Below are 142670 nucleotides of genomic sequence, written 5' to 3' on the forward strand. Positions count from 1 at the left end.
AATCAAGGACAAACAAACATCAAATTTAGAACATAATCGGCTTTAAATCTGGTGAACCATGTGACCCACAGAAAAAAAAGACAACATCTGGGTTAGGCTGATGAAAGGGGCAAATGCTCTAAGATGACGTCGACAACTTTGCAAAAATGTCTTAGATACCATTTTCTACTCAGGGTGAGGGTAATGTGATTGGTAGGTTGGTAAGTAAGTGCAAGAGATGGCAAAGGATGGATCATCACTTGTTTTCAAACCTAACAGTGAAACAGGCATTAGAGCTGCGTCTAAGGAGCTCAAATTGCAATCCCGTTTGTATGCGGCTAAAAGGTTTGTGATGCATCGGGTTTAAAGGTCTACTCCTAATGTTTCATAAATTACTGGTATACAATTATGTTGCATTATGACACCCAGAACTCAGCATTGTATAGCCAACATCAAGCCCGTACTACAACAAATACAATACAGAGACATACACACACACTCCTGTTGTTGCCCTCTCTGGGAAAGCTCACAGCTTGGGTTCTTTAGCTCCTGTTTTGTCTGGCCTCCATTCAAAATGGCCCCCTCATGACCACGCACATTATGGTCCGGGCAGGCAGCCCCTGAGTGGACTGAGGCTCCCTGGGTGCAAGCAGTGATTCATGGCACAAGTGTCTGTAAAAGAGCAGCCTCACCCCACGCTGCAGCCCTTCATGGGGACAAGAAGAGCAGAGGCTGTTTGGCAGTGGGGGTGAATCAAAAGTCTGGCTACAGGACTGAGCCCTGTCGAGATCATGCGGGCCAAGAGAGGCAGAAGGGGAACAGCCAGTGTGTTTCCTCATGTGCGTGTGTGTATGTGTATGTGTGTGTAGAAAGCATGAGTTTGAGTGAAAGCGACACAAAGACATGGATGGCTAAGCCCAAAGTAATGCTAGAGTGTGTCTGCTGAATCTACTCTGCTCCCTTTCCCGAGGACAATCACACAGTAGCTTTTTAACAATCTTAGCTTCAAGGCAAGTACAAAGTACTACATGTTTAGGAGTTATCTCTAACACTTCCCCAATCTAACAGAGCACCAGTTTAAAGGGCACTGGGAAAAAAGACACTGTGAGAAACAAAGAGGGCTCATGAATAAGAGCTGAAAAATGATAGTAGTTGCTAGGATTGATGAAACCCTATTCAGGTTTTGTGACAGGCAACGAGACACACAAATTCTTTCCCCTCAGGCTAGAAGGTGTAATTTCCCCTTCCACTGCCACAAGAGTCATGTAAAAAATTATCTATAGCTCAGTGACTGACTGCTTCGAAGTAATTCCAAGCAGTAATTTGTCCTTCTATCTATCTATCTATCTATCTATCTATCTATCTATCTATCTATCTATCCATCTTTTCAGATCTATTCAGAGACACTCAGAATAGAAACACTGGCATGCTACTCTGTTGTAACACACGGTGGGATGCGGATGGAAATGCTGGCCCCACAGGACACACACACACACACATAAAGAACGGACTGCTGTGGGGCTGACGCAAGACTATCTCTGTCTCACGTGTCTCTCCCCTACGGCCGCCCGCTGCTCCTGACCTTCGAGATGTTTTTCTCTCTCCTTCTCCCTCTCCCTTTATTCCTCTCTATTTCACACTCACATAACACACACACACTAACTGACTCACACACACACACACGCCTCCTTTTTCTGCACACCTCCCAGCCACTCAGTATTTTGTCATTAAAAAGCATTGCATTTCAAGCTTGGATCAAGCAGATGGGGCTGCGTAAGCATTGCTGCTCCTTCGCACAGCACCTTGGCTTAAGTACAGATAGTTTACATGCAGTACGGCGCTCTCGCTTAAACACGCGCACACAAACAGACATGCGAGCGCACACATGCACACGCACAACCTTCCTGGAACCGGAGAATCAGCCCGTTTGTGGATGGCTGCTTCACTTGGGTACTGTGCATCTCACTTGTGTGATGCCTAGCTGATGTAGCTGAATACTTTAAGACATGCTCTAAAAAATAACAGCGCTACACAGCAGACGAGGGTATCGTCTCTTAGCAGAGAAAGCCTCATTCTTATCCTAACATATTTTGTAGTCCTTTCCGTAGACCAGTGGTTCGTGCCTTGCAGTGGCAAAACACTGACATAAATACTCACATAAAGTTCAATGGGTTCATAACACACACAATTACACACCCACATGCGTACGTGAATGTAATATAATTATATCTCTGTGCCATTAGACACATTTCTCTGTCTTTCTTTCATTTTTTCTCACCCTGAACATTTGCATATTCCTTTGGGTGTTTGAGTTGAGCAGCTCTTTCCTTTTTCCTTCTCTTGTCTTCCAAGCAACAAATGTCAGCTAATTACACCATAGCTGTTTGGATGAGCTCCATCTTTCCCCTGTGCTCTGCTGTGCTTGTTCTCTATGGGGCTGCAGGAAGAGTCAGGCAGCCAAGACACCAGTTAGGAGCAGCCAGCTGTGGGGGTTGAGCTAGAAGGCTACCCCCCCCCCCCCCCACACACACACACACACACACACCCCACCACCACTACCCACCCCTAGAAATTGATTCCCCAAGAGAGGACTCATCAATACTTATCACAAATGATACAAGCAGCCCGCACCAACCTGCAGGGGATATAATGTATCATTCACAGCCAGAGATGAAGCAGTAATGGTTAGACCTGATAGAATCGGGTCTGCTAACGCACAAGGCTAAAAAGACAGTCACGGGCGAAACAAGTATTTCACTGAGCTCTGCATTCAGCAAAAACCTTCTTTTAAAAGATCCAATTTGATCTGGTGACACACTCACGGGCACAAGGCCATCAAGTCAGGCAGGAGAGAAAGTGCAAGTCATTGTCTGTGTGTGTGGAACAATAAACTGGCACACCACTTGGTGTGTGTGAAGTGAAGCCTTGAGGACGCAGCCGCGCCCCTGAGTACAGCTTGCTCTCACACACAGACACAGCGAGAAAACAGAGAGGGAAGAAAGAAAGGGTCTCAAAAAGGAGAAGATTAATGCTACACGCAGAAAGACACACAAACAACTAAACCCAATCCAAGATCCTAACCCAGAAGCACTGTCGGGCACAGTTAACACCCATTTACATTCAGTGTTGGGTCTGAAGAGATAGCAAACTCAAAGGATGTTTATTAGGCGCGTACGTTTCATACAAATATTCTGATTAGAATGGGAGAAATCTAATTAATTGCTTGATTCACTGAATGAACCCCGAATTTGTAATGTAATCATAACAACTGCTTTTCAAGGGGCTCTTGTTAAATTTAATTGGGGGAGAAGAAAAAAAACATCCTCTTTCACTGAATGACTGAAAATCAAATTAGGCCTGAAACTGGAGGAGTCTGCAAGTTTGTTCTGGCGCGCCATAAAAAAAAGAAATATTTTTTTAAAAACCACTGTAAAAGCAGAAGCGTGTGACAATGTATATTTTCAAAAGTCACGCATCAACTATTTTGTAACATGCATTTTGGGCATAGTGTGAGAGATTTTAGAGATGCACTTACTGTTACAGGTGTCTTCAGCTCTTTGACATCACTGCTGTAACACCTGGGGAAAAGCAGAAACAAGAGATCACTGTGGTTCGGGCCGAATACAACAATCTGACTCATAAGAAGAGCAGCATTCTCCAAACGGGCAATTTTGATATAGTACTATGAAGCTTTTTTTTCTTCTTCTTTCATTTCACGACCTGAAAGCTGGCGGAGGCCCTAAAAACTACTTGCACTTCAAAGTTACAGTTACACAGCTTAGTATTTGTGGTTTTCCAGACACATCAAAGGAAAAAAATACAGTGACGTCTGAAACACAGCTGTGGCTACACACACACACACACACACACACACACAAACAGAAAGATATTCACACCCACAAAAAGTCTCTTTCTCCCTGAGCCCGTTCTTGCAAAACCTGTTTGTTAGAACTGAATCTAGACATTGGAGCTTCAAGTGTAAGGATATTTTCCCTAAACACAAGACAGTTCTTGCAGAGAACCAAGCCTTACCAGCGTTCTCACGCCCATCTCTCATGCATTGTCTCTAAGGCCCTCCTGTGCACTTACAGCCCGGGCTTAATCTGAGCAGCTCACCATAACAGACAACACCCTGCTTTGTATATCACACTACAGTGCAGTTTTTACAACTTTCATTTACGCTGATATAACCTCGTGTTGAGTAAAAAGAACAGCTGAAGGACAGCTTTCGATTATGAGTTATAACTGGTGTCAGCAAGGTTAGGTGGGATCAGAATGCAGTACCTACAAATGTCACGGCTCCCTGTACACATGCACACAGATTCAGGGAAGCAGACATTTCCAGACACGGCAACACACAAGCAGTGTTACAGCATGTGTGGGTAGCTATCTAACAAGGTTTTGTTGTCAGTAAACACATCCATCTGGTCAACAGCAACTGAATCAAGTCTGTTGGATGCCTCAGCGGCACGGATGTGGTCAGATATTACAATAATAGTTAAAGCTACCCTTTTTCCTACAGAGTTCCCGTCTTTTCTGTTAACGTCACTTGCTCAAATGGTAAAAAGAAAGGGAGTATGTTACAAGTAAGTAAGTCATTTTGTCTGTCCAGATGCCTTCAAGTGTTTCCAAAGTCTGTGGTACACAATGCAACGCATGTCTGTCATTACAACTCAATGTATCACTGAACAGAAATCACCTAGACTGACTGTGTTGGTAATAACCGAACTGATCGAACTGTAATGGTTCCCCTCATCATCTGTGCTCTTACACAAACACACACACACCATCACAAACTACAGGCACACACAAATACTTTGATAACTCATCGCAGTGATAATGATAACAGAGAGCCAGGTAGGCTGAATTCATCTTCAGCTTTTTTCATAAAGGCCTATTAGTGGATGATTAAAGGATCTCTGCTCACAGGACTTCACCACAGAAAATGATTTGCCAGCCACGAGGCAGGTGAATTACACTGGATAAGAAAGCCAGTGCTGTCTGCCATCATTTGCCTCACTGAGAATCAGGCTGTTAGTCTATTAACCTCATTTTATGGTAGGATCTTACCAGTTTTACATCAAACATTACAAAACACTCTTTTCCTGTGACTGCAGCCTTGTTCCGCTGCTATGTCCTCATAAATTATGTCAGGGCATTGTATAAAGTCTGCAGCAAACAATTAATTAATTATGGATTCATCTTTTTCAATTAGCTAATAGTTAATTTGGCATATAAAATATTGAAAGGGTGTAATAAATATACATTAAAATCTTCAAAAAGTCCAATATGACATAAATAAAACTGCTTGCCCAAGCCCTTTAGATGGATTTTACTACAACAGAAAGACAAAAAGAAAGAAGGCAGAAAAAGTACAAAACAGTTGAAGCCAAAGTCAATGCCAAGCAAAACATTAATCAACTACAAGTTTGAGTGAAACATGATGTGAAAACTTCAAAGCGCTATTTACAGTTGAACAAATACAAATCATCACGAATGCAAAAAGGTTCACCTCAGCATTAATTTAGTGTGACAGAATTCACATAGCCATGCTTTCTGAGTAACACCGAGATATTTGAATGTCTATATACAAGTGATCCAACAAAATCGGTGCCCTAAGTTATGCCGGTGAATTTATTACTTTTTGAGTAACAATCCAAATGTCAATTTAATAATAGCCATGATTGCTTAGTCATTTCTATCTAATTAATGTGAAGGCAAATAAAACCAAACACACATACACACACAAAGAACTATCTCCAAAGTAATAATTACCAGCATTTAAACTCCAGGCATGCTTGCACATGGACAGCGTACAACCTAACTGCTGTGATGTCTCCCTGAATTGTCTTGTTTGGTTACTCTAATCTACCCCTGTTGCCTCAGCCAAACAGATGTTGACTTTACTTTAAGATTCATACAACCGCTCTCAGACATCCGCACAGGGTTAAATAGAGGGGTCAAAAGGAAAGAAAGAAAGAAAGAAAGAAAGAAAGAAAGAAAGAAAGAAAGAAAGTCACGTGAGCCTTCATTTATGAACAAGCTCTGCTGGTATTTGAGCACGGAAAACAAGTGTACTCTGAAAATATACATATTGAGATTGGCCTAAAATCCCCTGCTTTTTAATATTTGATGCATTGTTAGACGAGCGACACTGGTGAGGTGTTTGTCTCTGTTGTCTCTGCTGATCTCTGGCACACCGGGCCCTGTGGGAGTGAGTTAGTGAGACTTGGCCGCAGACATTTTCCTGAAGCCCCCAGAACAAAACAGGCAAGTCTTGACAGTCTGTCCGCCACCGAGTCGTCACACAATCAGTTGCAGGAAACCAATCCCTAAATAGCAGTGATTCATCTCTTCATCACACACAATGCCAGTACACAGTGCACAAAGAAGCTCTCTCTTCCTCTCTCTCTCTCTGTCTTACCCTATCTGCCCCCCCTCCCTCCCTCAGTATGGTCTCTCATGCTGCTTAAAAATAAGTGCTTCTCCCAGCTTTCTTTGCCCTGTGATTTACTGGCAGTGTTTAACTGCAGGGCAGCATCTTTTATCGTTACATGATCTGGGGCTGAAAGCTGACAAAATGGAATCTCTGCGCAAGTACTTTTGTATGTGAGTAAGTGTACGTTCAGGGGAAAGATGGGAACGAGACGAGGAATAAAGAACTTATGTGAGAAACGTTTGCCTAAGTGCAATTCAAATCCCTCCAGCCTCAGTGCTGCGTGTATGTGTGAATATACGTGTGTGTTTATCATTCCCCTAAATCGTTTCTTCCTTGACTTGATGGAGCAAGTGCCATCTCGAGGGAACGGGTTACACCACACACTGGAGTAAAGCCCTTTGAGACCAATGAAAAGCTCTGAACATTAGTGCAATCCATTTGTGTGAGCTAGAATATATATATATATATATGTGTGTGTGCGTGTGTAATTCCAGTCTTGATTGTATGCTTCGCCCTTTTAGTGCTATGTATGCGCGCATGTTTTTGTGTTGCCATGATAACTTTTCTCTTCGCTGCATTAAGCAATACACCTCCATTTCCTGCTTTTCTTTGCAGGATAAGTCTGTCATTACTGAGTACTGACTTCAGTTGCACTTTGATACCAAAAATGCAAGCAGCTGAATGCTGGTGGATGCTCATGGTAGCGCAGGCCTACACAACAGGTTTAGCGTATCGCCACAGCCTTGATGATCCATCAGGATGACGTGTGAAGGTCAGAGTAGCCGTGACCAACACAGCTGTCACATCTCCTCCCAGCACCCTCTTGGCTAACTGGCCTTCCAAAACACTCAGCACAAAACATGGCCAACTGGGGGAGTACAGGGGCCAGGGCCAACAGAACATGCCTACAACCCAGACTGGGCTTGCGTTCGCACTCCATGCTGTAACACAAGATGCTGCAAAGAGGCAAATCAGAGCTGTTTTTCTGCAACGGCAATGCAACTATGACAAGAGAAACCGGCAATGGAAAAACATTATGACGTCTATTAGTAGTGGCTTTTAAAATTTAATTCAACAGCCGATAAAGCCGCAGTTTTAAATGACTACCAGAGGAAGATACAGTGGAGCTGTGTGGAGAGCAGATGTGAATCCACTTTGATTTCCGTGCCTGTGTGTGTGTGTGCGTGCGCTCGTGTGTGTGTGTGTGTGTGTGTGTGTAGCTTCTATTAAATGGATCTGCTGTCTCCTTGATCAAGGGAGTCAATAAAGGGCCAGTGCTGTCAAACCCTCAGGGGTAAGTGTGTATGCACATGTGTGTTCATGTTTGTCCATGTATGCATGTGTGGCTGTGTGTGGTTGTGTGTACTTGTGTGTTACGGACAGATTTTGAAGTACTCTGACAGGTGAGTGATTGAGTGCTTTCATTTCCCTCCAGCGACAACAAGACACTCGCACACAAACACCTGCGCAGCACACACACACACACACACACAGTGGTGGATGAAGAGAGAAAGAGAGAGAGCTGTTGTTTCCTAAAGGATGCTGCTCCTGCCTGCATGCTTAAATTAGCTCTAAATGTTTGGATTACACACGGGAGCTCTCACAGAGGATTTAGCAGCCATAGCCTAGAGTCCAGGGGATGTGTGGATGTTTCCATCTACGCACACGCACACACACACACACAAACACACGCACAAAACGAGTCCACACACAGATCACAAACATAAGTCACTCAAATATTACTCCATACATTCTGTAAACACTTGACAACACAATTTAAGTTTCATCCAGTGTGGACTAAAGATGGAGGGATGCTAGCAATTTAAAAAGCAACACACAGCTTTAAATGGTGTAAACAGGAACAACACACATCATTTCATTCATCAGGTTTTTTTTTTTTTTTTGCTATGGGCAGAAAATGTTTTCTCATTACGCTTTTTTTTAGTGCAGTCTCGGCTTCTGTTGGTGGGGGGAGGATGGAGTATGCCAGCAGACGCAGAGACGGGGAGAGAAAAGAAGGAGAGAAAAAGAAGGGGAATGAGGGAGGTCAGCGCCCCCAGTCTCAGATAAAGGCCCTCTCCCTCCCTTCTGCCTCAGCTTTTCGAAGCCCCTGCCAGGATCGAGAGGCGTCTCACGTTACAGCTGTCTCTCAGTGTCATCGTTCAGAAAGAGAGCGCACAAGCAAAGAGCGGGAGAGAGACAGAGAGAGGGAAGGACAGACAGAGACACAGAGAAAAAGAAAGCGGGACAATGCCACAGACTGAGCAGGGCTAGGCTTTCGTAGCTGGACAAGAAAGAAAAAAACAAACCAAAAAAACAGCAGCAGCAGGTTAAACCGGATGAGGAAACCTTTGTGATTTGTAATGTTAATGCAACATAAATTTTCAGTACAATGTAAGAGCATTTCGAAATCACTGATATGTGCTTTGACCTTTTCAAGACAAATTATTTCAAAATGTAGTGTGAACGCAGCTAGTCAGATCATTTCCTCTATGCCACCTGGGACTAACTGAACACTCACAATTTCCTAAGAAGAAGAAAAGGGGGAAATTATTGCCTTTAATACCTGGTGTCGTGTGCAGTGAGACGAGAGAAAGAGAAACACGCTGTCCTTAAGAAAAGAGCAGGGCTATAAGAATGCATGCTAAAGGGCTTTTGCAGATTAGCCATTGGTGAGTTGCCTCTCTGCTCACGAGTATCCCTTTTTAACCTTAAAATGCTAAAAACAGCCGCTTGTTCCAGGTCCAGTAATGACTAATCCAATGACTGCCAGCATTTTCAGCTTGCACTACAAACACTGTAAGGCCTTGCAGTTCAGTTCTGAGTTAAGTTACATTTAGAGTCGATGATCATTTCTTCTCTACAATTTTGTTTTCTGAAGAAAAACACAGGATAGCCCCCTCAATTCATAAAAACTTTATGAAGGGAAAGGTGCTGTATGCGCACATTTTTACTCCAAACTATAGCGCTTACACAGCCGACTCAGTGCGAGGTGATCCTATCAGCGTGTTTTACATAAAACACGGTTCTCAACAAATGCACATATAGCTACTGCACAGCTCCAAACTGCTTTCCTATTTGTTTTTCCTCTCTCCTTGTCATTTCTCATGGCGTTTGTGTAGGAGTTAAATATTTTAAATTCTGGCTTAGCTTCAAGCACGCTTTGCCAGCGCAGCTAAAATAAAAAGCCTTTGTGGCAGCAGTGACCAGATTTTAAATGCTGAAGAAGATCAATAAATGGGGGGCTGTCGAGGCGCAATCTCATGCATTTGTGTGTACACGTTAGTGTATGTGTGTGCTGTCCCTATACATAAATGCCTGTGTTGTGACAGCAAGTGTGTGTGCGTGTGCCTGTGTGTACGTGCGCCTTAACACCCACCGAAGCTCACAGCTCCCCTGCCTGCAACAAGCTATTCTATAGTATCATCAAAAACCCCACTGACCCAGGAGGCACACCAATAGAGAAACCAATATCATTCCCATTCCGACATCCGAAACATTCTTCCCATTTCTTTTCCCATTCCCAGTATCCTTCCCCATCCAAGCACAGCCAGCATGGGAGAATGCAAGAGAAATGTGTAAGTATAGGCCCCCTGCTGCAGATGTCAAGGTGTGGAAAACATCAGACTAAATAGCAGGTTTTCCAGACCTCAATGCCAATTCCATAATCAAGTCCCTGCGCAAGAAAATGTTGGTAACCGAGACAGGGAGGACAAGGTGGGAGAAAAATGACAGAAAAATCCAATCCAGCCTCCTTCAGCTAATGTTAAGAGACTCTGAATGTATCTATTTCACAAAGCCAAGAAACACTGATGTGATTTCTTTTCAAGAAAATAAATGCTTTCATTATGCTGCCATCTTTCTTGCCACTCTTGCTTTTTATAAAGGCCACCTTAAATGGATGCTTTCAGCTCACATAAAGTGATAACCTTCTTTGCTACGTCTTTAGCACATGCAGCACAGACACACAATTATGAGGACTTGCATGCTCGCCGCTGTGTGGCACAGAGATACACACGAAGTACATCTGTATTTTTCGTGTCCTCACTAATGTATAAAACAAAAACAGCCATGAAGTGGAAAAATCATCAGGACCTTTAGAGACTTCATTAAAAGAAACTAGCCTGGACTTCCCAAACAAGGCATCTCTTTGGAGGGGGAAAATCAACCTTTTCACCTTGCTGGTGGAAAAACAGGCATCCCAACGAGACAGAGCATGCACAAACAACCTTGACTTTCATCAAGGAAATTCTCACATTGAATGATAAATAGAGGCCCAGGGGACGAACGGCAAAGAAGCAGCTTATCGCCTTTCCCTCCCAAATTTGGCCGCTCTGTCTTCTGTCTCCTGAAAGTCAACGCCGGGTGACCCACTTGCACTTTACACTGCTTATTGTTCGGTAATTAATCCGCCATATGTAATCCACACAGAAATGTAGAAAAAATAAAATGGGTGTTGATTTGTTTAGTCTTAATTAAGAGTCGAGATTGTTTACTTGCTTCTACAACAGAAAGGCATATGCCCAATCTCATTAGTCTGTTTTTTTTAAACGTAGCTGCATTTCTCACTGTACAGATGGATGCAGATAACTCAGCAAAAGGACAGGCACAATATTAGAAGAGGCTCACTTTAAAAGCTGCTGTCACCAAGCATGCACTTTAGACAATTATTTGTGGATCCTGATGACTATCAGGACGTTCAGAGAACAGGCAGTGTTACCAAAATAGCAAGGTAACATAAGGTTAGGTAGATCAACTGAGAGCTCACCAACTTCCCAGCTGAGAGGACATTAACCTGCGAGGCCATGTGGACACGTATCAATAAGTGATCTGCCTGCATGGGCCTCTAACACACGGCTCACAGCACTAGACCGAGACGAGGACAGAGAAGCTTCAATTTGATCTGTAACAATATGACGCATTGTTAATCTAATGCATGGAAGCTTTTAAGGCTTTTGCTAAAATGCTGCTTCTTCTCAAAGGACCATTAGTCTTTCCAGGATTAATGTCTACTTCAAAAACATCTGTTAAAGTCCTCAGTTTCTTGGTGCATTATTTCAGTTGTCATTATTTTATTTTTTTGCTTGTGCATGCACATTCACAAGTAAAAGACTGACCGACGACTGGGAGTGTGTCTTGCATTAGTTCTTGAAGGATCTGGTTAACACAGAGCAGATCTCTACTTCCTCTTTAAATTTCACAGCTCTGTGTCAGCGCTAACATGCAGAGATTTGACAGGGCTCCCAGATGGCCATTATTATCAATAGATTGTTTGCAGATATTATTAATCTCTGACTAAATATAACTTACTGACATCAATGCATTGAAACATTTAGGCTGACTGAAGCACTTCAGACAGAGCTTAGTAAATATTTCAGTAATGTACATGTGTATGGTAATGTGAAAGTTTATTTTTGTCTTTCATTATCAGTTCAGCCTCCTGCTGTTGTGGTTAAAGAATGCATAAATCAGCCACTTTGTCATATCTTGTCACACAGAAACTACAAAGCATGGTCTAGTAGCCCAGAGTAAAATCATGTAATCAGTGAGGGGAGACGCAGTAACCGAATGCACAATATTGAAATAGTCGCTAGAATTTCAAATAACCCTTTTTTTCTTTTTTCTTTTATCGTCAGATCTGCATTACCCCTAAAAAACACTGCTTGATTCATTTTAAGTCTTGATTTGAAGCATAACGCCACTTTTCTAAAGGGCTGTACAAACAGGAAGAGACTGGCAGAGATGTGGCAACATGAAATGTCAATGAAATTCAGAGACCGTTAGCGATGCAAAGTGGGCGGGCCCTGAGTTAAACTTAACTCAAGTTTGAGGCGAGCATTACAAGCGACTACAAGTGAAACAGCTGACTGACATATAACGGGGAGGTAAATTCTGTGTTAGACCTGCAACAGACCGCCGACCTGTCCAAGGTGTACCCTGCCTTTCATTCTATGACATCTGGGAAAGGCTCCAGCCCCCAGCCATCACGTACAACCAACTATCATTTACAACATGCAAAGAGCAAAATACTTCATATGTGAACGAGGCTCTGGGATGGCACAATCAGCCAAGGGGACACTTTTCATATTTTGCATTAAAGGATTTACTTTGTTAATCACCAATGATAGTGACATCAAGGAAAAAGAATTTGAGGTTAAAATCAAAATCTGCAACTAAAACCCTATTCACGCCTGGCATTACTAGATGTTGTTAGTGATCCAATACGAAGTGCACTGCTCTAAGTAAAGGTCTGAGCCGCACAGGAAAAGAGCACCTTGGGTCACACTGAAGGACCAGCTATTTAACTGATGTCCTCGGTGTAAGCAGAAGCAGGTATTCATTTGGGCGCTAATTAAAATGTGCAACAGCAGGCAACAACAATATCAGGCAAAATAGATTCTCTTAGATTGAAAACACTTTGATTTCCAATTGGGCCAAAGAGTCAATCAGCCAGTCGGAAAGCGGAAGATTAGAGACATCATCGAGCTAGACTGTATAGCATTTCTTATTCTATTAATTCCAGCACATTATTCAAGGGAAGTACATTAGAGACGGCAACACATTTCAGTCCCTGTACGTGTTCAGTGTTAAAGTGAGACCTGATCACAAGTGGTCGCATGGGACGAATGTGGAGGCATATTCAAATATACAAGGTGTGAACCTAAGCTGACATAAGCTGCACGATACACTCCTGATATACACACTAAGAAACTGTACATGCTGTAAGTTATAACGTCACCCATGTTGTAGGACTTTCATTTTATACACTTGTACATTCTGCACATAATACTATGTTTTTGCACATCTGGTTGAATTATCACTGCATTTCATTCGCTTTGTCCCAGTGCTTCCCACCATGGTGATAAAGTTAATTCTACTCTAATCACACAAAATGCATGTTAAACAACAAGATCTAAGCTCTACTCCCTCATCACAGAAGTTTTTAGGAACACAAACAAAATAGTGTGTTAGCTTTTCTCATTCAAAACAGGTTAGTGCTCAGCATATTTAGGAGGAAAGCTGTTAAACTAAAATCTAAAAGCATACATGATATGAATAATAACCCATTTATATTATTGCCCGTTGTAATAATGCACCATTTAAATTATCAACATATCTCATAGTCCTGTTTGATTTTTGTTCCTTTGCCTTTACTGTATTCACACCAGTCAGACTTAAATGACAGTCTGTAACCGAGGAAAACCCTGGTTTATGCGTGCGCGTTTTTGTTGTTATTTTGTTTTTATTTCTCCCTCTTGCTGAACTGTTTGTCCAATTAACCAGCATGACACTGATGTGACCCAACAGATAAAGACCAGCCACTGCCATTGGTAAATGTCATCTCATTTGCTGATAGGCTCATATCTGTCAACGAGGCTGTGATTGGCTCAGTGTTCAGCCGATATATGGAAGCATCCCTAATAGAGTGGACATATTTTTCATCTCATATTAAAGTTTTAAGCAAGAGCTGCCTCATACCAATGACTTGATCATTCCTATCATGCACACCTAATAAATCGCACTTCATTTCATCTGTAAAAGAACACAAGGATGGGTTTCCTTCAAAAAAGAGAAAAAAAAATAGATAGCCCCCATATTCAATAGCAAGGGATTATAGAGAATTCAGCCTTGTGTGCACATGGGATTGTCTTCTCAAAAGCTGTCCAAGTTCTGTCAGATTCAGCACCCCCAGACATAGAGCTCGTGAACCTAATTTCACCTAATCAGCTTAGTCAATAGCAACCGTTTGCTGTGACTTTGGTAGACATGCAAATAGGGCTTAACTATGTCTATCCTTAATTCCTGAATGTTCAAGTCAAGCAGAAGTCCTCCTTTATCTCTTCAAAAACAACAGTTCCAATTTGAGAGGGAGAAGCAGAGAAAGAATAAAACTCCAGCCGCGAGTTGACTTTTTTTTTTTCTTCCCCTTGGCCTGGCAAGGAGAGACATCTCTGATTTGAGTGTGCTTGAGGTAGCACAGTGTGCTTTCATTTCAAACCAACATGGCAAACAAACTCTGACAGATTTGTTCCCCTTTTTTCACTTTTGCTCTTGCTCAGTCTCTCTCAAATTATGAGAAAACACGCTGCACAAATATATTACCACTTCTTGTCGGTTTGTATGTTCAGCTGCAGCATTTGCACGCACACACACACACACACACACACGTACGTACACGGGAGCACAAACACTCACACATATATTCAAACAAATCCGCACCAAAAAAAAAAGATGCCAACAATAGAGAGTTGTGATAGAAAACTGGGAGACACTGTTCCGTTTCAATTCACTGATACCACTAATGGCTTCTTAGCAGCTCCATGAAATCAAGCAGCTGTCATGTCGATGCATCAGCAGTGAGAGGAGGGAGAGCCATCCCCATAAGGACAGAGGCACCGCGCCTTCGTGTTTGGCTAAACATCTGCTCCTCTGCACTCCAGCTTTTGCAGCAATAAACGGGCAAACAAAAGAGGTGGGAGGTGAAATGATCTGATTTTCCATTTCAAAGCATTTGTTCAGTTTGTTTTCTTTGTCCCCCTCCTTCCACTACATCCTCCAACCCTAAACACCCTTCTTTTTCTCAAACTGCTTTACAGGACACGGGGAAGGAAAGTGAGATCAAGTTGTAACTGTAAGGGCCAGGGACACCTTTTTTGTGTGAGATGGATGACAGAAAATAAATAAGGTCAACATTTTCCAGTCTGCTAAAAGTCTTCAGTCTAAACTGTTGCAAGCAAGTATCATGGCTCAGCTAAGAGATAATCCAAAGGAAGGCTAGAGGTGCATGTGTGCCAGTGTGCACGTCTTAAACCTGTCAATCTAGCAAACTTATCGCTCACAGATCTATTCAGCTAAACCACAACAGCTGAAGGAAGAAGGAAGGACCTGTTTTTTAAAAACATAATACTATTTATATAACTTTTGTGAGTCTAATCATACCTAATCACTTTTTTATACTGAAATCCAATTAAAATCCAATGAAAATTATATTTTTTAAAAACAATCTTCCCTTAATATCATTCCAAGTAATTTGCCCTTATAGCATTCCTTCCTTCCTTTCTTTCTTCCTTCCCCCCTCCTTCCTTCATTCATTCATTCATTCATGTTTAGCTGCAAAGACAAACATTGGGCAGCACCGAGTAAACGCCGATTTCACATTTATCAACAGTATTATCTTAAAACATCACAAATGCGCCTGTTTGTCGACGCCTGTCTCAAAACACCAGCCTCTCCACTTACGTCTCAAAACAAGAGAATCCTGACATGTAAACACACGTCACTTTGTATTTGCTTTTTTAAAGCACCAAACATCGAAGTAAAACTGCCTTAAAATGATCGTCCGCGACTCTATCAACCACCTTAATTTCCTTTCAAAAAGGAAAATAAAAGAACACACACGGGACGCGATCCCCCGTCTCGTTTTTTCCCCCTCTACCAAGTCTAAAACTTTGGTAAAACTTGAGGAAAAAAACGTCCATTTCCTTTTAAAGTAGCCTGGATGTTTGTATGTGTGTGTGTGTGTGAGAGAGAGAGAGAGGGGGGTGGGGGTGCTTTGCTGTGGGGGGGGGGGGGGGCGGTGGACGAATTTAAAATAACCAAGATGGCGAGAGGCTTGTTGTTTTGGAAGGGGCAGAAAAAATGGAGGATATTGTAATATACACAAAGGGATAAATTTCAACAACTCGGCCAAGCGGCTGCTAGCTTGCCTGCACGCCTCTCGGTTTGAGGAAGCGACCGCGATAACAGCTCCCCAGCAGGCTGGCCAGCAATACGACTAGCGACACGACAGGGGAAAAAAGCTCAAACTCTGAACCGCTGTACAAAGAGAAATTAATATTATACGTCCAAGTTAATCCAAACTGAAGGGGGATATTTATGTATTTGTCGCCTAATTGTTTTATTTTCGCGTCGGGGGACTGTTAAACTGGATGGCTTTTTAACGGACGGACTAGCGAGGACCAACGGCAGTCCAGTGCCTCGTAGTTGCCCCCCCCCCCTTTAGGTTACAACATCCACTACACTGAATAGGCAGCCAAAACAGCCAACAACTGTACATTTTCACGGTTTATAAATTAAAAGAAAAAAAGAACAACACAAACAAAACCACGAAGCTTTCGAAAAAGTTTAATTTCGCTATCAAATTGCGACCGCCGGAGTGAACGGTGCGAGAGAGAAAAGGGAAAAGAGGGACACAAAAGACGATTTCCACTATCAGGTCAACACTCCGAAGAAGGAGAGGAGGAAAAAAAACACTTCGTTTTTTTCATAAAAAGGAGAAAAAACTTTAACCAAACGTACCGCTAACGACTACGGGACACACGGACTGAATGAATTACACCGCAACGAGAAAACAGGAAAGTATGTATAAAGCAGTTTACACGAGCTGAAAAAAGCCAAGAAACTAGAAACGAAGCCAAGCGAGCTCTCTCCGTACGCAGCTCATCGCCTGTTCTGTGACGGGGCGAAAACAGCGTCAGTGAAAATAAAACACTTACCTTTTTTTAGTTTCGACACTTTACTTATTTCCAGCGTGGTTTTTTAGTTCAACTAACACTTCGGCTCGGTCTTCTTCTCGCCTCTTTTTTTCCTTGGTCGGTTTTGGTTATGAAAAGGTCGGGGACGAATGATAAAGAAGGGAATTGGGCAGTAATTGAGTCTCGGTGTGTGAGTGTGTGTGTTAGTTACTAACAGCAGATTGAAGGAGACTCTTCTCAAGGTTTATTCAGCTCCACTTCAAGGAACCGACCTGACGTCAGCTCACTACTGCCACACAAAGAAAACTTATTATTTGTGCAGCGGCCGTAGTAAAGGAAGGATACAGTAATTGACCGTTATTACTTTAAATGCGACATTGTCATTAGGTCCACGGCACTGACAGGGATGTAGCGGGAACTTTATTTATGATGTTGTTAGCGCCTTATCCGCTGATGGTGTAAGAAATAAACAAACCTTTAAAAAAATAAAATAAAAATAACTTTTATACATTCTTAACCATTTTAATTAATTACTATAACTTGGATTATAGCTTAAATTTTATGATTTTTTTTAAAGAAAAGTTGCCTAAATCCTCTCATTTTGTCTCATTTGTGGATTTATTTTGAAAGGTGAAAGATGATTAAAGTTGTAGGCGCTTTTAGAATATCGCCAAACCTAATGATAAAGGGTGTTTTTGCTTGATTAGGCAGTATTCAACATAGTTACAGATGATCTATCTGTCTGTCTCTCTTTAAGCCCCCACAAGATGTTACATGATCAAGCAAATACAAGCCAGTTACATAAAGGCTCCAACTTAGGGGAGGCATTTGTGAAACAAAACCAGAAAACGGGGCAGCCCTTCATCGGGTTTGGATCAATACATTGCCTGGCAAAGACAGCCATCTGTGCCTAATTGTATGCTTTACATCCTCTTCTAAACACACAATAAGCAACAGGCTGAACGTAGGCCCTCTGACCCAGACTGGGTTTCCAGACGGGGGAAGATTATTTCATTCAACTGGAAAACAACAAGGGGGTGGGGTGGAGAGGTGGTGGTGGGGATTTTTTTTTTTTTTTTTTTGCAGATGGAGTGGGCAACTGTTCTTATGTGCCCCACCCTGATGAGGATGAGGATGGGTCACAGCAGAGCTGACTGGTGTGTGTATGAGTGTGCGCGGGTCTGTCTCTCTTGCTGCGTGTCACATCACCACTGGTTGTATCCATTTTAACAGGTATTATAGTGGATTAACAAACTGTTCACTGTTAGTTTATAGACACCTCATAAATCACACACAAACAATGAACTCATTGTTAGCAGAGTGATGGAGTATTGGTTTACGGGCACATTCGTATTAATGCTTCATAAACATTATAAATGACCATAAATGTATCCTGATTCCTCTCTCGCTCTCGCTCTCTTTCTCTCTTCCTTTCTTCCTCTCTCCCCCACCCCCTCCGTCTCTCTCCTCTCTGTTCTTATGTCACAGCGTCTAAAAGTGTCACCCCAGTGTTTTTGATGCTATTGCAAGAATTGCAAAGATGTTACTCAGAAGTCAGTCATTTTTAGGTGTAATATTAAAAGAAAGAAAAAAGAAAGGGAGGTGGTGTTTAGGTGGAAGATCCGATACGGCATTCACTCGAGTTTTTGGAGGATGGACACAGAACCCCTTATTCAGCTTGTGGTGTGCAGTTAAAGCCATTTCATAAGCGTGCTCTCCATGTTCTTTGGTCATTGATTTTTTTTTCTTTCTGCCCCTTTCCATTACCTGTTGAGATTGGGGGGGGGCTCTTCTTCAAACACACACACAAACACACTCAAAATCCTCTCTATCTGTCTCTCTAGCCACTGGCACCCTGGTGTATTTCTCCATCTCCTCCGCCTCCTGTAGCAGGAATGACAGGCCATGAGGAATGACAGTGGCTGTGTTTGTCATACAGTAGCAGCAAGAAGCAAGGATTTTTAATTGCATTGGAGAATCTTCATTAAAGAGAGCACATGGGGGCGGGAATGGTGGGGTGGGGGGTGGGGTGGCGTGTGTGGTGGTGGTGGGTGGGTGAGTGGGGGGGGGGGGGGGCACTCTGAGCATCGTCATTAGGAGAAGGCGCTAGTAGCATAGAAGGGTGGGCCCTCTTTGCATGCACACTGAGAATGCCTGCCGTACCTCGGTCATTTGTAACATAATAAGTGCCAGCACAATGACTGCAATGCGAGAAAGCACACCACAGGGAAGAGAAGGGGGAAGGGAGACAGCATGTCTGTCTAAAAGAGGGACTTTTTTTTTGTTGTTGTCTTGATTAGAAAGTATAATGAGCCACTAAAGAAACAGGAAAAAAAAAGGATCTCTCCTGAGACTGATGGAAAACAAATTAATCTGGTGATTTAAATTTAATTATTATTTTTCTATTAGTCCAGCATGCAAAGACAGGGACAGCCATCACAAGCGAGGAGCTGTGCTTGCATTTATTGATTTTCGCCCAGACACATTCAGGGAATACAGATTGCTCTCTTCCCCACACAATCCGCTATGTGGGATTCCATTAACACGAGAAGCTTCCAGCAACTCTGAGATGTTTAATTTGAACACCATAAATGGAGCTTAAAATAGTGTTCACACACAAGAAAAGTGGCCTAAGGATGTCTTTTTATGCAATTGAATTAGTCCTCACTTATTGTTGTGTCCTACATAATAAGTATTAAATAAACACCCAATAAATTAAATTAAGACAATGTTCTGCTGTATGAAGTGAATCGAGCGCTATTGTTCCTCCCTGCCTCCGATTATCTTGCACTGCTATAACAGTTGAGTTTAATTTAATCTTTTGTTTTGGATTAATGTAAGAACCCTGCAACCGGACAGTAATTACTCTTCCCATCCGTGCAGGATCCTCTCTTTGTAGCATCCTTTCAATACATCAGTGGTCTTGAGCACAATGCTGTGTGAGATGTAATGATTTGAAAAGTCAATGATTTGAACCGCCTGTGCGATTAAAGCACAAGGGACCAATTTTTGGCTGCTATATGTAGAATATCTGTGTGTGCACCTCAAGTAACACTCATATTCCCTGGCTGGCATAAAAATTCAGCAGTTACGCCACGTGAGCGCTGTTATTGATTGCTATCTCTTACCAATAAAGGTTTATCACAGATATTCTGAAAGCCTCACTATAGAGCTTACGGTATATGGGAATCCACATCCATCAATGCATGACCTTCAGTGCCAGACACCTACAGAAAAGGATGTTACAGGTGTTCTCATCCATCCCGGTGTCAGCTTAAGGAAATCCTGTGCTTTTACTTGTACACAAAACTTACCCCAGAAGTAATTTGGAAGATCAAATAAATGTTTTCCATGCAAGGTTGACTGAAATCCCCACACAGTCTAAATGAGTGCACTCAGAGAGTGTTTATTGTGGCGAATGTAACTGAGCAGAACCCTCTGTTGCATGATGTAATACACAGAAGGGAGAAATCATCATAATAGCAGAGTAGTAGAGTGACTCATTCGTTGATGAGGTACATTCACACTGTCATTCACTGAGGAGATGCAGTCTGTGTGCACATGTTGTCAGTGTGTGACCGATAGAGAGAGAAAGAGAGGAGAGAGAGATAGCATGTTCCTTTTCTGGGAATGAGGAGTCATTTGTGCCAGGAAAAGTGGAGAAACAACTCTCAGCTCCACGGTGATGCATCTCTCCATGAAGAATGAGATCGCAAGCAAATGTCACCCCAACCTGAGCAAAGCCAAATGACCTTGAATCAAATAAAAACATCTTCACCCGCGTCACTGTGTACACACGCCACACAAAATGTCAGCAGATTTTCCATTTGCTAAATCTGCGCCTAAGTGCAGGGGTTTAGCTACGGTAATCAACCCAGTACTTTCCTTCAAGTCCATATGAATATCGCCCTGGAGAAACCCTGCTGTTAAATACAGCTAACTGCAGTCGACCTCCTAGTTTTTATAATTTCATCAACGTGAGAACAGCATTTCCCCCTCCAATCATAAGGCCACTAATGACACTAAGACAGAAAAGAAGGGAAAACAGATGTGCACACTAAAAACAGGCGTTACTTGCGTCCTGCGACTGTAAGATTTCTCTTGTTTTCTGCATTTTGTGACAGATGAAGCGGAGGGGGATTTTTCAAGGGAAATGACTTTCACAGTTGAAGGAATTTCAAGCTTCAGTGCCTTGCTTTATCATAGTTTACATATAACTAGCTTTGATTTCTGTCCACGGCAGACGTATCTTTGACAGTGGAGCATACGCTGATAGATAACTGACTGGTGCGCTTGCCGTTGTTCTGTTATTATTATAAGTCAGGATTCAGTATTTTTCCTCTTTTCTCTGACCTACATAGAAAGCCCTATATTAGTTATAGTTTTGGTACATGTCACACAGTTTGTCTTGTGTCTAATTTTCTTACTACAAAGTTTACACAGCCTTACACATAAATGCACAAACCTTACTTTAATAATGTACGATTAAAAAAATAAAATAAACCAGGAACATTATTGTTATTCCACAGAGACTTTTTTTTTTTAAATCACCTGCTAGTGATTTGTAACTGAAAGCTAAAGCTTCCTTTCATGAGATTCCACTCAAGTGCTAATTCCTGTGAAGCTCTCGGTTCATATTGACAGACGTCACTGTCATCAGATTCAACAGTGTTCAGCTTCTGCATGCAAAGCGCTTTGTTTTGTTTCTCTTTAGGCAGTGACTTTGACAAGTTTGATTTGGCAGATTTACCTGAAAATTTTAGATCAAAGCAAGGAAAAGAAATACTTTTTTTTTTTTTTACACTCCACTGTATTTAAGCTGGAACTCATAATTAATGTGAAAGGAGCTAAGCTTTGTCCTATGTGATTTAATCTATTTAGTGCAAACACTTACTTTTGGGACAAAGCAAAAAGTCACAAGAAATCAGCACCTTTTTTAAATGAAGATTATGCAACATTGTGCAATGCACTTCTGGCATTAAAAAAATATGAAGACATAATCATTGCAGTTTTGGCAGTGTAACGTCTCTCACACTATCCAGAGTCAAGCTGAAACTGCCAACTGTCAAAGTTTTTTTTTTCTTTTTTAATTGTGAAACTGGCTGGTTCCTTTTATTCTGGAAAAAAAAATCCAGAGAGAAACTTCTCAAATCTTTGAGTTTATCTCGCAGATGTAATTTGATCGGTGTAAGCGTTCGTGCGATATGGATTACTGTTTTGTCAACAGGCTGAGTTTGGTTCGCACACACCGCAGCAAGAAAACAATATGTCAAACGTGGCTCATTCGCCCCTTTCATTTGCTCCACATTCAGAACAAAACAAGATAACGATAGACACTTTTGTAAATATCTATAAATATATAAGATGTCTCATACATATTTGGTGTGACTGCAGTTATGTCTCATGCCTAAATCATGGAATGAGCTGCCTGACACACAAGTGCTTTCAGGACCTACACGTGACCGCATGTGAAGCATGCCTGTGAAGGATGAAATACCTCTGTGTGTCTTGGTGTGGAAAACTTTAAGAGACCATATTTGTGGCTTCAGGCTTCAGTCTGCCCTCCGTGTTGGTCTCCTTTACCTTTTCTTGTCGCCTCTCTGGCACAGAAATAAAAGCACAAAAACAAATCCGGTGTGCTAAAATGCTACCTTCAGGCTATTTTAAGATCCTAACATCTAATTTAAATACAGCAATAACGTCCACGCATATCACATGAGCTATTTTCAGATGGTATGTGTCAAGGCCTTCAGAAATCCTGACACCGAATGAGCTTTCATTTTCATTCCAGGGGTGTGTTTGAACTACATAAACCCTTAAGAGCTGTTATAAAATGTGTGAGAAAAAAAGAAAAAGATAGATCCCCTTCCAGGCATAATGTCCACATAAACATGGCTGGCCGGCAACAGTGCTCTTTTTAATCAGCAAATGGATAAACAAAGACAAAATGTTTAGGAGAGCGGGCTGTGGTTTTAGTGTTTGGAGGAGTTCCTGTTGCTTGTGATGTCACATGTTTGCTGTTGTTTGTCTTAAACATCAGAGAAATGTGTGGCTTTACAATTTTGATGTCTCAACATATGACACGTGAGAGTTGCTAATTGAGCCATTTTCCCCACAACAACATCCATTAAACTTATTGAAATTTCCTACTTTAGGACTTTATTTTCACATTATTTCAAAGAAAATCAACAATAAACCATGCAAAAGACAAAACAAGTTAACAGCCATCACTTGAGTGATAGATATAGTTATAGATAACGCACAGACATACATAGAGAGAAGAGCTTTTTGAATTGGTCACATACTTCGAGCACATTTTACACCACTGTTGATATATTTTTGGCGATTTCTCCGTAAGAACATCTTTAATGCCTCAGAGAAACAAAATCTTGGTTTGTGTGCGTCATGCACCGATATCTGCCTTCGAGCCTGATTGCTCAGTGTTTTAGAGGACTTCATCCAAAACACTAAGACACTGGGTGTAAAAATACACCTCTAATTGTGCCCTCACAGAGCCTTTTTTATTGTTTGTTTTTTAAATTCAAAATCTAAATAGAAAGCTTCAAGACTACATCTGTAGTTCAAGAATTTCTGCGTGCTAATAATTAGTGAGCAAATGAAATGACCTTTAGGAGGAAAAAAAATCCCCAATTTTCTTTATAAAAAGCCAGATGCTACAAAAGAACTTCAACGATCAAGTGTAAGTTATGAAGTGTAAGTCGGTTATAAAATGCAAGTAAGATGTGGAATGCTAAAGTCAAAAGGTGATAACATCTGTCGGTTCATCACACCTGCATGTTTGAAAGTTTTGCTATGAGCACAAAAGGTCAGTGAACCCTTAAAGCATGGTGGCGTCACTATGATGTGAAAATAAAACCTGCGTTTTGACTCTGCATTGATCTGCTTTACTATACCGATACAAATACGCATCAAATACCTTCCAGGATCACAGTTAGTTTAGCTTTAACACTGAACACACACTCAGACTACTATTATGTTAATCCTACCTTGCATGTTTGTATTATTTTATCAGTCTCGCTTACGTTCCTCAACAGGCTAAATGAATTATGCAGCTCACGTGTTTATACTTAGGTGGAGTCTACCACAGATGGGCAGGAGTAGTCATTAGTTACTCAATAGCCATAAATGCCGAATTCAAGCTTGACGTTATTGAAAGCAAACAGGCAGGAAGCACATGCACGAGTAGTGAGGATATGTCCACAGAAGAGTAGGCTGAATAAATAATTCACTCGCAAGGCCTAGACAAGGAAAGGAAGCCGAACGGTGCACAAAACAAAGGACCGCGAGGTTAAAAAACACATGCGCAAACCTTCGTCGGCGAGCTCAAATTATGCATGTGTTGATGAGCATGTGCACTTAGACTTAGGTGGGCCTGTGGGGGTGGTCTTAAGACGGATGCAAACAGGCCCTGTGTTAATTAACACTGGCAGGCCGCTGTTCCTCCTGGCAGTGTGCAGGCAGACATTCTGGCCTGCCCTCAGTGACGCCTGGTCAAAAATAGGGCACCACACAGCACAGTAATGATCACAATGGTGACATCATCGTTGCCTTCAATGTGCTCTCCCCTCAGTGCTCTTCTGAACAAAGAGCAGCAGGCATGCAGAGAGCGAGGCAGATGTCACTTTGTGTCTGGGGAACATTAAGAACAACAAATGTTCTTGGAGTTCTCGGTGAAGCCTCTGCGTGTTTTTGTGTTCGTGTGGGGTTAAATTTGTATTGTTGTTATTTGTCTGGGTTTTTTTTTTTGTTGTTTTTTTTTTAAGATTTTGGCAAAAGTCACAAACTAAATCAATGACGTGTAAGGTTTTTTTTTGTTGTTGTTTTGTTTGGCATTGGCGTTTTTTTGTTAGTTTTTTTTAGCATATGATGTTGTGAATGCGTGCGAATTAAAATAAAAGGCCCGTTCTCGCTAATTGGTGAAGAGCATGCTGAGAGAAGAGTGTCCACAAATAGCTTACAAGTATTTTTGATGGTGCCCCCACAAAACATGTGACCTAAAGTGCTAACACATGTGGCCCTGCTTCCCCCCCCCCCCCACTGTTACTGATCTGTTCAGACGTCTGGCAGTGTGTGTGTGTGTGTGTGTGTGTGTGTGAACTAGGCTTTTAAAGCACCTTAAATGCAGCCTACCATCACCTAAAACCAGGCAAACTCTGATGAACTAAATGCTGTTTGGCTGTTTTCCAAATTGTCATTAAATTTGTCACAATTCTTTATGGGGTTTTTGTGTGTGTGTGTGTGTGTGTGTGTGTGTGTGTGTGTGTGTGTGTGTGTGTGTGTTGGGGGGGGGGGGGGCATTCTAAATAATTTTAATAATTTTTAGAAAATAACTTCTTAAAAACTTTCTGATTCCCCCTCTAGACAGCAAGATAAGGGTGTGTGCTTATCAGTTTGTTTGTGTCTGTGAATCCAGCTTTTCATTCAGGCTACAGGGGAAAAAAATAAAATAAACAACAACAACTCAGAAACCTTGGCCTGCATGTTTCCTCCAAGAGGTTTCTCAGAAGGCAAGGACTCTTGCTCTTTGTGCTCTTGACGACACTGGGCTTGCATTGTGCAGTCCTCCTATAAACCAGCCTTTGTGGTGTCCACAAACAGAGGCACAGAACAAGAGAGAGGGAGGAAGTGAGAGAGCACGAGGGAGAGAGAGAGCGAGCGAGAGAGAGACAGGAAACGGATTCTCAAGACCTGGACGAGCCGTGGGAAAAGAGGGGTCTTGTAGAGGAAAAGCAGAAATGTCTCAGGACATTCCTTTGCGATTACACAGTGCTGGACAAATCCAGACATTCTTGCAGTTATTCTGTGCCTTACTTCTCCAGTTAAAGTCAGTCTCATGAGGGGAGTGTAAACATCTGCATCTCCATATTCCCGCAGATGTTGTTAGACACTGTTAACGTCTTTGAGCACTCTGAATTCGACAAACACAGTCCGGAAGAAACCTGAGGCGGAGACCCACCGTCAATTTGTAATAATAATTTGCATTTCCCTTCTACACCATGAAACTTTGATGTTGCACCAGCCTGTAGCGCTGGGTAAAGAACGAAGATAAAGAGCAGCTCACAGAGACAGGTAAGTATCCATCTCATATCCACTGCACACACATAAGAGGATTCAAGAAAGAGGAGGGCAAATCTCAGGTTACATGCATGGGATCTGAAAGAGTTAGCTGCCCCCAGTGGATAGAAAGCATGTTCCTCCCTTGTCACAGCCACCATGAATGAGAAACAGCTCCAAGGAATGCTCCATTATCATCCTATCAGCAGCACTGGGGGGGGATGAAGAGCTTCAAGTCTCCCTTCACTTAGCAGTGTGCAGAATCACGTGTGTGAAGGAACAAAGTGGGGAGGAGGTAGGGGGGACACTGGCCTACAGACCTTCGACCGGGATTGCGAGGCCTCCTCCCCAACTCACCAGACCTTGCACTTTCTCATTTGTCTAGGTTAGGCGTCCTTTTTGTCAGCAATTAATCTGCAGCTCCACCCTCCTATATTTATCCCTTTCCCTATATTTATCACTGGTTCTCCTTCACCTCTTGTTCAGTTGGCCTTGGGCAGATTTACACTTGGTTTGATCACTGTTCACCGTTGTACACATGCAAGTAATAATGGATTGCTGGGCCCTTTAAGCGCTACATTTTACCGGGCACGATGAGCATCTTGTTGACCTTCACATTATTATGCATCTGCTGTGCAACAATGCTCCCACTCTGCTCCACGCTGACCTTCCTGGACCCCCCACACACTTAACACGAGTCCTGCGCTCGTGATTTTAAATGAATCTTACGCAAACGTAAAAAAAAAAAAAAAGCAAAAGAAATAAATACAATTACCTCATGGTACAAAACAAAACGAATAAAAAAGGTTTGTGTTAAGGCTTATCTCTCATCAGTGCTTCCTGAGGTCTACTAAATTAGATGTGAGTTAAAAGTATGTAAATCATTTGAATGCTCCTAATCCTGGATTTACTGTGATGGTGGGATCCACAATGCCTTTCAAAGCAATTATTCAAATCAATCTAATTAAACCGGTTGAAATTGGCTTTAATTGCCTCCCTGACTAAACAAACACCAAGTTATGGCATACAAACAACAGCGCAGTTCAAAGAGGCCATGGAAGAAAGTGTGAGCTACAGCGCCCCTCAGTGGTTATTAGCTGCCTGTGTGGCTTTCATAATGACGTCAGCCCCCTCTCTCGCTCTCTGTCCGTGTATCATGCGTGTGTATCTCCAAGAAATGATCAACTGTGAAGTGATGGAAACACGACTGTAACTGTATATTTGGGTGTTTATATAAATGTGTGTGTGTGTGTGTGTGTGTGTGTGTGTGTGTGCGTGTGTGTGTGTGTGTGTGTGTGTGTGTGTGTGTGTGTGTGTGTGTGTGTTACCTCAGCTGTAAAGTAAAGCTTTCAGACATTGACACTTTTAGTTGAGCTCTGGCTCCCATCCGTCTGTGATCCTTGAGCTTCCTCCAACACTGATTTGAAGCCCACTGATGGAAGGAATGACTCTGAAATTTTGGGAGTAAGTGATGTTTAAAATAACGATTTGTCCAGTACCTTATTAAAATGTACTGTTCTTTATAATTACCCACTTCCTTCTGTGCTCCAGGTAAACAAGAAAATCAAGCTCAAATTCCATCATACAAATGCATGTAAGTGGATCTCAAAGATAAGGAACCCACACATACATGTAAAAAGAAAGTTTTCATTTGGCCGTATGCAGTCCTCTGAAAAAAAGTCCACCTTTACTGCTTACATATGAATTAAGAGGGTAAGTAGTAGCCATGTGCTGATAATAAAATGCACTTGATCACAGCGGGAAGCTTATAAGGACATTTGCAAACAATATGAAGTCTGTCATTCCACAGTGCAAAAAATTATTCACCAGTGGAAAATATTCAGGACAGCTGCCAATCTTCCCAGCAAATTCACTTCAAGGTCAGATCGTGCAATTCTGAGAGAAAATGAAAAGAAAAACAACAGCTACATCTCAGACTCTACAGGCCTCTGTGGGGATATTAAATGCCCAGAAAAATTAGAAAAAGACTGAACATGTATGGCTTGTTTGGAAGAGTCGCCAGGAGAAAGCCGCTTTCCCTAGAAACATGGCAGCACAGCTTAGGTTTACAAAGTTGCATCTGAACAAACCGCAAGCCTTCTGGAACAATGTCCTTTGATCAGATGAGACCAAAGTGCGGATGTCTTTTCTTAGTGCACATAATGCATGTTTGGATAAAATCAACCACAGCACATCAGCACAAACACCTCACAGCAACTGTGGTGAAGGAGTAATGCAAGGACCTGGGCACCTTCCAGTCACTGAATCGACCACAAACTCCTCTGCATTCAAAAGTATCCTAGTCAAATTCGAGGCTATCTGTCCAACAGCTAAAGCTTGGCTTAAACTGGGTCACGCAAAAGGACAATGATTTCTACAACAAAACTACAACAGAATGGCTGAAAAAGAAAAGAATCGAGGGGTTGAAATTGCCTAGTCAAAGCCCAGACCTCAACTCATCTGAAATGCTGCGGTGGGACCTCAAGAGAGCTGTGTATAAACAAATGCCCACAATCTCAATGAACTGCACCAATGCTGTAAAGAAAAGTGGGCCAATGTTCTCTGCATTGCTGTGAGAGACTAATTAAGTCATACAGAAAATTACTGCACACAGTTATGTGAAAATGTTTCTATCCACATGACTGTAAACTGATGGGACACAACAGATTAACATTACTCAGCAGTCAATAAGCTTTATAACAGTTAATACTAACATTTGGGTGTCGAATCATCACTTTAAAAAGATCTCAAGAGACATATTCCTATATAAATATAACTACCCAGTCAAAAGGAATAATTAGAAAGAGCCTTGGCCATAAAAGCCAATCTGGAACTCTGTAGAATCAGGTCCAGATTTCCTTTTGTGGAGGTGGAAGAACATTACAGAAGGACAACTGTTTGTGCATCACTCATTCCAGTCCTTAGTTAAAACCACGTGTCAGCACACTGGGTATTTGACAGAAAGTAATTAAATGACTCTCAGATCACGAAAAGCAAAATTCCCAGGTCTGAAGACACAAAAAACTGACCTATTTGACCCTTATTCCCATCTGTATGTGTCAAGGACACCAGGCAATGAGCATCAGCTCATCAATACCTTGCCAGAAGCCAAACACAGTGGTAGGGATATCAGACTGTGAGGTTACTCTTCTGTGACATGGACTGGGAGACTGGTGAGGATAAAACGTGTATGCAGTAAAATATGTCAATTTTAAGTGAATACCTGTTTCACAGTACTCGGGATTGAAGAATTCAAAAAAGGTTATAATTCATCAACACAACCTGAAAAATACTGCTGTGGAAACACAGGAGAGGATTTCAGCAAACTCCTGAGTGCTAACACAACTCAACACTACAGTGTCAGAGTACCTGAACCAAAACAGAGCATCTCTGAAGAGACCTGCTTATCCCTGTACACTGACACGCTCCATCCAAACTGGTTGTGTCACATGCACTTCTGAAAATCCTTCCGACTCCCTCGGTATCCATTTCTGGGTACGGTTTACCTGTTGCCACTCTCTTGTGTTGTATTATGCATATGTGTGTGTCTGCCCTGCTGCAGATGTGGAGGACCAAGAGAACCAAAGCATCAACACTTAGTATAGCCATCTCTGCTGTATTATTGCCTGGTGCTACAGAACTCATTTTTTTCCTCCATCTGCCCTGCGATTCTGCCCGCTTCATTTCCAACCCCTGCTCTCCACTTCTTGTCTGCGCCAAAGCTCCTCTGTCTCTGGAACAAACACAGCACACCAACACTCAGCTCTGCTTCCCCCAGATAGACTTAACTTTCTGTACTCTCTTTACTCTGCTGTGCCTAGCTCCCCCCTACCCCCACCCCCCTTTCCCTGCTCCATCTGCCCCAGACTTATGCCCAGTCTAAATATTTCTCCAGCAACCTTGCCACCCTCACTTAAAAATAAGCCAAAGTTTTCTTGCAACCATGCCTCCCATTGTCTGTCTGCTTCGTGGCTTATTTGTTTAGGAGAATGGGCTCGAACAATAGTGTTGTGCAATACTCCAAATTTTGGTATCAGTCCGATATTGGCTGGGTCTGAACATTGGGGTTGTCATGACCCCCCTAACCCCCCTGGAAATTACGCCCCTGGATGAAACAAAGCATCGATCCTATCACTCCAGTATGGTCCAATACAAATACCAGCGTTGGTATTGATACCATCCATATTTGCATATTAATCAAACAATTCAACAAGCTGGAACTAGGATTGCTCCTTAGAACTTTCCCCAGTGAAAGTACTTTGTTTTTGCTTTGTCACTGTGGACCACTCTGTGTGGACCAAGAAACATACATTTCCGTCATTTCTGAGATGAATCTGAAAGGATGTTAAGGATGATATGGTACGGAGATCTGAAATATTGTTCATTTTTTCTTGACCCTGCCTTGTCTCAGACGTGAAATGGAGATGGAAACATAATTGATGCAAAACACTTAATTACAAGCAGAAGAAATCACGAGTTAAGTCAGCAGCATTAAATATTAAAGGCTAAAGTGCTCATCAGTCATAACTGCTGAATGATCCCTAGTTGAAACTTTTTTTTACAGCGGTATTAGTGCTTTAACAGCATTTTAACATTACTGATTGATTTGTATGGATGTCATAAACAATGGTGTACTGTCTTTAATCGTTTATTTATTAATTCATTTCTATTTTTTTCTATGTGCGTCTTAATTTGTAAAGTAACTGTAAACAGATTTTAAGCAGTCTGCTTTAGTGAAGTAAATCTCATTATAAGTAGAGAGAAGAAGTCGTTACATCAGTCTGAGCACTAAAACATTAAAAACAGGACTGAATTGTCGGCCACACGGGGGTGTTGTTCAGCTCTGCCTGGATACTTTTGACGTTACAAAGTCGCACCAGGTTTGATTTAATTAGTGCCATAAATACTCTTGTGTTCTTCTCAGGCCGCACAATTGTAGCTGGCTCAGAGGTGGCAGAAAAAAGGGGGTGGATGCTCCAACAACCACCTAAAAACAACCTTTCAGTCAGACCACTCCCTCCGGGTCACGGTAAAGTCACTTAACCGTCTGCGTCGACAGCAGGCAGCAGACGCCATCGCTCCTGTTGTGCGAAAAGCAAGCTTGAAACTAAAGGTGAGGTGGGAATGTTTTGGGAATTTAGCTGACGCAACCTGGCGTTTAAAACGTAAAAAGAAGAAGAAGAAGAAGAAAAGAAGAAGCGAGTGACTGTCGTGAAGTGGGGGTTATGGGGGAGCTAAGCAGCTAGCTTTGAAGCTAACAGGGCTGTCTGCTGAGTCGTCGGAAAACAGCAGCTGAACTGCTCGGTAACCGAGTCTGAACGACTGCTAGCGAGATAAACAAGATTGGTAAATAGCCAGCGACGGCTAACCTGCTAATGTAAACACGGAAAGTGACATCCATTTTAACCCGGGTGTTGGTTAAACTGCTAACGTCGTGCAAGTGCAGCGGAATGTAATAAGTTGGTGAAGACAATTAGCGACGCGGAGTTCCGAGCATCCAGCGTAAATGGAAATACACGGCAAGCGCAGGTTAACGGAAATTCATGAAAGTTTGAATGCTACCTATCGCACAGCTAAAGCTAAACGGCTGTCAGACGGCTAACTATTAGATGGATTAAGGGTTTTGGTGGCGAGGAGGGCGTTCCTTGATAAATTCAACAAAGCAAGACGTCAAGCAGTCGGGGTTAGTCATGGCTCATCTCGAAAACACAGGCCGCTGCCGAGTCTGTGCAGCCACACGATTATTTAAATTCTTTGGTAGGGTTGTGGTAACTAATGAGGTTTTGTCGACGGGTGTTGGGGTTTCAGGTCCTCATTATGCTAGTTCCCCATTTGTCCAAAAACGTAACCTGCAGATAAGTTAGCCATAAATAAAGCGAGGGCCTTGCTTATGCAAACGTATTAAAGACAGATTGGGGGAAAATCCAGCTAAACTGCATTGCCTTTTAGTAGGATGCACCTGCACGCTTTTTTTTTTTGTCGTTGTTGTGCAAAATTTGCAGAAAGTTCTAATGTTTCTGCTTTTAGGCTTCATATTTATTTGGACTGTTTTGGAGATTTCAGTGGGAGTTTTACTGAATAATCTGTTTAACAGGTTTCAGTGCTGTGTTTTGGTTTCAATGTTTTTGTCTTCTGGCCTGATTTACTGCCCTTCATTTCGGACCTGACAGGCTGCTGGCTGGCTGTACTATCTGTGACCACAGGTGCTGTAGCTAATCTCAGTGTCAATACCAGGAAGTAACTCATACTGTACAAGTTTATGCCATGAAGGCTCGACTCTGTTTTTAGGTCGGCTGGTACATCTAGAGTTCAGCTGGTGCTGAAAGTTGCGTTAAAAAATGTAAGAGTAATACAGTTTATTTGGCTGTGCTCACTGTGCTGCTGTTGTAATGGTGTTTAATAATAAATGAGTGTCTTATAAGTGTTGCAGAGCATCTTGTTTGCTTAGAGGCTCAGCTCGCAGTGCTGAATTGGCTCCTTGGTAGTATCATGTTCCTGTAACAGAGTTCACAGTCCTTAAGATAGGCACTGTGTCTTTGATATCAAGACCAGGAAGTGGCTGGGTGGTAAGTTTTTAGTGTTTACAGACACACTGTCACATGTGCTCCATCAACAAATCAGAGGCCTTGCAACACCACCCGGCACAGCATGGTTGCTTAACAGATTGAAGTTGCAGGCCCTTTAAAAGTTTGTGCTGAGAGGTGTGGACTTCATGTCCTGTCTTGTGTTTAGGTGGAATAATAGGCACTTGTGAAAGGAAGTTAACATTGAAAAGACATCTGTGGTATTACAGCAACAATATCTCTCTTCCCCCCCCCCCCCCCCTCCCCCCCCCCCCAGCTTTATTTTCAAGGCAATCCACAATGGACTCGAGGTCTCGCAGGCTTCCGTTTTGTCTGTCCAGCTCAAGGTCGTCCTACATATCCAGTCCTGCGCATTCAACAGTCCCATCCTCATCGCTGGGCTCCAGTAGACTATACAGCAGGGAAACGGCGCTGAATAATGACCGCTTCCCAAGGGCGTCATCGTCTTACAAGGCAGATGTCGACAAACAGGTAGGTAGGCTGATGGCACAGCAAAAAATGGCTAATGCAGGGAATCGTACACTTCATTTTACACCATGCACACCCCCTTCCAGACCTTTTGCTTATAATATGTACAGCCAAGTGCTAAGTTAAAGAAAGAACCTGAATTCTTGATTGCTAAGTGAGGGGTGATTACGTTATCGGTTGTATTTTGCTCTCATGGTTTGGGTGCACTTAGGGAGTCAGCAGCTTTTACCCTATGAAGCACTTCTCTCTCTCTGTGTATGTATGTATGTGTGTGTTATTATTTTATTTCTTTGAATAAAGCAGTTAAATGTCACCATTTTATCCCAATTGGGTGAAATTTCAGCGGGAAAGCTGCTGGTTTAAAATTGGATACAACGATCAGTTACAACAGCAGCTGCTCCTAAAATCTGCCTCCGTACTCTCTCCTCTACTACCTGGGGCTCTAGTGAGCTGCCTTTCTAGCGTATTCCATGGCATTCAAGTCAGCTCTTTTTCTCACAGGTTCCCTTTAGTGCATGATCCAAACTACGTATATCAGTAGTGCAACAGGAGACACTCTGGAGGTCTTTTTATAGGGTAGCCTAGATTCCTTGGCACATGATGCGCGTATTTCAGTCCCAATGCTCGTCAAAGACCATCTCAAAAGAGAGTGTTACTATTGGCTCTGGCTGTGTCTAGCTTTTGTTGTTTTGTTTTGTTTTTTTCAAGGGACTCTTGGTGCTTTCACCCTACAAACTACCTTGTGTATGTTAATGTTATTGCTCATGAAGCGAGATAAGCGATCATTTCAGTCACCTTCTTAATATTTCACTTCAATCTCTTCTTCCAACCTAAGACACATGAACATGTTTTGTTAGCCTAAAGAAAGATTGTTATTTTTTTTTTTTTTTAAAGGGTGTTAAAGCGGACATGAATACATTCTTATTTTCTTTTTTTGGCCTATCACTTCAAACTACTTGAGTCATTGTCCTTCCTGTATGAGATATCTAAAGGCAGGCTGTTGACATGTAGGTCTGCTCATGTTTGTCTTCCTTTTCAGTTTAGCACTAAGTTTCTTATGTCTGATTTAGACTTCTACAGGAAATTGCATCATAACTTGCGATGTAACCAGAAACCTCTTTTAACCTTATGCCACAACCTTCCACATAGGGCTGTTCGATATAATGATATGTATCAAATGACAATATAAAAACATCTATGGTTTCATTTTACGCTATCGTTTGTTTCGTGGTGTCACAAAATAAACTGTTTACGGCAATATTTTTTCACCGTTTTGATGGTCACTGTAGTGGCTATAATTTCTTAAAGTTCTCTCTTTCTCTTATATTTAATATAACCACACTACAGATGGACAAGCGCCTGTTTTTTAGCAACAACGACGGTAAAACCATTGCGTGTCCGCTTGTTTATTTTCCACATAAACCTTATGTGGAAAATTACATCTGGACATCCAGATGAACAGAATCAACTTTTGGAGATTTACTTACCTGGATGATTGAGCATGCATCTAGACTCCCTTTCACAATAAAGCTCAAGATCCTGTTGAGACTCTTCAAAATAAACTGAATCACGTGAAAGAGTATGCAGAGTATTTACGGATGAGAAGGAAAAAAAGAGCCATCAGATGCTAAAAAATAAACCTTAGACAAAAACGGTAGAACAGGCTTTTCCCCGCAGCACGCCGTGTAATAAATACTCACAAAGAAAACGGCGGCCGTTACAACTTAAGTCTAAAAATTTATAGTATCATGTATCGGTTAAAACATTCGACTAAACGTAGGGTCAACACTGCCAACACAGCTAAATGGGATGGAAGGTTGTGGTGTGGAGTTAGAAGGGGTTTATGGTTTTGACATAGATTTCCCACCAATATCTAAATCAGGGATTAACCTTTAGATACAACACATATGTATACACATGTGTATATATGTTTGTGCTGCTAGAGCACAAGTTGCGAACCACTCATCAAAACAATGCGCAGACACTAGCTAATGCTAAAGTTATTTACCTTGTCTCCTTTCAAAGAGTTCTCGTCTCCTGAGCTCGACAAGAGACTACAGTAACTCTGACAGTCGCTCCAGTAGCTGGAAGTTGCCCTCTCTGACATCGTCCAGCAGATCGTATGATTGCCAGTGGGCCGATTCCTCTCTCAGCAGCAGGAGCAAACTGGTACTGATGATGTTCTGTGCCATTTTCTAACAGCAGGCACAAAAAAAGCAGCCTGGTTAAATGTATTTTCTGAAAGACTGCAAGGTAGAGGACTGGTGAATGCTATTGAAGTATTTTATTCTCTGATGTCTGCCTTCATTATTTCCAGACTGACTCTGAGGCGAGGTTTGGGATGCGCTCGGGTATGTTGAACGCCGTTGACGATGGTGACTCTAAAAGGGCCAAACTGTCAAGCACCAACAGAGGAATTTACTCAAGAATGGCCAGCAGTTCAGTTACAGGATCCACCTACTCCAGTAATGGGCTTAGCAGTGGCAGAGGTACGTTATAGCAGTTCACAGTGCTGTTTCCTCATTACCAGCTGAAAGTAATACAAAGGCTATGAAGTAAAAAAGAACCTGGCATCATGATGGCGAATAGGAAAAACAAATGTGAAATGAAAGAAACGTTGCATTCAGGGAGAATTGATTAAATTCTACTTCCCATCAGCATTAATTTGATTTGGAACATTTGTATACCCTCTTTCTTAAAACGTATAGGAGAAAAACCAAATGACTCTCTTGATTCTTCGTGGAGCTCATGCCGATTACTCTCACGGTCATCATCGTCATCATCCTCTTCATCTTCCAATCCTTTATTGTCCAGAAGAGACCAAGAGACAAAGAATGAGCCCAGTCTCTCAGGTTTGGGAGAAAGAAGAGTTAGGACGCCTGGATTTGTTTCCTCATTATGTAGGCTTCGTTTTTCTTTCTTTTGGATAATTTGAACACATAATACCCTGTCGACTTGGCGCCAGTCTTACACACACTACTCTTTTCTTTACCCTTGTTTCAGATCACACAGACCGGGTGACCTCCACATATGCACAGGGAGCTCGTCCTAAAGAAACTTCCTACTCTCCCTCATCGTCCTCTTCTACTCGCGAAAGCTCCCACTTGAATCACCACTTCTCCTCTTCTCACGGGACTTCTCCTCAGGTGCATAACTTCAGGAACAGAAGCGCAACCCGTTTTTCGACTGGCTCATCAACCCTCAACTCATCTCAGGAACAAACGGAAAGGCTCGAATCCTCCTCTCATACCACCTCCTCTTATTCCTCCAACGCCCCCTGGTATGCCACTCCCGTGCCCAGACCAGAGCCTATGCTGCCGAGGCCGATCCCTGAAGGCGCTGAACCGGAGGGCCGTCGCTCTACACGCCGCCTTTTGTCCCGTCTCTTTTCACGGCGCTCCAGCCAGGACTCTTCAAGCGGATCTTCCAGTGTTCGTTCAGTTGATGACGACAGCCCGTCAACTGGTGGGGAGTCAGTGGACAGTGATGAAGGAACCAGGATGTCTAGTGTGGACCCTGATACTGGAAGGTCAATCATGGGTAGCCTCAGGAAAAACAGAGCAGATCTCAGCTCTATCCAGGAAAGCAATTGCGGTGACTATCACAGTGGCCTGCCTCGACCACGAATGGCGTCGTGGAGAGAGCCTGGTGTCAGCAATGGAGGTGGCAGCGGCTCCTCCTGGCTTTCTTCCTCCTTCCGAGGCCGCTGTCCTCCTCTCCTCTCTCGCCTCAGAAGGCATGCCAGGGATGAAAGCACGCAGTCGACTGTGGCCTCAGAAGAAGGTTACAGACGGCCTCAGCGTTTACTGAGAAGGTGGGATGATCTTGAGCTTAAAACCTCACAGGATGATGGAGACGATGATAATGAAGAGGATGAAGAAGAGAATGAAGAAGAGGAAGGAGCAGTTGGTTTAGAGGCCTTTGGTGCTGGGCGTACTTATACAATCGAGAATGAAACATTACCTGAACTCGAAGATGCCTCAGTTGAAATTTCACCACGCCGTAGAGTCAGGGTGTATGAAAACATTTCCGTTTCTGTGGGTCCTCTGGGTGGGGCTGAGAGCCAGTCTGACGACCAGAAAGAGAAGAACATTTCCAGTAGGGATCAAGAGAAGCTGCGCAAGATCAAAGAAAGGTAATGGCTTTTGCTCTGTCTGCGCATGACTGATCTCACTTATTTTGTAGTGATCAGTGTCAGATCTTTAACACAGCTCTATTTTCTCAAGGTGTTTATCAGCAGCTCTGTGTTAATTAATTCACTATGAAAACAGAAAAAATTAGGTTATACATTGTATCGAGTAGATCTGAATGCCCTGTTTCCTGTTTAGACTGTTGCTGGAGGATTCTGACGAGGAAGAAGGTGATCTGTGCCGGATCTGCCAGATGGGGGAGGAATCTTCATCCAACCCTCTGATTCAGCCGTGCCGCTGTACGGGCAGTCTGCAATATGTCCACCAGGAATGCATCAAGAGGTGGCTTCTCTCCAAAATTGGCTCAGGTAATCACAGGCTTCTCATATGGGTGCAGCTTTTATGAATACTGTGTCTCATAATTACTACTTCTTTCTGTCTTTTCTTTTCTTTTTTCCTTCCTGCTCAGGTGCAAACCTCGAAGGCATCACAACGTGTGAGCTCTGTAAGGAGAAGCTGCGTTTGAACATTGATAACTTCGACATTCAGGAGCTGTACAGGACGCATGTGCAAGTGAGTCATTTCACCTCGCTTGGAGGAAAAAAATCAGAATTTCCAAACCCAAAAGCTCTAATTAAAATGAAAAAAGAAGCAGTTTTCATTTACTGTGGCTGATTTATTTAATTATGCAAATTTATTAATAACATAATCAAGGGGTTCTCCGCCCTTTTTAATTTGAGTGGATTTAAAACATGTCATTGTACCAAGTTTAACCCCCCCCCACAAAGCACAATGAGTGCTGGTGTAATTGAAGTGATTCCTCTGTTATGATGTTTACTGCTGTTGGATCTGAACAAAGTTGAACTATGTTGGATTAAACACAGACAAGCAGCATTGAAGCTGCTCTTGGGTTTACCTATTTCAGTATGCTGGGAAAACGTCCTTACAAGTGTTTTTCATGCTCTGCAGTCTGAATATGACGAGTTCATCAGTAGCGGTCTCTACCTAGTGGTCCTGCTACATTTCTGTGAGCAAAGGTTCTCAGATGTCCTCGGAGCGGTCGATACAGCTGGGGTGAGAAACCGAACAAATTCACCTGTGGTGTTTATTAGCCTGAACGCTGAAAGACTCATTTATTGTCCAATTATGTTAAAGCACAGCTGTAAGAAAATGCTTGTGAACCTGTGAGGATTTCTGCTGTGATTTTAATGAAAGAAAACATGCTGCTGTCATCTGAGTCAGTCACAGACAAACACAAATTCATCCAGACTAATCTCACACAATGATTTTTAAAGCATCTGGTCCCTGATTCACAGAAGCAGTCCCAAAACAAGACTCTCCCTTCACTGTGCTTCAGTTAGGATGAGCATTTGTTGTGATGGGCCAAACATAGTGATGCCGAGTTTAACATTTATTTCATCTGTGCGTATAACGGCTTTGGCTAGACTATGGGAGAAGCTGATTAGATGAACTTACAAAAAAGCAGACACATAAATGGGTGTTTTGTTGGTAGCCTTAAGTCTTTTCCACATTTTGATAATGAATGTAATCTTTGGTGTGATCTTTTACATGAATACCCACTCGTCAGTTATCTTTTGATGGCCATCCAGATAACCAATGAAAGTTCACAGGGTTCACAAATGTTTTCTTGAATTTGAGCAGCACATTGAGTTTGCCCATTCGCTGTGCGCAGTTGAGCAAAAACACTTGCACAATTTCAAAAATGTTGAAGCGATGAATTGTGGCTGACTTGAAATCTTGAAAAGAGACACATCTTCCCTTTCTCACCTAGTTATTCAACCTGGTGAGAATTCTTCATGAACACATGGACAATCTTGAAAGTATGTTGCTCTTCCCTTTTATCGCAAACAAGCTTTTGTCTGATTGTTTTTGTCTAAAGCTACCAGCTTTGTGTTGACAAATGCATGAGGGATCTTTTGTGGCTACATAATTTGACTTGATGTCTGTGGATTGCAGTTCCCCATGGAGAAAGTGACGAAGAGGTGCGAGACAACAGACCGTCCATCGAGTTTTCGGACCTGGATGACGATCTCGAAGAGGAGTACTAAATATGTGGGAAAGAATAAAAGTAGGTCAGACGATCTGCAGTTACAGGGCTTCTCATTCCAGGGGGCTCACCAGGTTTCACACAGGTTTTGACATCTGAAATGCAACAGCGGCTACAGATACCAAGTGCACAGAACATGTCTCGACTTTTCTGCAGATATGCAAACTTGGAATGAATTAGTACACAAAATATTTAGGTTAATACCACTATATTTGTTTCCCTGAGAGTGCACTTTAATTCAGTTATAATTCAATTAAAATGCAAGTTTTTTTCTTTTCTCTTTTTTTCAAATTGTTATACCACAAGTGCTTTAATGTTGAGATGAAAAAGCAGAAATAGAATGGGACTGTGGTAACAAGTGATATGTACTTGGTGTGATGGCGAGTGCGAGCTTTTGGGGCAAAAAATAACAATAATAATAATAAAAAATGAAATTATTCTTTTGTGTTTTTCTGATTATTTTTGTTTCCCAGTTAGGAATATGTTAAAAATAGAGAAGGGGGGGGGGCGTACAAAGCAAGGACAGTTTGTCAATGGTGTATCATAATTTCTTTGTGTATGTACACATCTCGTTTAATGCTTCTAATTTTGGGAATAAAGAATAATTGCACACTGCCTTATTTTCAGTCCTCTTTACTATCAAGCATTAGGAACTTTTTTTTTTTTTTTTTGGTAGCTGTGTTGCAGGTGAAGTGCAGGGACGTTGGATCCTGGCAGACTCACTCACTGTTATCACAGCTAGTGGTAAATTGCAGCATACAACTCCACACACTGCTCGTATGGGATCACCCTTAAATGAGTGTTTTCATATCTGCCACATTGGAATTTAGTGACAAATGGCAGCATGCTTTGACTTTCCAAGTGTTTTATTTTAAAAAGATCTTTTGGCCAAAATTCATAACTACATGTTTAAAGCTCACTGTGACATGAGGTACTGGCCCAACTGTTTACTTTTCTGCCTGTTTCTCATCACCATAAATTAAGAACAAAAGAGAAGACTGACCCTTAAAAAATAAAATAAAAAATCACATTTATTTATTGAATTGGATACTGAATTGGAGATATCAAAATCAGCCACACCTTGACATTGTTGATTCTTTAGCTCTTGAGGGGTGATTCAAGACTTTTCCACAGTGCTGTATTTGAAATTATTTAAATGATTTGTGGTGATGTAGGGATTCTTATCCCATACCGTTCCAGACTAATCAAGAACTGTTGGCGGAGATGACACAAGCTACAGCATTTAAAAAGATATCTCTCAGATGATTGGGAAGACCGGATAATTATTTTAGAAAAGGGCACAAATCTACGTCTTTATTTGGAGGACATATGTCACAAGGTATGGAGAGATCTTTGTTTTGTAGCAATGGCCATGTTTATGTTTAGTCTGCCTGATGAATGCATGAGTGATGACTGGGAGGACAGTGTGTATGGTTTCATGTGTTGTCTTGTGATGATCAGTCCCTTCCCCGGTATTTTGTGTGTTTGAAGTATAAATAAACTAATGGTGGCCACAATGGTAACTGAAAAATAAAAGCCATTGAAAACGGTGCATTTTATTGGAAGCATACCTGATTTGAGCAGCAATGACATGAAAGTAAACCGAGCAAAAAAAAAACCCATTTGGTCTGCAGTTTGATATAAAGAGAGGTTAACAAGCCACACAGAAGCAGTTCCTCTGGCTTTCAACATTCAAAATGAGTCAGAGCGTCTTTGGTTCATTCTCAGTAATAAACACATCACTTATTTACAGAGCATTTACAAGAAACAGCAGTGCAATCTCAATCGCAAACATGATAAAAAAAAAACCCAACTCTTTCCAAAACTCACTGTGCTTGAATTTGGGAACCGCTTCTCCACAAGGTATTAAAGTGCGTTCTTGGTCAGTAGTCAAGTACATAGTAAAGTCAGAGCTATATTAAATTAAATGAGTCTTAAGATAGGAGAGTATCCTTCAAAGCTTATCAGTAGGATTAAGATTTTTTTTTCAAATTCCTTTTTGCCCTTACACTAATACAACCATTGTTAGACATGAATACATGTTTGACTGCGTTTTAAAGTTAAAAAAAAAAAAAAAAAAACGCTAAAAAATGTTATTTTAAAGTGCAGTCAAACTAAAATACACATGTATTTTCTTAGGCCACAGTGTTAATTTGTCAAACCAATCAGCTTTCAATACAGCTGAGTTGCAGTTGGCATACAACAAACCAAAAAAAAAAAAAAAAGATTCAAGATCCACAGCCTTTAGTTTCCCTGTTTTGCTTGAAGACAAAAGTACAGGGGATGTGGCAGTGTTATCTGAAATACAATCCATCTAGATACATAAACGCTTGAAAGAAAACAGGTTGTTACTGTATTTTCAGATGACCTGTGCTTTTAAAAATCATATTCATATACTGACACCCCCCCCCCACACGCACGTAAATCAAACAGTAGATTATTGGTTAAAAGCACTTTTGTGAATGTTTGAAGTCACTCGTGCATCAGTGCAATTTTAGCTGTTAAGGCTGCAGGTTGCATATGTTTGTAAAGCATCTGAAAATCCCATTTTTATAATTGAAATAAAAAATTTAAAAAAGACCAAGAAGAATAAGCTCACGCATTAAAATTAAGTATACAGTGCTGCTCTTATTAAACACAATCTGAACCCAAATTAAGAAACTGATTGGGAGATATTCACAAATCTCAAACAATATTTACAACTTCAAACGGAAAAAAAATTGGCTTGAGAAAGATAAATAAATAATTTAAAAAAGAGGAGGGGGAGATTACATTAAAAAAAAATCACTTGTGGCAGACATATCAATACTTCCTGAGGCTGAAAACTTGAAGCAGGCTCAGTCTGCATCAATTATACTGGTGGTGTCCATATCGTCTAAGGTCCTCTCGTAGCGGACGGTAGAAGGGAAGTGGGCTCGTTTTTTCTTGTAGATGACAAAGCCGAGGGCTAAAATGAGAGCGATGAGCGCCACGATGAAGAAGCCCAGTGCCACCGGGGAGCCTGCAGACTCTGAGGAACAAACGTTAGCACGTCATCAGCCCAAGTCCAAGAGGCAGCGTGTTAGACACAAACTAAGTTAAAAAAAATGTTTCAACTAAAACCTCCTGTTATTACAGGTTTTTTAGTGTGAATAAATTTTACAGCAAAATAAAATGAAGAAAAAGTGAAAAAGTCGCCGTACTTTCTGTGTTTATCATGCAAATAACAGAGGAATGCTCTCATCCTTCAGTCAGCAGCAAAACAAATTCCGACAAAGTGTTAGGGTTTGTCTCGACACCTGTTGTGATACTCACTTGCTTTCGTTTTGCAAACAACACGGCTGTAGCTACTCTTGCAGGGGACCAGATTCCAGTTTCCACCATTGCCTGCCACCATGACGGCACACTGGGACCCAGACTTCTTCCCGGTTCCGGCTGTAGATGACCAGTTAGAGAAATCCAGATGGGAGCCATCCTGCCAGGATACAGGCTTACCTAAGAGGACAAACAAAAATGAAAAAAAGAATGAATTAATGTCATATTACTGTCCAGCTTTTATTTTTAAATTGCGATTCTTACCTTGAGTATCAAGATCTATGCCGAGCCACACTTGATTGGTGATGAGAGGGTGTTCAGTGATGTAGTTGGCCAGAAAATCATTTTCGTCTTTGGTTTCGATTGTTAGTAGATGAGAATCTGTCAGTAAAGAGAAGCCGCAGTTCACACAAAAGATTCAAATTATTTTGTATAAAAATATCAGAGAAGATAGACATTAATATTCTACCAGACAGACCACAGGAGGACAATTTTGATTAGACTTTTGTTTTTGCGTTGCAGTATTGATCATTAATTTAAATGTAATGCTGCCAAGGCTCAGCCTGAATGGGGCATACTTTGTGTTTTAAATAGCTGTTTGTGATGTGTGTACATGTGTTTTGTTATGATTCTATATTATGTATATTTTATTATAATGCACCATCAAAGTCAAGTCAATATATATATATGCACTGGCAAAGATCTGGGATCCAACCCCCCCGCCTCAGGCAGAGTGCAGGAAATAGAGGTATATGAAGACTCGCCGGCTCCCCTGTCTCGGCATCTGTCAGTGTTAGAGTTGCTGTATGAGGTGTAAAGGATAAATATGACTGTGTGAAAACTGGAGTGCTATTAAAATTGAAGTCAACAGTGCTCATCTACAGTTCCCCCCCAAACCCCCAATGTCTAAAGCTTCTTTTCCACTAATATCTTCTCAGCTCAGCTTGACTTTTTGGGGTTCTTTACACAGAAAACAACAACTCACCCATCTCCTGGCAGAGAGCCTTGGCCTGTTCCATGCTGTAGAGTCTGTAGTTGTAGAAGCTCATGTCAAAGGCGTAACAGTGATCCTCGTGCTGAACCCACTTGGACTTACCATCGACCTGAGGGCAATGATTAGTTTCTGGGCCATCTTGTAGTTTGGCTCCTGATTACAAAAATGGAGAATAGAAGATAGACAATGGTTAATGACTAACCAAAATTAACTAAATCACAGGTAGATATCCTGCTTGTACAATGTACAGTTTCACCCAAAGCCAAAAAAGATTCAAAGCTGAGTGTTTTCACTACTGTAAACCATTCAGTACTGTTGGATTATAGACAAGCCCTGTTTCTTACTTAACCAAAGAAGTACCAAATTTTTCTATGAAAGTTAGTGTCTAACTTTGGCTAGAAGAGGTAATATTGGTGGTGTAACAGATGGCGCCATCGATCATAGCATTGCAGCTGGTCCTTTTCCAGTCTCCAGCAGGGTTTATATAAACACAGTTGGTTTTCGGTGTGTCTTGGGAGTCAGAGATGGTGGGATGGTAGTCAAATTTTGTTCCATCAGACCATTCATAGGCTGAGCCACTGACCTGCACACAGAAACAAAGCATTATGGATGTCAGGATGTTATTAAGAGGTAAAAACAAATGGGTGACGTGCAAACGAGATGAGTTTGGATCTACTATGATGAAGTGAATATTTTTGCTCAGTTTCTGGCTGCCAAAAGTTCTTACAGCATAGTTTGACAGGCCAATCCAGAGTGGGAAGCCATCCATCTTGGAAATGAGCCTCAGGTGTGCGTTGTGCTCCACGTCATGGATGCTTGCCAGGTGGCCTCCAAGCTTATCACATTCGACTAGAGCCTGAGACCAATTCAACTTTTGGGTAACAACCCTATATGTTAAGTTACCATACTGCTGAAAATCCTTGGCTGACTGGTTGTATTCTTTCTTGGGTTCTTAGGGGAGAAGGATTAAACACATAAAGTGTTATTTTTAGCATTAAGCATTTTTAGTCATGAGAACAGAAACAGGCAAATACTATTAAAATGTAGATGTTTACTATACCATAATCCAGCTTGCAGCTCACAATTGTCCTCTGCTTGAACACGGGATGTAGCTCTTTCTTTGTGACGAGAATCCATGTGCCATCAGTCGTGAGACCGGCTAAGAATGGGTTTTCTAAATTTGGTCGGCCTTTCACCCAGTTGGAATATTGCACATTTGTGCCATCATACCACCTTGTCTGGTTATCTATGGCAAAAGATAATCACTATTAGCTCTGGCACATACACAAACACAATAGGACCTATTGTCAGTGTTGTCAGTGTCTGTATAGTATGTAAAACATGGGGCAAGGTAACATTAGGCTGCTGCTATCACAGGATCGCATTTTTACAATCGTTACTGATTGATAAAGAATGGTGATGTAAATGCAAAAGGACCTAGGGACTCAGTAACCTTGCCGTTATATTGGAATTTAACCACAATACAACCGCTGATTCTGGTGCCCTATTGTAAAGAGTCACATTGTAAATAAATCGCTCTCACTGGGGCGGACTGACTCGGATTGATTGCACCATGTTGCTAATCTATTTGTGTGTATAAATTAGATGGCAGTTATTAAAAACCAATCTGTCTGAGAAAGAATCCAGTCGGACCAAGTTGGGCCACGATTATTTGGAAACATTGCTTCTTCCTGGGCCACCTGCACAATCAACTTGCGATCAAAAATGATCTCTCAAAGAGAGTGTGGCAAGCTCAATGTGTGGGCAACCAGCTCACTGAGTTTTCTCAAATGCAAAAAACATTTCAATCCAATGATTGGGCCACCCCCAATTTTTTCTAGTCACAAAGATGTTCCCGTTTTTTTTCTTTGCCCTGGTGTGACTGACCCATTTGTCTTAGAGGAGAAAAAAAAAGGGTCAATTCCCAAGAGCTTTGGTAACAAGACAACCGAAAATAAAACATCTACTAAACACTAGAGATGGCACGATACCACTTTTTTATGTCCGATACCGATACCGATATCATAAATTTGGATATCTGCCAATACCGATATGAATCCGATATAGTGTATTTTTTAATCAATAAAACGTTTTTTTAATATCTTGCTGCATTTTGTATAAGTTTATACTCAAGTTTAAGTAAATAACAACACTAAAGCTATTCTGTTATACCTGTATGTAAAAAATACACTGCGCCCAAAATATTTCATAGTTCAGCAAAACCAATCAATCTAATAAACTTAAACCTACTCCATCCTCCCTATTCTGGTATTTTAAAGAGTACTTAGCAGAAATATTAAGCAACCTAACTAATAGGGTTGCAAACTCCCAGCAAAAAAAAATAGGGAACCACCCCCCACCCTCCACCTCATGATGCTTAATCAATGTAATCAAATTTAATTTGATGCAGGGGGAAAAATGCACAGAAATAAATTATTTTTCAAGAATAATTAAATAGATTCAACATCTTTCTTCAACAGAATTGCAGACTGCACAGATGGTATCTTCCCAAAGGAAAAAGTAGTATAGCTTACTAGGGTATATTACACTTAACAGTTACTATATACAGTAATGGACTACTATATATTTTACATCAGATTAAAACTTTGGGTGTAAGATTCAGATAATTATTTATTAAAAGCTAGACATTTTAAATGAGAATAAGAAAGAAAAGTATGTCTTTGTGCCCCCTTTTCCCTGTTCATGCCCTATCGGCCCCCCTGGCTAAACTTTGCTAGATCCGCCCCTGCACAGTTACCAGCTACGTAGAAAAAGATCCTGGTGTAGAAAGTAATATTAAATAAATTCTAACAACAGCTTATCAAGCTTAATAGTGCTGCTGTTGTTCAACCGCTGGTTTCCTCTTTCTGGTGAGAAGTGGGCCAAAAACTAAGAAGAGAGACGGACTCACGACAGAAAAGCCGATCAGCTGATCATTAAGCAGTTTCACGATTGAAGTAGCAGCAGGAGAGAGAGAGAGAGAGAGAGAGAGAGGCAGTCCCTCCATATATCGGTTGTTAAGCTTAACGCTAAAATGCTTTACAAACATTCAGAGATGAACTTACACACTTGCTTTACTTCTCTCTGGGATAACTTCCTCGGAGATGAAATGCTGGTTTGGTAGCGAAGCTACAAATACACACAGCTGCTCTATCACGTGATGCATACTGCTGCGATGTGCTAGGTTATGAGCCGAGTTACGCCGTGTAGCAAGTTTTGTGAGGTGCTTTTTTGATATTTAATGGATCGGATTACATTTTTTATTTCTCGCCGATATCCGATCCAGTAATTTGGGTCAGTATCGGACCGATACCGATACGTAATATCGGATCGGTCCATCTCTACTAAACACAGGTACTCATACCCACCATTGTTATCCTTGAACAGTCCCAGCCATACAAACTGGACCAATGACTCAAAGGGCAGCAGTTGGCTCTTTATAAACTCGTTCTCTTGTGCATTTCGGATAGTCAGGATGTCTGCATCTGCATCTGAAACATATACACACCATCATTAGTAACTTTAGCCATGCTGAAGAACGCTGTGTGACTAATATTATCAAATTCTTACGAAGTTTTTTGCAGGTATTCTCAATACGTCCTCGGTTATACGACTCCCATCTGGAGCCAACCAGCTGAAATGAGTAGCAGTTATTCTTCCAGGGGATCCAGTTTGGACCATTTTTTTTATGGGGGCACTTCACTAAAACATCCTTATGTGTGGGGATTTTGTGCTCTGTAAAAAAACCAAAGACAAAAAACAAATGGCGTAACGATGCCTTACAAGAAAAATAGATAAAAGCTTTGATACCACGAGATCAAAAAGCAAAGGATGATAAAGGATAATTATCGTTTCTAGAGAAATTAGGAAGAAACTGCTTTGCAGCCAAAGAAATCAGGAACAAATTATTTTTATATTAATGTATAGAAGCTACACTATATCGCTCAAGTGTTCGCTCATCTGCCTTCACATGCATGTGAATTTGAGTGACATCCCATCCTTAATCCATAGTGTTTAATATACTGTCAGCTCACACTTTGCAGCTATAACAGCTTCAGGTCTTGTGGGCTTTCCAGAACATTTTATGGGAATTTGTGACCATTATTTCCTGAGTGCATTTGTGAGCTCAGATACTGATGCTGTACAACAAGGCCTGGCTAACAGTCTCCACTCTAATTCATCCCAAAGGTGTCCTGTCACGTTTAAGTTGGGATTCTGTGCATTTCAGTCAAGTTCTTCCACACCAACCTCGCTAATCTATGTTTTTTTTGGACCTTGCACTGATGTGCAGCCATTACTATATCCTCACTTACTGCTTGGTTTGTGGCAGACAGCACCTCCTAGACTGTCCAGACACTCAGTGGCTTTCCAGAAGCCATCGGTGTCCAGGTAAACGCATTGGCCACTAGTGACATCAGAAGACCAGCGACTGAACACAGTGTGACTTTGGTCAGTCCAGTGGTAGTGGTTCCCGTCCTGAGTGCAAAAGAGACGGGAAATCATTTTAAGGACTGTACAAGTGATGAGTTCAAACAGAAGTCCCTTTTGGTCCACTTACATCTTCGCTAAAGAGTCCAATCCACATGGGTGTTTTTGCACGGCTCACGTGCACGGTGAGGACGGATTGCATGTAGGTATCAGCCACGCTTGCCAGGTCCATGTCGGTTTTTTTGCACTCCTCTAAAGCCTCAAACCAGGTGAGATTTTTGACAAGCAGCAGCACGGTGTGGTTATTGACAACGAAAGGCTTCATGGGGACCTGCGGCTCCTCTAGCTTATCTGAAATGAGAAATAATACATGTCTTTTATCATCTCATGACAGGGCTGCAAGAGACCTGATTCTCTGTGCCTTTGTGACACAGAAATGTATCTGCTTTGCACTTTGTCTTTTAATGGAGAGATTGCTGTAGAGATACAAGAGGAAATTATAGGCGAGAGCGATGGGAAACGACATGCAAGGAAGGTCCACACTTTTTTTTTTTTTGCTCCATGGATGTCTCAGTTAATAACATTAACCCCTACACTACGATTCTAAAAAGAGCCCTAGTGCAGTTTTTGCTGCTCATTTATCAGGATTTATCACATCAGGTACATCAAAGTTCACGAGTTAAGCACTCATAAAATTAAATCTCAGGATAAACCTGCATGTTTTGGATGAGATTTGGATAATAAAGTGACAGGAGTAGAGATTCACCTGCATAGTGTTGGCAAACAGCCACATTTAGCATCTTTGTGCAGCTGGTGTAGTCCCAGGTACCCAGCATGTCAGACTTGGCGTTATGGAGCATGAACACGCACAAATCCAAACTCTCCAGATCCCATGGCTATCAAGAGACACAAAGCAAATAATTCATCTGAAGTTTGCATTAAAATAATTAGTTGGAGATTTGGGTGTATTACGATAATGCAGTCATGGTTCATAACTGTACAAATACATGCTTCTGTCAAATATGTGGCGCGCCTAAAAGAGATATCAGCTGACGCAATTTACTTACATGAAAAGCCACGACCTTGTGCATGCCCAGAAGCAGAGGGTTAAAATTTATGTAGTTCACTGTAGAACTGTCAATCCATGAAGCTTCGCTGTTCTGGATTTTCATACCAATCCACGTTTTGTCCATGTCTTTTGTGTCCATCAGGAGGGTGTTGATGAAATCTGAAACACACATTTGTTACACATATGAATTGTATAATATTTTATAATCTCTCTCTCTCTCATATATATATATATATATATATATATATATATATATATATATATATATATATATATATATATATATATATATATATATATATATATATATATATATATCGATACAAGCATGTTAATGTTCTCACCTTGCTCCATCTGATCGGAGATGGTGACCAAGGTTCCCTTTACTGTCTGGCATTCCTCGTTGGCACCCTTGAAGTTAAAAGGTTTTGAATTCTTCATCAGCGTGTAGCACTGCAAAAAGACACCAGCATCATAATCACTACAGCAGAAAATGCCATTAGTGCAACTCAGGCACTGGGTTACTAATCTATGAATAAAATACACAACTGATGGCAAAAAAGCCACATTTTCAGAAATAATTTTACAAGCAACGTTCTATCACTCAAGCATTAAACGAAGCATTAACATTAAAACATATCATTAAAATCCTCTCTGTAAAACTGCAGTAGTAAATTTGATTTGACTTTCTTCTATGGGGATTTTTTCCTAAAATATAAACTATCATTGCTTCCTGATTTTTAATCACTTAGGACTTGTAAAAAATGACAAGAATGTAATATGTATGTAATAAATGTGTCAGACTTTATTTCTGAAGGGGACAGATTCCTTTCCACAGGGCAGTCCTCCAGGCTGAGGCTCCAGGGGTTTTTTCTCCACTAATGTCGTGTTCACTCTTTCACACACAAACGGTAACCTCCGTGAGCACTGATCAGAGTCTGCAGGTTTAAATAGGACAGTAAATGTGTGTATAAGTGTTAGAAGTAGTGACTGTGAGGGTACCCCACAGCTCTGTGTAAGGAGAGAATAAGCAAGAAGTCACTCGTGCACCATGTAATTTGGCTGAAACGTGTTTTCACTGTTTTTAATTGAGAAAAAAAAAAAGTCAATCATTTCATTGCACTAAAAGCAAAGTGATTTTTTTAACACAATAGTTATTTAACTTTTAGCAGGTAAATATCTGATATGACTGCTCTTTGCTCCTCAGCACAATATGAGCGTAGAGGTTCTCACAACGAATTGAATTTAAAACCTTAATCATTCTCAGCCTTACACAAACTCTCTGGTGTTTACTCACCGGGAAAGACACTTTCAGGAGTGATGTAGGTGCAGTTACCCAGGGGAAATAAATGGTTATGGAAAATAGAGTTGTACCTAAACCAAACAGAATTTCAATGAAGCTCAGTATCACATTTTACCACATCTATACAAGTTCAAAGTTCAAAAAGGTGTGTGTGAGACTGGCTTACGTCATGGGGAATATGCGTCCAGGCTGGCTCATATCAATCCACCAGCTTTGCTTGTTGGAATCCGATATCTGTTTAAGACATGCAGGTTTAAGTTTCACACAATTGAAATTGGTGGTATCAACGTCTGAGGTGACTTATATTCCATACTGTGTTTAGTAAGTATGTATCTAAGAAGTATGATGTTGACACATATCTTTTATTATAAGCAAGTATCACAGTTGTTACAGGTTAATAGGACTTATGCCCCCTTTTTCTCTAAATAAATAAAAAAAGTGTTGACACTTCTGTTTAATTGTGAGTAGCTAACTGTATATTGTGCTCCATAAATGAGTCATTTTCTTTTTTGCTGTTTTAGTGCTGGAAGATTTGTCATTCATATTGTTATCCATTTACTGTCAGCTTTTCACAACCTGAATATAGTGGGACTTCTTCATTGTTAGCTGCCCATTTATTATTAGTTAGATTTTATAAATGATGATTATGAAAAATCTTAACAAAACAAGAAACAAAAACAGAGGTTTCAAGGTTGTATTTCAGCAAATGTGATCCTTCTTTAGTTCTCTGCATAGACAATTTATGTGCAGTTAAAGCCTACTCGAGCTTGACTGGATGAAATAACTAGAATCAGGAAACTTCCAGCTCTAATTTTTTCCCTGCCTGACAAAACTTGCTGATTCATACCGATATCTGCTTAAAATGAAGAAGAACTAAGTACAACCTTACTGCCTCTATAGCATTTAAGAGTGTAAGTAGCAGCCAGGTGCTGGCAGAACATGGAAATACAGTTTAAGACTGCAAAGCTGCATCTGAACAAACCACAAGACATCTGGGGGAAATGACCTTTGGACAGAAGAGCCAGAATTCACATCTGGTGAAAAACAACCACAGCACCATAAACACACCAACTGTCAAGTGCGGTGGTGGAGGGCTGAATTACTTGAGCCCCTTTCTGTCAGTGAGTTGACCATGAACTCTTCTGTATACCAAAGTATTCTAGAGTTAAATGTGACGCCGCGTCTCTAACAGCCTTGTTCAGTTGGCCCAAAACAGGTCAAACAATTGGACAATGCTTCAAAGCAGAGCAGCAAATCCACAACAGAAAAGAATCAAAGTGTTGCAACGGCCCAGTCAAAGTCAGGACCTCATCCTCAACATCAATGTTAATGCGGGACCTCAAGGAACAGCAAAAAGAAATGAGAATGCTGCTCTTGTTAGGTTTGTCTCAAATAAACAGTCCAATATTTCAAAATAAAATCAAAACTTCAATCAAACGTTTCTGATGATGTTGTTTGCCACTTGTAATAGTGTGCCACTTACTGTATATATTGCCTTTTGGATTTTAATAGCAGCATCGGTGTTAGTTGGAGCCGCCAGTGTGCCGTTTTCTGAATCGCAGAAGAGCCTCGCCTCCTGAAAACTGAGCGGTGGCTTATTAACAAACCAAAACTCTGCTCCATCCACAAAGATGGACGAGTCATGATGCCCATCTGAAAAACAACACAAACAACTCTAACGTTACAACACAAAAGAAGAAAAAGTTGAATAAAAAAAAAAAAAAGTCAGACTAATGATAGATGCAATCACACTGAACAGATGATGATGAGGGCATTACCGGGATTGTACCACTCTGGCGTTTTCGGTGTCACTCCTGTTGAGACATCAAACAAAGAATTCAAGTAGATTTACGGTCAAGTCCATCAGCTTTTTAAATTGTACGGAGACATCACTGCTGTACAAATGACTCTTTCACTTTGTGGACCTCCAAATTCCTGTTAATTAGCTTAATGAGCGTTTTGAGCTCTTCCCAAACCAGTACCAGCCTTTATTTGGTGCACACAGACTATACGTCATCGGTCACAGATATAAACTCACCTCGGGGTATTTGGCAGACCCATTCCAGCTGCGCGTCACAATGAAAGGGTCTGGGGTAGAAAGGTATGGGAGACAAGTCGTGCAGCAGATAGTAAAACACGTGTTTCAAGCTGTTCGTCATTGTCTGAGGACACAGATGGGTTTTGCACAAACATCACCAATAATGAACAAAAATCGGCAACACAATTCTGACATCACAGATCATGTTCACTGTCTGTTTGAGAAGAAAAAAAAACATGCAAGAGCTGTTTGTGTCTGACAACATGAAACAACTTTTAATGCTGAGCTTTTGTAAGAGAAAGAATAGAGACTACAGATTCTAAAAAGCACACAACTGTGTAAGCCATATGTTTCCATCTTTATTAAAAGTCTCAGTTTAGCGACCCACCTTGAATGCAGTGCAGTCCCGATCGTACGCATCGTCCTCGTAGAAATTTCTGTATGAAATATCTAGAGATACCTATTAAAGACACAAACATGATATGAACACCCCGCCAGATTTTACAAAAATTGGTATACGTGTGTTTAGAGCTGGGATGCTCACGGGCCGGCCGTCACTCCACTGCCACGAGCGATCTGCGGGGTTTCTCCTGTTCAGGCCGATCCAGAAGTACCGATTATTACTGCAAGAAGAGGAGGACACTGTGTTACTCAACCAGCCTTCTTTCAAGTAAGAAGATAATAATTAGAATTAAACATTAAGACAGTTTGATGAAGCGTTTATTTCTCCCCCCTTGCTGACTCAACTGCAACGTGCGAAATGTGAGACAGGAGATGGTATGTGTTTATTTTAATGCTCGAGCCGAGTGCGCTCAATGTTTATGTGAGCAAAGAGACAAGTTTGAACTCTTAGGTATGCTCCCACGAAGACGAAGCAGCATGTTTACAAGTCGTCTCCTCGTTAAAGCGATTAGATGTGCCAGTCCGATAAAGAAAAGGCTGCCGGTACACACTCCACCACCTCCCGTACACACTCTTTTGTTTGAAGTGTGTATAAAGGTTAAAGCCATAACGAATATTGATTTGTTCATACAGGAAAGTTCCAAAGACTCCTGCCAACAATCACACTATCAGATATGAGTTTGACACATTGTACATGTTAGAAAAACAGAAAACTATAGAAGGACAGATTCTTCAACATGACCAAGCCATTAACAATATAACTGTAATAAATGCTACACCACTTTAGCATTAGTGTTTCTATTAATAGAACTTGAGCTACTACAAATAACATTTTTGCAGCATGGGCGATCGTGGCTCAAGAGTTGGGAGTTCGCCTTGTAATCGGAAGGTTGCCGGTTTGAGCCCCGGCTTGGACAGTCTCGGTCGTTGTGTCCTTGGGCACTTCACCCGTTGCCTACTGGTGGTGGTCAGAGGGCCCGGTTGCGCCAGTGTCTGGTAGCCTCGCCTCTGTCAGTGCTGTGGCTACAATGTAGCTTGCCATCACCAGTGTGTGAATGGGTGGATGACTGGTTGTGTAAAGGGGTCCTTAGGGACTAGAAAAGCGCTATACAAATACAGGCCATTTACCATATGGTTAACTAGCCAGTTAATTCAAATTTATATAGCGCTAATTCACAATATTTGGCTCACACATTTTATAATGTAGGTAGGGTAAAGACCCTACAGTGTTTGGGCAAAACCCCAGCAATGTGAATGCTGAAGTCTCTGCCTTCCATTCTACCGTTAACTCAAGGAGCCGCAAGGGAGCCAGCAGTCTGAGAACTAAGTGCTCTATTGGGATAATCCAGTATTATGAGGTCTTTAGGAAAAGATGGGGCCTGATTATATAGATTTGCCTTTTTCCTGCAACTGGTCATACATTTTCTATGAATACAGAACAGAACTGCTTTTGAGAAGAGCCACGCTGACAGCTGTCTCTTTAATAATGACTTTACACTTGGAAGTTTTCACTAACTAAGATGGGATTTACAGACAATCCGCTATTACTGGTGAGCCAGCTCTCACCGGGCTTTATCCTGCTGGTTTCAGCAGCCAGTTTTATTTATAGAGCGCCAATTCACAAAAACAGTCAGCTAAAATCCTACAAAAGATCCTACAATAACACAGAGAAAATGGCAAGAATTAGATGACCCTCTATGAGCAAGCACTTGGTGACAATGGGAAGAAACAACTCCCTTTTAACAGGAAGAAACCTCTAGTAGAACATGATTCAGGGAGATTCATGTGAGAGCTGCCAATCAGCAATCTTAACAGACACAACCCCAGAGAAATCCAAAGCGAGGAATGATGCTCATTTTTCACAATTTTGAAACCTCATTTGCTCTTTTTTTTTTTTTTTAATAATTCAATTTGGGCAATTTTTTTTTTCTTTAATGTGACAAAAACAAATACATTTCTTTCTGCTGGTATACAAACAATAGTTCAGATAGTATTGCGTTCCTTGTGCTTGACTTGTGACTTCCATAAATGATGTGACACTTCTAGTGACAATGATGCATGACAGTAGTCCTTTGTTACTTATAACAGGAAACACAACTTGTGTTGATTGTGTGCCTACCTGATAGTCTCTCTCATAATGAAGTGTAGGGCTCTCATTTCATCCAAGTTTGTGAAACTGGGAAGATTGGCTCCTAGAGCCTGACAGAACCTCATGGCCTCCTCCCAGGAGCGCTTCCTGCTCAACCTTTCTTCATGAAACACCTGACAAGGTGAAAGAAGAATTTAAAACCGCTTAGATGGTGTAGATTGTGAAAAAACTCAGTTTAGCTATAACCGAACTACATATTACTTCCTTTCAGGAGAAATGATCTTGAAGCCTTGTAAAAAGACTTTAAAATGTAAAATCAGTACAGTGCTTTTGCCACAAAACAAAAGAACCATCTCTTATTGGTGCTGTTTAAAGAGACACACACATACACACACCTTGTAGCAGTATTTGATGTTTGGCCTGGACACCCAGCCATTAGGACACGATGCATTAAGGTTTGGTTCTGGTTCTGGGGCAGGAGGTGCAATGAGGTCTTTTCTACAGATGGTGCCGGCCCTGAAGAGAATGCAGTTCTTCACCTCCCACTTACCCAAAGGCTTTGCAGTGGAAATTGCAACACACCCTCCTTGCCGATCTATAAAGAAAATGAAGCAAAATGAAATTCAATCTTTAAAAGTGACATTTATTATGTAGATTTTGTCTGTTACGATAACCAGTTCATTGATGTTATGACATATTGTGGGGGAGCAGTCCATTAAGTTACTTGGGTCTTCATTTGTTAAACATCTATTATAACATATACGATTATATATAACATATATTCTCACACAAACATATAAGATACTGATAGAAGTAAAAGAAAGTTCAGCTCTGCATCTTTTGGTGTAACCAATACCACCCCAATAGGGATTTATATCATTTATCTTTACAGTCACCAAAATCAAGCCAGAAGCAGTGCGTGGAAAAATATTGGCAAAGTACACCCTTACTACTTCCATAGTAATTAGGAGGGTAAGCAGCAGCCAGGTGCTACTAATCAAATGCACTTGCTTAACCGATGATCAGACACTATGAGCACCTCTATAAAAGCAGAAGTTTGCAGGTCTGAAGCATTCAGGTGTGTGTCAGCAGAATGTCAAGGAGGAAAGTCATCAGCAATGATGTTAGAGAAGCAACTGTTGCTAGAGCTCAGACTCTGCAAGTCTCTACAGATCTCAGTTTATGCCTGTACAAAGTGTGGCTGAACAAACCACAAGACCCCTGGAACAATCTGCTGTGAACAGACAAGTCCAAAGTGAAGATATCTGTCTATGATCCAAAGCACCATGTTTGGTAACAACCAAACATAACACATCAACAGAACACCTCATGCCAACTGTCAGCACGGTGGTGGAGGGGTCATGACTTGGGCTTGTTTTGCAGTCACAGGACCTGAGTAGCTAGCAATCATTGAGTCAATCGTGAACGCCTCTGCATATCAAAGTATCTAGAGTCAAATATGAGGACATCTGTCCAACAGCTAAAGCTTGTCCCAAAATAATATAATGCAGCAGGACAACAATCCAAAGCACAGAGGCAAATCTGCAACGAAATGACTGAAAAAGAAATGACTCAAGATGTTGCAATGCCTCGGTAAAATCCACACCTCAACCTGATTGAAATGCTGGGTGGGACCTTCAGACTGCTGTGTATAAGCAAATGCCTGAAGCGACGCTGTCAAGAAGAATGGGCCAAAATTCCTCCTCACCAACAGGACAGACTGGTAAAGTCAAATAATGATTACTTCAAAGTGACTGCTGCTAAAAGTGGTTTGATTTTTACACCACTTCTGCATCTTGGCTTCGTTTTTGCTAAATATATAATGGAAAAATGTAATACGTTAGATGTTGCTGCACATCTTGGCTTGTATTTACCTCTTTTTAAGGAATGCTAAGAACTAGATCATTTTTTATTATGTTGACTGCATGTTAGTGAGTATTCTGAGGTGCACAGACATTTCTCTGAATAGCGTATACGGAACATATAAAAAGGGGGATGGCCATATTTACACTAGGTATGGATTTTGATTATAAAGGCCAGATTCATCAAACTTTAGGCTCACACGTCATAGCCTTCTCATTTCATGGCAGGCTCTTTCTTAATGACCAAGCTATAGGGGTATAATATATGAGTGTGTCTGGTAAATTTCACATTTCTAAAAACTTGGGTCTTTAATGGTTGAGAAAAAAAAATCAGTAAATCTGAGCCTCCACAGTATAAAGAAACTACTATTAGAGGTTCACAATCAAATACAATGTGTTGTAACACTATAGTCTGCTATAACATTTTATATACAGATACTTTAGCCATTAGCCCTAAGTCTTTGTACCTGGTTCAAACCCGCCCCAGTTGGTGTATGTTGCCACATCTGTCGACCCGTCTGCCCTCACCCACTTGTACTCCCTGGTGCTGTTGATGTCCTGCAACCCTATCCAAAAATACCGAGTTTCCTTGCCTGCCGTCTCTTGAAGCAGACTATTAATAAAGGCCTGCTCAAACCTGGAAAGAACAGTCAAATGTGAGTGAGTTTCTTTACCTGCAAAACCACAGAAATGTAATATAGGTCATCTTTTGGACTGATAACAAAAACCCTTTTGATTACCTGTTTCTTATGGTGACGTAGCAACGGTCCTTGAAGGACACTTGCGTCATGTTCACTTTATAACAGGAGTTTCCATGTCTCTTCCAACCCTGGTCAGTTAAAAACAGTCAAATTTTGCAAGCTAGAACTACGTCTCTTTCACGATTCAAGTTATGACATGCATGCTGTTTTTCACAACAGGATTTCTTGTCAACAGTCGCATGAGTGTTTTTTTCCCCCACCATCAAGGATTACAGTTTTGTTTTCAGTTTACAAATCTATTTGCTTCTATCCGCAACAGCTGCCAATAGAGCTAGACATCTGCTTCTCAACTCCTTTATGACTCCATAGTGCCATAAAAATCATCTGACCCTTACAGTAAGCTCTCGTTATAACACCACCAAACATATGCATGGGTTCTACATCCTTCTAACATATGAAATTTAATTGCTGGTGTGGAGGCGTAGAAGTATCTCACCACACATTTAGTAGGAAATGTAAAATACTGCTGGTTGTGAGAATACTCACATCTTTCGAGCTACATCCGACCTGTGCTGCTGATTCATTGACTTCTCCTTTCCTCTGGCACATGAAGGCCAGCATCTGTGTGCAATCCTCAATCCGCCAACTATGAAACTGTGGAAAAACAGACAGCGTGCGTTTCTGTAAGACCTCGAACAGGACAAATGTAATGCTCTTGGCAGTACATACACACAAATGTGCACACAAGGCTTGAGTACAGTGGATGTGTGTTACACCAACACACACACCTCTCCAGTGTAGGAGACACAGCTGGTATCCGAAGTGGGCTGGACCGGTTGTGATGGAGCCCAGTAAGTGAAGGTGACGGGTGCTCCGTCCGTCCAGTTGAAAACGGTGGGATTTGTGCCGACACCAACCAGACCGATCCACACATCTAAAGTCTTGCCATCTGATGAGCAGTAACACACATGCAAACATTTTCAATTTCAGGCTTTGTTTAAATTTGACTCGAACAGTGAAAGCATAGGCCTGGAAATCATTCTCATCAAAAATAAGGCAGTAGGGTGTAAATCACGATACTTCAGTACTAACTGTATGGCTCTATTAAAAAATAAAAAAATACATGTTGTACATAAATAGAGAAAAGGAGAACATGTTAGGAAGACTCATTAATATATTAATTATACAATTATTTATAACACAAGAGAAACTTGGACAGTTTTACCTCCGTGGAAATTAGTGCTGATCATCTCTTTGCTGTCAATCGTGTGGAAACTGGCTAACACCCCATTCTCAGCTTTACACTGTTCCTGGGCAGCGTTGAAGTTCTTTGGCTGCTCCATCAACTTGTAACAAAGTCCGTTCCACGGCACCCAGTCATCCTTACACAACGTTTCTTTATAGACAAAAGAATCTGTAGAGAGAAGTCAAGTCACACAGAGGCCTTGAGGGGATTTGGGCGTTTTAGATCAAGACTATTTAACTTAGAGGGCTTGATATTTTGTACAACATCCACAGTGCTGTATTATCCTTAAACCATTAATTTGAAAGAAAAAAATGAAAAGATTTAGTGAGAAAAAAAAGTGACAGAAGAGGCTCAAACTTATTGTATTATTGTATTATGTTAAGGAAGAATGTATATTCCCCAATCTGTTGGTGAATGGATGCTTGAGGTTGCTGCCAGCTGCTTAGTGAAATGCACTAAAAATGTTATGATTGCTTTGGTTGCTAGCAGATTGCTGTGTTCACCCACTATTTGCATAAAAGACACCAACGTGTCTGCAAACACTCGCTGACTATTGGCTGGGCAGATGGTCATAAAGCTTCTGGGCTGTCGCCAGGTGAAAATGTTTACGAAGAGGGTGCTGCACCAAAAACAGATCGTGATTGCTTTAGTTGCCAACAGTTGGAAGATGCCAAGTTGTCTTCAGACGCTTGCCATTAACTCTACAACACTTCCCCACTGCAACCAGCACATTTCAAAAGGTTCAGCTTTGACTTTGAAGACAAATGTTGTCCATTTCCAGTTTGCATTATACTTTTCGATGTCTGAGAAGTACTTAAAAGACTGTTTGCCTTCCAGAAAAACGATCAGCAACCGTGGCAACCTGCTAGCAGTCAAAGCAATCACGAACAGATCTTTGGTGCAGCGCTGTATACCTGCTGCAACCCCTGGTCAGTTGGGAAATATACATCTTTCTTTTGTATGTGGTAGCTGCCAGATAGTTGCCCTCTGTTATTGAGACCTTAGCAAGCTGACAAACTAAACTAAGAATACTTGTTAGCATTGTTATTGTAAACTTATTAGCATGCTAACATTAGAATTCATCTACTGCGTATCAGCACAGCTTAGCAGGGCCATTAGGATTAGCACATTATTTTTACCTTCATTTGACAGAACAGTGAAGATTTAGACAGGAAAGCGATGAAAGAAAGCGGGGGAAGAAACGCAACAAAGAGCCCCAAACCAAACCCAGACTGCTGCAACAAGCCCTGTGGTATATGTGGTGAACCAAATCGGTGCTCAAATCTTTTTTTTTTTTTTTTGTAAGTATGACTCAATAGAAGTGTAACTGCTGAGCGTCAGCAGCCAGCACACCTGTTGTTGTTGTCTCACTGGCATTGACTCTCTTCTTGCAGACGTATGGCAGCCGCCTGTTACACGCCATTGTTTCATAGTTGTTCTTAGAGTTCAGGACTCCACAGTCTGACAGAATGATGATGGAGGTGGAGGGCATTCCTGTTAAATATATAACCACACAAATATCAATAAAAATAAATAGTGACTGCGAGAAGGACAAGAGATGTGGGTATCATTCAAAGCTTAGCATATCAACTGTGCTTTACATAGAAGTTCAGAGTTCTCTGATCCAGCACAATCTTGCTGATGAGAGCAATCACAAAGAGTTTATATCAATAGAAAACTAAATGACTGCAATATACTTCATGCTACATTCATGCTTGCTCTTGTTAAGAAGAAATACATATTACAAAAGCTAGCAGGCATTACTCAGTACTATAAATGGGTCATTCAACAACATTAGCAGTCCCAGTGCCACAGTGTGTGGCACAGTGCCACTGTGCCACACACTGTGGCACAGTGGGTTTCTTCACAACACTAGTTTCATTGTTTCTCTGACCGACACCAACGCTCCCTTTCATAGACGAGCAGAAACACAGCGTTGATGCTAGATTTGGTGTGGTGAGAGGACCAGGTGTTTCTGGCAAGTGAAACTGTGTTATTCTGGTTTTGTGGAAACAATGCCTACAAACGAGGCTGCAAAATGAGAACATGTGCAGCACAGTTCTCAGAGAGAATGAGTAGTAAGTAACAGGTGAAAAATACATTCATATTCACTGTTACCTTGTTCCCAGCGTAACATGGAAAGAGGAGAGCCATCTGACCACTGCCATCCTTGAGAAGTATCTAATTGGTGAAGGCCGATCCACATCCTTTCCGGCATTCTGCTAAGGCCGTCCAACACTGCACAATGCAACACCACAGCACACAGAACAAGTAAATGTAATAAAGGAAATTGTAAGTCTAATGCAGTTTCAATCATCAAGTTGAAACTTTGAGCCTCCACAGCTGTTTCATTTACTCTTTAGATGCAATCTCAATTCCAAAAAGATGGCCTGAAGATCACATGCATCCAGTTGCAGGCTGATGATAATAAAGTAAGATTTTGTGAGATTTGCAAACCCTTAAATTCAGTTTCTTTAATGTACATTTTACACAGTGCTCCAACTCTTTTGGAAATGGGGTTGTATAGGCGAACATTTTACAGTTCACCCTTTTGTAATCATCCACTGAAAATCTCAAAGAATGACGATTAAGAAGCAAAGGACACAAATAAAACAAATTGAGGAAATGAAAAATATGTGGCTTCTATGACATCATACTTGGAAAATTCAGAAATAAAAAAGTAAGAACAAAAATCCCAGGACTTATTTAGACTGAAAGTTTGCAGTCGTTCACAGATTCTTTTCCTTTCTGTACGTCTCTACTCGTCACACAAGGAACACTAAATAGGAGAAGCAGACTAATAAACTAATAAAAGACAAAGCGATAGAAGGAAGGAGAAAGAAACTTTAAATAAAGTCATTTAGAAATCACCACAGTACAGAAAATATTCACATTAAGACAGGATTGTTTTAGAAGGATTAGTTCTGACTGACTAAAGGTAGAAAAAGTGTGTTTGTGTGTTTTTTATTTCCAGGTTGTGTGACTAATAGTTCAAGACTTTGAGAAGCACAGGCCTGCTCATACAGTGACAATCGGAATAATTTTTGTCATTACTTATTTATACTTCTTTTAAAATCAAAATCTCGAGCATTACTCATGTCACCATTATTGCAATTTTTTGTTGTAAATGAGGCATTTTGGTCACAAAGACAATCTGAATGTACTTATTTTTTTTAACTTTTGTGTTTTTTAATTGTATTATGGAAGTAGCCGCAGTAACAGAAGTACTAGTAGCAAGTCAGTCTTACAGATTGTAGAATTGAGCTCATCGGGCCCAGAGAAACTAAGCAGATCTGCTCCCTGACTGCGACACGAATCCAGAGCTTCGTGCCAGGTCACCGCACCGTTGGTGACAAACTCATAGCATGAATCGCCGTTTGGACCAGCAAAAAGAGTCTGGCAGCCCTCCTCTGCAAAGTCAAAGACACAACAACAGTATTAGTATCAACACTTTTTGTTTCATGTAGCTTCGGATATTCAATATTAACAAAGAAAAGTGGATTTAAGCTTGGACACATTTATGTGCAACGAGAATAAGTCATTAATATCATGAACGTGAACTGTTATATTAATATAACAATATACAAAAAGATTATTAGGGTAACTTTTTTAAATAGGGTAAATATTTTGATGTTGATATAAGAATATATTCTTTTTATATATAATATGAGTCTAAAGTTATACCGCTACATGTGCTGCAGACAGTGCTAACTATTAATGGAGCTGACCCCACCCTGTTGGTTAAACTGTGCAATGACATCATTTGGAAATGACCACACACAAAAAAAAATTCTGCTTTAAATGCTCTCAAAAATAAATATGTTAGTGGCTTGGTGAATAAAGAAACAATTAAAAAACATTAAACCATTAAAACTACAAGTAAATAAAAATACAACGTGCCAGGTTTCAGACAGCGTCCCATCTTCTTGTCTTGGTCATAGTCTGAGGAGGTGGCACACCAGGACATTCCAGGGAATTCTGCATCGGGGAGGCATCCATGATACCAGCTGTTATTGTACTTGAAGGGGAACTCACAGGGGCTGCCGGCAGAGTTCCCATCCATGGTATGGATGACTGCACCGAGAGAAGAAGTGAACAAAGTCAAAGATCTATTTCAAGCCCGTGGTAGTCGTTTCATTTCGACAACTCGTAAATCATCTCACAGCAGTGACGGATGAGATGAAATTTGATGCCCTCCTGCAAACACCAAAGCACCTTCTTCGTACCATAATACACACAATCAAACGTGAGCTTCCAATATAGACAGCTCATCCTACTCCTTAGATCAATTCCTGTATACTGATAAATAAATGAATGTGAAGAAGGGGAGGTTAGGCTTGTTTATAAGCCAACGTCTCTCTTCCTTCCTGCACCCCCAACAAGTCTGTGCAGAAACTGAAATCAAAGACGATGCAAAAATTGTGCTTTGTTTATTGATTCAGTGACAGAAAGTGACAGAAAGGAAACAAAGTCCCAGGAAAGGAGTTTTGATTCAGTTAAATGCTAAACGTAGCATGTAAGTGCATCTTCAACTCAGTCTGCATCATCATTGTGATTGAATTTAATATTCATGCTCTCTGCACTCAAACTGATTTTCCTGTATTGCCACAAAAAGGATCTGAACACATAATAATGGGCCATTTGAAGAAGAACTTCTCTCTAAATGTTACTGCAGACATGAAAAATGACAATAAACAAGATGCTCTTCTGTTTCAAATACGTGGCTCAGACGTGGCATTTGATCAGGCCTGGTTGGTCTTGCATCATGTACTTCTAGAGCACCTCCTCTTCTTGCATAAGCTTCAGTGTCCTTAATCAAGAGCTTAAACTGTTTTAATAACACACAGTTATTTAAAATGTTATGGCCAAACATTCAGTCACTACCTGAATATTTCTTTAACCTTGCAGTGTTCGGTGGAATGTGTATCAAAACAGGAATGAACGCAGAAAAGAAAGTAAAAGTCTGCGTTGTGGAGCCTTTGCACCTTGCAGACATGCTACAGACGATTGCACGACCACAACGACAAACAAAAGAAACGGAACAAGCAGACTCTACGTTTTCAGAGCAAGTTGAACACCTGGAATTTGACACCCTGTGTTGTTGCCCAGCACAAAGAAGCAATAACTGAGAGGCCTGACAACAATTAAGCTGACAGGGTGTGTTTAAAAGGGACCAGAATTTGTATGGTCAGGTGACACAAGAGCCAGAGGTGTAATGTCTTACAAGCCTGGACTGTCTTCACATTTAGTTCAAGAAGTGAACACAACAGAAGCGCAAGCTGACTTTAACTAATTTCTTGACAAATTAGTTCCTGAAGCACTATTCAGAAAAAAGAAAGAAAGAAAAGAAAACAGCCAGTCCATGTAAGCAATTCTGTCTCTTAGATAAGAGAAAGGAATCCACACTTACCGCGGTATGGCCTCTGGCAGATGTTGTCTTGGGATTCTCCTCTTACCCAAGTGTCATTAGTTTCCCGACTGAGCGCTACTTTCCCTTTGCTGACCGCCAGGCCCATCTGATAAACAGTGTAAACAACTCCATCCAAACAGCTCCACCATAACAGGATGTTGGAGCCACAGTCGAACATAGTCAACATCTTGGAACTGACGTCCAGCGCCATGCAGAGCGATGTTCCCACATGGAAGAGCCGTTGACCTGAACCCCACTTCCACTGTTGGGACTTGCTGTTTGAGTTGCAGGTGGCGAGGCTCAGGTTTGCTGGACCTCTTGCACTCAGGCATTTCCCTGTGCTCTGGTGCTGAATGGTAAAAGCATCCTCATCTGTGATGACAGGACAGAAAACACAAGTTTAAAGGGGACTTATTACGCTTGGCTTTGCATTTTTAATCCCTAGACGGTGCTAGAGTAGCTTGGCATGAGCCACAGTTCAAAAATAATCCTCATTTATCTTCCCCTCAGTTCATTCCACTCCTCAAACAATCCATTTCAACGCCCCCTCAACTCCCTTTAAGGCAGCCTTGGTCTGATCGGCTGCCCCTCATCGCTACTGTGTTCCCACACTGTCACCAGTTCTCAGACATAATTAAAGTGAAGATGTTTGCAGCTCTTTATCGTCATTTTTGAACTTAATTCTAGAGTAGCTTTGCATGACTCAGCACAAAATAAAACCTGAAGCCTCTCTAAACCAACTTTATTCTGATTGGCTGACACTTGTAAACAAAAGGTCGGAAAGCACCTTTAACGAGCTGGATTCCATTCCTTGCATGGAAGTTAACTTGCATGTTTACTGTGTCTCACTAAATTTTAACAGCTGTAACAAAAACTTTGTTATTTATTCATTTATTTAATCGGGATGTCCCTCGAGATTAACATCTCTTTTTCAAAGGAGACCAAGCCTTTGAACCAGTCTGAAGTGTGACACTTTAGCTCACAGGTTTTAATTGCACACAGGCAGACCTCACTGTTTCAAACTTTGACCTTGTTTCCATGATTAATGTGGGCACGCACCACTTAGAGATCTGAGACTGACACATAAAAAATGCTTTTTTAAAAAATTATATATGCAGTGTAAATGCATACCAATACTGCTCTTTTAGAGTGAAACCACTCGTTTAAATGAATACATAATAAATATATATATACACAAATATCCCCGCACGGAGAATTATTCATTTGACTTCATAAAAGAGTTTCATATTTATGCTGAGAGAGGGGAACTATAAAAGAGGACAGTAGGCGGGACAAGGTGATCTGGGTAAATGTTTACAGGCTGAAGCTAAAGAACAACTGAGCAGGAATACTATCAGAGTACAGTTTCGACTTGGTGTCACGGCAGTAATATGCCGATATTTTGGCTCTACAGAGCTGCTTGGGAGGGAGGGAAGGATGAGTAAGCCATTTGTTTGACCCGTCAGACGTAACACTGGGGGGCAAGAAAACAACAAAAAACAAAACAAGCAAACAAACTAATAATAATAAACGAGCATTCATCTAGATAAGCAAACGCCGAGTATGTATCTCAATCCAAAATCTTGTCAGTTAAAAGTGTTTCGCATCCTAAAAATTAGGTTCGCGCTTTTATGGGAGAAGTTTTTGCTCATTTGCGCCAAGTTAGGAATGAAGCCGCGACTTTAATGAGAGTGTGGCAAGTGAACAGAAATGAAAGCAAAGTGTCGGAACTACTCACCTAAACCTGCAGCTGGTGAACCAGTTCCCCAGTGAACAGCTGCCTCCAACAATATCAACAAACAAAGACAAAGAGGCGCTCTGGATAGACTCGGCATGGTCACGACCGAGTCTTTCTGTTATAATCATAAAGCCTCCTCTGAGCGTGGCGCACTTCGTTTAGGCAGGTTGATAACTGAGCTCCAAAGCGAAAGTGATCGCCGACGCCACCCAGTTCTCCCAGTTGAAAGTCTTGTCATCCACTGAGTCCAAGTCAATTTAGCAACAAACTTCCGCTTTACGAATAAAACAACAGCAACGAGAAACCTTTCAGAGGGAGCGTTATGAAATAAACAGCTGCTACGCACGATGGATCAGACTAGCAGACACTACAGGCGCATGCAGAAGGACTCTGATAGAAGTCAAAATGATATATATCTATATCTATGTGTAAAACCATATCCACATAAAATAAAATAAAAAAAAAATATTACAGCTCAGGTCCGTTTTATGCAATAATTATGCAATTTACATAAATATAAAAAGGGGTATTTCCAACATGGTAAGAAATGAAACCAACTCCATTATAAAGTGAAACCCCAAGTCAAATTTGAATTTTTATTTTTTATTTATTTTTTTTACCAAAATCAGTATTATCAGATACAATTTAAAAAAATATTAGAACACATTTACATTTAAAAACATATCAAATTACGAGTTTAAAAATGATATTAGGCTATCCCAAATTTGAGAAACTTTAAATAAAAAATAAAAATAGGACTAAGGAGTAAAAAGTGTTCCAGAATTATGTTACAAATTTAAATACTTAGCCAAAAATCTGATATTTTTAAATTACGATGTTGTAAAAAACAAACAAACCCAAAAACCTTAAAGAAAAAAGTTGACGTAGTGAGCCGTTAAATTTTAATTTGGAAGGTGGCGAAGTTCTTCTTCCGGTTTCGCCCTCAAATACCGTGAACTTTCTGGTTATTTTCTGGCGTCTTCCTTTCACATACCCTGCCCAGAAAGGTATTTTACCCGGTTTACTTCGCACCCACTCGGTTGTTTCCCTGAATAATCGGGCTTTCGGGTGTTTTTTCATCTACTGTGAAAGTCCCGTGACAGCTAACAGCTGATCACCTGTCCTTTAATTTCTGTTTATTCTCTATTATTTCACCAGCTTCGTTACCGATAATTACTGCACACACACCGAGACCTCTGTGTGTTTTACAGAGATCAACAAAACACCGGGTGATTATTAAATTATTACTTAAAGGGTACCATGTCAGGAAAAAAAAGGTTGCCCTCAGGACAGTGAAGAAATTTATCAAGAAATTGTTTCAGGGTGAGATCATAAAACATAACAGATAACATTCAAGGGAAACCGATAGGCACGAATGGTTTCCTTTGATAATAAAAACGGACAATGACCTTTATGGCCCTACATCATTACTATATCAATAACATTATTCCCCCGGCAGTCTGGAAGGACTCTGATCTCTGTCCCTCACGTCAATCTAAGTTTTTAGATTTCTTTCTGGTAAAAACAGTAATGCCCAAAAGACAAAACATAGTTAAATACGAGATGCACAACCTCACTGTGGTTTCTGCTGGCATCTTTTAAGTTGGCCATCTAAGAGGAAGTGTGGGGGTTAACGTGATGATACAAAGAAAACAACACCAGGCAAATTGAAAGTAAGTAATAATGAAACTAACAGGAACCATTCAACCAAATTCGATTTATTAAAACACAAATAAAACTGTGCAAAACATATATCCCACGGTGTTCTTCGCGTCAGCAGCCAGAACCAAGCAAATCCATTCATTCCCGGTACTTATTTGGTCATGAACAACATACAGCACGTACACATGAGAGAATAAAAAATGACAAAATAAGTAATACTGACAAAATACTGTACCATGCATACAGACCCATCAACAGAAGTCTGAATGAACAAAGCATCATTGTAAAGAATATTTTATCATGAACCGTACTCATGCTTGACAATGAAAGTGACTTTTTGCCCTGAAAAGAAGCCCAAGAGCATGTCTTAAATTATTCTCCTTAACACTGTTTACAAATCATAACAGAATAAATCCCGGATAACATCAAACGGAACCTCTTCAAACAAGTCCAAAGCTCTTTAGCGTCCCTTCTTGGTCTGTGTGATCTCTTAGTCCGTGGTCTTCAAGTGTTTTTGCAAGTGTTTGGTGACCTAAATGGTGCGAGTAAATGAAAACTAGAGACACGCTCGAAACTGCTTGCCGTCATCATCTCACCACTGTCCTGAGGAGTCAGTATCACAGTTTTACAGTGCAGCGCGGCATCCGTACCTGACGGTGACAAGGTGACGGAGCACGGGAGGACAGCAGAGGCTTCGAGGAAGAAACAAGTCAACGTGTGCTACTCTCCCGAGGGAGGCTCCAGGTCTGCGATGAGAACGTTTCCATCTGACTCCGTAGCCTGCGAGTCCGTTTGCCTGAAATAAGCGCTGCCGAGCGTGGGGAGCCGCTGGAAACGTCCGGAGCTCCTCTTGTACAGAAACCACATTACCCCTGCCAGCAGGATAAAGATTAGCAACGCTGCCAGCACAGCAGCGGGGATGACACCGTGATGCAAACCTGAAACGCACAACAGCAGCTCTTATGTAGTCGTGCTCTAAATTTAATGTGTGAACCTCTTATTAAATAGCATGCAAAGGGCTTAAACGCTGCAGCAGGAATCGCGGTCAGCATGTTTAACCACATATTTGAGCTTCCAGCTGAACGCGGCCCTGCAACATGAAACAGCGTCCTCACACATATCAAACCTACGGAAGAACATTCAATGTTTTTAAGATATTTAGCTTGAAATGCACTTTACCATTCAGCGGTTTCACTTCCACCTCAGTATTTCCATCTGGAAAAGAAATGCACAACCGTTTTTAACTCATCAGGTGAGAATATGCAGCAAAGATCAATAAATAGGAAAAGTTTATGCTTTCAAATGTTATGTTACGGTGCAGCAACAATTATCAAAAGAATCAATATGAACATTTGATTTATTTTAGGTCTCAATAATGATTTCCAACCATTTCTATAGAGCTAAATATATAAAACAAACAGACAAACAAAGAAACCTGTGAATCCACCACACTGAACCAGTAAATACAAATCAGGAGGGATTTAAGCTTTTATGTTGTTTATTCCATGGTATGACCTCACCATCCAAATGCTGCTGCAGAAATTGAGAGTCATCAGACCAAGCAACATTTTTCCTATTTTCTAATGTCTAATTTTGGTGAACCTGCGCAAACTGTAGCCTGACAGGCGTGGCACCTGGTGTGGTCTTCTGCTGCTGTAACCCATTGTTGTGTATTCAGAGATGTGCTTGTAACCTGTGGTTATTTGACTTACTGTTGCCTTTTTATAAGTTTGAACAAGTCTGATTACCCTTCTCTGACCTCTGACATCGACAGAGTTTTTCAGTAAGCAAGACTCTGTTAGTCTCATAAGAAATGACTTGGGCCCACTATCAGCTAATGTACATCCCCATGTAAAAGATCTTGGTTTCATTTTCGATTCTACCCTCAAGCTGGACAAACAAATAAACTCAGTTGTTTGTGGCAGTTTTTTCCAACTCAGGAGCATTTCTAAACTCAAAAATATCTTGTCATCTAAAGATCTGGAAACCGTTATCCATGCCTTCATATCATCACGTCTTGACTACTGTAACTCTCTCTATTTAGGCATCTGTCACTCAAGCCTGTCCCGCCTGCAACTTGTTCAAAATGCAGCCACAAAGCTCCTGAGGGGTACCAGAAAGAGAGAGAGTATTACTCTGATACTCACATCTTTACATTGGCTGCCAGTTAAATATAGAGTTGATTTCAAGGTTTTATTATTTGTTTTCTTGGAAAGCGGTGCTCTACCTGCACTGTGTATAGTGCTGGCGGAGCGCTGCTGACGTCGACTGAGAAAATTGTCAGGCGGTGGAAGGAATACTTCGAGGACCTCCTTAATCCCACTGACACGTCTTCCGAGGAGGAAGCAGAGTCTGGGGATGAGGGGAATGACCCGCCAATTTCCGGGGGCGAGGTCACTGAGGCAGTTAAACAACTCCTTGGTGGCAGAGCCCCTGGTGTTGATGAGGTCCGCCCCGAATTCCTGAAGGCTCTGTACGTTGTAGGGCTGTCCTGGTTGACACGCCTCTGCAATGTTGCGTGGAGATCAGGGGCAGTACCCGCGGACTGGCAGACCGGGGTGGTGGTCCCCATCTTTAAGAAGGGGGACCGGAGGGTGTGTTCCAACTACAGGGGGATCACACTCCTCAGCTTCTCTGGGAAAGTCTATGCCAGGGTGCTGGAAAGGAGAGTTCGTCCGCTAGTCGAACCTCGGATACAGGAGGAACAATGCGGTTTTCGTCCTGGTCGCGGAACACTGGACCAGCTCTTTATCCTCTCGAGGATACTTGAGGGTGCATGGGAGTTTGCCCAACCAGTCTACATGTGTTTTGTGGACTTGGAGAAGGCATTCGACCGTGTCCCTCGGGGTGTCCTGTGGGAGGTGTTGCGGGAGTATGGGGTGTCTGGCCCATTGCTACGGGCCATTCGATCCCTATACAACTGTTGCAAGAGCTTGGTTCGCATTGCCGGCAATAAGTCGGACTCGTTCCCAGTGGGTGATGGGCTCCGCCAGGGCTGCCCTTTGTCTCCGGTTCTGTTCATAATTTTTATGGACAGGATTTCTAGGCGCAGCCAAGTGGCGGAGGGCTTTCGCTTTGGTGGCCTCAGAATCTCATCTCTGATTTTTGCGGATGATGTGGTTCTGTTGGCTTCATCGGGTGAGGGCCTCCAGTTCGCACTGGAACGGTTCGCAGCAGAGTGTGAAGCAGCGGGAATGAGGATCAGCACCTCCAAATCTGAGGCCATGGTTCTCAGCCGGAAAAGGGTGGAGTGCCCACTCCGGGTCGGGGATGAGTTCCTGCCCCAAGTGGAGGAGTTCAAGTATCTCGGGGTCTTGTTCGCAAGTGATGGGAGAAGGGAGCCGGAGATCGACAGACGGATTGGGGCTGCAGCTGCAGTAATGCGGACGCTGCACCGGTCCGTCGTGGTGAAGAGGGAGCTGAGTGTAAAAGCGAAGCTCTCAATTTACTGGTCGATCTACGTCCCTACCCTCACCTATGGCCACGAGCTGTGGGTAGTGACCGAAAGAACGAGATCGCGGATACAAGCGGCAGAAATGAGCTTCCTCCGAAGGGTGGCTGGCCTCTCCCTTAGAGATAGGGTGAGAAGTTCGGCCATCCGGGAGGGGCTCAGAGTAGAGCCGCTGCTGCTCCACATCGAAAGGAGCCAGCTGAGGTGGTTCGGGCATCTGACAAGGATGCCCCCTGGGCGCCTCCTGGGTGAGGTGTTCCAGGCATGTCCCACCGGGAGGAGGCCCCGGGGCAGACCCAGGACACGCTGGAGAGATTATATCTCTCGGCTGGCCTGGGAATGCCTTGGTGTTCCCCCGGAAAAGCTGGAGGAGGTGGCTGGGGAGAGGGAGGTCTGGGCCTCTTTGCTTAGGCTGCTGCCCCCGCGACCCGGCCTCGGATAAAGCGGATGGAGATGGATGGATGGATTATTTGTTTTTAAAGCCCACCAAGCTTGGCTCCAGGTTAATTTCTGATCTCATTAGCCTGCACCTACCCACTCAAACTCTGCGCTCCTCCGGTCAGATGTTTTTACTGGTTCCACTCTCCCAGTTAATATCTAGAGGTGACAAGGCTTTCTCCATTGCCGCTCCTAGACTCTGAAACAGTCTTTCCTCTTTTAAAAAATCCTCTTCCTCTTTGGAAATCTTCAAATCAAATTTAAAGACCTATCTATTTCCAAAGGCTTTTGGATCTCTTTGACACCTCATTTATTCTGTTTTAGCTATTCTCATCTTTTATCTCATTGGATGATGTATGCATGTGTATATGTAATCATGTATTTTATGTTCACGTATGTGTGCTTGTGTGTGAATGTGTGTGTATGTGTACACTTTTGTATATGCATGTGCATATGTACACATACATGTATATTTCTACAAAGAAGTATATATAAGAGTCTGCCTGTGTATGTATATATATGAATGTGTTACAATGTATCCCAAACTATCCTGCCTTCCCTGTTTTGAAGTTTGACTTGTCCACGTTGAGAGCATTAAAATGAGCTGCAAACACAGATGAGCATGGATGGATGGATTTCCAAGAGAAAGCAAAATACTTCACCAAATAGTTGCTTGCTTACTCTGCAGATTTGTGTTCAGAAGGAGCTGTTTGGCTGCTCTACTGTTTTCACCCAAAACACTGAAAACTGGCTGTCAGTCGGAAAACCAAAACACTGAGCTGAAAGACGTAGAAATAATATTTAGAGTTTGATTCAACTCTTCCTCCAGCAGAGTGAACAAGGAGTTTACTTTTATGTCTCGTATCTAATCTTCTCTGTACTTCACTTTTGTTATAATGTCAGTTCTTTTATTTTCTTTGTGACTTAGGTGCAGATTTTGGGAGCCTCTGATTCACGTTACCTGAGATGATTTTGCAGATGAAGCCAAGCTGCTCTGTGCACGGTGTAAAGTGCCAAGTACCATCAACTACCCTAGTAGTGACACAGGAATCCTCAGTCAGCAGCTTGGGGTTTGGACCTTTGTGGGGCCAGTTGGTGTACTCCATTGGTGAACCATCTACCCAGGCCATAGAGTCAGCTAAAAGCAGATTCCTCACTTTAATGACACGACATTGTGTTTATCTGATGGTACAGAAAAGTGACTGACTCTTACTGTCAACATTGAAGTGCATCCCCAACCATAAGGTCTGGGGAAGGAACCTCGATGACCAGAGCTGCTCCATGATGAAACGGTTCTCTGTCTCATCCTCAATGGTCAGGACATCGGAGGTGTTGACTAGTGGGTGACAAAAACAGAAACATGACACACTCACGATAATTAGTGTTGTAAAGGAATGCGAATATGACGAAAATATTGATTTGCTTTCTTACTAAAAGGCAGACGTTTGAATTTAACCTTCATTTTTGAATGCAATATATGAGCAGATAAGCTGAGAATGCTAGCCTGACTTAGAAGAGATAGGAGATAGGAAGCAGGGTGAAACAACAACTTGGCTCTGTCCTGTTATAACTGTGAAGTTGGCAGGCGAGAAGAGACGTCTTAAGGAAAAAATCAAAGAAAATACCAGACAAATAACCCGCTGCAAAAAACAAAACAAAACACAGCTTAACTTTATACTTTACTTTTTATTGCTGTGGGTGGATGTTATCTTTGCAGAGAGATAGGCTCGTTGTCTCATCCTGCTTCTGAACTTCTTGCCAAGTTTAGCTAAGCTTCATTAATCTAGGTGCTGCATGTGGTCCTGCAGTGCTGTGAAAAAGTATCTCCCCCTTTTCTGATTTCTAGATTTTTTGTCAAACTCGGATGTTTCAGATAAACAAGCACATTTTAATATTAGAGAAAGATAACCCGAGTAAACACAAAATGCAGTTTTAATATGATGGCTTCAGCTATTAAGGGAAAAAAAGCTCTTCAGATCTATTTGTCCCTATTTGAAAAAGTAGTTCCTCTCCTTGGTGAATCATGAATGAACTGGGATTAACCACACTTAATTTCACTAGCCACACCCAGGCCTGATTATTGGCAGACCTGTTGAATCAAGAAATCACTTAAATAGAACCTGTCTGACAAAGTAAAACAGGTTAAAGAAACTCAAAAAGCAACACGTCATGCCACAGTCTGAAAAAACAGCTGAGAAATAAGGTAATTTACAGCTTTCGGTCTGGAAACATTAACAGATAGCAGCTGCGTTGGTAGTGACTGTAAGTCATATCCGACGAATAGCTTACCTTTATTCCTGCAGTGCTCTCTTGACTTCTCAAAACTACGTTTCTCCGCCACGGACTCAAAGCTGTAACAACCATGTCCAAATTTCACCCATGTGGAGGGACACGCCATCACATTCGCGGTTAACGGTTTATTGCCTGCGAGGGACAGCAGGAGAAGGCAGGAAATGGGTATTTTCACACATTCCGCTGTGAACTACAGAAACCAAAAGCTGAATAGATGCAATGTCGGGTGCACGGATTTTCACTGAAGTAGCACCGACTTGGCTTGGAGGGACTTTGGGGAACATGGCACAGGGCTCCTGGCAGCAGAGTTTCACAGTCAGCCCGCCGCCAGCCTCCATTCACGTCCATGTACACGCACTCGCCGGTCTCAAAGTCGTCATCGTCGTCGGCTGCGTCCCAGTGCGTGTACACTGTGTCGCTGCCATCCGACCACTGATAATTGATGCCGCTCTGTAAGGAAGCACAGTCACTAAGTGTCAGTCATGACATAACTTTAAATAAGAAGCAACCAAAACGTTCCTGAAATCAGTGCTGACGCTCGCGTGGATAAACCGTCATTAGCGCTGGGTTTCTACCAGTGTGTCAGGTGTATTTCTTCAGCCCAACACACATTTTATTCTATATTTTACTGCATAAAACCATCTGTTATGTTATATATTTAAAAATCAAAAAACTTTATTTAAGGAGATATATGTTTCTGAGGGAGAATCTAGCCACTGGTCAATGTATTACTGACTAAAATTTCATTCAATTTATTTATACAACACCAAATCACAACAACAGTCGCTTGAAGGTGCTTTATATTGTAAGGCAGACCCTACAATAAAAATGAGTAGCTGGCTTATCTTTAACATGATTAATAAAATACATATAATAGAGGAAATCAGCTCCTCACACACACTGTGTTCATTTGTCTCGACGCTCAAGATATTTTACAGTAGCTAGGAAGACTGACGGGAAAACACATGCCCACGAGATCTCTACATGGGCAACACGCCAACAGAAGTCTCACTAAGGAATAAGAGAGCGATATCAACTAGAGTGACGTCCTCTAGTATCAAATGCTTTTGCTTCAACTCCGATAAATCCCACACACCCAGAAACGTCTAAATATCACTTCCCTTTGTCAGCAGAAGTCCACAGCCCCACCTATCAGGAGTCACAAATCAGATCCCATGACACTGAAACAGGTAGCATTGTGTGCCAACTTCCTACTTTCTATCTCAACTGTGTGACAGCAGTACACTATATATATATATATATACCAAGGAGGATATATTTTTTTGGTTGTGTTTACATGTGTGAGGCTCATTCTGGTTGTAAACATAACGGTTTGAAAAGTTTTAAATGCATTCTGCTAAAAGGTATGTAGTATGGGTTCATGTTAAGAAGCTGTTAAAGGTTGGCTTACATCCACCGAAGTCTTCAAGGCCAACTTAATGATTTATTTAAAACTCACAAAAAGCCTTATAAGTGTGTTGTGTGTAACATATAGAAAGTAGTGCATAAAGATTTAAAATGTCATGTCACACTTGACCTCTGACCTCTCTTTGAGATCAACAGATCAACAGCTTTATGGAGCTATTTAAGACTGTTTCTTACTGCCAATGTTTGTACCGACAACATAGATGCATACAGAGAATAATGTATGGGGATTCTAAGTATCACGTTTTAGTTTTCCTTCAAATATCATGTCATATTTGATGTCTGATATCACTTTTGCATTTCATGTCTGCCTTTCTTTCAAGCAGATCCCAAAATGCTTTATTTTTTCTGGACTACAAAGATCTTAAAGTACATTTAAGTGAATATATATATGTACAAAAACAAATACTGTTTACTTAAAAGCAAATACTGTCCACTGAGTGAGCTGCCTTGGGAAAGGTTTGCACTCTGAGTGCTTCGTCTGGTGTAATGTCTTCAGTTTATTGCTTATTATTCTGTTAGTGTTCAGCAATAAGGATGTGCTGTCATTTTGTGTCATCATATGTGGTTGTGCTTTGAGGTTAATACTGATTGTTTTGTTCAGTATTTCATTCTCACTGTTGCTTTCACAACTTGCAACATTTTCATCTGCATGCTTAATGATCTGTAACCTTTTAGTCTTGTCCAAAGAAGTGGACTTTTCTGCAAAAAAACAAAGTCTGCAAGGACAAAGTGAGCTTTGCTGGAAAAGATAATAACATTTTAAAAAAAAAACCACCAAAAAACAACAAATGTAAGTTAATTGAAGTTAAATCTTTGAAGTTTTCCTTCTTAATAACAATTAAATTGAATGCGTTAAATCTGAAGACAGGAGCTTGGTAGAAATGCTTTCTAACAAAAAATGTACTGCATAACTCTGAACTCTTCACACTGAGGTTTTGCAGACATGTGACTACTAAACATGTGGCGCTAACTTGATGTGTGATGTGTGTAGGATCACGTGAAGATGGCCCCAGTCATACAGGCCTAGAGACTGCTCTGTGACAATCTAGTTGCTAGGGAACAATGTGTATTCCCCAAACAGCTGACAAAAACCTCCTGGTGATTGTGATTTAGCCTTTAGGCTAACCAGGCGCACATAACTAAGAAAGCCGTTTAGGTATGGTAGCAGTCTGTGTATGTCCAAAAAGAATTTGTTTAAAGATACACACAGTAATATCTCACACAAACACACTACAGAGGTATACAGTACATAACAGATAAGAGGATAGAAGGCACATACGTCTACACTGTACAGTCCAATCCAGTGCGGCGCTCCCAATCTATTGACAAGGAAAGTAAGGAAAGCCTGGTGGTAGGCATCTGTAACGCTCACAAGGTCAGAATCATGGCCTTTGCACTTATTCATCGCGTCGTACCAGCTCAGGTTGCCAGTCACAACCTTGTAGTTGCGGTTCCTGTACTCAATAATTTCTGGGAGAAGGTGGTGATACGAGTGGGTGGGGCGTTTGGATGGATCTGTGACAAGAAAGCAGGGAGGAGTGTGGGGAGAACTCAGGGTTCAGCATGATGGATTAGTTCATACACAGCTAATGGATCGCTAATTAGCTTTGCCATCCATCCATCCATCCATCCATCCATCCATCCATCCATCCATCCATCCAAACCTTCAGAGCAAAAAAACCAAAACCAAAGATAAAGAACCTGAGGGAGCCTTACCTTGAGGTTTCTGACATACAAAGCCATACCCGCTCTCGCTGCACTTCTCGTCGTACCACTTCCCCGTCAGGTGGAAGTTGTGGTTGTTGGACAGGACAGTACACAGAGGCTCATCAGTATATCCTTGGAGCCACGTGTCTTGCTGAGAACATAAAGAACCACTACTAAAGAACTACTGACAATAGCACATTTATTAGCATGTGTCACCTCTGTTCACGACAAGCTCGTTTCAGGAACAGTGAATCACTACCTCCCAGTTGACTGCCCCAGAATCACCTGATTTTCTTTAATACGATAACTTTAGTATATTTAATAAAGTCAAACAAAATTTTAGACTTAAACTATGAAAATGTCACGACTTGAGCCCAAAAACTGCAATCAAATCAACTTTATTCATACTCCAAGTGTCTAAAGCCAAAGTAATGAGATGAACGAATACATTTTGCACAGCTTTAATGAATTTTTTTTTTGTATTCTTCTTCTGGCTGCTCCCTTTAGGGCTCGCCAAAGTGGATCACCTGCCATCATCTCACTCTTTCCCCTCATCCTCCTCTATCAGACCAGCAGTCTACACGTCTTCTTTCACTACATCTATTACTCTTTTCTGTGGTTTTCCTCCTTTCCTAATGGCTGGCAGCTCCATATTCAACATCCTTTATCTGCTATCCTTCCTCTGCACATGTCCTAATCATCTGTGCCTTCCTTCAAATCTCTGCACTGGAAGGGCCAGTTTTACAGCAGTGGGAGGAGCTATTTCTCCTTATCTAATATAAAATGACTGTAACTTGGATGTACTAAGCTCTCACAGGACAAAAAGCAAGGTACTTCCTACATATTCACACAGTCACAAGCTCATATATTAAGAATATGCTAGCAGTTCTAGCAGTTAATAAAGTGAACTTCAGGTATTTTCTACAGCTTACATTGAGAGGGTTCTTTGATTCTACTGGAGACCAGTTGGTGTAGCTGACTGGCCTCCCATTGGTCCATTTCATGGTGTCCTCATCTCGCAACCCAATCCACACACCTACAGCGCTTCCCTGGAGAAACATGGTGATGAAGGCTACAGAAATGATGACATGACAGGAAAAAAAAGTGGAAATAAAGCTGTTTGTCTTCTCAGGCAGTGATTGTGCAGCGAATCATTGACGCATGGTTGTGCAGTTCACTAAGACTCTACCTTGTTCAATCTCATCTTCTATGGCAACTAGCGAGCCTTGAAAAGAAGAGCAGATGGACTGGGCATCGTTCCAACTCTTTCCCTCCTTTGGACTGGTAGGGAGGTGAAGCAGGAGACACTGCCAACACACACAACCACACACACAAAACATGAATGCAAATCAGTATTCCCAGATCACTGACAGGACTGTTGTTTGGAGTGTGCACGACTCAAAGATACAGAAGTCAAAGCATGTAGGAGGGAGGAGGTAATGTAACCACAATGTTACTGGTTAACAAAAAGGGAAAGTTTCAGCAACAAGAGCTCTGCTTCTTGATTCAATTTGAGAGAAATATGGTCGCGTTACACGAGGAAATGACAGCGTCTCTGTTGTATTTTGAAAGCAGTTAAGGTTTCTCTAAGGAGTTCAAGCCCCATTAACTATGAACCAAAAGGTTGAGTCTCTTTGTTATTATCGTGTTTCTCTCCCTTCTAGTACTGTGCAAAAGTCTTAAGCCACCTCTCATTTTTTTTGGGAGTTTTCGAGGAAAGTAGGAAATAATTGCAGCAATTTTTTAAATGCACAAACATACATGGAATTACAGCATATAAGGCAAAAAAAAATAAGAAAGACAACAATTAGATACTTTCCAGATGGCATTAGATGTTGGATCAAACTCCAACGCTACTTTTCTGCCTTCATAATTGCATTAATTTTGACAACATTCCCAACATCCCTGTCTGAAATCCAGTCCCAAACCACAATAGAGGAGTCTCCACCGTGTTTTACAGATGCCACCAGATGTTACAGATGTTGTACCTCTCCTGATCTTCTGTGTAAACACTGAAATTTGGATTCACTTCATCAGTCCAGTTCTTGTGTAATCTGGCATACCTCAGCCTTTTCTCCATGTTTCCCTTCCTTAGGAATGGCTTCTTGACAGCCACCCTTCCACTGATAACATTTCTGCTGAAGCTTCAGTGAAAAGTAGATGGATGAACTGAAGGGCCAGATGCATCTCTCAGATCCTGTGTCAAGTCTTTACCAGATTTTTTCCTATTGCATTTATTTCAAAATAATGTTTCGATGACGCCAAAAAATCCATTGACTGCTGTCAGCGGGGGGGGGGGGGGGGGGGGGGGGGCTGCTCTTTAACAACACAACAGTCCAGAAACAGTGAATGGAAACACAAACATCCTGCTTTAAACCCAAATGCAGCTGGGAATTTAGAGGAAGCACAGACGGTAAAATGAGCCACTTTTGTGCAGTTTGCTCTTCGTAATAATAATGTGGTAGCAGTGTCGAGTAGTGTGCAATACACAGATTGTCAACAGATGCAAACATTTAATTTCCTACACACCTAACACAGTTTATTAATAAGATATACTGTACATATTACTTAACAGTGAACAGTTACAGATTGCTGAGGTGACTGAACTGGCAGATTGCCCGGTTCCTCTGTGATTAGGGCGGTGACAGCAGGTTTGCTTTGAGAGGCAGTAACTGCCAAAGCAGATGATTTACTGAAAAGAGCGACTATTATTTCCTGCCTTTCATGTTCGCTGTAGCGGTTTTTACTCGGTGTTCGAGGGTGTTTAGGCTACTTGTGGGAAATACTTGCACACATTTGCTTTTGGTATCCCTGCCAGCATCTGTGAGCTCTTCTAGTAAACTAAATGCATTTGTAGAGAAGTGGCCAGAACGCAGCTGCAGGTCTTTGGGAAGTTATCTTGCAAGTATTCACCTTCTCACCTTTGTGAAAAGGGGAAAGCTGTGAAAGGCCATGGGTGTCAAACATTAGGCCCGGGGGTCAGAATCGGCCAATACTCCAACCCAACCCACTGGACATCTTTGGAAAATGTGAAGGAGGGAAAAACTTTGGACATTTAACTGTATTTTCATAAATCTATATTCGAATATAATCTATCCACAATAGAAATTTCTGGGGTTTTTTTTTTTACAATGTGTCCACAGTACAATAAATAAATAAAATAGAAAAGTTTTGTGAATTAACAAAAACTTCCAGCTTTATAATAACAGAACAGTCTGGGCAATGAGCTACCAGACGTTTTTTCTGTAATTTTAAATATTTATTTTAAGAATTGAAGCCCTGACAGTCATGCTGACAGATTGCTTTGGTTGCTTTTTTAAACATGTGGTTAAACTGTTGAAATTGCACTTCTTTTTCTTATACTGAGCTATTGCAGGGATTAAATATGCAGCTAAAGTTATTTACACTGACAGAAAGGGGATTTTTACTGGTCTGGCCCACTTAAGATCATAGCCCGCTGTGTGTGGTCCCTCATATAAATGGCTCTGATATCCTCGCATTAGGCAATCGCTGTGTGCAAGTTTGATTCAGTCCTGACCAACATGAGGAGCAGCAATTGACTGTGGCATAAATTCATCTGGTGGGATAAACTAAAAATTACAATGTTGCACGTGAAGATATAATGTATTTTAGGTATGACACTGCACAAAAGTATTATAGATATATATCTGAAATTTTAGTTGCTGACAACAACATTAATAAAAGCTCACATATGCACACATTATGAGCTGCTGCTATTAAAGATATGCCAACTTAACAAGCTTAGAAAGCTGCAGTGTCCTTGCACAAATCACCAGATTAGGAGAGTTACCACAGACTAATGCAAATATCTCATTATCTGTATTTGAATATATGCGTGCATGTGTGTGAACAAGTGTTTATAAGGAGCTTGGAAAGAAAAGCGTCTGGACTTCTTTAAGTTGCTTGAAGACGTTTCACCTCTCGTCTGAGAAGCTTCTTCAGTTCTAAGAGTCAAATGGTGGAGAATCCCAGATTTCAGCCAGGGTTTGGGTGAGCTCATTGTGAAACCTGGCCCCACCCTATCATGTGATTTCATGGGTGTTAAGGCATCTGGGAAGGGAACTCAAAACTGGATTATAGATGGCAGACAGTTGGGATCATAAACCACCACCTCTGTTCAAAGATGGTCGCTCACAGTGGACATAAATGGCTTCTTTCACTCCTCTTTCAAACCATCTGTCCTCTCTGTCCAAAATATGAACATTGGCATCCTCGAAAGAGTGTCCTTTGTCTTTTAGATGCAGATGGATTGCTGAGTCTTGTCCCGTGGAGGTGGCTCTTCTATGTTGTGCCATGCACTTGTGAAGGGGCTGTTTGGTCTCTCCAATGTGGAGGTCTGGGCATTCCTCGCTACACTGTACAGCATACACCACATTGTTAAGTTTGTGTTTTGTCTTTTGGGTGAACCAGTTTTTGTCTGAGCGTGTTGCTAACACCCACTCACACCCTGGGCAATCTGACCTCAGGAAATCACATGATAGGGTGGGGCCAGGTTTCACAATGAGCTCACCCGAAACCCTGGCTGATTGTGACCCACACCCGTTTTCACACCTTGGCTCATGTGATTAGGTAGAGGATCATCAGGGGGTCCTTTGTCCCTCTTTGGGGGGAAACTCCCACTGGGTTTAAATCTGGGACTCTCCACCATTTGACTCTTGGCCTGAAGAAGCTTCTCAGATGAGAGGTGAAACGTCTTCAAGCAACTTAAAGAAGTCCAGACGCTTTTCTTTCCAAGCTCCTTAGACTACGATGACCTGGATGACTGAGAACCTTCACAGACAACAAGCGTTTATCTGAACCTTGTGTCCAAAGTACAGCCATTTCTCCGGGCATCCTCCAATGTAGTGGGGTTCCCGGGGGGTCTCCACCACAGACACAGTTTCTCTCTTGCACACGTATCCATGGAGATCACTGCATCTGCTCAGTGCCCACTTCCCTGCAACGTACAGAGCAGATCTCAGCGCTGGCATAGGGTAATACACGTGAACGAGGGCAAGCGTTTCCATGTGCACACGCTTACCTGAAGAAGAAGACATGGTGACACACGCCCTTCTTCTCTGAAGATCATCGCCAACAGCCACTTCATCAAATTTCTGAAAGTCTACTGTAGTCTTGTCACTCCACCTGCAAATGAATAAATGGAAAAACAAAAATATTGTTAATGAGGATTGTTACACGCCTGAGTGTTCTCACCTTAATAACCCCATTTTTCATTGGCACTAACCTCCACCTCATTACCTGTGACTGACAGGGTTTCACTGCTGCTGTTTTCATACTTAATATAATTGGCTTTAAAGCTAACATTAACAACTGCTGGCCAATAAGTAAATGCAGTCATGCTCATACAAGTGAACTGGAGTAGATTTGCCCATTACAAACTGTGCCCATTACAAACTGTGCCCATTACAAACGCCTGAAGCTGCAGCTGTGAGCCTCGATATCGGTCATGTTTCCATGTAAATATTGGACAAATTTTAACCCAAAATTGTAAAAAAAAATGCAGTATTGAGGTACGAACGCAGTGATTTTCTCCACATCAAAACATCAACTTAAAGAGATGATGTTGTTACTGAAGGAAACATGTTATTTATGTTACTGTCTCCTCATGAAACCACACAGATGATTTCACTGCAGCTATTCTAGTCACTTTATTAAAGTAGAGACTTAAGTGATGGACAGTGAAGATTAGCTTTAAATTTTATTCACAATTCTAATTTATTAAAGTTTGAAATATTTTGCAATTTTGTGACTTTTTCCAACTTCTGTTTAAGTTCTAATGTGTTTGTGTTGAAGTGTAGGTAGTTTATTTATAAAAAATGAGCTTTTTTCTGTTTTTTCCACTGTCTTTCACCCACTTTATGTCCCTCCCCCCACTTTAAAGGCCAGTTGTTTATACTGCTTTTCCTTAGTCATGTAAGGCCCACTTCCTCTTGCTCGCTTTTACAAGTTTCACAAACTGAAACAGAACACCACACCTTCAAAGCACGCACAGGCCTTCGAAAGACCTGCATTTTATAAATCACGTCTGACATTTATAAAATAACATCAGCATTTTTTCACTCACAGTAACAGAAACAGGATACAAGCTCCAAAAAAAACCCCACACACCTGACCTCCTGTCCAGGCGGACCAATGGACAGGCCAATCCACCAGTCAGTCGGGCCCAGCGAGAGCTGAAGAGACACAGTAAACAGAAAATAAATGACAAAGAAAACTCGCGAGCCATCCTTCACCAGGCCGGAAGATTGGCTTTTCAGAGCTCCTGACATGAGGGGCCTTTCAGGCACCCTGCTTAGTCTGTTCTTGGCCTCTTTCACTGCCTTGTTTTGTTCTCATTATCCTCTCACAAGCCTCAACGCCACAAGAGACTTCTTTAGTCCGATCCAAAAGGCTTTTTGGGAGCGCTCGAGCATTAAAGGGTCCACATATGAGGCGCATTTTAGCTTGTCTCTATGCGTCTGTAAACACTCGAGTCAGGAAATCCATTGTGTTCATGCTTGTACAATCAGTGTGTGCGTAAACTGTTTGAAGAATGGATGTAGTGGCCCATTCAATGGAGACAAACCTCTGTGATTAACCGCATTCATTTGGCTTGTTTGTCTGGATCTCTGAAAACAAGAAAATGCCTCAAAAGGTCCTGATTTCACTGAAATCACTGCAATTAGGAAGTAGGATTACTCAGCTGGACCAATTAGTCCTAAGAGAATTAATAGTGTTTAACATTAGAAATCATTGAAAACACATCTTAAAGAAATATAACCACTTTGCTCTGAGTTTCATTCATTTCTGTTTTCTTAAATTACATTTCAACTGTTTAAAAAAAATCTAGCCCTGGAGCCTCCTTGTAGATTCATCCAAAGTCAAGAGAGTGCTAGAGATGCTAGGAGCATGGTGAATGGTAGCTGTGAAATACCACATCGCTGATCTAAATATGGACAATCAGCATTCTCCATTAAGGCCTGCCATCTGTGAAATAAACTAACACCACAGTTCAGGTTAAAGGTTAGTGCTAAAAGCACATTTAGAGCTGCAGCCATACTAAAGCATCATAATCATCAAAATAAAATAAAAATGTATTTCCTTTTTTTGTATTTCCTAACAGTTTTGCATTTTTTTCTCTGCAGCTAATGTGTATTTATTGTAGCTTTACAATATTAATGTATTGTGGATTTATTTAACTGAATACTTTCAATTTTATCTGGTTACTGTGGCTATAAAAGCCCAACAAGGTTTGGAAGTCAACAATAGTGACAGTCTGTCTGTCTTTCATGTTCTGTAGTGGGGATATGTTAGACCTGCAACTTCAATAAATAAAATGTAATAACAATAATTAAAAAAATAACAACAACTGATGCCACTTTGTTAAAAAAAAAAGTCAAATTAAAATTATCTGATGCAAAATGTATACTGAGGGCCAGGTGTGATGGAGGGACAAAAAACAATTTAATACAATCAACTTTTTAGCCCATTCGAGCTTCATCAGGAGTATTAAAATGATCAAAATACATTTTTTATATATATTTACTATATTTATGTATGTATTCAATAAATTATTGAATAATTTTCCATTTGATTACATTTAAATTAAATTATTAAAGTGGTAGGAATTAGAATATAATAAAGAAGAAATTGTGTAATATAATTGGCTTTAATTAATTGCATCAGATACTATTATAATACAATTAATGTTAGAAATAAATGCTAATAAATAAAATGCTAACAAGTAATCTGGAAATAAATTATGTTACCACCTCAAAGTGATTATAAAAACTGATTTCTGTGGAATCTCATTATTTTGTCCCGTCTTTCTCCCCGAGCCTGCGATGGCCCCGCCCCTCCCTGAGCCTGGTTCTGTCTGAGTTTTTCCTTCCCACTGTCACCCAGTGCTTGCTCATAGGGGGTCATTTGATGATCTTTATTATTGTCGGGTCTTTATCTTGCAATATATTTTTGTGATTTGGAGCTAGATAAACAAAACTGAATTGAATTGAATTTAACAGGTTGTGAATTTAAAGATTTAAAGTAGAATCCATGTCTATGAGCAGCGGCAGTAACAGACCCGCCGCAAGCGTTCCTTGACAAAGTTGAGCTCCTCTTTGGAGTGAATGGACAGCAGATAGGCTCCCATCATCTGACATGCCAGAGAGACAGCGTGCCAGTCAAAGGGCTGCTTGGCCAGCAGGTACTCAGCTCCACGGTAAAACACCCAGGGCTCGCTCTCTGTGGCCGAGGACAAGCACAGAAACAGGACACAAATTCACGTAATAAGATAGGACTACATATAGACAAACTCCTGGCTATGACACAAATATAGAAAAAGTGGCTCAGAGCTGGATTTCTCTACTTCAAAATAAAATTTAAGTATAGCATTCTGGCATCCATGTAGCTCAAACTAGGTGTACTCTTTTTTTTTTTTTAATCTAGCAGGTCACATGATAATGATGTAGTTGTACCCAGCAGCAGACTGTAGACACACAAAGGAAACCCTCTATGAAGTTCCCAAATGTTGAAATTAAAGACAATCTTTACTTACGCTCAGTGTACCAGTAGGGTTTGTTCAGTTTATCACCTGCAATGTAAAACAGAGTTTGGTAAATGATGCAGTCCTGATGTGTGTATAAGCAGCATGTGCGTGTAGATAGTGCAGGTGAATGTGTTTGTGCGTGTTTACCTCTGGACAGCTTACAGATCCACTCATGTTTGGAGTCGCACAGCTGCGGCATGAACGTGTTGGTCAGGTCACTGTACGCAGCACAGTCCCTCCTGTCATCCTCCTCGCTCTTATCATCAATGAACGACGTCACCACCTGCACAAAGACAAATCTGTAACACTCCACGGAGCGTTGATGGGTCACCAGGACACTCAGTGAATGTCTCTGTGTACTCACAGGAGAACCATCAGACCACTCCCAAGCTCCGGCATATTCAGGGTCTCTCTTATTTAAACCCACCCAGAACCGACGAGCCTCTGTTCTGAAAAAAGAGAAGCACAGTACAAACACAGCCACAGATAAACGGGTCTTCTAACCTTTTAGGACTCGGATATTCGGCAATGATTTTCCTCCCATCACCCCTTGGAAGACTGTCTAGCTTTCGTGAGGAGAAACAGTTTCCCTTGTTTTATATTTTGGATTTAGCTGTAGATTTAATCTCATCATTTCGATCTTATTTGGATTGTGCAGTTTGTTGCCACAGAGCCAGGCAGTTCTCCTAGAAGTGAAAGATCCTCCGTCCACAAATGATCTTCAATTAAAATCCTCAAAACTCATCAAAGTCTTCACTGTGCAAAACAAAACTGTGTATATACATCAAAATAGATAAGTACTACAGGGTTTACTATTCAAAGTCTCGTCTTTCTGAGATTTACCCACAAGTGATGGATCAGTGTGAGAGATGTCATGCCACCCCATGTGACCTAGGTCACATGTTCTTTCTGTGCCCAAGACTCCATGGCTTCTGGAGTCAGTTTTCAGGTATTTTTTCCAAGGCTCTTGGGACCCAAATCTGCACGGACCCTTTTCTAGCTGTTTTTGGGCTTCCAGTCAACACTGGTCTAACCAACCCTACACACTTCAAAATATTAGCCTTTACATCACTTTTGGCTAGACGTTGCATCTTACTCCTTTGGAAATCTTCAAAGCCACCTTCAGTTTCCTTTTGGTTTAGAGATGTGATGTCATTTCTTAAATTGCAAAAGATAGGCCTTGTGGCGAAGGACAAATACAGAGAATTTTATCGTAAACTATTGCAAGTCATTAAACGTTCTACCAGCTGATTAATATCATCCCCCCCCCCTTTTTGTGTGTGTGTGTGTGTTTTGGGGTTTGTTGTTTGTTTTGGGTTTCTTCTTAGTTTTTGTTTTGTTTTGTTTGTTTTTCTCAATTTTATATAAGCGTGTGTGTGTGTGTATTATTGTATCTGTTCATGTAAGAAAAACTAACAAATATGTGAGGGGAACAGATTGTATTGTCATTGTAAACTAATGTACATTTGTCTCTCAATAAAAACATTTATATAAAATAGATAAGTACGTTTTTTGTAATGAGCAGATTGACAGCTGTGTGCTATTTTAAACTGAGATTGTAAAATGGACTTGAATGTGTTAATTTCTTTTTGGTTTCATCCTCTGCAGTCATACAAAATAAACCTTGATTCTTTTTTTCCCCAAGACCTAGAAATGAAGTCATAGCCCACCCCCTTAGCAACACTGTATTGGCTAACCATTTGTTTCATATTTATATTTCTGAGCTGCTGCCACAAAACAAACATGAGAACCTGATGACTGTTTTTCCGTTTACATGTAAAAATAGACAAATGTATGACTTCAGGGCTTTAAAGTCCTGGACTGCTCTGATCTACATGAGAAACTCATTTTACAACTTGTGTCTGCTCATTTTTTAAGCTTAATGTAAAACATATTTTTAAGAAAACATGAACCAAAAAAAAAAGTCAAAGTGACCCCAAAGACATCCTGAGATTAATTATCTCTAATTTGAGTGACGTCTTTCTTACGTGAATCTGAGAAATATGCGTCAGAGAGTTAAATCAGTCTTATCTGGAAATGAAGACGCCCTGATGTAACTTCAGAATCTGTGGTCAACTTGTCCTTGTTCTTGATATCGAGATTGCTGCGTTAAATAGCTTTTCAAATCTAAGTCTCCTACATACAACTAAACAACTAACACCATAAAAAAGGTGGACATCTGCTCTCCAAAACCAAATAATTAAACTCTATATTCACTCCTCCAAGCACATAAAACAAAATCATACCAATCGTCCCATAACATTCCTGTACTGATGAGTACCAACCCTTCAAACATGGTACTGAGGAGCTGTTTAACAAACACCTGCTCCTCATAGTGTTGGAAACTGGCCAGCTGAGCCCCGAGGGCCTGACAGAAGAAGTCTGCTTCCACCCAGGAGCGCTTCATCAGGACTTTCTCACTGTGGAACACCTGGAAGAGCAACACTTGGAGTCAGCTGAGGGTTACAGGGTCCAAAGAACAGAAATGTATCCCATTATGTGCTCGTTGCTCGGAAACATGCTAAAAGCTGGGGTACAATTTGGCAGTGGGGTGTTATGTCTAAAAAAAATGGTTTATTCCATCCCGCTTTTGATTTGTAGCGCTGCGTCAGTTTTATAGTAAGATGGGCTGCATTTTAACTATTTTTTCAGCTATTCCACACTGTTTTCTATAAACAAGAAAGAGAGGAAACATATCAAAACATCAATGCTATTAGCAATCATGATGTATGGCGGGGATAGACAAGTGGTTTACACATCTGCCTAACTTCCTAAAGGTTCCAGTTTGAGACCGGGGTGGGGGGGACACTGATCCTGCTGTGAGTTGCTTCAGAAGGGCAGCGTGGTGTAAACATGTGTTAAATCAAATATGCCGCGATCCCTCGTTTATAAGGGAACAGCTCAAAGAAGATGTTCGTAGAAGGCAGGCAACAGCAAAATTATAGCCATCCGGGGCATGGGTTTTCAGTAAAACCAGTGTGGGAGTGCAGTACTGATCAAACAAACACACACTGAGACGCATTTTCAGAGCTGGGATAGTAAGCTGAGCGACTCATTAGTCAAGCGACAGACAGTTAATAAGCTCTAGACCCTAAAATGTCTTTTAGGATCTGTCTATTGTATTGAAGTAAATATCTTGCAGCTGTAAACTGGAGTAAACAGATACTATAGGAGACGTTTTAACTGATAATGAAAATAACTATTAAATGTAGAGCTGGTTGAAATTGGAAATCAGGAAAATAAATTGCCTGTCAGTGTGAATGTGTGAGACCCCAGGTAGCCCTGCCTGTTGCATAGTGCATGATGGGATAGGACACCGTCCCCAGTGACCCTTAGCGTGATAAACAAAACAAAAAAGCAAATATCCACATCAGATAGAGTGCATGGTGATTTGTTTAGTGTGATAAAAAAATAGGAGGATAATCTAACCTTAAAGCAGTGGAGCAGCCCAGAGTTTGATTCCCACCCTGGGGGGCACGGGGCGTAGGCATCAATGTGATGCTCTGGCAGCTGAACATCATGGTAGCTCCTGATGTTCTGCTTACACACAGCCAAGGCCTTGTGAACCTTGCAGTCTTTCACCTCCCAGCGGCCCAGAGCAGGTCCTCCTGACATAGCGACACAACCACCGGTGCTGGCTAGTGAAAGCAGAAGATGTAGGAGTTAAAAAAAAGAGTGAAAATGTTTACGAATCCAATTTTATTACTAATGTCAAATTAAAAAACAAACATTTCCAAACACTGGGCTACCTGGCTGGTGTTTATTCCAGTTTGTGAAGGTGAGAGGCAGAGAGGAGCCGTTATGATGAAGCCATCTGTACTCTCCCTTCCTCCCCTGGTCCTGGTCCCTGAGACCAATCCAGTAATACATGCTACTTTTGGCCCCACTTTCACTCAGCAGACTGTTGACAAACGCCTGCTCAAACCTGCCAGCAGGTGGAGCAAGAGAGGAGAAAAGTAAGAAGACTGGCAAAATGTGAGTAAAAACTTAAAATTACAAATTCAAAAATGAATTGATAAATCACCTGTTTTCCACAGTGAGAAGAGAACCCTTGCAGTAATACCCCATCAGGGCATCTTCGTAGCTCTGTTCTTGACCTGTCACCATGTAACAGGAATGGCCGTGCTTCTTCCAGCCCTAAAACCACCCCCACAAAAACACCCATTATCAGGCTCTCTCTCACTGCTTAACTCCAAATAAGAAAAATACATATTTATAGGTTAGACATATTTTACCTTTCGTCATCATTGTTCACATTTCAGCACTCCTGTTCAATAAACTATCTAAAGAGCAGCGATAGAGGTAAATATGCATGGTGCTTCTATTTACAGATTGTCGGGTTTTGCCTCATGTGCTTTGCTCTACAGCTTTCCATCTATTACTCGCTGAAATGTCCCTGATGCCGTAACAGGTTAGATTAATGAGGCTGAACAATCATCCCCTCATGCCACTGATTCGAATCCAGGTTTAGCCAGAAGCTTAACAGGAGCTGACATTTTGGTTGTTGCCTACAGCTGTTTGTAGGAGTCTTTTTCCCCGTCTTTATTAAATCGAGGCAGCTCTTATAAAGCAACGGGATTTTCAGAGAGAGAAAGCTGAAAGGTATATTTAAGCACATGGCACAGCAGCTATTATTTACTTATAGTGAATAATGATCCCTGACGTGTAGACACGAGTGGTCAGGACCTCAGTACAGACTGCAACAGAATATGGCTTTCTATACATTTCTGTACTTGTTGCACACAGATTTATAGTTCATATAATTTGTTAAAGTCGTTGTTATGGTAATGTAAGTAAAAGTATGACAGTTTCACACATACAGTCCAGTTCCACTTTATTAGGCAAACCTCCTCAACTGCTCGTTAATGCAAAAATCTAAATGCAACTCAGTGCATTTAGTCCTGTGGACATGGTCACAATGACCTGCAGAATTCAAACTGAGCAACACAGTAGAGAGAAAAGGTGATTTAAGTGACTTTAAACGTGGCATGGTTGTTTGTGCCAGATGGGCTGGTTTGAGTATTTCAGAAACTGCTGATCTGCTGGGTTTTTTCCCACACAACCATTTCCATGGTTTACATAGAACGGTCCAGAAAAAAAGAGAAAATATCCAGCGAGCAGCAGTTTTCTGGGAGAAAATGCTTTGTTGATGTTAGAGGTCAGATGAGAATTCCCAGGCTGCTTTGAGCTGGTAAGAAGGCAAAAGTAACTCAAACAAACGCTCGTTACAATCAAAGTACGCAGAAGACCATCTCTGTATTTGCTACACATCATAGAAAGTTGAAACAGATGGGCTACAGCAGCAGAAGACCACACTCGAAGCCGCTACTGTTAACCAAAAAAAGAAAAATTAGGTTTTCCAAAACACGAGATTGGAAAAAACATTGCAGTTATTGTTTTGGTGCTTGGAACTGATCTTTGGTTTTACTGCAGAGGCTGTAATCTCTAATTATCATGCTCGATCAGTTGCTGTAGTTACATATACGGTTATTACACACGGACAATACATTCAGGGTTTAGAAAAAAAATGAAGATTTTATTAACAGATCAGTCAGCACAGGCAGAATTTGAGATGCTTCTTCTGTGCAACTGAAAACATCATTTCAGCCAAATAGTGCTACAGTTACTATTTTCTCTATAATCTCCAAAAATTAAGCTTGTGCACACAAATTAAGGTATTTTACAAACTAAATCATTTAAAAGTGAACAACTGAAATGTGTCTGTAGCTTTCCAGGAACTGAAAGGTGGCACTGATCACTCAGAGATAGATAGGGTGACTGACTAATTTCAAAACCGATATAGATATTTGGTGACATAAGGAGACAATATGTCAGCCGATATCTTTTTCTTTCAGACACATGAAACATAAATAGATTTTCCTACCATTTGTTATGTGTTGCTATTTATGAGTCCTTGCTAAGATAAGACGACAGAGCAGTTTAAAAATAATCTAGTTTAATTGTTACAAGTTGTAGATTAGTTGTTTATGCTTTGCCTGACTCTGCTCTCATCAATCATCAGAATCAGAATCACAATATTTTATTAATCCCTAATGAAATTATGTGGTTACAGTTACACAGATGAAATATATATGATTGACATTTTACTCTAACCTGTAAAACTTGTGATTTGCTATTTTACTGTAGCGCGTGTGCAAAAGGATGTAACTATTGCACTCTGTAGTGTGGATTAGATGGGGCAGGATTGATTTCCTGTGTTGTTCTTTGGTGCGTTTGGGTAATTTCAGTCTTTCACTGAATGTTCTCCTGTGACTGGCCAGCACGTCATGGAGAAGGTGGGAGGCATTATCCAGCATTGTCCTTATCTTGGACAACATCCGGATCTCCAACACCACCTTAAGGGAGTCTAGCTCCGTCCCCACAAGATTACTGGCCTTGTAGATAAGTTTATCGAGTCTGTTGGCATTTGTAACCCTCAACCTGCTGGCCCAGCATGCACCAGCATAGAGGACAGCACTGACCACAACCAACTTGTAAAAAATCCTGAGCATTGTCGGACAGATGTTAAAAGACCTCAGCCGCCTCAGAAAATAGAGACGACTCTGGCCCTTCCAGTAGAGCGCAGTGGTGTTTTCAACCCAGTCCAGTTTATTATCTATGTGTAATCTGAGGTATTTATAGTCCTCTACAATGTCCACATCGACCCCTGGATTGAAACAAGGATCAAGGGTTTCCTGGTCCGCCTGAAGTCCACAATCAATTCTTTGGTCCAACACGCAGACTGCTTCTTTTAGCAATATAGTGGCTGATAAATAAGTCAAACGATATGTCTTTATCATTCTGTATAATACAATAATTTTTAATTCTACAACTGTTTATAACTCGCATAGTTCACATTTCTGTATAGCTGTATATCTCATATTTCTGTATAGTTTTTCATATTTATAGCCTGTACATAGCTTGTACTCACTACAGCCTGTACATACTTATAGTTATAGCATATTCATAACATACCTTCATACCGTGTACATTATAACATACCATAATATACTTACATATCTATATTATTGCTAATATATATTTGTAATATATCTATATCATGGCTAAAGCACTTCTGGATGGATGCAAACTGCATTTCGTTGCCTTGTACCTGTGACATGTGCAATGACAATAAAGTTGAATTCTATTCTATTCTATTTATTAAAACACTCAACAATCATATTTCTGCCTTATAAAAATCACATTTAAGCCAGTTATGTTAAATAAAATATCCTTTTGGCATAACTGCTAAAACTCACCTGTTACATCTGTTCTAACATGATAATACTGTAATAATATGCATATCAGCAAGAATACACGCCTGTGCGTGTGCGTGTGTGTGTAATGTGGTGAGCGTGTTTGGACAAGAGGTGAGAAAACCCCCACATCCCCCCCGTCGCTCCTGTTTCCTGTCTAGTTTGTTTTGATTCTTTAAATATTGTCAGAAAAATTCACAGACTACTCGAGCATGTCCACTGATACTGTGTCATCGGGGTAATTTCTGGCCTCCTGTTTCAGGGCATGAAGCACCCTGATGACTCAGGAGTCTGATATTCCTTTGAACACAGTCAAGGAGCAACATGCATGCCAGACAACACGTCAGAGGTTGAATGAGTCAGCTAACTGTGCATTTGAAGGAGCAGAATGCCCTGAAATTGAACCACAGCAGACATGTGGCACTTTCTAACGCAAGTCCTGATCTCTGTGGAGCTATTTTAATGCTACACAGCACACAATATGCCTGAAAAACTAGAAATAAGTTGTTTTTTTAATGTCAAGTTTCTCATCAGAATGAAAAAAAATCTAAATACTTAAATATTATATATTAATATTAATTTTTACAATGTTCACTATATAGCTATTATTTACCGGAAAAAAGCAATACTTTCATGTTTAAAAGTTAAGACAAGTACCATAATGATTCAGTTCTAACCCCAAGTCTTGTAGATGTTTCTTTTGATTTCTCAGCTTTGCCCTGCTGTGAGTAAATGTTTATCGGCGGTCGTTTTAGTGTCATGCCGTCATATAATGAGCCAAGTTTAAAGCTCACATATTGCCAAAAGATGACTTCTCTTATCTTGCTCAAAGAAATTGCACATTTGAACTTGTGTGTGTTTGTGGGTATTCTTGTTTCCCTACCTCAGGACAGCCCTCATCCCAGGTTCCATGGTGCTGAACGCCATTCTGGCTCTCTCTTCTGCACACAGCAGCCAGTCGCTCGTCACATGACGCTAGCAGCCAGTTGCCACTCTGTGAAAGATGTTTTCAAAGATGATGCGTTCCGTGATGAATGCATTCAAACATTATAAAGTGATTAACCCTGACATAATTAGATGGTTAATTTATTACCTGATTGACAGAGAATAAATTGGCGGCTATTTCTGTAGCTTATTAATCATGAGTCCATTAAAACCTGCTTTAATGGAGTCTGATGGAAATGCATTCAGCTACTGAAAAATGAGATTGGCACTTTTCCTGGTAATAGATTAGGGTGAAATATCCTTTGTTCAACTGTTGGTAATAATAAAAGGCTAGAAGTGGGCATATTTAACATTTCATTTAATTAGATGTTTGTTTGTTTTTTAAACGGGCAGCTTAATCAGAAATGTAAATACTGCAGCGTTCTTACACCAACACAGGGTTTCCCACCTTCCTGTCCACTTTGGTACACAATGTTCCATCCGTCAGGTTATGAAGAGGGTGATACTGGTGCCAGAGAGTGAGAGTTACTGGTGAGCCATCAGACCACTCTACAGCTGGCAATAACGCCTGTTTCCAAAGTCCAATCCACACCTCTGTACTCCCCCCAGAATCTGTCAAATATGAGGACACACACAGCAGAATTTAGCATTTAGGGTGGATAACAAACACAGCAGGAAATATCTGGACTGCATAACACTCCTTACAGTTAGCCAGGAGGTTGACCAGCATTTCCACCTCAGACAAGGAGTGGATGCTGGTGAGATTTGCCCCGTAAGAATGACATTCCTGAGAAGACTCCTCCCAGCTTCCCGCTTCTGCTTCTGGCAGCACTCGGTAGCAAAAACCATTGTGAGGCCACCAGCCATCCGCACACTCGGTATCGATATACTGCCAGTTCTCTGCAAAGGGAGAGGAGACATAAGCCAGACCAGAATATTCAAAGCTGCAGACATTATTTTTGGTCTAGCTGCCAACAGCGCAACACAGAGGAAGGCCAAAGGTTCGGCCCCCAGGTGCAGTGCAGCTGCCGAGTCACGTTCTAAGGGCATATTCACACTGGACGCAGCTGCCTTGTACTGAGCTCGAACACGACTGTTTCCTGTCCACATTCCTCCCCTGGCTTGCACTCTCACTGCCCTATACTTTTTTTTTAATTTCTTACTTAAAAAAACAGTATTTACAGATGCAGCTATGGCTGTGGAAACATCTGAGATCCATGTCGGGGCATGGATAGAGTCATGTGCCAGAGTCCAGCTGAACTGCAGCTGGCCTTACCCTCACAAGCATGCATTGATCATGTAACTCAAACAAACTGGATTTTGGGGGTTCAGATATGTGAGGGCACAGCACAGCTTGTTTTGTGTAAGATACCTCCAAGGATGCAGAGAGGTCTCCAATATGTTTGTGTCTCCTGTGCGTTAACATGTTCTCACCTAGTGGCTCAGCTCCACGGGTGTCGTTAGGTGTCTTCTTGCAGATGTAAGGCAGAGCAGATTCACAGGATAGACTCTGCCAGTGACCGTCGAATCCTGAGTACACCCCACACTGTTTATTGTCCTGTAGCGGGCTGGCTGGGAGATCTGACGGGCACAAATGGTAAAAAGGCTTTGTTGGCTTTATTTCCTCATCAGTTACACAAGTTAAATTTTGGAGCTAGACATATTTAAACATTAAAGTGTTAACATGGAAGGATGTTTAAGTCCTGACAGAGCTGTCGATGTACATCAGATGAAAAGGCTATTTTAGATGAAACTTCTATAACATAGGTTTTATAAAATAAGTCTTTATTTTCATGATAAAATGACTTCTTTTTTGCCTTTGTTAGAGAGGCATTTCTAATATTCTCATTAGTGAAAATGTGGGGTACTTTTTAAATTTCCCTCTCACTTGGTCCTGGATAAACCAGTAGTCAGTACCTGTGGTGAAATTCACCAGTGACAGAGGGGCTCCGTCAGACCACTGCCAACCATGCCCATCCTTAATGTGGTTCAGCCCGGTCCACACCATCGCCCCAACGCTCGCCATTCGATCTACCACAAGATGCAAACACAGAAAAGTGTTGTAGTAGTTCTTAAAATACACTTCGGACATAACTGAATATACACTCATGGGACACTTTTTTAGGTACACCGGTTTAGCTGCTTGTTAATGCAAATATCTAATCAGCCAATCACATGGCAGCGACTCAATGCATGTAGACATGTGCACATGCTCACGAGGATGATTAGAATGGGGAAGAAAGGTAGTTTAACGAGAATGTATGGATGAAAATGCCTTTGTGATTCCACAGAATGATAAGACTGCTTTGAGCTCATAGGAAGGCAAGGGTAACGCAGGTAACTGCAACAAAGGTATGCAGAAGAGCATCTCTGAATGCACAACACTACAGCAGCAGAAGACCACGCTGGGTGGCACTCATCTTAGATAAAAACAGTTCTAGTGTCTTTTTTAACATGTGCGGTACCTCTGATATACTTGTGCTCTGCCAGGCTGGTGATGCTGAGCAAATTTCCACCCTGGGCCTGGCAGGTAGACAGCGCCTGACTCCAGGTTTGGATAGTGTACAGGTTGAACTGGTAACATGCACGCAACTCCTGGTTTGACTCCCAGAAGTGCTCACAACCGGAAACTATGAAAAAACAGACAAATGAAAACTGATAAGCACAAAGGTAAAGTGACGAAGATAACATGAGCACGCAGCAACAACGGCCTGTGATGACTTGTCTTCCTTTCTTGCACTGGTGCGTCTGTGTGTCTGGTTTACCTTGCACTGGACAGAAGCCCCATCTTTCGCCTTTATCGTAGCGAGGGGTGGTTGAGCACCACAGAAGATGGTCCTCACGCCCCTCAGTAGTACACTCAGAGTACCATTGGTTGTTGTATTTAAAAGGAAAGGCACAAGGCATTCCATGTGCATTCCCCAACAAAGTGTGGATATCTGTAAACAAAACATGCCAAGTTTCACTTGAGGTCAGAAATATCTTGTGCAGACAAGGCACACAGGAAGTTTTGGGTTGTTTACCTTCATATGGATATGAGCAGGGACCCTCTCTGGGAGTGTTGTACCTCTTCCACTGATGGTAAATGTTTTTCTTTACCGCCACTAAACCTCGAACCACAGTCACCCTCCACTGGGACGCTCCATACAGCGTGTTTCCGCTGCAGCGCCACCACAGCACGGGGAGGGACACATCGCACTCGAACATCCCGAGGGGCTGCGTCGAGTCGGAAATGTTGAGGCCCAGGCACGCGCTGGTGCCCAGATTAAAGAGACGATGCTGGGAGACCCACTTCCACAGCATGCGGCGCGTCGGACGCTCGCAGTCCTCCAGCACTAATTTCGAGCGATTTGCTGAGATGCACTGCTTCAGCGGCTCACTCTCCAGGATAAACAGACCTTTCTCTGGTAGGAAGTGATTGAGAGACGAGGAGAAGCGGATAAAACGGGGCAATGTGGGGCAATTCATGTGAACGTGTGCCGTAAACAACAGGGAATGCATTCAGCTTCAGAGATAAAACCGGTTCAAAAAGTAAAGTACAAAGACATGCTTTTCCGCATTTCCATATCTGACCGAGCAATATTCAAGCTCGAGGAAGGCCTTGTGTTTAGAAACAAATCATGGTCTTTTGTAACTGGATACTCAAACAAAGAGAGAGGATGATTCCAAGCAGCGGAGATGAAAAGAGTGTGAGGAATCATCTCTTCCTGCATCTTGCTAGTTTGTACAGACAAAGAAAATCAGCAATATATGTTACCGGATCTAAAACAAATAACTAAAATTGTTCGCTGAGAATTTACATGGCTCAATTGGTTTGAAAAAAACAAAAACAAAAAACAAAAAGATGCTGGTGTGCACATCCATCACCAAAAGGGCATTTTCAGTGTCCAGATATTCTTCCTCTGGGTTTTTAATGTGCACACTGTATTTGATTGCATTCTGGACGAGAACATGGGCTGATCTGAACAAAAGTGAACAAACTGTGGTTGCTGCTCATAACTTTCCTTACAGTTCAGTAAGTTGCAGATATTTTTGACTAACTCATCGTTTAAACATGCCCAGATCTTCACCCTTAAGAAGCTGGAACATGTCAATATGATGCAAAGCTCTCTAAAACGCGGGGATGTAAGATGGCGAAAGATGGAGAAAATCAGCACAGTCTCACACATGCAAAGGTGAATGTTTGACATTTTCCCAGAATAACCCAACTGCTTATCACTCGAATGACTCGCTGGCCTGTTGTGCTCATAATAAACAGACTGCATGCTCACATGCACACACACACACACACACACACGGGGGGGATTGAGAAAAAAACAGCAAGAAATGTGAGCCTGGTGCAGCTGTGGGGTTCAAACTGTGGTCCACAGACCTCTATTCAGACCTGAGGAGAGTTTAGGTGAGTCTTTAGATCACCCCCTCCATGCACAATTCCCTGATGTTAAACAACATCTTCATGAAATATGAAAAAAGGGAACTACTACATGCGTTATGCTTCCCATCATCCATCATGTAGGCAATTAAACTTCTACTAAGGGACCAGCTGGTAACTTACTGTAAAACTCCACGAGCTGTTTTTTCTCTAGGACTTCATCGTCCTCGTCTTCAGTGACACACACACAGCTTTTCGCCAACAACACAGTCACGCAAATAATCGCCAGAACAGGCGCGGAGTCCACGCAGCGGTACAACTGGATGAACATTTCGACAGCGGGATGCAGCGTTGGAGAGCCAATGTCCGCACATTCCGAAGATCAGAGGCGCAGGGGGTGTTTTGGGGGTTTCTTTTTTTCCCTTCTTCTTTCTTTCTTTCCTCCCCTCGTAGAAAAACTTCCTCCGTTGAGTCTGGTTTTTCAGCGGGGAAGCAGCGACGTCACGTCTGACGGAGGAGCCGCTGCTGTCCGGCCTGAAAGCTGCATTCCTGCCGCTCAGGACTGTTTTCGCTGGGGCAGAGCCACAAGTCTGTATTTAGACGTGACCGAAGAAAAAAACAGACAGAGGGCAGACAGACAGTTTGTCTGTAAGCTGTGTAAAGTACATGACTGTGAACAGACTGCTCTCAGGTAAACTACACACAGCAAACTGTAGCCTACAGCTGTGTCATGTCTGGGACAGGCACCCAGATATCAACAAGTACTCTGGAGTTAGGCTATGCTAAGCAAATCTGTCTTTCATATTGCCTCTGTTGTGTATAATGTATTTAGAGTTAACAAAAGACTTTGTATGCTTGTCACAATGTGTAATGCCTCCAACACATATAACACGTAAAAAAACAAAATTAAGTGTACAAGTTTTGGTGTGACCTGTAAAGGTACACAACTTTGGAATAGCTAAAAACACCTATAACAGCAGTTGCGGCTAAAATATGTCTTATATTGCACCTTGTATGGCAAGGATCTCTCAAAAGTCTTAACAACTCTCTATGTGAAGTTTATGGTATTATTTTTTTTTTGTGCCACTCTCTGGATGTATTGGATTAGTGTTATTTTTATGATAGGATTCCTCTGGCTATTTTAGGATATTGAGTCATTTATGTTGGGATTCACGAGTATCTGCAAGTTAAGCTTTTGGAGAGCTCCATTTCACAGGTGACTGTCTTGTATATTATCATGTTGGAAGTTGTATTTTAATTGATTTATAAGCAAATTATTTATTTCATTGAGCTCACATGCACACATTTGCCTTGTTTGCTTGATTATTCCTGTTTTTGCCTTCAAATTCTACCTCGTCTCTTGAATCACCATCACTTCTGTCTCCTTCCTGGACTCCCTGTCCTATGGGACAGCCAGAGCCTCTGTACTGTGAGATCTTGAGTCCTTCTCGATCAACATCACTTTGGTTATTTGCGCTGAATCCTCCTCTGTTCCAGCCCTGTTCCCCATCCCCTCATCCCTATGAAACCTGCTCCTTTATACTAAGTTAAAGGTTGTGTGTGAAAAGAATTTCCCATCTGTGGGGATAAATAAAGCACCCTAGCTTATTGCAATTTCAGTCAGATTTGCAAACAAGTGATCAAACTGCCACACATTGAATAGTATCCAGGGCAAGTTGCCTTGTTAGAAAATGGAAACCCTGAGCACTGAGTGATCCCACTGTAAGCAAAACAAACTTTAAATTTTGTTTCTCGCAGGTAAATCAAATCAGTGTGCTCACTCTTTGTGAGAACTGTGTCGTAACCTGCAATTAAAACCAGAATTGCAGAGGAGTCATTTCACAAATGCCAAATCCAACTTTAATTATGTGCCACATACCATAAAAAAACTCAGAACAACAGTTATTAAAATTAAAGGCTCAGCCTTGTTTTACAGTAAAACAATAGACACATTATTACATTACACCTGTATATTTATACATTTTCATTCAGTAGTAGATCACTTGTAGTGTAGACCTCTCCTTTCCAAGTTGCAAGTTGCAGTACATGTAGGGCCATGCAATAGAAATGTCCAGTGTTTGACAGTACAGTGCACTTCTACAGCAGCAAATTCATCTCGCAGTGTTCGTCTGTTCACAGTGTTGTCTACTGTGCTAGGACATCTCTGAATTAACACAGGGATTCGTACAAAAACTATTCTCTGTCTCATACACACACAAAGTCACACACTTAAGTGCACTCAGACGCATCCAGTTCGTCATCAGTAGTGATTCATTGTGATAGTCTTTTCTTTCTGTCCATTTTTATAAGTTACATTTCTGTATGTAGATGTTGAGCTCCTGAACAGAGGGTTGGTCCCCTGAAAGAAAACAAAGAAAGAACACAATGACGTTTAGATTTTTACAGATGCCACAGAAAGATCAAAACCAACAACACACTAGTCCTGTAAACCTTCCAAACTGCCTGAAGCTCATTTGGCCCAAATCAGAAATCTCAGTGAGCTTGTTTAATGTTAAAGTTAATGATAGCACAGTTTAAAAAAAGACTGAACAAGTATGGGAGGGTTGCAGGAGAAGCCTCTTTTTCTCTCTAAAAAGAACACGGCAGCACAGTTTAGGTTTGCAAAGTTGCATGTGAACAAACCACACGATTTCTGGAACAATGTCCTGTGGACAGATGAGACCAAAGTGCAGATGTTTGGCTGTAATGCACGGCACCACATTTGGAAAAAACAACAACACAGAACATCAGCACAAACACCTCATACCAACTGTCAAACAATGTGGTGGAGGGGTGATGATTTGGCCTCGGTTTGCAGTCACAGGACCGGGGCACCTTGCAGTCATTGAGTCCACCATGAACTCTTCTGTATACCAAAGTGTTCTAGAGTCAAATGTGATGCCATCTCTCTGACAGCTAAAGTTTCAGAGAGATGGCCCAAGTGATCCCAAGTAGATCAGTAAATCTACAACAGAATGGCTGAAACCAAATTCCAGACCTCGACCTGCCTGAAATGCTGTTACAGTAACTTTTCAATTCTATTCTATTCAGTTCAATTCAATTTTATTTATATAGTGCGAAATCACAACACCAGTCACCTCAAGGTGCTTTATATTGTAAAGTAGACCCTACAATACAACAGAGAAAACCCCAACAATCACACAATTGTCTATGAGCGACAATGGAAAGGATAAACTCCCTTTTAACAGGAAGAAACCTCCAGCAGAACCAGGCTCAGGGAGGGGCGGCCATCTGCCGTGACCGGTTGGGGTGAATGGAGGAAGATAAGACAAAAGAGATGCTGTGGAAGAGAGCCGGAGATTAATAATAACTAATGATTAAACCCAGAGACGTGTATAAACACATAGAGAGTGGAAAAGGTGACTGTGCATTAATGAATACCTACAAGCCCCAATGACCTGAAGCACAGTTGTAAAAAACAGTGGACAAAAATTCCACCGCAACAATCTTAGAGACTGATAAAGTCACACAGAATTTTTTTCTCTATTTATTTCTGCCAAAGGTGTTTCTACAAGCTACCGCGTCACGGGATGTACGTCAGTGAATATTAGTGGGCACAGTTTAGTTATGAGAGACACATCACCATCAGACTTTGTCCACCCTTTTGAATATCTAATGAATATCTAATACATTATTTTGCTTTTTAATTATTCATCTGAGCCCAACAAAAAGATATTAGAAAGAATAAAAGCGAAGTCATCCGCGGTCTTACCGACTGCCAGTTTGCCTTTGCCCTCTCAGCCTCAAACTTGGCCACCTCCTTTTGGTCATGGACTGACACCAACACCTTCCACACACCCAGCAGGATCAGGCCGATACAGACGACAGAAAGGGAGACCCCGAGAAGAATCATGGGGATGTTGGGTGGCTCTGGACATCCTGAGACAGGACATGAGAGCGAGATGAGACTTGCACCGGGAGTATCTTTCACTTTAGTCGTCTACGTTGGTGTCAAGCTTACCGTACATCCGCAGATCATAGGCAGTGGTGTCCGTCTCACCTTCCACCACTTTAAATGACGCCCAGCACTCATTCTTCATCATAAACGTGCATGACATAGAAGGACTCTTGTCATAATCTGTGAGGAAATGTGAACATACATATCCATAAGGAAAGGCTATCATCTTCCCTTTGACATTGTGCTGAGAATGTCAGATGATATACTCTGCTCTGTTGTGCTGTCAGTGTGACTTCATTATCTAAGACTAGAATCTGGTGTGTGTGGACCGAACCATTGTGTTTCACATCTGAAGCTTGAAAATCTTCTGTGATAATCAGATATGCCTCTCAGCTTGCACAAGTACAGCGGCTTTAAAATCAACTCCTCTACAAAGGAAGACCAGGTTCTTTGGCTATTCACAGGCACCATAATAGCTTTGCCTGTACAACAAGGTAAATAATATGTTCCCCATTGTTCCACACTGCCCAAAAGGACATGGATGGCGTTGTGTTAGAGAGGGGGGGTGCAGACTTCACAGAGACACCTGAGTCAATGGAGGTCAGCATTCCTCCAAAGCAACGACCCTGGCTGAAACTTAGCAGGCCTCTGTGTTGATAGCACCACCAAAAATAAGAACCCTTGCAGGACAGAGAGGCAAAAACTTGATGTTATTTGATTTTAATATATTTTTCTTGGTTTTAAGGAGTTGCTACATTTTAGCACATTAAAAACAAGTTATTTTAAATATTTTGCTCCTGGCCATTCTTCAAAATATGTCATATATGTTTTGAAGGTTTTCTTTTATTAATTTTAATGAATGCCAGTTGGGGGTGGCTGTAGCTCAGGAGATAGAGCAGATTATCTATGAATGTTGGCTAGAAAGCACACACACACACACATAAAAAAAGTGCTTGTGTGAATGGGTGAATGAGACAAGTTGTATAAAGCACTGCGAGTCCTCTGGTACAGTAGAAAAGCACTATATGTTTACTATTCACCCACTAAGGGGCGTTAACCTGCATAGACTTAAAACCTGCATGAGATCCAGTATCTCTTGGTGGCAGTTAAAAACCAGCTAGGTTTATTTGATTGATTTAAATCAATACCAGTAACTAAGGATTGTTAACATGCATAGACTTGAAATATTCGTTGACAGTTGCAAGCAGGTCCTGTTTTGCAAATTCTTCCTTGTGAACATCATACAAGAGAATCTGACATACAGATTTAGGTGTCAAATTGCCGTTCACCCCACAGCGAGTTTGTGAACATCAATTGCAAAAAGTAACCAAACAGAAGTGAAAAAGCAATTTCTCTCAACAGTCATAAGGCTCTCCTTCTAGCTGTGGATTCACACAGTTTTCATACCGTCGCGTGCAGTGTATTGTACTATCAAGCCAGAGAGACCTGTGGATTTAAAGGTGTCACAGGACTCGAACAAAAGCACTCAGAGAGCGCAACTCCCTCCGAAGGGCAAGGGCTATACTAAAACTTTTTATGCCATCATTGTGACCTTGTAGAGCGTCATATTGAAAAAAAAAAAAAAAGACAAGTGTTATACAGCCCTATGCATGTCATTCAACTAATATATTACTTGATGTGGTTTCTTGAAACTTTGAAGTTGACCTTGAAATTTTTCAAGGTCAACTTTGACCTTGGGTGCTGACAATGAAGGTCAAGGTCAAATGCTTAGTCAACCTAGGTACTCATATCCCCCAAGGCCTAGTATAGTGTTGTGAAGTTTGAAGATGATCCATAAAAAATTGTGGGTGATAGTTTTTACTGATTTTCACATTTTGAGTGACCTTGACCCGATTTTCAACAAAATGAAATCAGTTCAAGCTGTTACTGGCATCTAAAATCACAAAAAAATATTTGAAAATGATATCTTGAAAACTGTGGACACTAGGCTGCTTACATCCTCCTTCTCTTTGGGGGAGAGAATCATTGTTTTGTGTTACTGAACCAGGAATACCTGGAAGGCCTAAATACCAGCTAGCTCTTTCTGATGTAACACCCTGAAAAGGCAGGACTGGTTTTTTAGCCACACCACCTGCTCAACTTGCCAGATTAGTCTCACTGTGACTTTGTCCTTTTGTCTGAAATGCAACTCAAACTGTTTGGTCATCATTTTTGACTCAGTGGAGGAGTGATCTAAAAATAACAGTAGTCTTGAAAACCTTTGCGGGGCTTTCCAACAAGATAACATTGAATAAGGAAGGGCCGAACTTAAAGCAGATATGGTTTTATGACTTTTATAGGCAGAGTTAGAAAATGTATCGATTGCACCTTGTAGAGCGACATTACGAGAGACAAATGGGAAGCTTTGTATGTGGTGATTTAGTGATTTACCCCATTAGGTAAGTAAGTTTAGTTTAGGTTACGGTTAGAGTTCAGTGAATTAGAGTAAGAAGCTGAATGAAAGTAAAGTAACAACAGGTAAATTAGGGAATCCTTTACCTCCTGTTGTATTGATGGAAATTGTAGTAGTGCTGCACCTTTGATCACATGACTCAGCATCATCCTTATTTTGAAGATGGCACTCTACACAGGTCCTAGTGTTGAAATGAGCAGGAAAACGAAAGGTTAAGATGATGCAGCAAGCATTTCTTGAGGCTTCAATCACTGACACGGGGCGAAAGGAGAAATCACAGCTGTGGTCACTTATCAGCTTTTTTCCCAAGGCTTCTCTCACTCTCTATCACGGGTTCCCCCCTCCACAGTAAGAGTAGTATCAAATGGTCCTGGCCCTGACAGCTGCTTTACAATGAAGAAAGGAAATCTCTCAATGCTGTGTTGGGGACATTAGTATCTTTTGAAGTTACATGGAAGGTGTAGACACATGTGAACAACAGGACCAGAACCTGATATGCCTGAACTCCAAAGAGCAGACAGATCACGCGGCGCAAGGAGACGATATCTTGTATCTCTGAGGTAAAGAAATACCAATCACCGAGGTGACGCTGACAAAATACTCGACATTACACCCTTGTTCGGCCGAAAGAAGCGATGGAATGACTGCGCTCTCACCTTGCAGATGTACAGGAGCTTCCACAGGTTGGACACTTCTCACACTTGTCCCCAGATGCTCCGGGTACAGTGCAGTCACAGTGGCCACATACACATTTCCCCCTGCCGCTGCAAAGTGAGCCATTCTCAGATGTGCACGCCTCCATGCTGGTGCTGCAGTTACAGTACTGCCCTTTCCATCCGTGTTCACAAACACACTCTCCGCAGTCGCACACTCCATGGCCTACAAACAAGAAATCTTCGTTTATAATAAAAGGCTTTCCACAAAAACACATGAATAAGTCAGAAGCATTCACACGAAGTTACTCACCTCCGCAGAGCTCCCCACGGAAGCGAACACAGGAGTAATTGTCACACTCGCAGTAGGGACCGTAGATGCGCCCAAAACTGGATGCATGACACACACACTGTCCACAGTAGCACTGCCCCTGACCACTGCATATTTCAGACTCATTGTTTGCGAGGCAGTTGCTCAACAAAGTGCTCTCCTCATTGCATTCGCACTGCGCTCCCAGGAAGCCCGGCTGACATATGCACACGCCGCACTGGAAAACCCCTTGGCCTTCAGTGCACTGGCTGGTGTCTGACTTTGGAGGCTCACAGTCACAGGAACAAAGGGACTGCACTTCTATCTCCAAACTGTCCTGAAGGCCTACAGGTCTGAGGGAAAAGTGCCGAACTCCTGACAGGCATCCCAGAAGCTCCACAGACACATTGAACACTACCTGAGGAGCAAAAACAAGGAGGGCATCAAATTAAGATCAAACTAAGAACTGACTGCAAATATTCTGCCTGTGAAAAGTCAGCGCTATTGATCCCCACAGGAACGCCATTGATAATTTGGGGCTTTTTCATCTGTTTTAGACAGCACAGCTAAGAGAGAGAGGAAAAACTTCGGATTTGAACCAGCTAAACAAGATCATTAAGCCCTGATGTTGGTGAAAGTAAGTAAACTAGTTCCTCCGTTCTTCTTCTTCTTTCAGCTGCTTCCTTTAGGGGTCGCCACAGCAGATCACCCATCTCCATTTCACGTATCTGTAGCATCGCCCTCTGTTACACCAACCTTCTGCATGTCCTCCTTCACTACATCCATGAATCTTCTGTCATCTTCCTATGTTCCTCCATCTTTAACTTTGTCCAATATATCCACCATCCCTCCTCTGCACATGCCCCCGGAGGAAGCCACCCGAGGGATTGATGAAGTCTTATCTAATCTAAGTTCTTATCCTGTCCTAGCGTGTTTTATGCATTTGTGTTTTGACAAACAAACTGGTTGATTTTTTTTCTCTCTCAGAAATATTGTCTGATCTATCAGTTACAAGTGCTAAAGCCTCAAATTCACCAGGTCTCCCTCTAATCAATATTAGTCTCTGACAAAAAACTTAAAAATTTCCAGATTTACACAACACATTCCTATCTGACCCAATCCAAACAATTCTTCAGGTACAACTAAGGTATGAATGTTGACGAGGCAGAGTGCACGTTGTGTTATTTTTTCACCTGTCAGTCTGTGTATAGATTTTTTTTTTTACATACTTTTACAAGTTTATAAAGCACTGCAGGTCTTGCGAAGTTCTCTGCATACCCTAAAATTAAGCTTTTACTGTTGTAGTGAAAGACCTAACACAGTTAGAAAGACCTAACACTCTTGAGCTGTTAGGACTGTCTATGTGTTAGAATAGTCTTTTGTCCCTTCCATTATTTAGTTTCACAGGCGTAACAACAACAGAACAAACACAGCATCCCATTCTCTCTCTGACACACGATGCAAGTGCAAAAAAAATAGCATACAATAATAATCAATACTATTAATAGTATAATTCCAGCGTTTTGATCAGCACCACGGACAACATCCGGGGTCAGATGTCATGGGAATGAACGCTAACACTATTTTCTTCAGCTAAGCTCCCACAAACTCAAAACAGATTTAGCCTTGTTTCAGTTCATGAGGAAAAATGTACACTGCATAAAAGCTAGGCTTTGATTCACAAGACCATGGGCATAGTGGAACTCCTATAGTATGTCCACTTCATCATAACACCATGATTATGAGCATCCAGTATACTTTAGAGGAGAGGGCCCTCCTACCTTCAGGACCCAGGGATGATGCCCTCCTGATGCCTTGTGAGAATTAATGCCTTTGTTTAGTTTCCTTTAAGTTTTCAACTTTTGTTCACATTTAATCTTAAATATCTACATTTTTTATGTTATGTTTGGTGTTTCACTAGAATTGTTAATAACTGTTCTTGTCTGATGAGATAGTTTAATGAAAGGTGCTTCAAAAAATAAAAAAAAAATGAAGCAATTTGTAACAACAACAACTCACCGTCTCTCCTGGTTTGATGTTGGAGCAGCGTTTTAGATCAGGGAGGATAGTTCCATTAGGGCAAATGGTTGTGAAAGACATGTGCAGCTCCTTCGTGGCTCCAAGGACCTCTAGTTCAATCTCTGAGCGAAGTTCCTGGAAAACAGATTATGTGTATTGTGAGCCATATGAGAACACAATGGGCAGCACACCTTGGTACTGATCAGGTTTCTCCTTCAAAAAAAGCAAAACTAAGTTAACTAAAATCAAATCAGATTTTCCTTTTGTTCAGTCAAGATGAAGTGGGATTTCCAGGGCTGTCAGATGAATTATACTTTTCACCCTGCATTGACCTGACCTGACACCTCATGTCTAATTCTTTTTTGGGGGGGTGAGTCAGCATCCCAGGTGCGCTGCACTGTATAAAGCACCTGAAGAAAGTGTGACAGCTAACCTCAGCTTGAGAAAATAATGTGCTTGACTGACTAATGAACTCTGTAACGGCCCGTCTGACTGCTAACAGAGGGCATATTGTGTGCTTCCTGGCTTTGGTGTTGGTAAGGAAGAAGAAAACCGGAGCACTTATGGGATACACCCAGCTGAGGATGGATTAAGTAGATAAAACGCATCTAAAGAGACTTCGCTGTTACTCATCAGAATTACAGGTGAGTGCAAGTACTCATCACCTGTGCAGTATCACTAAAGTCCCCCTAGTCCCCTGTTTGCACTGCGTTCCAGTTAAGCACCACATCTACAATCACTGTGATGACAGGGACTCCTCTGCTAGTGCGGCAGAGACTAAATGTGGGTTTAAATGACGCAACCGATGAAGTAATTAGAGGACTGCACAACTACCAGTCATCGCCGCCAAGGGGGATTTACAAAACGACACACGGTGGATGAGATAGGCAGAACGAAAACGACCAAGAGTGAGAAAAAAGAGGCAGTGTGTGGGAGAGGGAGGGGAAGTTTAGAGCAAATCAGATTTGGAGGGGGCGAGGAGATGAAACGGTTGGGACAAGCAGAAACATGCTGGCCAACATGCTGATGCAGAGTGTTGGGTGGTAGAGGGGAAAATGTGATAGAAGAAAGAATAAAAGAAGGAAAAGAAATAATAACAAAGCGGTGGAGAAAATGAAAATAGTAACGTACCAGTTTGCTATAGATACTTTTCATGCCTGCACCATTAAATATTACTTGATTTAAAAAAAAAAAAATGTCTTATGACTTTTACACACACACACACACACACACACACACACACACACACACACACACACACACACACAAAGCCACACATCCACTCTGCCAGCACATCCTGATTATCAGGCTCTTTTATTTACTTTGTATGCTGTTACAATCAGTTCCAGGATGTTCCGCGAGTCTTTCGCCACGACTCCAACGGTGGCACCAGGTATGAGATCTGCATAGTTCTAAGAGACACAGAAAACAAAACAAAAAAACAGATAAACAGTAATGTCACTGTTACAAATACGGGAAGCTCATCACCACACATCTTCCCTAAAAGAACAGTACGAAAAGGAGTGTGGACGAGAAACGGGGCCAGTTGTAACAAGTTGAATGCAACTCAGAAGATAAATATGCTAACCTCACAAACACTTGTGTTATTCAGCTCTCTAGTTTGATCTCTTCTAACAGGGAAAAAAACTAGGGAGCTGTTACCATGTAGTTGTCTTTCTGGTCTTCTGTCACTGCAAATATCAGCAAGATGTTGTTTTCCACCAGCTTATCAATCAGCTGACCAAGAGTTGGATATTCCTGAAAAAAAAAAAAGGTTACATTTATAAGAGGTTTCAGGTGATTATTTACCATGAGTTACCACAGTGTTAAAGGAGAAAGCCAAATAATAATAAAAAATAATAATACTAGATGAATCAAATGATAAAATCAGGTTTTACATGCACTGTGGACTTTGAGTATTCATTGTTGGCATCCAGGTGACACTGCCCATCATTGGGAATCACAATACCGGCCAGCCTGCTGTCCATCCCGAAGTGTGAGTTGCCATCGCTGACAAACACCAGCAAACGCATGGAGTCGTTCCTCCAGCCGATCTTGTCCTAGCAGGAGACACACAGCTGCTCTGAAAAAAACAGTTGGCGAGGTGGCGTCACAAACGAACGGCCGGCATCTTTGGAACCTTGAAATGGGAAATGTTACCCCACAAACGGCTGCTTGCATGATGGCGTCGAAACCACACTCCGTGTCGTCAATGTTTGCAGATATATGCTGCACGGCGATTATCTCGTTGAACTTGCTGGTGTTGCTCGTCAGGGACAAGACGTGCTTGTAGCCAAACGTCGGTAAGCAGGAGTCGTCTACACGGCTGTAATGTAACAAGACATTAAAAGCGAGCATTAGAAGAGTAAGAGTGTCAGATTTACAAGATCAGAGCACTTTTAAAAAAACAAAAAGAAACAAACTTCTACTCATGTTTAGAGTTTTATTTTATTGTAAACCTGCACGGGTTGGCCAGTTCTTCTTCTGTGATCTTGATGAAGGGCAACAAGGGTTTCTCCACAAAAGAGCCAAAGCCCATTCGAAATTTACTCGTGAGCTTCGCCATTTCTTTTGACAAAGTAGAGCCCAAGTCTTTGATCATCTTCAGATCGTCGAACATGGATGCTGACAGGTCCATCAGGTAGTACATGTCCACAGGATAGTCCTCTGTGTGTTGAACCTTCACCTGGAAGGTCACCTCACTGCCTGTGCGAGAAACAAAATCAGGCCACGTTTTATCTCTCTGAACTCAAAAAACTGCTTCAGAAGACAAATCGTCACTTCAGAGGATGTCGGACTGCATACCAGGTCGGAGCTCGAGGGACATTTTTTGAGGGAATATCTGTGTGCTATTAGTGCTGCCCATCTTCTTCCCAAGTGGCTGATCCTGGAGGATCTGGTGTTTGGAAACAGGGAACTGCAGCTGGTCCCTGGCACATCCCTTTTCCAGTAAGACATCCAGTGTGTCACATCTTTGTGTGACTGAAAACCAGTCAATGAAATTCTGACAAACAAAGGGGAACATGTGACAAGTAGCAACCTCAGTTTGCAGGCTGTTTTACAGCAGGCCATAAAGATTATTACTTTGTCATCAGCGTCATCATGTAAATCAAACACGAGAAGATATTTTGCAAAAAATCACTTCACTTTAAATGTGACTGTCTTCTCGTATAGCTGCTCACCTCCTGTGTGCACCAGGCGCACTGGGGGCTGAGTTGCAGACAGTCATCACAAGTCACAGTACTGCCGGCTGAACACAAACCTGCTGCACAGCACATAAACAGGTAAGGGTTGTCAGCACAGACCAGAGTCCAACACTAGAAAAAGTCTGCATTTATGGTGTCATTTTTTATTTACTTATTGATATGATTATTTTAATCTGTGTGTTTATTCTAATCCTTAGTAGTAGTAAATGTGTAGTCCAGTGTAGTAAATGTAACATAATTCTTGGTTTCAAATTTTAATACCTTCTCACAATAAAACATCCCAACCACTCTTCAGTGCCAAGACAGCATTGTTGACTTGCTCTTGAGTGACTACTACTTTGCAAATGAGCTTTTAAAAAGAAAGCCAGGACTTCAGCTTACCCTCCACGGCGTTGATCCAGTACCGGAGAATCAGGCTCAGCAGTAGAAGCCCCATGAGTCCGTGAGGTTACTGGTTGATAAGAAACACAAGGTGAATGTTTCAGGTTATTTCATAGCGCGTTAACAGGAGTGAAGCCTATCCAGCGTCATGGCTCCTCTCTTCAGCCAAACGTAGGCTACAATAAGAGAGGAGTTTGCTTTCCACCACCTGGATAGAGGAGGAGGAGGAGGTGAGGGGCTGCCTCTACCTGCCCTGCCTTTTTAAGTCAACTTCCGTCCAGGTGAGAACGCGAGGCGGGCGCGAGGAGAAAACAAACCGCAAGCAAACAACCGCGACCGCTAGCTGATGTCTCCCCTTCTTATTTAGCTGTTCGTTAATGAATCAGGTTTGTTCCCACCATCTGTGTCTGTGTATTAGTAAGGAATAAGACAGGAAATAGGAATTCTTAGTTAAAAGTAACCTGAAGCCAAAAATAAACGGTATTGCAAATAAATTAATAGGTAAATAAAAATATTAAAAAGGCCTATTTTTCTCCTAGAAATAATTAGCTTATTATTTCAAGCTAAATGCGTACTTCCCCTTTAATATCAGGAGGTAAAATCTTACAGTACATCGCAGATTCAGGCGTCACAAATGTGTAATTGAATGTCTTTTCTACTTTTAAAAAAATAAAATATTTTTGATATTGACTCCTCAATTTGACTTTGTGACCTTTGGTAGATACCCTGGCTTAGCGTTGGTCTAAACTCTGCAGCGGTATATAAAGTAGGTAAAATTAGCTCCACCTTGCATCAGCTACAGTGTTTCTGTAGAATGAATGGCCTTTAAAAAATAGTCGTGTTTGTGTTATGTAAGTGTGAGTGACTTTCTTGTTAAGGCTAGATTGCTTGTAAATTTGAAACTGAAGTAAAAGTACAACATTCTGTTGTAATGAAGCATTAAATGTGGCTTAATACTTCATATTAAGCTATGCCATTTTGTTATGAGCTAATGATAGCAAACTAGTGTTGCTTTTGAATGTACTCTCTTTCTCTCTGTTAGGCCATCCCCTTGAAGTCTCTGTGCTTTTAAAAATGTTGTTGTTCTCTGTGAGGCCCTGGCGGCGCACCTTGTCACTCTGGATTTGAAATATGAGATTGTTTATACCCTCATTACACTGCTGCTACAGTGTAATAGGCTAGAATTAAGCTACAGTCAAATGGGATCGCTGAAATTGTCTGTGGAGAGGAATAATAAAGTGCAGACAGGGCACGCCATGAGCAAATAAATCCTTCAAAACTCTATTCTGTAACAGAAGTTATGTTAATATTTAACACAGCGACTCAGAGAACATGAGTCAGTGTCACTGTCTCACAAGAATTTTCCAGCTTGACGATTAACTCACGATGAAAACCAGGCCTATCGCAAGATATGAAATATGATCAGTGTGTGTGTGTGTGTGTAATAGAAGGGGAGGAGGGGTGTGGCTGAGTAGGTGTTGAACTATTGACAGCTGCAGTGCAGATATCCCCGCATGTCCTAAGTTAGAGGAATCTCACAATTCAGCACCACACCCCTTCTGAATCTGTGAGACCCATCTGCCACCCCGAGTTAAACCCCACCTCCACTCCTCTTACAGCAAACCCTCTCACCCCTTAATGCCTCTTCTCCTTTTGTCTTTCATTGGCTCTCTTCTAACAAGTTCTTTGTGTTGTGATCCATATTTTCCAGTAGCCTCTGCCATTTCATTCATGCCTCCTTCAGCTTAATTCTTCCCTTGTCTCACACTTCACTCCTCTCCTCTCCTCTGAATTCCTCAACATGATGCAGTCCAACACCACTTTTGTAGCCTGTCATGTCCTGCTGTTTGTCCTGTGTGAGAGGTGTACTGCAGCATCACTGCCTCTGCACCTCACCTCACTGTCTCATGTCTCAAAATGACTTTAAAACCTGTAGCCCTTCACTAGCATTTCAGAGATATTCAGGCTTTTTAAACCCAGTGGGACTCTTTAAACCACAAAGTAGCATTCTCAATGAGTATCAGGCCAATCAATATTTACAAATTCAGAAATCTCGTTCCCCTATCTCTCTTCTCTCAGCATTATACGCAAGTGTAATACTGCAGTGAGCTGACTCACCTTCAAGGCTGTCCTCTGATAACATGCTGTCCCGTCTCAGTCTTTCTTCCTTGACATCAAGTGAAAAATGGAGAGAAGTGGAGAAGCATCAGCCCAGCACATTCAGTCCTATTGTATCCCAGCAATTGGCAGAGTAACAGTAAACCTATTGTAACGGCGCCCTTTATGAAGCATGGCGCTAGGATGACCCTGCTGCCCATGCTCCTTGGCTCATGTGTGTGTGCGCGCGCGCGTGTGAGTGTGTGTGTCTGGAAGTTTTTAAGTATGTGTGCATGTATGCATTCTGGGGTCGTGTGTGGGTGTTTGTACAAGCTCTAGCTTGCCTGTGTGTGTGTGTGTGTGAGTGTGTGTGTGTGTAGGGGGAGGCCGCAACGACAATGAGTGACGGTAACAACTGCTGGCTGTGAGATTCAGCTTCTTTATTAAGAGTCGATCTGACTGATGTGCTAGTGTTGCACTCTAGAGGCTAAACCCTTTATGAACTGGATCACAACACTTCTGACTCAAAGACCTTTGGATTAGTCAGGATTCTGTGTGTGTGCTTGTGTGTGTGTGTGTGTGTTTTGCTACAATTACTTCCTGCAGTGAGGAGGAGGAGGACGCTAAGAGAAGGAGTGTCAGAGCGTAATACAGCCTCCTTCTTGCAGTGGTATGGTAGGAATGCAGGTGTACATGGATATGTTAGTGAGAAAAATAATAACTGTACGTCTTCTAGGTTTCCCTAAGTTATTACTGTTAAGACAACAACAAAGGATTCTTTTCTTTGAGCCTCATTTCTGATCTAAAGAGTCTACAAACAAATGCACTTGAGCTGAATGCTAATCATCACCATATTACCAAATTTCACAGCATGCCATGTAATGTGAGGCTAAAAAGAGGCTAAAAAGTCAACCTCATCAGGGGGTTCAGCAAATAAAAATATAAAAACGTCTGAGCATAGGATAAGCTGCGGTTTGCGTCGAGATTAAGAAGGGATCAGGTCACAGGAGTGGTTGTTCCTAATTATGATCCATTCCAGAAGTCTGAATCGCTGTTGGTCTTGAAGTCTGCTTACTGACAAAACAATACCCATTGTCTGCCAAACAAAACTGATGTGAGGTGGTCAAGCCGAGGAGCTGTGCCGACATGTACATCAACAGTGTTTCTTTCTCTTGACAGTAGTCTGATTCACTGTGGAAAAAACTGAAATATAAAGTGGAGATTATTCTTTTGATATTTAACTGGATGGTACATCAGTGTGAATGTCCTTAGGTTGAATACCCATTCAATCCACAACTTACAGAAGGAAAGCTTTGGAGTTCCAGCTTTTCCCCCTTAATAAATGAAATCACTATTTAAAAACTGTATTTAGATTTTACTCTGGTTATTTTTGTCTAATATTATTATTTTTGTTTGATGATACACAAAATGTATGTAGGGTGACAAATATGCAACAGAACAAGAAATCAGGAAGGAGCACATAGTGTTTCACAGCATTGTACATGCTATTTTTTTGCTGGACCATTGTTTGATTTGAATGAAAAAGAAGAGAATACATACATATATATAAACTACCAGTCAAAAGTTTGGACACACCTTCTCATTTAATGGTTTTTCTTTGCTTTCATGACTATTTACATTGTAGATTCTCACTCAAGGCATCCAAACTATGAATCAGCACATATGGAATTATGTAGTAAACAAAGTGTGAAATAACTCAAAACATGTTTTATATGTTAGAGTTTCAAAATAGAAACCCTTTGCTTTGATTACTGCTTTGCACACTCTTGGCATTCTCTCGATGAGCTCCATGAGTTAGTCACCTGAAATGGTTTTCCAACAGTCTTGAAGGAGTTCCCAGAGATGCTGAGCACTTGTTGGCTGTTTTGCATTTCATTCTGCGGTCCATCTCATCCAAAACCATCTTGACTGGGTTTAAGTCAGGTGACTGTGGACTGTGAACCATGCACGTAGAGACCATCCGTTCACCTTTTCTGCGTCACACAAAGACACGGCGGATAGAATGAAAGATCTCAAATTTAGACTCATCAGACCAAAGTACAGTTTTCCACTGGTTTAATGTCCATTCCTTGTGTTTCTTTGCCCAAACAAATCTCTTCTGCTTGCTGCTTTCCCTTAGTAGTGGTTTCTTAGCAGCTATTTGACCATAACTACCTGATTCGCACTGTCTCCTCTGAACAGTTGATCTAGAGATGTCTCTGCTACTGGAACTCTGTGTGGCATTTATCTGGGCTCTAATCTGAGGTGCTGTTAACTTGCGATTTTGGAGGTTGGGGACTCAGATGATTTTATCTTTGGCAGCAGAGGGGACTTTTGGTCTTACTTTCCTGGGGCGGTCCTCATGTGAACCAGTTTCGTCATAGCGCTTGATGGTTTTTGCAACTGCATTTGGGGACATATTTAAAGTTGTAGCAATTTTCTAGACTAATTGACTTTCAGTTCTACAAAGTATTGATGGACTGTCGTTTGTCTTTACTTTGCTGATTGGTTCTTGCCATAATATGAATTCTAACAGTTGTCAAATAGGGTTGTCAGCTGTGTACCAACCTGACCTCTGCACAACACAACTGATGGTCCCAACCCCATTATGAAGGCCAAAGGTTTGCATCACTGTCAACAAAACAAAGGGAATATAAAATATGAAAGTTTTTTGTTTGCTATATAATTCCATAATCTTGCTTCATATACAGTATGTGATGTCTTCAGTAAGTATCTACAATGTAGAAAGTAGTAAAAACAAAGAATATATATATATATATATATATATATGTATATATGCAAACCTGTCAGAAGGTGCTTCTGGCTATACCTTTAATGGCTAAGTATTGTGGCTCAGCATGGGGAAATGTTTAAACATGACTTGCATAACAGGAACTAGGAATGAGAAATGATAACAAATGTTCCCTTCATTGCTTTGTCTATAATAGCATTTGATCTTTGTGATACTTCTGAAAAATGGTGTTGACTACATTTGGAAAACCGCAATTCATCATAAGTCCAAATTTTCTACTTTAGGTTTGGTTTCAGCTGTGAAACAATAAAGGCATTATTTATTTAAGACAATGATTAATTCTCTGACTATTATTAGTTCTTTATAATATTAATATTTTAACTATTTATAAACAAAATAAAGTTTGGCTCAGATGTGGAAGTATATTTTAAATATAAACTATTCTAAAAATTGAGCTCAGTTGATGTTTAGGCAAAGCAGCAGAACTCAAAAAGCTGATTGACAGATTTTTAACAATCCATCATAAAAACATTTTTTACCCGGTGATGTAAAAGCAGAACATGAGCTTGCAGCACTAACATTTATTCATAACATTAGATATCATAAAATGACATATATACAACATTTATGCCAGAAATTGCCTTCACCAGTGACAGTGAAAGTATTCAGACTGAACAACAACAACATATTACTATAGTTTCTCTATTAAAATAACTTATGATGAAGAAAAATGTTGCTTGTGTCTGTTCTATAGATTGTTTTACTGATGCCTGAAGCATCATTTTACTGTTTTACTTGGTCAGGGTCGAGCCAGTTTTTCTTAATGCTTTTATCAGTAACTGAAACTAATGATGAAGTCAACATGATAATCCAGAGCCCGCACCTCGTATAAACGTAACAATTATGTATATATATTAGAATTTTATTGTTAATAACTAAAAGATAATAATAATAATTTTTGTTCTACCCTCAAATAGTCGCCGTTAGCTAGCTTCTGCTACTGCGTCCTGGAATGGATTTCTTTTTGTTTTTGATGCGACTTTAAAACTGATCTTTTTGCACTGTTGATCTTATCTGGGCTGTACCAGTGAAACTCATTTTTCTCAGTGTAAAGATATTTAACTACACATTTCATCCCATTTGAGAAAAAGTAGTGCAGTTTTAACAGTTAAGTAAATGTATTAAATGAAGGAATTTGTCACCACAAATAAATAAATGTATACAATTATATAGAATTAATTATATATAAAGTTCTGGTGGCTCACTAGCCAGACTAATTGACAGAAAATGCCGCCTGTGTTTTTATTGTTACTATTTATCTATTACTTAATTACTTTTTTTTGAATGGCAATGGGGAAGGTCTTTATCAGCAAGAGAAAATATAAAACTTAAAAAGATATAACAAATATATGATCTCCTACACATTTTCCAACACTCTCTTGTGGTCTGGATTGGAGTCTTTACCAGGCTTATTCAGCCTGATTGCATCTCACTTTTTGGATACATGCGTATTTCACTAAATGCATGAAAACAAGTACTGTAGGAGTCCTCTCTGTGTCTATGCCCCAACTCTGACCTTGGTCTTTCCCAAGGGATCAGTGCCATGTGTCCTCTCAGCTGTGGAGAACGAGAGAGAGGGATTTGTCTTGTATGTGACGTTCAAAGGTCTGATTCCCTTACAATAAGCATTTGATTGACATGAGAGTGTGCATGAACTACATGTATGCATGTATGTATGTATATATATTCCTGGTGTGGGGGTCGGAGAGGTGTGGGGATGATGGCTAATCTTGCACCCCGAGTGCTTTTGATCCCTTCAACTGGTAAGAGATGCGTGCATGGTGCCTTTATGTCCCTGGGATCAGCTGTGCTATGTCAGAGCTTAAGAAGGGAGATCCGGCACATGAGTGAGACTACAAAGCCTGTGTGCCCAAAATAGTGCAGGAAAGGGCTGGGGTGCGAGCACACATGTCGCACTTGTTGCTAATTTGATCCAGTATAAGTTACATAGATAAGAGCAGACTTACAGTCCTTCAGAAATGATCTCTGGATTCAAATATGCTGGACAGCTTTGGCTCTCAGCACCCTCTGCTGGCAGATAATTGGTACCGCCTCCACTCAAGGGTTTGAGTCCAGTTTACACCAGGGATGTCAAACTCATTTTACATCAAGAGCCACATACAATGTAGTTAAAGACATTTAACTACACATTTAATCTCTGAGATATCTTTATGTAGGAAGAAGAAGTGCAATCTCAACAGCACGTCTCAGTTTTTCTACATGATAAATGTGTAAAACTAGAGGAAATGGTTCTGGTAGCTCACTTTTATAAAACGTAAACGTTTTTGCTGATTGATAAAGTATTTCCTTTTTTTCTTTAAGCTAAATTTCTATAGTAGAAAATGAAGAACAAGAACTTTTCTGTCATTGAATTCTTTATCTATTACTTAACTACATTTAGCTGTGTGGTATGATGGCTGCAGGGAAGCTATTTATTAGCAAGAAAAGCTGTAAAACCTATAAAAATACAGATAAAACTCCAGAATTTATGCCCTCCAACTTTTTTTTCCCAAAGCCATCCAAGTTTTTCCCAGGCTGATTTTGGTTGATTGATTTACTTATCAAGCACAGTGCGCGTCAGTAACTCAAATGTGGCAATTAAGGAATCCTTGTGAGTGTAACATACCTAAAAAGTCCAGTTAGCTAGCCCCAAAGTACAGTACAGTACAGAGACATGAACTAATGCATAAAGTCTGTCAGTCAATTAAATTAAAGAGATCGGAGTCACGTCTGAAAAAGAAAAGAGCATTTTATTCAGCACTGGTTTTGTTCCAAGGAAAGAGCAAGGGGAAACTTGAGAATCAGCAGAAGGTGGTAGGTGAAAGCAATGATTTTTTTTCTCTTTTTTTTCTCATTTTTACATTTTTTTTTTCCAGCAACAAATGTTCAGTAAGGGAAAGTACACTCAGGTAAGGCCTGGCTGTATTTTTCTACGTTGAGCATTTAATGCTTACTATTGATTGTGGGCAGATGAACGGTGACCATACATCTTTTACCATTTCTCTTGTCTCAGAGTGGTGTAGAGGTAATACATCGTAAATGTCAAGAAGAAAAGCTAAGAACACAAAACTGTTCACTTTTGGCCCTGAACATATAATTTACACATCGCATTCTTAAGAAACACATCAGCCGTGTGATTTCACCATCCATCTAATATTAATGAAATACCGCAGTTTTTATTTTATTTTTTAAGTATTCCATCCATGATTGTTGCATATATTTTGTTTTGCACAAGGCAAGGCAAGATTTGGGTTTTTCCCCCCACTCATCCAAATAGTTTGAGATCTACATTGTTAAATGGAGAGTAACCAAAATCGTAATATTAATTTTGAAGAGGGAAAATAGAAGTCAGAGTCAGAAGAATGCAGCAAATTCATGTTGCCTGCATTTCATATGTTTCAAGCACACACTAAGCCATCTACTTTACAGAGAAGCCAGCATCTGTCTTGCTTTCGAAAAGGGGGAGCATCGCACCTGAAAAGCACTCGTAATGTCTAGAAAAAGAAAACCCGGAACAGAAGCAATGACAAATAGGGATGGAAAATAAAAAATAAAGCACAATGTTTCCTTTTTGAAGATCAGAAAGTGTAATGCTGCTTGTGGGAGAAAAATGTTAGAAGTCCTGTTTAGCCAGCTCCTGAGCGTGGCTTCTGTTCCCCTTTTGTCCACCCTGGTGAAAAGGGGCTTTACCTGCAAACCCCACCACCCCAGCGGACGCTAGCAGAACCATGAGGTAGATTACGGGTCAAAGTGACCACAAGAGAAACAAAAACCCTCCCAAAAACGATGCCGCCTGGGTGAGATACATGCAATTTCATAAAAGTACAGCTCTCGTTTCAAATCATGTCATGAATTTGTTGTCGTTTTGTTTATTTATTTATTTATTTTTGTAAAAAAAAAAGGAAAGAAGAATATAAGGATTTCCCTTACTCTGAGTTTGTCACCGTTCTCATTTCTCAGTATTGCCGCGGGACTCTCGTTTTCTTTATTGCTACCAGACGACTAGATAGCGCAACGCTCAATGGAAAGCCTCGTGATTCCACACACACCGTTTTGCTCAGTCCGATAAGAAATGTGACACCTGATCAAGTTTTGATGAAACAAGGTTGGAGAATGTTCGATATCACGTAAGGAAGGCACCTTTTCCAATAGTAAATTCCTAATGAAATGGTCACTCGTATCAACTGTCGAGTGCAGTTTTCTGAGCTGTGGCAAAGTCGAAAACCAAAGTGAAGTTATTTTAAAACTTCAAAATTCAGTGCAAACGAGGTCTGCAAGGTTTTTGTCCATATACCACGAATAAAGGAACTATCAAATCATAGAAACCTTGATGGGATAAGGAGGGAGGGAGTGATATCTCCATCTCATGCATTTATTACCACATCGTACTTGAATGGGGAAGGTGAGGGTGAATGGGCACAGGTGGGGATGGAGGGAGGTACGGGGGTCATCTGGCAAGTGTTTGAGAATCCTTGAAAAAGAGGAAAACAAGAACAGCATTTTGTATTTTTTTTTTATCAAAATAAATCTTGGTTTTTCTTTTTTTTTTTTTTTCTCCTTTTCCCCCCCTGTGACTCGCTGGCTGCTTGAGTCTGTTTACACTGTCCTCATTTTCAACTACAAATGTTGGGGCTGTGCAAAAAAAAAAAAAAAAAGTTCATGTTTCTGGTCCAATCAGCAGACGGAGACTGTTATTCCTGTGATGTCATCAGCAACTTCCCACCTGCCAACTGGCTCACAAAACAGGAATGTGGCCTGAAAGACACAGAAAGCAGAAACAGAGATATAAAACTTGATTTTTTACTAAACAGGGGCCACAAAAGTACACTCAACTGCTACAGGTCAGCTGCTCCTTAACGCAAATATCTACCGTATTTTCCGCACTATAAGGCGCACTTAAAATCCTTTATTTTTCGCAAAAATCAACAGTGCACCTTATAATCCAGTGTGCCTTATGTATGAATTCTGGTTGTGCTTACTGACCTCGAACCGATTTTATGTGGTACACGGCGCTCAAAAAACTGTCAAAAAATGTTTTAGTACGACCTTGGTAAGCTACGAAGCCGCACCGCTAGATGGATTGTCGGAGCATTACGGCTCCCGTAGTCAGGAGCCTCGCGGAGTAATCTGGGTCCAAAACTCCATTCGCTTCAGGTCTCAAAGTCAAACGAACACTGCAGCATCACTGAGAGTTAAAAACCCTCTAAATTCTATCATCTTTAATAAAATGATCAGCGTTTCTGCTTTACCGGGTGTAACAATTAAGTTTAACATCCAGGCATCCATAAAACCAGAATTGATTAAATTTAACGGAGTTAGAAATTAGCAGGAAGTTAGCTCGCTAGTTTCCACCTAAACATGATATAGCATGTTCTGACTGAGAGATTGCTGAAAGAATTAAAACGTACAACTTTGCTATCACTTCCAACACAAATGAAGACAGAAAACTAAACAGCAGTGACTTTTGTAGGGTTACTGAAGTTGGGCTAGCTGGTATACAATGATGTGCTACGTGATCGATAGCAACACAGCTATGTTAGCATAACATAAACACAGTGAAGCTGGAGGATGAACGCGAACTTTTTCCACTCTATAAAAGTTAACGTGAGGGTTCCCGATGGTTAGGGACAAATGCAATCGCATGACAGGATGCTGTAAATGGACCAAACTTCAGTCAGGAGAACAACTGAGATAATCCATCCACAATATGAGGTTAGTCATTAATATACTGCAACAACATGAATGATTTGAGTAAAGTTTGACTTATCTGATTTTGTTTCGCTTAATGCGCTTTATAATCCAGTGTGCCTTATTAATGAAAACAGACCCGTTCATCGACAGTGCGCCTTATGGTCCGAAAAATACGGTAATTGGCCAATAACATAAATAAGTTGACTGTACTCAAATGCAATCCGCAGTCAACTTATTTCCATGTGAAGATGACAAAAGTGAAGAAACTGGCTGTGATGCTATCATGTTAATATGGAACCAAAAACTCAGAGGGATGTTTCCAGCAACCTGTTGAATCTGTGCCGCAAAGACTCAAGGCAGCTCTGAAGACACAAGGGGGTCCAACCTGGTACAGGCAAGGTATAACTAATGAAGTGGCCGGTGTATATCTATAAACACACTTGAGATTTGAACAACAATCCTGAACGTCCGGGTGCAATTAATCACTACAGAAGTCTCGTCGTTCAGGGTGGCCCATTGCTAGCTAAACCATAGAGTCGCACAAACACAACAGTCAAAGGTTAAATGGAGCATAGCAGACATAACAATCACAACCGACTAAATTAACGATTTGAACTCAGACATATACATTCCCACGAGTCTGTAATCTACATTTTCAGTATGTTTTTGATCTTGCGGTAAATAAGTCAGTGGGGCTTGACTCAACATGCCTTTGCTCAGGTGTTATGTGTGCACTCAGGCAGCCGAGTGAGGCCCAACTCTTAACTTAATAAAAGAGACAACTGTAACAGAGTAGCTTATATAAACATTTACAGTACTTTGCATTTGCACAAAGGTTTCCCCTCAAAAGTTTTGTATCATTACAGAAATTCGTCCCGGGGCTTTATTAGGATGTCCACTTGACTGTTACGTGTCAGTGAAGCTGCTGAAGTAAACACTCAAGTTGTTGAGATTTACGTTGGGAAACCAAAGCATACCTGCATCTACTTGCTGAGTTGACTGTAAGGGGACGAGTTGTTGGAGGAATCCACTTGCTGCGGCGTGCCATTTTCCTGAAAAGCAAAACATCAGCATCTCTCATTTAGAATCTGATAATAACCATCCTCGCTGTGTGTGCATTGAGATAATTGATAGTTTTAGAGGACAAGCACCTCAAAAACAATCCAGGCCCTTATGAAGGACAGACCACTGGACTGGCTGTTGCAATTTTGTTTAAGCGGTTTATTGTTTTAAGACGTACGACACCGTTAAGGCAGAAGCTGAACATTTTGAATGAAAAGTTGAATATGATAAAGATAGAATAAACCTACCGGTGCTGCCTGCATGGCGGGATACTGAGGCATGTAAGCTCCTTGGACACCTGGGTTTGCTGGAATATACTGAAAGATAAGAAAAAAATGAAAATAATTTAATAGTATATTACCTATGGAGATGCATGAAAGACAGTTAGGCAACTCAACTTTATGTGCACAGCATTTTCAGGATGACAACGTTGATCCACAGGTGAATGTCAAAGTTTGGTTGACAAAAAACCTCCTGTAACTGTAGCAGTTAGATGCTCGTGTTACGTTCTTATAACTGCATCTGGGGATATGCAGATGCAGTTATAAGAACCCAAAACATCTGTCACGTATGAATGAATTTAACTTCCTTAAAGCGCAAAAAAAAAAAAAAGTGTCTTCTGGCTCAGGCTCAATAATAAAAGTGTGCCAAAGGCCCTTTTTAAAAAAATTAACATGACCTTATTTGCAATAATGACACACACACACCACACACACTCACAAGGTGCAATTGCCAGCTATACTACAGCTGGTAATAACCAAAAATAAAGATTTCATCTTGCCAATTCACAGATATCTGTGCACAGTGTTGCAATCATAATCATAATTGCTGCTAGCATGCTGTTTAATGGTAGCACAGATTTCATTTGATTAGTGCTGTGTGTGTGTGTGCATGAGAGATGGAAGATATCCCAGAATTCCACTCACCGCTCCAGTGTTTCCCAATGACAGCTGGCCCATCTGCTGAGTAATCATGGCTGTTGGGTGCAGTGACATGGAGGGATCCACAGAGGGCGACATCACAGAGGCCTGAAAACACAAAGTGGCTCAGTTTTGTGGCACACGTCACATGAGTCAAGTCATTTAGATAAAAACAGCAACACCACACAGGGAAGGCAGTGATTGGTACAAAAATAACAAGTGTTACTCTCTGACATATATACGGGTCAGCACAGGCCAGCGAGCTGGGGAAAAGGACAGGCTTTCGAAACACATCCGTAACACTAACTGTGACGGTGTAGTAGTTTCAGGTCAAAAGAAAACGCTGCACATTCAGGACATTGTCTTCTATGCTAGTAAATTATGCAGAAGGTGTGGTGTTGCCAGCTCTAGCCAGTTTTCAGATGGAGTATTGCTTTAAACATGATGCCCTCAGGGAACGGACCATTTCCTAACAAAAAAAAAATGGGGGAGGGGGCAGATCAGCAGAGACACTTGTTCCACTGGAAACCATCTGTTGGAAGAGTCAAAGAGTCACAAGACTGTCTCTGCTTCAGGCATTTCCTGCTGGATCCAGAAAGCGGGAGAAGGGGTGGGGGGTGGGGGGGGGGGGGCAGCGGCTGGAAGCCTCTTTAGTTGTTCCATTTCTCTTTCATACGCAGTCCAACACACACTTAAAGCATGCAGCGGCTATTTCCCAGAACTTGTCTCAGCCTCTGGCCTTCTCATGTGTTTGGGGAAGTTTTGTAGCTGGACTTGACTGCATCAGCAGAACAGGGGGAATAAAGTGACACTGAGCGGCTATGAGCTCAGAAGTTTAGCTGCAGTGGCACTACACGCCCATTTCCTGTGCACAGAACACGACGCAGTTTATAAAGCCGTGGCTGCAGCTGCCTTACCGGGTGTTGCATGATGTATGGTTGATGTGCCACCCAAGAATGACTCTGCACCTAATGACGAGAGAGGCAGAATGAGAGACAGATGCAAAGAAAGAGGATGAAAGCAGCAAAACGTGTCGCCCATTTACAAATGCAAAAACATTTATCTCATCTCCACCAGAGTAGTTATATTTGTGGACTGTATAAGAGTAGCTCTGCACAATTTGCAGTTCAAAAGTAATGGATCATTTGAACCTTTGGCCATTTTTAATATGAACATCTACCACTCTAAGAATTAATATATATGACAAAGAAACTAGGATGCATACTAGGATAGAAATTGAATGATTCTAACAGTCTGAATCACAAGCCACAGGCGAATCAGCATAAACGCCATCTATCATCATAAAGACAGCACACTCCTGTTCAGACATAAGAGCCCCAGTAATATCCAAAGCCATCATCTTTTTAAGTAAAAGCCTGGTTGCTTCTCTTGCGTGGCACTAAGCACACCAGTGGCTTCATAACTCCAGTTCTGCCTTCAGTACTGAGCCTAATCATCTCCATTAAGGAGTTCATATGCCTTACTAACAGCCTGGGTGAGGTCCACCCTACTTCTGCTGAACTGCTCTTTTCCCGAAAACCCTTTTTTTAAAAGATTTGTTTTTAGAGTTTTTTATAAGCTTAAGCTGATTTGTTGTTGTAAAATGCTGCCTTCCTCGTTTAACTGTAAATGTAAGCCTGTTAGATGTTAAACAGTTATCACTTAAATTTGGTATGGGCAATATACAGGAAAGCTCTGGCAGTAGAAGATCATAGTGTTGCAAATGTAAAGGCATTGCTTTCTTGGAAACAGGTTAAGAATCTATTGGAGTTTGTAATTAACTCCTCACGTGATCCGAGTATCTACTACACAGCTCTTAAAACTCTGAAGTCAGTTTATCTGCGACCATCTGGCAGACGGCTGGTGAAAAAAAATAAACTCAAATCAAAACTTAAATTTATCCCTCCTGTGCAAGTGACAGACCTTTTCAGTGGTTTGAGGTATTTTCCACACAGAATGTCATTCATTAAAACTCTTTGGCAACAGGAAGGAAGACGTGAGAATTCAGAGAAACCGTGACTCAGAGATGATGACTGTGCCTGCTCAAATGATGAGTTTATTCCAACGAACTCCTAAGCTTACTGTCAGATACCACGAGCTCTGTTCACACATTAAAAAAAAAATGTAAAACCACAAGGAGCTTCCAACGTCTGAGGCAGCCCAGGAAAATTACATTCATCCATCCATCTTAACTGATTTAGGATGTGGGGGTTGGAGGGGTGGAGCCTATCCCGGCAAGCATTGAGCAAGAGGTGGGGTACACAGTGACTAGGCTGCCAGTGTAAGTTGCATATACAAGCAAAAAGAGCCACCAGCCCACACACTGTAACCTCAAATGTGGAATACAGAGGAGCGGACAAGTATCGAGAAAGCGGTTCAGTTCTTAGAAAGGATTTTCTTGGCCCATTAAAGGGATATTGTGCAGTACCTGGTAAGCAGAGACTGGAGACATGTAGGGAGGCATTGTGGGCTGCACAGTCATTATCCTGTTGGTGACTGGATAAGGAGAAGCATAGTACCTAGGAAACAAGACAGCATTTTACAACAAAGCTTGGGAATTATGAGGCTAGTAAAGTGTGAAATGAGGGCATGAACTGTTATAACCAGAGTGCAACTTACCCGTTCTGTATAGCTGCTGAGGAGGGGTCATAAGTGAGAGTCATTGCCCCCTAAATGACAAAACCAGACAAAAAGGTAGAATTACATAACTGAATTATTAGTTCTCACTACTTTAGCGTAACAGTAAAACACCATGAAACCATAATTGGTGAAATTACCCTTTCATTTCAACGGTATGGCTCAACAGACCCATACAATATTCTTGATAGACTTGTTAGAAGAAGATTGATTCTCAGTAATAAAAACGAGGTCGCACACATGCAAGATAGATGACATTACGTACTAATCTGAGATCCGCTGTCTGTCCGTTGGGAACAAATCCGCCATGAGCATGTTTCTTCCTTTGACTGTCAGCAAACTTACACAGCAAGGGCTGAGAGGGTGCTGGGGAGGAGGGATGTGAAAAAAACAAAAAAACAAAAACCCTGACATGTTAACAATCACTCAACAATTATTAATCACCGCCTCTGCGGTTTTCATCTGTGGGAAAGTATCCAGAAAGGGGAAACTCTTCCCTACCCAGAGCTCCAGAAGCCGTCTTGATAAACTTCCCATTGAAGTGGGAGATGACTGCATTGCACTGCTCTGTTGTGTCCATCCTGATGGAGGAGAGGATGAAACAACAACAAAGACTCATCATCAAGTGACACAGAGATCATCTAAAGTGCAATCTTCTTTAACGCAGTGATGCTGGCATGACTGGAATAACTCGGATTCTCATTTTTGTGACCATTTACATTCTGTAGGGTTTATAGCCAACAACCGGCATAGATATGTGAAGTGAAACAGGAGGCAGTATAGGGTTATATGTCCAGTTATCAATGACTGCTTTGGGTTTTGCACTGTAACGCCAGTTTCTGGAGGAACACAGACAACACAAACACAGCCTCTATGCTTCGTGTTTGCTGTAACTGACAGCAGTGTTATGCAAAAGCATGTCTTACACAGACAATGAGCCATAACTGACTGTATTTAATAAGTCTGAGGGCAGAACACAGGCTTGTTTGCTCTACATTGCAATAAAATGATACCTCAAGTGAGCTATTGTATTACACAATGTCAAAAGCAAACGGTAACAGTAACTAATGCAGTGTTAATTCTATGTCTAATAAAGGAAGGCAGGTTACAGATTGCTGTGCTAGGACAGGAGCTGCACAGTGCCACTGCTACTTCATAACACAATTTATCATCATAGGCTTGCTGAAGGTTTATGTTGCACCTCCTTTAATACCGATCAAACAGGAAAAAAAAGAAAAGAATGTTCTTTCTGTGAGTCTCTTGTGACAGACCTGGCAAAGCCCACACCTCGGCTGTTGCCGCTGTAGTCTCGTAGGATCCGCGTGGAGACGACCTGACCAAAGGGCTGCAGCATGTTCTCCAGCTCTTTCTCATCCACAGACAGAGGCAAGTTGGAAATGTACAGATTTGTGGGGTCCTGTTCCTGCTGCTGCTCGCGTTGAAGGAGACAGAAAAGAAGAAATGCACTGAATGCTTTAGCATCATGTCACGATAAAATGAAATCAACACTCACAACGGCTGTGTTGTGCCATTTCTCTACTGACAAATGAATGCATGACACAAAAAAAATATTTTCTCTGCATGAAACTTGCCTGGGCGCAGATCAGCTAAAGTGTGGTTAATGGCTAGAGGAACATTTGGTTAAACAAGCTCTCCTGCACACACAGACACACACACACACAGTGTTACACACTTCATCCGCACTGTGCAGCAGCTCAGCGCCTCCACAGTCTTCCCTAGAAACAGCAGGAGAGCGGCGTAGCCTAGCTACCGCAACACACAAACTGCGTTCAGCCATGTTTGCTCCAAACAAAGCAGCTACATGCAGGTCTCCAGTGAGCCACCGCACACCAGTGAATTCTAACCCGTGAATTCAATCACATGCAGCATGCATGTGAAAGGAAAAGGACTGGAAGACATTAGCCCACTATGAGAAAAATCACAGATATTATGCAAAAATATCCTTGTGTGCTTTACTTTCAATTGGCCACAGAGGCTCGAGAATGCCTCAACGCTTAAAGTGCTGCTATAACAGAGCACTGCTGCAGATATCACTATGTATAAATAGCAACTGCATAGCAGTAAAGTTCCTGGTAAAATTCTGTATAGTGTATAAAGGATAGTTGGTAATGTGTTGCACTGACAGGTTATTTGGCAGAGAGAGATGTGACATCTGGTTTCTACAGTGAAAGTAAATGGGGTCACGGGAAGAACAGCTTGTCAGCTGAGGTCATGTGACCAGTCTAATGTCATTCCCAAACACACAGTGGACACAAGCGTGCACGCATTTAAAAAAAAGGAAGAAAAAAAAGCACAACCCCAAAGAGGTGTTCGCAAGCATAACAAATATGCACAGTCATGCACATGTGCCAAACTCACCTTGGCCATCTGGGCCTGTATGCCGCTGGTTTTCAGAGCATGGACTGCTTTTAAAGCAGCCGCTGGGCTGTCAAAGTCCACAAAGCCGTAACCTGGAGTTTGCAGAATAGTATTTACATCAGCAGTCGGTAAGTGATAACATCACTATATATATATATATATATATATATATATATATATATATATAGTAAATACAACAACATATTATATACGTGAAAGAGTCATAAAAGAAATCTTGTAATTGAGATGTGTGGGAAATCTTTTAAAGGAATTGCTTTGGGAAGTCTGCTTATTCATTTCCTTCCCCAGAGTTAGACCAGAAGCTCGATAACACTAAGATCCTTGAGGGGGTAAGCTCGGCTAAGAATAAACACTAAAAACTATACTTGGCTTTGTTGAAAGATAAAAAGATAACCGTCTACCAGGACCTCTTCAGAATGAGCAGGATATAATTAATGCATTGTATCCTGTTTATCTGTGCAAAACCTTTGGTTTCCAGCCACCTTTCTGTAGTATTGAAATCAAAATGTTGTACTATTCCTTTAAACCGGTATCTATGTCTCACCCACATTCTATGCATGCCTTTTCACCATTTTCTAGAGCATTCCAACAGTGTGAAAAAGATCTGTAAAAATGCAGTACAGTATGTTCTGCATTTTAAAATGAAGAAAGTTTTTCCGTATTTTTTAACAGTGCATTGAATCTTACCATCTGCTTTCTTATTATACAGCCAGCCATTATGCACTGTTTTCCATTTATTTCCATAAAGTGTAAAAATCTGTTAAATCTATTTGCGGAGACTCGGTGAAACCTCTGTGATACTTATCACACTTCTGTCTTCATAGTGTTAAAATGCAATGAAGATTTTACCAATCAATCTACACTTTCACCTGTGAAGCAAAACAACAGCACACGTTGTGTGACAAAATTATAAACCGGGCGTATTCACAGTTGGCTTCAGGTCACCTGATTTATAGGTGTGGAAATTCAACAGTGTTTACGTGTTAGGTGGCTCTCTGTACTTAATTTAAAGTTGAACTGTTAGTATATTTTGGCAGCTAGAACTTATTGATCTCACTGACCTTTACACTTGTTGGTTGTCTTGTCCAGGATTGCCTTTGCAGACTGAATCTTTCCATACCTGCGTGCACAAAAGATGTGGACTACTGTTAAAGACAACGATGAATCAACAGCTGAGACTGTTCTCATTGTGTATTATTTAAGATTTCCAGATCCAGATTTCTCTGGATTTGTTTCCAGAGAAATCTCTACATGGAGAGCCTTCATTCAACTTTACAGTGAGGTTAAAGAAAAGAACAGTTCACAGGACGATTAAACCACACAATGTGTAACTGGTTTCAGTTTACATGTTTCAGGCTTTGCTTTATCTCTGACTTTTCACTCAAGTTGAACTCTGACACAAACTGTGAGCTTCTCCACCCGCACGCCATACACACTGAATGCCTAGCTTACATCACCATTCAGACCTTGTTGCTATGAAAAGCACTTTCATTTCTGCTTTGTGCTGCCAAACACCACTGGGAACACGAACAAAACACAAGCAAACATGACACAAACAGCTGCTGTTGCTGCTGCGGGTTACATGAGTGGACGTCCTTTTCCATTTGCTTGTGAATCAGAAGGAAAAAGATTGGACAAAACAGCACTAATTATGGCAACCCACCACATTAACCACTTAGACTGGCGTCTGTACTATCAGCACGTATAAGGCATTCTCACCAGTTGAATGAGGGTTTTGCAATCTGCTTTGCATACCAAAGATGAGCTGTGACTTTTCTATATGTTTCTTTATGGTGGTTGGCACCTTTTATGTGGACACTACGGTTAAACCAGCATGGTTTTTGCATGTCTGCATTGATTTTTTGGCATCAAACAGCAAACAGACTTTTATTTTTAAGAGTGTAATATTTTACTTTAATTTCAGTAACTATTAAACCACTTATGCTATTTATTTAGCATATTCAGGAAAGGTCTCTTTTTATTGTGTAGGAAACCAGTTATACACAAAATAATAACAAGAAATCATAACTCACCTCTTTATGTTGCATTCAGACTTAAAATTATGCAATAACAGGCAGACTGCTAGGCTTTACTTAAACTAATTACTATCTAACGACAATGACAATGACTGTGTTTGTAGTGTTGGTGCCTTTTGGAGAAAGTTTTAAGAAGTGTGCTGAATATATGGTGAATGAAATATTCCTGTCACCAAGCACTGAGTAGCAAAAATCCAATCATCCTGTCCAAATATGGTCACCTCTGGCTTCAAAAACTGAAGATTGTAAAAGCCGTAATATCAAAGCAGGAGTCCACACAACACAGGTGGTGTTTGATGGCTAACGCTATCTGTTAATCTGCTTAGCTTACTACAATGTGATGAATTGAAAATAAATATATATTCTGCCCAAAAGAACAAAATATGTCTCACGTCCACTCTTAAATTCTTACTAATTAGCTTTAAAAACCTTAAATGTAACAATTTCATGCTGTGCTGGTACAGATGTTAGCTTTCTATTTTCTGTTCTTTGTCCTAAGACAAGCTGACCCTGACCATAGAAAGTATTGAGATTTTGCAGCCATGAGATATCAACTTATCTGCCATTTTTGGACGCGTGACAATTATGCTGACAATTTAAAGTTAAGTGAATAAAACCCCAGATACACAGGCCTAAAGACCGGTCTGCGACCATCTGACAACCATCCATTTCTTGGGAAAAATGGATTCCCTGACCGATAGGCAAAAACTTTGTTGTGATGGTTTTTGGTTGCTAGCAGAATGCTGCAGTCGCCTGTAGTCTGCATGAACCCAGCTAGCTTGTCTACCAACACTGGCCAACTATTCTAAAAATGGCAGTAGAACTGTGAAAAATGCACCTTTTGAAATGTCTTAGCTAGACAAACATTATTCTTTTCCAGTTTGTGCTGCGCTTTTTCAGGGTTTACTACTTGGCTAGTAGGTAACAAGTGTTTGCAGACAAGCTACTGCTAGTGACCAAAGCAATCGCTAAAGGGTTTTTCTTGTAGTACAAGAAAGCAGCTACTTACGAAATGGTTGGGGAATATAATTTTTTTCCCTTTTGATGTCCAATACGGAGGACAGCTCTTGAACAATGGAGCTAGCTTCTAGCCATGAAAAGTGAATCTAAGGTGGAATTACTTTGGATTGTCTTTAACAGCCAGCAGGGGACGACTCTTGTGGTTCCAAAATAACTTTGGGCTGGATAGAAACCCCTGGACTGGGACCTCGGTTAACATGTTCCTGATACATTTATGGTCACAATTGCTAGTTTCTGATTACACTGAACAAAAGATCAAATTAATGCTGCAAATTTAAACAGCAGGACGATCATGGCGAAAACACTCAAGGGTCAATAGCAGGACTTCAGTAACCTGTGGATCAGTGATTCCCAGTGTGTGGGGCTTATCGACCTGGTGAACCACTGAAGTGCCACTCGTGTACCATAAGAAATCCCTTACATAAAAAAATTCATAAATAATTTTCAATTTTGTGAGTTATTTTAGCGCAAACTACTTATATTTTGCCTTTTCTGGGACATTATCTGAGCCTGAATTTGTCATATATTCTTTCAATTAAAATGTATTTTTAGAAACTGTTGCTGTCCTTTTTTAGAGCTACTATTCAACCCCTTTTCATTTGCAAAGTACAATAAGTGACAAAACATTCGTTTGCACAGCCATAAGCGTATATGAGCACGAACTCACTGGTGACAGAGTTTGATCAGGTCCAGGTCTGTCGTGGCAGGAGGCAGGCCACGGATGTAAAGGTTAGTTTTGCTGAGCTGCTCCAGGCCTGTGCTGCTGCTGCTGTTGCTGCTGGGACTGGACGGAGTCATGGGGTAGGACTGCACACAGGAAACACACTGTTAGGAAATGTACGGGAGCTGGATAATCTAATTTAAACTCAGGTCAAGCGTGATCACAAGAACATTTCATCAGTGTGACAAACTCACAGGGAAAACACTGTCTGCACTAGTCCATGCAGTACTCGTCTAACATCAATAAGCACTGCTCACTAAAGAGCTGCATTTCAGTTTGTTTTTTACAGCGAGACACACCTGAGACCACAACAGGTCCGGTGGTAGCAGAAGAAGGACTCAAGGATTGGCCAACTTTGAGCTGCTTTTAGGCTATTTGCTTGTATGCCACTCACATTCATTTTAAAGAATAAGGCATGCTAAACATTTGGTGAGTTTGCAGTGATGCCGATCACAGAAAACTCAACAAATATTAACAAATGTTACTAATTAACTACCCAGTTGTGCATAGAGGTACCTAAAATTAAGCAATCAAACAAATTAAATTATTTAAAGGGACAGCAGCCTAAAAGCAGCTTTCCTACATCTTGAATATGTTCTTATAATAATTTTGTACGTTTCCATATTTCCATCAATGCATGTGTGTTCTTAACTCGCTTATCTGACTTAGGGTCACAGAGGAACTCCTTGAATTCTCTACCTTTTCTTAAACTGAGTAAAAGGTTTGCCCTTTAACCCCTTAGCTGTAAAAAGACAAATTTCCTGTGCATTCTTATAGGTGGGCCTTTGGGTCTGACATCAGACAGACACTTCCATTTTTTTTCTTACTTGCACACCAAACCACACCACTGCCCTGCAAAGCATTTCCTTCCCTTTACTCATTCATTAAAATCCCCCCACCAGCCACCGCAACCCTCTCCAGATCAGATCAAAGACAAAGCGTGGCAAAATAACACCATCTGTCCATAACCGAAATACAATCCACATTTTAGGAGCCAAAACTGTGCACATGGGCCAAACAAGGCCAACTATGGCTAAATGTTCATAGCAGGTATTATTCTTTCACACGTGAAGACCTGATTCCTGTGGCAGGAACATCTGTTAGGTCTCTTATGTGTTCAAGTAGAGGTCTTACACTTTTGTTGGTGTGCAATTACAAAGCTTAACTTAAAGCTAAAAAAAAAAAAGCCCATCAAAGCTTCTCCATTAGAGGGCAGCTATGGTATATTTTACACGCAGGGCCCTCTTATAGCTGATTAAACACCTACACTGAAGACTCATTCTCCCCCTGAAGGGATTCATAGGAGATCGGATTCACATCCCCGTCCTCAAAGTAACGTACAGTACCTTCCGATGAATATATATTACAAGAAAATTGAACCCTCGCTCCATCTTATCTGAAGCAGGGTTCACATTTCCGTCAGCGGCAGAGGTTAAACACCCGCCGCCTCTCTCCTTCCATCTTCCATCTTCAGATGGAAAAGCACAGGGGCACGGCCTTCATTCAGACCAGCCTTTTCTCTTCACCTGAGAGGTCAAAAAGAAGAATGCAGGCAGGCTGGCTGCATAGTTCACCCAGCACACTGACATTCATCCCAGCTCTCTCTCTCTCTCTCCCTCTCTGGATCCAACCAGAATGCATTAACCTATAAAATGGACTACAACCGTCATGCACATTGACCAGAGTTGGCCAGCAAGGTTATACGGACGTAATAATTAAAGTATCGGTTGTACAGCTACAGATCGGCTCGGATTTTATCTTTATTTTTTTTAATCTCTTCATCTTATTAGGTTTCCCCTTTTGACAAGTGCTGAGAGCAGATGATCTGTTTTCCAAACGGGGTTTAATTATTACCAGAATGTGGCGTGAATGCATGTAAATCCTGAAATGGCTTTCCAATGTCATGTGCTATTATTCACCCCATTTTCTCCCCTCAAAGTGTGATTTTAAAAAAAAGTAGGAAGAAGGGGCAAAAACCCAATGTGTGTATGTGTGTGTCTTTGGCCTACCTGCTTACGATTGGCTGTCTTCGGCGGGTTGCCCGTGTTTGCAAAGATCATCCTGGAGGTTACAGATGGATTTTACTTCCTCCCCCCCAGAAAAAAAGGAAAAAAAATCGCACCGATGAGAGCCACTATAGAGACGAAATCCGAGCGGGGTTCGGGAGCCTATCAAATAGCCAGTCGCTTTATAACATCCGCATCATGAACGGCTGCTGGACACTTTAAAAAAGAAGCCTCGGTCCCGCATAGGTACACTGTTACATCTATACAGTCAGATGCACACCAGGCGATGGACCAGCCCTCCGGTCCGGTTCATTGATCTACGACGTCCTGCTGCAGACCGCTCGGCAGTCCCACCTACTACAGACTAAACCATCTCCGCCTCTGCAGGGTGTTTGACATCAAATAAACTGCGTTGCCGCCACCTAAAAACTCGCAGTGGACGCTTGCTTATTGCGATAAACGGACGTGTGGTGTCTGAGGCTCGGTCGAAATTCAGACACAAAGCGGGTTTGGGTTTGATTTTGGGAAGCACAATCAGTTTGGGCTCAACCCTCGCCGCCTTTCATGTTGTCGTCGTCCGCACATACCAAGCATTCTTCACCCCCACCTCCTGAAACCACACACACAGAGTTGTACACACACACCCTCTTCCTCTTTGTACCCTTCCCCCCGCCTCCCCCCGACACACACACCCCGTCCAACATAGGCTAGTACATGTCACAGAAGTCAGGATGCAGTGAAATATAAGCAGCCGCCACCGGCCCAGAGACGAGGTCAGTTTCCCTGTAAACCGCACAATGTGGGACGGAGGCAAGAACACAGAACAAATATTGAATTAAAAAAACCTAAAAACATGCTATTGATGTATCTGGAATGTAGCCTGGAAGGCTTCGTGTACTTCATATCACATAATTATGAGTCAGAAGAAGAAATACTTTTTTTAATTGAACGGCTTTACAAGATTGATGAGTTCATGAACCCTTCGTAAAAGTGCGTTTTAACACTAACCATTTCACTGAATGATGGGAAAACAGGAACTGTACCTTTCTAGATTCTCATCAGCGGCTTCACTGTGTATTGAAGACTTTATTTAAAGACCAAGCGCTTTAAAAGTCCCGTCCCCCGTCTCCTACCTTTAAGGCCGAGAATTTTATTCTAAAAAACAACCAAACAAAACCAAAATGTCTGTACAAAAATCTGAAATTTTGAGTAAAGAAATCTTTTATTTATTGGGCAAATAAACTTCACATCCACACAGCAAAAGATTGCTTCTGTATATGGGTCAATTTACAGTCATGGTAGCCTAGTTTGACATAAATAGTAAGTACAGTACCACAAAATGACCACATTTACCACAGTGCATTGCCTTAATTGTGTAAGAAAACGAGTCCACAGCAGTGTGCAGGTCATCAGAATCTTTTCAGGATTGAGTGTGAGTTTTTCACCTGTGCAAATGATGCAGGGGATTTCAGTGTAGAAAAGAAACAAGCTGCTACAGAAAAGGAATAAATAATAATAGTAATTAATAAACACGTAGAAAAACGGTATGATGCTCTTTTTTTGTGTGTGTGTGTGTGTGTGTGTGGGGGGGGGGGGGTTCTAAAGAAGGAAACTGCTATATTTTCAGCATCGTTTCTGCCTTTGTTTTTATTATTATTATTATTATTATTACTATTACTATTACTATTACTATTATTATTATTATTATTATTATTATTATTATTGTTGTTGTTGTTGTTGTTGTTATTATTATTATCATCATCATTATTATTATTATTATTATTATTATTATTATTATTATTATGAAGGGATAATAGGAAAATGATGGCATACAAGCCCGGGCCCAAGCTGAACCATTACCAAGAGGTTTTCACACATATAAAAAGGAGGAAAAAAAGGAGGAAATGGTGTCAGAGACCACACACATGTAGATGTGTGTTGTGGATTTGTTGGTTCTAACTTTTAGAGCACCCATTTTACCTTTTTTACTTTGATCTAATTACACTCATTTTGCATTCACATACAAATGTTTAAAGGCTCAAAGCAGTGCCTGCCTCTAGTAGTCATCCTGCTGCAAGTCCTGCTGGAGATTTATAAAGCAGCTCTAAATCCAAATCCCATCAGGGTGCAGGGAAGCTCTTAAAGCATCAAATTTCTCTTCCTTATTTCCTCTGCTGGTAGGATTAAGGTTTCATGCTGGTTTTGAGTTACAAGCCACTTCTGATGTGACTTGAAAAGTCCAATCATTCCTATCCGAACAGTCAGCTGCACCATTTGTTTTCATAAATGTGTTTGTGCACTTGTTTTTATGAAGTTAGGCCATGTTTGATTAATAAACCCAATACATCCAATGTGCTGGTGACAAATGAGGTTTCACAAAAGATTCAAATGTAGATGAGTCAAAACTGTGTATTTTTTCATTCTACTTTTTTTTTTTTTAAAAGCTCTTCTTTATAAATAATTAAAATATCCAGTAGGTTGATTGTTCCATAGAATTTATTTTTAGTTTTCTGAATAATTCCTCCAAATGTTTTAAGAATTTCTTCTCTCCCTGTTTTGACTCTCATCATTTTTGGTAGAATAATGACTGTATGTATTAAAACTATAACAAACAATAAGCCAGCAGAAAGCCCTGAAACAATGTACTTTTGAGGCAAAGTTAATAATGTACGCCCTACTAATTTAGCCCTGGATCCCAAAGGTCAGAGAAACCCATCATAAGGAAGCACATCCTGGTTAAGACTGCTGAGTGTATTGAACTGTGTTGATGTAGCAGAGGGTCCTGAGGGTTTAAAGAGGGAGGGGCTGAGGAATGTAGATGATTATCTGCTCTGTCCACATCCACCAAAGAATTAGGGAATTTGAAATACCCCCTTGGCGCCATCAGCGTGGCAGCTGACGCGTCTAGCGTCACAGTGTGGCTAGTAACGGTGCTGGGTGAGATCATACGAGTTGTTCTGTAGAACTGGCTCCTGTCTGGCTAGAATACAGGAAACAAACAGAAAAGCTTTTTCACAACTCCAGTAATGGTGTGGTTTGGCTCAGCGTTTGCGGGTCCTTTGGGAGCAATGAAATGCTTGATTGCTGAAAAAGGAGAAACCATGAAAACATCACAGCAGTCTTCAGCCTTTATATAAAAATACTATTTACTTTATACACTACTGTTTTCCACAGAAATGATACTGATGTGAGGGCTAGAGGGGGAAACTGGTTAGATTCATTACATTTAGAAAATACATAAAAAGGATTTGTTTGACAGCACTCACTGGATTGATCAACACTTAGAACAATGGGAACATCACAGGATCTCAGTGAAGATCTAAGAAAGAGAATTCTAGAGTTACACAAGTTGGGAAGGTCTCTTGGGCCATTTGTAAACAGCTGCAGATTCCAGGATCATCAGTAATTTGGATGTGTCGCCACTTTGGCAAGTTCTGGAAAAAGAAACTTTCGCCCTCAGATGAGAGTAAATAGGTTAGAATGTTCAGAAACCAAGGCTCACGCCTTCTATTAACTGAAAACTGCTGGAAAACCAGCGTCACTGTCCACAGTGAAGTTAGTTTTACATGGCCATGGGCTGAGAGAGAGACTTGAAGACTAGCAAAAGCATCTGGTCAAGGTGCTGCATGTTGATAGACATTTTAATATAAGTTGATGTGTATGTTTATATCTGACCCTGTGTGACTTAGAGAAAATACAAAATAAAGTCAAGCCTGTACACCCAATTATTGTTTCTTGAGTCACTAAATGTGTAACCTGTACAATCATTCCTCCCTGGAAAACTATACAGCATACACAAGGGCCGAGTTGTCCAAAATTAACATGACAGTCATGTCCATGATGAGGGTATGTAAATGACTTAAAAAATATGTATATATTGACAGAAAGATGAGCTGATATATAAGTAGCCATAATTCAGCTGGTTAGATTAACAGAAAAGATAATACAAATAATAGATTATAAAGAAATTTGGTATAAATCTGGTTCTTCTTATTCTTGTTGTTGTTGTCGAATTCTGTACATAATTGATTTGTTGCCCTAAATGACTTCACATACATAACTGTGGCTCCCTCTAGTGTCTCAATGTTGCAAATGCCAGTCGGGCTCCACCAATGACTGTAGAAAACGGTTTTCTACAGTCATTGGGCTCCACCAATATACGTCATTAGTGCGACAGTTACTCTGTGGAAAAAAGACGATTCTGGCTGATTCATTGTAGCCGGGTGGTTTGTTTCGGCTACGACCAGAAAAACAAACTCTTCTGAATACCACACAGGTCTGACCGCAGGTAAGTGGAGGCAGACGTTCAACACAGCTCACAGAAGTCATTTAATCTGATGAAAGGGGATTACTGTAAACAATTTGTTAATCATTTTCTTGTACTAAACGGTGCAGGCTAAGTTAGCACAAACAGGCTAGCGCTAGCATCACGCTAATTGTGTCCGTGAACTGAGCTAAAAGCAGCTTAAAACAGTAAACAAGCTAAAACTATAGTCATCAGCCACAGGCATGTAATGATACATTAACTAAAACATACGAGCCGATAATGTTTTATCAGGCTTATGATGTTGCCGTATTGCGTTTGACGATTATGGGTGAATTAGCACATTGAAGCTAATTGTCATTAGCCTTTCTGCGGATTATGGATATTTGATTAATTAATGTATTTTTTTGTGTTACTGACAGTGCAGTTTAGCTCATTTTCTGCACACAGTGCTTAGAAATAGTCAGAATTTTCTACTCGAGTTTACTCGTTAGGCCTACGTACACTGTATACATAACGTCTAATCTCATAAAAACAAAATATGACCAAAATATTAAAATAAAATATGTATAAGGTACATTTATTTTAATGTTAGCAGTTAAATATAATTTTAAATAATATATAGGGTAATCTTATTAATTTGGAGATTGTCCAAACAGAGTAAAATCTGATCTCTATAAGTTTGCTTTGAATAAATGTGGACTCAAGGAACTATTACATATAACTCTGTATCTTAACAAACCATGTCCTGATCACGAGTTTAACAAAGTTTTTTTTTGTTTGTTTGTTTCTGTTTCTCAGTTAACACATCTCAGTATGGACCGGCTGCTTAGGCTCGGAGGTGGAATGCCAGGTCTTGGCCAGGTAACATAACGATAACCAACAGTATAACTACATTACATAGAAAAAACACCGGCTAAAGGAGAGTGCTTGTGTGCTGCAGATTTTATCAGATGGTTACTGCCATTAAATAAATATTACCAGAAAAAATATAATGCATATTATGCACATTGTATGCTCTAAAATTCTAACTGATACCTGGAATGTGGTGATTAGTAAAAGCTGCTGCTGTGTTACAAAAGCCGGAACTAATAAAAAAACACTGCTCCGCCTCCTCAGGGCCCCCCAACAGATGCACCTGCTGTGGACACAGCAGAGCAGGTGTACATCTCCTCTCTTGCCCTACTCAAGGTAACACCTCTGCACCACATCATCAGCAGTAAATATATGATGTCCATAAAAAAACATCTCGATGACTTTTCATGCTATTCCTCAGATGTTGAAACATGGGCGTGCTGGTGTACCCATGGAGGTCATGGGATTGATGCTGGGAGAATTTGTTGATGACTACACAGTGCGAGTGATTGATGTGTTTGCCATGCCACAGTCAGGAACAGTAAGTTCATTTGTCCCAATCTCGTCCTCTAGATTACCAAGGAGTGCACAGTTGGATAATAAACACCTTGTTTGTATCGTGATATGACCAATTTTGAAATAAATTTGTGATGATTAATGTTGACCTTATACTTTTTCACAAAATCACAATTTTGTGCCTCACAGGGTGTGAGTGTCGAAGCAGTGGATCCTGTGTTTCAGGCCAAGATGTTGGACATGCTAAAGCAGACCGGCAGGTAACACGCTAATACTTGAGACTATATGAAATGAATAAAAACACATTTTCAAAAGGACAGTTTGATCAAATAACTGCTTAGCTAGTAATTGATGCATAAAGTGAAGGCTTAGAAGAGAAAATGAAAAGGTTTTATGAAAAAATTTACATTAAATGTCTCTAAAATCATATTCACATATGTCCGCTGTCCTCTTCCTGTGCTGTTTAACAGACCAGAGATGGTGGTGGGATGGTACCACAGTCACCCTGGGTTTGGTTGTTGGTTATCTGGTGTGGACATCAACACACAGCAGAGCTTTGAGGCCCTGTCAGAGCGAGCTGTCGCAGTGGTCGTTGATCCAATTCAGAGCGTCAAAGGCAAGGTAGGGATGAGTGGGTACCAAGGAGAAACCCTCTAATCAGCCTGTATTATTTCAAGTGCAGCGCACAAGATCAGTTATTAAGTGAGAATTCATAATGAATTAGTGATGATGATCGTTTAATTGTGAAATGTTTTTTCCTCCACTGTCATTTTCAGGTTGTTATTGATGCCTTCAGATTGATCAATGCCAACATGATGGTGTTGGGTCATGAACCAAGACAAACCACATCCAACCTGGGTCATCTGAACAAGCCTTCAATCCAGGTAACCTGCTGTTTTTGTTCTTAGAACATAAGTTTTTTTCTTAAAATCTCCTAACAGATGGTAGCAAAGTGTATTGTTATCTCCAGTTTCTGAACATCATATGCAAAGTAATAGTCGCTCATGCTTCTCCATAAAATTATGTTCAGAGTTTTCTTTGAATATTTGCAGATAACATCAGCTGTTTGATGTTTTGTTGTTAGTGTTCAGTTAGCCTCAACAATCAGCTTGTTATAACATGAACAAACACAATTCAGTTAACTTTATTTACATGCAGTTAAATTGTTGCATAACAGTATATACCTGAGGCAGTTGGCACTAGTAAGGTTGCATTCAGAGAGACGTGAAGAACAGGAACAGCTGTGCGCCCCGCCATTCATCACACTTCATTTCCAGCCATTGTATTGAAACTAAATCAGTGTAAAAGATCTAAAGAGGATTAAAAAAAAAAAAAAAAAAATTCAAAACAAATCCAGTGTTAGGGATTTTTTTGTGCAATGTTTGTTGACATTATCCAAAAAGGGAAAAAAAATGCTAAACTTGATGTTTCTCGTGTTTTCAGGCCCTGATTCACGGACTCAACAGACACTACTACTCCATCACCATCAATTACAGGAAAAATGAGCTGGAGCAGAAGGTTTGAGTCTCACAACCTATTAAAGAGTTATTGCTTTTTTAAATTTGTGGTAGAACATATTAAACATGACTTTTCTTATTCAGATGCTGTTGAACTTGCATAAGAAGAGCTGGATGGAGGGTCTGACCCTGCAGGACTACAGCGAGCACTGCAAGCACAATGAGACCATCGTCAAAGAAATGCTGGAGCTGGCTAAGAACTACAATAAGGTGCGACTTGAAATAGTGTAATTCAGCAGCAGATAATGTTTTATTTTATTTTATTTTATTTTTTTATTTTATTTTAATTATTTTTTTACCATGCTGTTCCACAATACTGACATGCTGTCATATTTCCACCTCAGGCCGTTGAAGAAGAGGACAAAATGACCCCTGAGCAGCTGGCAATCAAGAATGTTGGAAAACAGGTAGATTTTTGTTTGTATTTATTATAAACTTTATTGAAACCAGGGAATTCTCAAAAAGGATCTGAAAATCTTGACCCTGTGGTTTACATTTTTCATCTTTTTAAAACTTTTTTGTTATTTAATCTACAGGATCCCAAGAGGCACTTGGAGGAGCACGTAGATGTTTTAATGACATCCAACATTGTTCAGTGCCTAGCTGCCATGTTGGATACAGTAGTTTTCCAGTGATTGGGCTGTGTGTGTATAACTGTTAATATTACAACCCTTGTTTTCTTTTATATAAAATAAATGTATGTATGAGAGTAATTCCTGTGCTTGTGTCTGGACTGACTTGTAGTGAACTGAACTTGTTAACAGTTACTGAGGGAAGTTGAACCACAGCAAATACACCACAGGGAGAAATCTAGTTTAATTAACGCAGGGCACTTGGAAAAGCTTAATCCAATACAATGTTACAAATATAAGAACAGTAACCTGTCAGATGACGCGACGCAAAAAGTGCCCACTTGTGAATAAGCAAAAACATACCCAACTATTTATTGGAAAGAACCAGAAATGTCAGATTAGGTTTTATAGGTGATGTAATCTGTCAGAAACTGGAGTCCGGTTGACTGTTTGCACCAAGCAGTGCAGTCTATTAATCAGTTATTCTAAAACAGATTGTAAAAACGACTCTGAACATTTGATAAATAAGTGCCAGCACAATATACATGACCACCTTACTCCTGATGCTCAACTGTAGCTTTTACAGAACATTCAAGTGTTAGCAGCCAGATGTTTTCCGTTGTTGGAGGTTTCAGTAGCTTAAAACAAAAAGTGGAAAAAAAAGCTACCATGAAGTTACTGCTTTTATCAGAATATATTTTACAGACATCACAGAGGGCAAACAACTTTGTTCTTTTGTGCCAAAGCTTCTAATA

At 41.1% G+C, this 142670-nt stretch overlaps 7 protein-coding genes across 25 annotated transcripts in view; 2 read left to right on the forward strand and 5 right to left on the reverse strand.

The window, feature by feature from the left end:
* baz2ba (bromodomain adjacent to zinc finger domain, 2Ba) overlaps positions 1-17170 on the reverse strand; it is a 67688-nt gene extending 50518 nt beyond the window's left edge. For 10 of the 13 annotated variants that reach the window (XM_084947608.1, XM_084949942.1, XM_084945241.1 and 7 more), the window contains exons 1-2: positions 16915-17170; positions 3515-3557 (exon numbers count right to left, since the gene is read on the reverse strand). The gene's annotated coding sequence lies outside the window, so the exon portion shown is untranslated. The remainder of the gene's footprint in view (positions 1-3514; positions 3558-16914) is intronic. The other 3 variants (XM_084950710.1, XM_084948398.1, XM_084946077.1) reach the window with 1 other exon arrangement.
* A 13660-nt stretch (positions 17171-30830) lies between these two features.
* Positions 30831-39833, forward strand: marchf7 (membrane-associated ring finger (C3HC4) 7). 4 transcript variants are annotated; one of them, XM_084954659.1, is made up of 11 exons: positions 30831-31081; positions 32809-33023; positions 35046-35189; positions 35338-35509; positions 35729-35920; positions 36024-37155; positions 37349-37518; positions 37620-37723; positions 38120-38224; positions 38943-38991; positions 39128-39833. In XM_084954659.1, the coding sequence occupies exons 2-11, from the start codon at positions 32832-32834 to the stop codon at positions 39217-39219; spliced, it is 2352 nt and encodes a 783-aa protein (XP_084810785.1). In that variant the 5' UTR covers positions 30831-31081; positions 32809-32831; the 3' UTR covers positions 39220-39833. The 4 variants fall into 4 exon arrangements, with proteins under 4 accessions (XP_084810785.1, XP_084765560.1, XP_084764041.1 ...); XM_084909434.1 differs by lacking the exon at positions 30831-31081 and adding an exon at positions 31105-31272; XM_084907915.1 differs by lacking the exon at positions 30831-31081 and adding an exon at positions 31292-31314.
* A 925-nt stretch (positions 39834-40758) lies between these two features.
* Positions 40759-66129, reverse strand: ly75 (lymphocyte antigen 75). Its single transcript, XM_084953562.1, has 35 exons — positions 65793-66129; positions 64055-64426; positions 62545-62718; positions 61893-62054; positions 60763-60882; positions 59998-60138; positions 58624-58812; positions 58187-58347; positions 57945-58052; positions 57438-57526; positions 57165-57334; positions 55231-55430; positions 54866-55008; positions 52889-52967; positions 52733-52804; positions 52345-52468; positions 52085-52120; positions 51790-51959; positions 50473-50540; positions 50301-50377; positions 49808-49941; positions 49348-49456; positions 49002-49162; positions 48701-48830; positions 48065-48285; positions 47820-47982; positions 47077-47241; positions 46875-46997; positions 44567-44752; positions 44234-44457; positions 43897-44089; positions 43498-43659; positions 42777-42893; positions 42513-42692; positions 40759-42228 (listed from the first exon to the last, which is right to left on the reverse strand). Exons 1-35 carry the CDS (start codon positions 65887-65889, stop codon positions 42056-42058), a joined length of 5193 nt encoding a protein of 1730 aa, XP_084809688.1. The 5' UTR covers positions 65890-66129; the 3' UTR covers positions 40759-42055.
* Positions 66130-67489: 1360 nt separating this feature from the next.
* pla2r1 (phospholipase A2 receptor 1) lies at positions 67490-98617 on the reverse strand. Of its 2 annotated transcripts, XM_084911358.1 has the most exons (30): positions 98072-98616; positions 96540-96920; positions 96282-96455; positions 95982-96146; positions 95434-95547; positions 94951-95097; positions 94222-94416; positions 93965-94128; positions 93455-93565; positions 89340-89452; positions 89065-89240; positions 88745-88953; positions 87601-87746; positions 85680-85764; positions 85463-85598; positions 85325-85360; positions 84851-85011; positions 82900-82964; positions 81812-81915; positions 81591-81727; positions 77960-78077; positions 77703-77842; positions 76780-76921; positions 76343-76578; positions 73893-74085; positions 73633-73767; positions 72557-72679; positions 72305-72481; positions 68634-68669; positions 67490-68392 (listed from the first exon to the last, which is right to left on the reverse strand). In XM_084911358.1, the coding sequence occupies exons 1-30, from the start codon at positions 98217-98219 to the stop codon at positions 68175-68177; spliced, it is 4485 nt and encodes a 1494-aa protein (XP_084767484.1). In that variant the 5' UTR covers positions 98220-98616; the 3' UTR covers positions 67490-68174. The 2 variants fall into 2 exon arrangements, with proteins under 2 accessions (XP_084767484.1, XP_084766776.1); XM_084910650.1 differs by having other exon boundaries at positions 95982-96455; positions 98072-98617.
* A 308-nt stretch (positions 98618-98925) lies between these two features.
* Positions 98926-113104, reverse strand: itgb6 (integrin, beta 6). 3 transcript variants are annotated; one of them, XM_084913790.1, is made up of 16 exons: positions 112908-113104; positions 110790-110859; positions 110385-110464; positions 110008-110206; positions 109662-109908; positions 109363-109528; positions 109101-109262; positions 108865-108960; positions 108525-108614; positions 107203-107337; positions 105187-105601; positions 104877-105099; positions 104307-104401; positions 101871-101987; positions 101622-101788; positions 98926-100247 (listed from the first exon to the last, which is right to left on the reverse strand). In XM_084913790.1, exons 2-16 carry the CDS (start codon positions 110842-110844, stop codon positions 100149-100151), a joined length of 2346 nt encoding a protein of 781 aa, XP_084769916.1. In that variant the 5' UTR covers positions 110845-110859; positions 112908-113104; the 3' UTR covers positions 98926-100148. The 3 variants fall into 3 exon arrangements, with proteins under 3 accessions (XP_084769916.1, XP_084769412.1, XP_084768649.1); XM_084913286.1 differs by having other exon boundaries at positions 110385-110467; positions 112908-113103; XM_084912523.1 differs by lacking the exon at positions 112908-113104 and having other exon boundaries at positions 110385-110467; positions 110790-110988.
* A 5325-nt stretch (positions 113105-118429) lies between these two features.
* Positions 118430-134794, reverse strand: rbms1a (RNA binding motif, single stranded interacting protein 1a). The gene is made up of 14 exons (XM_084914449.1): positions 134195-134794; positions 132132-132271; positions 129470-129528; positions 128388-128479; positions 127280-127437; positions 126510-126589; positions 126274-126374; positions 125991-126040; positions 125800-125890; positions 124289-124339; positions 123378-123479; positions 122700-122768; positions 122367-122441; positions 118430-120453 (listed from the first exon to the last, which is right to left on the reverse strand). Exons 1-13 carry the CDS (start codon positions 134243-134245, stop codon positions 122373-122375), a joined length of 1113 nt encoding a protein of 370 aa, XP_084770575.1. The 5' UTR covers positions 134246-134794; the 3' UTR covers positions 118430-120453; positions 122367-122372.
* A 3554-nt stretch (positions 134795-138348) lies between these two features.
* psmd14 (proteasome 26S subunit, non-ATPase 14) lies at positions 138349-142056 on the forward strand. Its single transcript, XM_084915614.1, has 11 exons — positions 138349-138479; positions 139257-139319; positions 139575-139646; positions 139732-139851; positions 140016-140086; positions 140297-140447; positions 140603-140710; positions 141270-141344; positions 141428-141553; positions 141688-141750; positions 141880-142056. The coding sequence occupies exons 2-11, from the start codon at positions 139272-139274 to the stop codon at positions 141976-141978; spliced, it is 933 nt and encodes a 310-aa protein (XP_084771740.1). The 5' UTR covers positions 138349-138479; positions 139257-139271; the 3' UTR covers positions 141979-142056.
* The last annotated feature ends 614 nt before the right edge of the window (positions 142057-142670 follow it).

This window comes from Perissodus microlepis, chromosome 1 (genome assembly GCF_051167445.1).
Source record: "Perissodus microlepis isolate ML-2025 ecotype Zambia chromosome 1, ASM5116744v1, whole genome shotgun sequence".
Lineage (NCBI taxonomy): Eukaryota > Metazoa > Chordata > Actinopteri > Cichliformes > Cichlidae > Perissodus > Perissodus microlepis.

Bases quoted from the DNA above. Each gene is read 5' to 3' on its own strand.
- marchf7 (XM_084954659.1), top strand. From the start codon at position 32,832: ATGGACTCGAGGTCTCGCAGGCTTCCGTTTTGTCTGTCCAGCTCAAGG. The intron at 35,921-36,023 runs GTAGGCTTCGTT...CCCTTGTTTCAG, and splicing joins TGGATTTGTTTCCTCATTAT to ATCACACAGACCGGGTGACC. The intron at 37,156-37,348 runs GTAATGGCTTTT...TTTCCTGTTTAG, and splicing joins CTGCGCAAGATCAAAGAAAG to ACTGTTGCTGGAGGATTCTG.
- ly75 (XM_084953562.1), bottom strand. From the start codon at position 65,889: ATGCCGAGTCTATCCAGAGCGCCTCTTTGTCTTTGTTTGTTGATATTG. The intron at 52,469-52,732 runs GTGGGTCGCTAA...CTGTGTCCTCAG, and splicing joins GGGACTGCACTGCATTCAAG to ACAATGACGAACAGCTTGAA. The intron at 42,229-42,512 runs GTGAGTATCACA...TTTGTTCCTCAG, and splicing joins TGTTTGCAAAACGAAAGCAA to AGTCTGCAGGCTCCCCGGTG.
- pla2r1 (XM_084910650.1), bottom strand. From the start codon at position 98,219: ATGTTCATCCAGTTGTACCGCTGCGTGGACTCCGCGCCTGTTCTGGCG. The intron at 88,954-89,064 runs GTAGCCCAGTGT...TGCTTTCACTAG, and splicing joins CTGGAATAAACACCAGCCAG to CCAGCACCGGTGGTTGTGTC. The intron at 76,579-76,779 runs GTAAGGCTCCCT...TTCTTGTCACAG, and splicing joins TGTATGTCAGAAACCTCAAG to ATCCATCCAAACGCCCCACC.
- itgb6 (XM_084913286.1), bottom strand. From the start codon at position 110,844: ATGGGGCTTCTACTGCTGAGCCTGATTCTCCGGTACTGGATCAACGCC. The intron at 110,468-110,789 runs GTAAGCTGAAGT...TGTGCTGTGCAG, and splicing joins CTGGATCAACGCCGTGGAGG to CAGGTTTGTGTTCAGCCGGC. The intron at 105,100-105,186 runs GTGAGTAACTTC...TCTTGTTTGTAG, and splicing joins CCGTGGGGAGCTCTGCGGAG to GCCATGGAGTGTGCGACTGC.
- rbms1a (XM_084914449.1), bottom strand. From the start codon at position 134,245: ATGATCTTTGCAAACACGGGCAACCCGCCGAAGACAGCCAATCGTAAG. The intron at 127,438-128,387 runs GTGAGTTTGGCA...CAACGCGAGCAG, and splicing joins TACAGGCCCAGATGGCCAAG to CAGCAGGAACAGGACCCCAC. The intron at 126,590-127,279 runs GTCTGTCACAAG...CTCCTCCATCAG, and splicing joins CGAGGTGTGGGCTTTGCCAG to GATGGACACAACAGAGCAGT.
- psmd14 (XM_084915614.1), top strand. From the start codon at position 139,272: ATGGACCGGCTGCTTAGGCTCGGAGGTGGAATGCCAGGTCTTGGCCAG. The intron at 140,711-141,269 runs GTAACCTGCTGT...TCGTGTTTTCAG, and splicing joins TGAACAAGCCTTCAATCCAG to GCCCTGATTCACGGACTCAA. The intron at 141,751-141,879 runs GTAGATTTTTGT...TTTAATCTACAG, and splicing joins TCAAGAATGTTGGAAAACAG to GATCCCAAGAGGCACTTGGA.